Source organism: Strigops habroptila, chromosome Z (genome assembly GCF_004027225.2).
Source record: "Strigops habroptila isolate Jane chromosome Z, bStrHab1.2.pri, whole genome shotgun sequence".
In the NCBI taxonomy this organism is placed as follows: Eukaryota; Metazoa; Chordata; class Aves; order Psittaciformes; family Psittacidae; genus Strigops; species Strigops habroptila.
Window position 1 is genome coordinate 48,352,201 of NC_044302.2, and position 144,179 is coordinate 48,496,379.

At 40.1% G+C, this 144,179-nt stretch overlaps 1 protein-coding gene and 1 long non-coding RNA gene across 2 annotated transcripts; both read right to left on the reverse strand.

Moving 5' to 3' along the window:
* Nucleotides 1-1,774: 1,774 nt before the first annotated feature.
* On the reverse strand, nucleotides 1,775-76,448 carry GRIN3A (glutamate ionotropic receptor NMDA type subunit 3A). The gene is made up of 9 exons (XM_030470444.2): nucleotides 70,749-76,448; nucleotides 41,068-41,672; nucleotides 34,507-35,554; nucleotides 19,811-19,956; nucleotides 18,250-18,365; nucleotides 15,788-15,939; nucleotides 4,541-4,705; nucleotides 3,707-3,780; nucleotides 1,775-2,459 (listed from the first exon to the last, which is right to left on the reverse strand). The coding sequence occupies exons 1-9, from the start codon at nucleotides 71,376-71,378 to the stop codon at nucleotides 2,123-2,125; spliced, it is 3,273 nt and encodes a 1,090-aa protein (XP_030326304.1). The 5' UTR covers nucleotides 71,379-76,448; the 3' UTR covers nucleotides 1,775-2,122.
* Nucleotides 76,449-127,095: 50,647 nt separating this feature from the next.
* Nucleotides 127,096-133,523, reverse strand: LOC115600962. The gene is made up of 2 exons (XR_003989200.1): nucleotides 133,322-133,523; nucleotides 127,096-128,488 (listed from the first exon to the last, which is right to left on the reverse strand). It is a non-coding gene; the product is annotated as an uncharacterized LOC115600962 (long non-coding RNA).
* Nucleotides 133,524-144,179: the final 10,656 nt, after the last annotated feature.

The window sequence follows — 144,179 nt, forward strand, 5'->3', positions numbered from 1 at the left end:
ACATGTGTGTGATACTTCCCATCCCATAGAAAGCTACAGCAGTTTTTTTTCTGTCTCCTATGGTATTGGGCTGGAGCAATAGCTGAGTAAGAAAATAACATGCTGAAAATTGTCTCCTCCCAAAAGGCTTTGAATTGATGCTGCAGTAATTTGAAGCAGTCCCTATTCTGCATTTGACATAGGAGTAGCCTCTAAGGCACCCACCAGAAATACAGATTTTTTTGCTTTAATTAATAGGTGGTTGACATTTTTTTACTTAAATTTTTGTTTTTTTAAATGAAGATTGATCTGTTTCAAGATTGGGTGTTTGAAATTTTCTGGGTTCATGAATATAGAGATAAGGACATAAACTGTTAATAAACATACTGATTAAACTGGTCTGAAATACTTATTTCTTAGCATTTGTCTCATAATAATGAAAAGAGCTTGTCAGGAGCAAGGAAGGAAAGGACATGCTAGGTCTTCCAAACCTATCTAATATGTGGAGCTCTGGATCCCCCCCTTGCCTGTTTTATATCCTAATTACTCTCTCCTGTGCTACTGATTGTATTTGAAAGGAGCAGACACACTTGCCCAAAAGCAGAGGCCAAGAACTGCCTGGGGAATAGAATATGAACACCTCTTCATGAGGCTGATTAGTCCAGGAATCGCTGCTATCAGCTTTTAGAGGTTCATGCAGAGCTTTCCATTTGCAGGTGTTTTTCAGAGGTTCAAAAATGTAGAATGCCTTTTCCAAACCCCCAAATATAGTTTCAGATCAGCCTAAAGCCTTTAAACCATGCCTGGGCAGAACATCAATGCTGGCAACATTCACACAGGTGGCTAGAGAGAGAGGGAGGGTAAAAAATTACTTTGGTGACACACCTGAGAAACGTGAGTTAATTCTGACACTATTACAAATGTTCTTCTGTAATACTGGATGTGTTGGGAAGGGTTGTTTAAAAAAAATCAGAAACCCTGTTTAAATAACACAGTCAGTTGGGTTAATACAGTATTTATTCAGATGCTGAACAGCTTACCCTTCCTTCCCCTCTACTCATCATCCAGGTGGGAGGGAGCTCCACCCAGTACATTGCCTTTGAAACCACAACTCTTGTTCTCCTTCAAAGTGAGCCCTGGCCCACAGGGACATTTTGGTGTGACTTCCCTTGATTTTGGTGGGAGCTTGGTGTTAAATCGTGGACCAGAGCCCCTCTATGTCACTTTGGCTGTGAGAAAGAACCTTATTGTCAGCTGAAGACAGAGAAAATTCAAGGGAGGAGTTTCATATTTAACATTAAATACTTCATTTTGGGTGGTAAATACTGATCTACAGTACTGCTGCCCTCCCTTTCCATCATCTTTGCTCTGTGCCACTGAGAACCCATCCCCTCACATTGGCTGGTGCAGGTGTTTGCATGGCTTCTCTCTGGGTGGCGGTGGAAGCCGAACCTGGGCTCAGAAACAGGCAGAGGTGGTGGTTTGGTTTTTGTTGAGTTATTTTTAAGCTGGGTGAGTTCCTTTATCACAGTTACAGAGCAGCCACATCTGCATTTGTGCTGACAGAGCTGAGGGAATGGTGTGTACTGGGATTGCCACCAAGAATTTGTCTCATGAAACCACAGCCTGTGCCAGGAGGGAAGGGATTGCCAACACAGAACTAGCACCTGGTGTAATGAGGTAAACATAAGGAGCCTTAGCATGAACAGAGACTAGACCCATAGATACCACAACAAAAACATACCAACAAGGGACATGCTTCCAATGAGCAGTTTAAATTTCCTTCTCTCTTTTCTTTTTTTTTTTTTTTTTTTTTTAATTAATGCACAGAAAGGGCTAAAAAAGTGGAAACCTTGCTGTACTGTCAAGTGGAGGAACGAGGAACTCTCGCTGTTCGGATGCTCCTTGTTTCTCCACTTCCTCAGGAATGGCTGATATTTGCCAGGAGAATGATAAACTTGTTATGGAAGGAGGAGGACTCAGGAGGGTGGCAGTGGCTGTGAGCTGCTGCGATTCTGCTCTCATGAAGAGCATATTGCCTGCTTTATTGTTGCACCTCTTTCTGACATTATAAAAGTGTGTAACAAATTTTACAGAGGAAGGGGAGAAAGGAAGAAAGGGGAAAGGGCCCAGGTATGCTTGCCTAGGGCTCTGCAGTCCTGTTTGTCCTCTGATACTCTTCCAGCTCTGATTTCCTGTCCATGGCGAGTTGCAGCTCCTGCTTGATGATTTCGATCTGCTTCTCCAGCTCTGTAAGCTCTTCCATCACTGACATCCGAGCAATATTGAGGGACTCTGCTTTCCCGTTGGTTGTTAAGGAAGCTGGAGTCTCTCTCCTCACCTGTGGCAGGGGGATGTCTTGGTGCTGTCGGATCACCACCTCATTTTGCCCTTCGTCAGTGCAGATATATTTTCTCCGGTGGCTGTTGCCCAGATTGGCCATATTCCACACAGCATGCTGGCTGTTCCCTACATGGGACCTCAATAGAGATGTGAGAGTTAATATGAAATCAGAGCCTGCCCTGGTGTGTATGCAACCCTCCCCTGTGAACCATCCTATTGGAAAAATATGATGCTACTGTTATGAATTACACATAAATACTAATAATTCCTTTATCCTTGGGATTATTTTTCTTGAGAAACACAAATCATGGATGTAAATGGCCAAATTTTTGCGATTAAACCGTAGCAGAGACTAGAACAGAATCCTAGACTTCACCTTCCCTTCCCCAAAACTTTTTTGTTAGTTAAGAAATTATAATCTTCTCAACTCCAGCTCAGGAAAATGTGTGTTCTCCAAAGCCTTCTGAAAGCTTCTGTGGTTGCAATATCCAAAGTTTACTACAGTGTTAGTCCTTTGTGTGTTAATACTCTGTGCTAGCTTGGGCATTTGCTCCCATGGAGGACGAAAGAGGCTGCCTAGAGTTGGTGTAGTGAGATAAAGAGGAAAGTGTGCTATTTAGACTTGAAGTCTTCCTGAGTAGCTGCTTGCACTTTGCAGGGTGGACACAATGATGTGCTGTAACCAAACCTTGCAGGTACAGATGATTCCTGACAGAACAATACAGAACTTGGAGTTTCCATGTTGGGGGGAAATTCCCATTTGGGAACTTTTTCAAATGCTTCAGTGTTTTCTTGTGGAAAAGTCTTTCCAAAATATTTTGACTTAAAACAATCTTTTCCCTCTTTTTTGGGAACTTCACTCTGCAGCCTTCCCAAATCATGGCACCTCCCAGAATTTCTTCCTGACTAAAGAAGCACACTGTGGCCTCCCAGCTGGAACATAAGGAAGCATAGAGTTTGCTGTTGTGGGAGAGGAGGTCGGCTTTCCTACCTGCTTTACCTTTTGGACATACCTGTACACATTCATTTTATAAAGTGAGGTTGAGTCTCACAGGGCCCTAGTTATCTGCCTGTGCTTTACTATGGAAGTAATTAATTACCTAAAAACAAGGGCAGTGAACTTCAAAAACTATGTTTAGGATGGGGGTGCTTTTACTAGCTGTATGAAAAATAGTGGAAGAATAAAATTTCTAGATTTAATACTTTCTATTGGAAACAATTAATTTTAATTTCCACTTCCCTCCCTTGTCACTTCTATCTTGTTTCTTTTGATTCTGTTACTTTTGGGGTGTATTAGATCCGTAAGTAGATATTATCCAGACACAATATGTTTAATTTCAAAGTAAATTCTGTAGTTTGTTTTAAGGCACGCAAAACTTCCTACCTCTTTTCTACTCGTTTTGTCTTATGCTGGCGTTTGTCCTCAATAAATGAAGTGTTCAGGGCATGATGTAATCTCTAGAGGCAAAAGAAAAAATAAATTAGTAAAAGCAAGATAAGAATAGCTCCATAAATAGGTAAACAATTTGGGCTTTGTGTGATGGACTCGAGCGTAAGTTATTTTGCACACTCAAGGATACAAGCAATGTCTGTGCTTTGTCACTACAACAGATTTATTTCCCACAGTTTCCCAAGGAAGGGCAATCTGAAAGGTTGACGAACAGAGTGCGAACAATCTTTGGTGTTAAAATTCCTCAGAAGAAACTGGATATTGGCAAACCATTACTTTCTAAAGGATCTCTTTCACTGTGCTGCTTTAAAGCAATAGAAGGTCTTCCTTTTTGTGCTTTTTGCTTCAAAGTAACCTCTTCTTTTAAAGCAAACACTTAGAGCAACTTTCTTCCATTATTTTCCCTAGAACAATGAAGGAGGTTATCCAGCACTTCCTGCATCCATCAAAAGTTTGGGAAGCCATAACAGCGACATAAAATGTTCTGGTTAGCCAGTTCAGCACAACACCACTGTTGCTTCTGGTTAAAACTCCAACAGAGTTTTAAGGTTACAAGTGCAAATGGAAAGGCTTAGCAATTGTGAATATTTGAACCGTTTCCTCTGTGCTGCTCATTCTGCCATTAAGTAACTCTTTTCAAATCCCAGAAGCTGCTGTCACATTTGAAATGCCAATCATCAGTTCTCCTACAACCTTTTATGCCTTGTTCTTGCCCAAGCTTTTTAAATCAGCCACATGACTTTCATGGGGTTACTTTTGAATACATACCTGACTTGTATGGAGCCAGTATTTCATCTTGGATTTCTTCTTGATTCGTGGTAAGACCAGTCTGTACACGATGTGTTCCCCAATGGTAGTGAGAATGGACAAACCAAACCCAATGCACAGCATCACGAAGAGCCCAGAAAAATGTTTGATCCCCATTTGCAGTGTCTGTAAATAAAATCAAAAGTGGAAGTTATGAAAGTAGGCTGTGAAGTGTATTTTACCAACGTCTGTTTTCTCACTTGGAAGTGTGGTCACTGTGGACCACTGAATCATAGTGGTCAAATAATGCAGAATAATCTGGATACTGTTCACAGCAAAGCCCTTCAGTGCTGCAGAAAGCTCAGTGTTCAGTCAGAGCAAAGGACCTGTCATGGGAATGAGAATCAGCCAAAGACCATGGAAATCTTTTCCTTGTGCAGTTTCCCTAAGGAGAGTAAGTGTTGAACACATACGAGAATCCAGTATTTCTGGTGTCTTTGCATTCGTAAAAGCAAATACTCCTTGACTTGCTCTACAGTCAATGAACTTCAAGTCCTTCATCAGCAGTGAGCTAAGACCAACTGTTCATATTTTCTGGGAATTGATTATTAACTTCCTCTTTTTGTGCTTTACCCTTGATGGAATGTCATGGAGAAAATGTTTTGAAGTAGTAGCACAAATACAGCACCTCTCCACTCCCTACGTCAACAGCACTGAAACTGTGTTTGTTAGGAGCCCCAGCTGCAATTATGAAAAACAGGAACACTCCCACATTGTCCTGCTGAGCCACCCTTTTCATGTAGAGTAGGAAGCCTTTAATTAAATTGAGTCTTTTTTTGGCATTAACCATGTTTTAAGACCAAGAAACCACGCACAGCAGCAATCTCTACCACAAACACTCCGATGTGTGGGTCAGGTTTGCATGTTACGTATAATCATAGTAACTTTATCCTCATGCCTCTATAACTCAGTTATGACTGTAACAGTAGCTAAAATCTCTTGCTAATAATTACTGCCCACAGGCTGCTTCGGAAATATTTCCAAGAATATGAATTCTACTTGTGCCTTTCTACTAAAGAATGCTATTCCCCTAGTCAGAAAAAAAAAAGGCAGAAAATTGCTTTGGTAGATTTTATGTCAGGAGATGATATCTGGGATGCTATCATCCTGGTTAATTGACCTCTGTGTTCCTTCAATTTGTTGTTAGTTTGGTGGGTAGGTGGTGGCGGGGATTGTGCTTTCTCATGACTTTAACTATAGTTGATTACTGGTGAGCCCGTTGAAGTTGAAGGCTTGGAAATCCCTTTTTGTTTGCTTGTCTGGTTTTCATATTTTATTTCTGTTATTTAAAACACGATGACAGGAGATAGCATATCACAGATGTTTAACAAGAACAAAGCAGCAATTTAGCAGAGTGAGAACTTTTGTATGTGGCACTGGCAATAAACTCTTATTTTAGGGGTTCTCTGCTAAAATCAACCTGGTTGCCCTGCAGCACATTGAGCAGAATTTTTGGGAAGAGAATTTTTGTACCAGTGAATAAACACTTCAAGGGTGTTGAAGGATATAAGGGGGATATAAAAGCAATTTCTAAAGAAACTTACTGCAGCTTGGAAAGGAAGGTGAGAAAATGCACTAGAGTGATTCTGGGGTAGAAGGGAGTCAGAGTCTTGGCACAAGGGTCTTCTGATTCTAAGAGTCCATCATTCCAACTTAAAAGCAAAACTTTCCTCTCAGCATTGGAATTTCTTACTGGTGAGAACCTGTTGTCCCATACTTTGTCCTTCCAGTTAGGGGAACAGGAGGGCAACATAAAAATCACGCGTGATAAAGCTTCAAACCACTCAAAAGTGTTTGACTGGAGGTCTGTGTGACCTGGCCTCTTTCTTTCAATTAGCAACAGAAGCCCAAATTTTAGTCCAGGTAGCATAAAAGCAGAATGAGGCCCCACATGTGACCTTTTTCCAAAGGTCTTTAGAGCCAAGACCTCAGTATGGCCCATCTCTGAATTCAGCACATATGAACATCTGCAAGAAGCAAAAAAACTGCTACCCGTACAGCTGAACATGCCGGTTAAATGTGCTTTTGCTAATTCTCCAAGAAGCACTAATGCAAATCACTTGCCTTCCAAAAAAGAATATTCAAAGCCAAGTACGAAACAACTTCCTTAAAGACGCAGAACTAACAGTAAATAAAAAAATAAACTGAATGAGACATGGAATAATAATAATTAAAAAGGAATAAATTTGCTTTGTTTATATGATCCCAGGCTACTGCTGTTTGGTGTCCTAACAGTCTAAGGGTGGACACTGTCGTTAACTCCGCCAGTGGCAGAAACCTTGGAATAAGCTGGTGAAGGTCCTTTTGCTTAGCTTCTTGAGAAGTAATGCAGAAGTCCCCAGAGGCATGGGAGATCAGTAAGGAGGCCCGATCTGCTAGTGTTAGGTATGGAAGGGAGTATTTATATTGCTCTGAAAATAGGAAATAGGTTTAATGGACTATGATAAACTGCTAGCCATTCAAAATGATAATAAAAAAAAAGACACACAGTGGCAATTACAGTGCGGATTCCTGCAAATGTGAGATGTCTCCTCCAGCCGGAAGTCAGTGTTTGATGCCACTCCAGTACTGTTGCAGGGAGAACATTTGGCCAGCATCTTACATGAAATATAATTCCCTTGTCTTAAGTAAAGCTGCTCTGATTTATGCCGACGAGGGTCTGGCTCGTTGTCCTGTCAGCTCTGCAGAATAATTTTCTACCTTCCCTAGAAACAGGTGAAAGAAATTCCAGCACTGGCATCTCAGATGTGTTTTTCACTTGTAATGGATAGCTTCTGAAATTGTCCCAAACAAGACATCTTTTGCTAGGAAAGGAAAAGCCAAAACAAAGCATCAATAATGTATCATCTGGCAGTAAAGAAGAATGCACTGGAAGAGCTGGTGATAAAGGCTGCACAGTAGAGGGGCATTTTTGAGACTAAATTCAGTTGGCAAATGAGGTAGGGAAGAAACAATTAGCACAGTGTGTTTTACAGTGTATGGCGTGATTATTTGTAGCAATATCAACACATTTGCATGTCATTGTAGAAAACCAATTTATCAGCTGTTCATAATTCCTGGAGACACACACATGTTAAATATTAAAGGAAACCATCTAATAGAGGCATCTCTCATTTTCACAGCTTCATGCTGATCAATATCAGAGCAGCAAGCTCTACAACTTATTTTGTAGTCTGTGTATGTGTCTGTACCTGCGTATATAGAATAAATTTGGAAAGAGCAGCAATAACCTGGATTCTCCGTGTCACTGCTTTTCTCTCTACTGAAGTGGTAGGGGTCAGAGGTGTGTGTATTAGGTCTTTGCTGGCAACAGAAAACCAACTGATGACTATTTTTTTTTAAGAAATAAGAGCCCATCCTGTGGTGTATTCTCCATTAACCTAGGATAAAAACATGGTCTTTGTTCCAACTTTGTAATCGTAAATTCAGGAGATAGCTCCTTGCATTTTAGGAGAAGAATCTCAATTATGCCCATGTGAAGCAATAAGCAACCGTAGTCAATCCTGTGATGATTACAGCTAATTGGTGCTAAGCACTACACTGGCAACAGCCTCTAAGTTATTTGCCACTTGCAAATTGGGAAATTGGCAGTTTCTGAAACAAACAAATACAAGAACAGAAGTGCAGGTATCTGCTTCTTTATATATCCTTGGAGACACTTTCCCAGTTTATCAGCCCATATCTGCAACTGCTACCTAAACATTTCCTGCTGCCTCCTCTGTAGTGATATGCTTTTTCTTTGGGCCCTCAGTAGAAGGAAGGGAGTGTGATGTTTGTGTTCTCTTTGAAGGGGGGAGCAGAGACAAAAAAAGAGCACTCAGTGATTTCATTACTGGATTTAATGGAAAAAAACTCCTGCTTTATTCTCTACTACAAGACTGTAAATGGTTTACTCTCCCTGGTTGTACTGAGAGGGTGAATAAGCTACTGAGAAGGTGAAGTGAATAAGACATCAAATATGCCTGTGGCCCAGCTTTGACTAATTAGAAGCCTCTAAAGATTTTTGTGGATATTTTGCAGGTTGTAAGCACAGTACTGGCATTGAGGTACACATTCCTGAACCCAAACACTAAATAGAGATATCATGTGTGTATTAGCTATAGTAATAAACTATGCTTTCTTGTAGCATTTTCCCCACAAGGATTTCAGAAAGCTTTGCTGAGATAAGGAAGTTAAATTTTGCAGAACCTTTGTGAAGAAGGAATTATTCTCAGCCTTACTAAGGATAAATGGATATGAAGGGCAGATATCCAAACTCATTTGGGCATTTCAGTAAGTTTGCAAAATCCTACTGATGTTGATGCTTGTATTTAGGTAACTAAGCAGTTACCCCTCTCCGGATCATGGCATTTCTTGTAGCTGGAGAGATACTGTTATTTATCATCGGTTCCTATGGATGTCTGTGCTTTCAAGAAGCAGCAGCATTGAAGTAGTATGTATTTAATCTCTTTAGTGAGATTATCCTTAGTGAAGACCAGTGACCGTGGCTTCAGGGTTTCAAGTGCCAAATTTTGAAATATTGTAAATCATTGTCTCGCATCAGCCATAATTAGCAAGAATTAGTACAAGGCAGATTTATAAGAAATTTGTCAGAGTACCAGGGAAAAAAAAGAGTATTTCCAAGGCAGTACATTGTCAAGTGCCTCTGTGTGCAGACTCGTTTTCTAAATTAAAGTTTGAGAATACATCATGGGGTTTGGTGTGGTAAATTGTAAACTGGCTTTGGGGGTTGGACTAGATGGTCTCCAGAGGTTCCTTCCAACCCTAACAATTCTGTGATTCTGTGATTCTATCTAATTCTCAAATTTGCAAGACAAGTTCCTTTCCCCTCTTGTGAGGACTTTTGCACTGATCTGGAAAAATACTCCCTTTTGTAATAAATCTTTTTCTTTCAAGTCATCCATTTTCCGAGCCCTGTTAATAGCTGGAAGAAAAACAATACGCATACAATCTGAATTAGATACTGAGAAGCTGTTTCCGTCTGTGACACCACAGGCTGGTGAATTGGGAAAAACAGCTCTGTATCGCCAGGTAGTGCACTTTGTTAGGGGTTTCTTTTTCAGTTTCCACAGGTGAATCTAAATCTGCTGCTCATTTCCAGGAGACTGAAAACATGCTTCCTCTGACTCTGTTGTCAGACTCAATACTCATGTACTCCTTTCTTCAGGACCACTGTGGAAAGTATTTTTTACCCAAGGGCAAGTCCAGATGCCACTGCCTCTTCACACAACGTCTGTCATTTTGTAATACCCTTCTTCATAATGTTCTCAGTCCTGGCAGTGAGCAAGGGCCAGCTTTCCTCCCCAGACAGCATATGTGCAGACTGAGCAAATTGTCTTGGCAGCAGAATCTTTTATCCTGTTCTTCATGTTTGTTTTTCACACACTCGTAACAAGGTACCATGAAAGGTGACTGACAGGCAGGTTTTATTTATGAACACAGGGCAGTTTGTTCCCTTTGTGGAGGGGTCTGCATGTCTTCCCTTGACACCCACAGCACATCAGAGACAAATGTATACACCAGAGTTTCAAGGTAATGGCTAGAAAACTGATTGTTGGGTTGTCAGGTGATGGGTATAACAAAAAAGGAAACTAACTCTTGACCTTTAAAGAGAGTAGGCAAAACTCGGAGCAGAAAAGCACAGTTTTCCGGATAACAACTAATAAAATCATGGCAAGATGAACGAGGCACTGTCTAGTTGTGCATCCCAGGTGATGCTAAGGCCACACATCACCTATTCAGTCACAAGGTCAATTTTAAACAAGTTCCGTCAAAGACTCCAGAGCAGAGACATCAGTGGATCACACCACTGATGAGAGAAGAAGAGAGGATGAAAGGACTTTGTCTTTGCTGTGTGCCTGCTCTGGATCAGACGGAAGCCCATGGTCAGTGACTGATCCCCAACCTTAGCAGTATGGACCCCTCCCTCAGGCACCATCTTGAGGTACATGGCACTGTGCCTTCCCCGGTGTCACCACCCATGGGAAATAGTGGGTCTGCAGTAACAGGGTCAGTTGAGGCTGTCACTGTGTGTGTATTTACATATGTTGTTATTGTAAATGTCAGGTTAGATACTGTTTGTGTGAAGTATCAGTAAGTTATTGATGTTAATAGCTGGGATATTGTTAGGTAGCAATATATTTTTTATTCCATGTATTGGTTGTTATCTGACTGAACTGCCAGTCTGTGCAAATCAGTCTCTAAGTTCTAGACCTTCAGTTGTCCTGTGACACTTGCAAATGGAGAATACATAAGCCTTTCAAGTGAAACAGAAGATACAGTTTACACAGTAACATTTAAAAAAATGTAGCTTAAACGTTAGGAAACAGTCTGTACACAGACTTTCGCAAAGCCTGACTACTCCCTGGCCCAGAAGGGGCTCTTCTCTTTCACTCTGTCTTGAAAAACCATAGTGTGCCAGCTCAACTCCTAAACACCTTGCCCTGCTTATTACTGCCTGGTCTGAATAGTCAAAACCTCTGCTAATTGACAGGCAATTTGCCTGTTCAGGCCATCCACCCTGCCTGCTGTCATAGTGGCTTTGTGCCATAGCTGTTCCACTACCATGAGCAGAAAGTTGCAAAGCTGCCAATTAATTGTATTTTGGTTCCCAAAAACGCCACGGAAAGAAAGAATTAGACATCTCTCCTGAGCTAGGGGGGAGCTAATGTGCTGGAGAGGAAAGTCCTAGGAGCCTGGCCCGTGCTGAAGTGGCATTAATGAGAACAACAGTAGGGTAGAGGAAGGGCTAAATTTATTGTATGCAAGTTGAAAATGAATGACACTGATTATGTCCAGATGTAATACCTGCAAATCTAACTCTGCCAGCTCCACTATCCTCCTGCACCATGCTCTGGCCTAAGTAGGGACTTAGCAAATTTACAGCAAAGAAATTCCTTATAGACTAGAATATAACAATTTTAAATCAAGAGTACTCAAGTGATATTGCTAGGGACAAGCAATCAGCGTGAAGATGCACTGCGACCAACAATTACTTCTGGTGGAGAGGGTAAGATGCAATTCACTGAAACAATTAATTCCAAGTTTGAGTTAGCTGCATCATCCATGAATGGGTGCTGGCCAGAGTAAGATGCCTTGGGCAAATGCTTTTGCTGAAGAGGTTCATATAGACAGTGGAGTTAAGCCCTTCTGACCTCTGCATTTTCAAACTCATCTTTATTTGGTTTACCAGCTTGAGGAGTCACTGCAAATTTTCCAGCCCCAGTATGAATCATGCCCTTCTAAGTCAACTTTGTTTTCAAAGGCAATTTAGAATGAGCAGATAGAGAGAGATGGAAAGAGCTAGCAGTGAGTTCTGCCACAGGCAATATAACTTTCTAGTGTAAGATTAGAAAAAAGTGATGAGTAGGAAGATGAATCTCAAAACAAATCCAAAGAAAAATTAACCTTGGTGGGCAGGTGGATAAGAATCAGGTACAGCCTAAGAAGTAATGACAAAAAAGGAAGATGGATATTTCACCCATTTAAAGGCTATAATGATCTTTATTTCACCTAAGTATATTCCCATTTTGGGGTCACTACTTTTGGTCAACAGGTGCAGCGTGGCACAGACCAGATTTATTGAGAAGACACAGAAAAATACAAAGGCTTAGCCTAGCTATCAAAAGGCTATCTCTGGGTCTTAGTTCGGTGTATAATATATCTGAATGAGTACCAACTTAGAAGCCCAGGCTTTTTTGAAAATGAATTACCTGCTTCTGTGTTGAAGCTCATCCACACTTCAGTGAATCTGCTGAATGTTACTGTGACTGACTGCAGGCAGTTAAGTAACACAGATTTTTGGTTGTACAGGAGTAAAGGATACAAACTGACATAAAGATAACACCACAAATAACTCCCATGCTTCTTGATGCAATGATGGGGAAGCTATGCTTTAGAAAGTGCCTGCTGCTTGGCCCTGTTTAGTGTAGTAGATTTGTCCCACCTATCAAATCACAGGTTCTAAAATGTGCAAGTTCTTGGCCAAGGGGAGTGGATGAAAAGAAGGGGACGCTCATGGGAGAAATGGTAGAAGAATTCAGGAAAACGAGGGTCTGGACTTAGCGGAGCTTACCCCACAATGGCACAGACTTACAAGTGGTCTTTTGTTTCTCCTCATTCTTATTCCATAAGGCCTTTGAGTATATGAGGATTTGTTTAAAGACAAAGTATTTGAGTGACTTTTTAGAATCAGGTTAGTCACCTGAACCAGCTTGTTGGACCTTGGCCTCTGAAAAGAAACTCAGTTATGCATGTTGGGTTAGCGCAATGGAAAATCAAATGAGGACTACAGTCAGATAACCAGCCCCAGAGCAGCTAGACCTGCCTTACTTTCTGACCATCATATGGAAGTTACACTCAAAAGACTGAATTACTTTGAAGCACAGCATGTTAAAACCTCCCTTAAAACCCCATGCTTAAAACCTATTCAACACTCAGAAAAATGGAATTGCATGGGACTATTCATGTGACAAAATCAGTGCTTTCTTCTAGGACTGCAGCAGCTTTTTTCCCCATCTTCTCTCCCTTTGTTGGCAAGCCTTCAGGAACGTTTAAGTATGTAAACCATGTCATTTTTTTTTTAATGCCATGAGCACAGGGAAGTTTAAGGCTTACCTGGAAACTAGTGGCTCTCAGTATTGCTTCCCTGAACATAAAGGAATTAATGAAAATCACAGAATTATAGAATGGTTTGAGCTGGAAGGGACCTTAAAGATCATCCAGTTCCAACCCCCCTGCCACGGGCAGGGACACCTTCCACTAGACCAGGTTGCTCAAAGCTCCATCCAACCTGGCCTTGAACACTGCCAGGGATGGTACAGCCACAGCTTCTCTGGGCAACCTGTGCCAGTGTCTCACCACCCGCACAGTGATGAGTTTCTTCCTAATATCTAATCTAAATCTACCCTCTGCCAGCTTAAAGCCATTCCCTTTTGTCCTGTACTACCTGCCCTTGTAAAAAGTCCCTCTCCAGATTTCTTGTAGGCCCCTTAAGTTATTGGAAGGCTGCTATGAAAATGCAGGAAAATTGTATAGTCTTCCCTCATGTTTTTAAATTGAAAAGGGCTTTCAGAAAAATAACTGTAAAACTGACATGCTGCCTATGAGATTTTTTTTCTCTACAGTGTGAATGCAGCATTTGTTCTATCTTTGTTCATTTTGCTTTTCTTCAAAGACAAATCCAGCTGGTTTTATAATATGCCTTCCGCAGTTTGGCTAGCCAGGTCTTATTTCCTCTACTACTGTATTTGTTGTGGCAGAAAAAAGCTCCTGTTGCTAGAGAGAGTCTTGAGATCCTAAGGCTTAGTACAGTGGTTGTCAAACTTTCTTTGCTAATACACCTCTATTAGTAATTTTTTGAGCATGCACCCCCTATATATGTATATTTATTCATAATTTTTATATATATGTATTACTGAATTTCTCATATTTTCTTCCTGCAATGCAGTGCATCATCTCATGGGCTTAAAGAAGCAAGTACGTATTCTGGGGGAAAACCAGTACTAAATAAAACTATTTTTTTACTGGAAAATGTTTAGAATTGATTCTGTGTCTTAGCTATTTCTCTAGGAATACAGAGAATACAGCCCTGGATACAGCTACTGGAGTAAGATGCTCAGGATCAGGGGAAGCGCCTTCCTCTGTTAGTGGGGAATTATCAAGGAGATAAATTTGTCTCTGGTATAAAAGTTTCACATCTTAAGACAATTGTGGTAATTAATACCACAATTCTACAGAGGTTTAATTCAAAAGGTTGTATTAAAATGTTGAGTAACAAGAGGTCATTGAATTAAGTGCTTGTCAGGAACACGTGTGTCAGCTACATTAAAACGAAAATTCCCCAGATACATGTCTTGTTAGATGATAATATAATCTTCAGATGAGATAATCAGAAACAGCAGTGAATACATGCTTTTATTTAAATGTGCTTTCTTGTGTTGAATTAATCACAAAATACTAAAAATTGAGTACGTTGAAAAATAAATTGAATTTTCTTCTATGAATGTCTAATGTTAAAATACGTCTAATATTAACACAATCTTAATGAAAATGTAAAAAATGTAGTGAGAAATATCCCAACAATATATGTATTAAAAAAGTCAAATGCAGATTTTGTCTTATGTCTTAAATATGCTAGTTTTCTAGTGTTTTAGTCCACAGTCAGAAGTTTGCAGTCAAGATGCTCAGGTGACCATTGAAAAGTGGCAGTCAAAGCCTTAGCAAATGGGCTTCTCTTTAGGGGAGCATGGCCATGCTACTACTTCCTCAGGGAACAGGCAGGACTGGTTTGGTATTTGGCTGAATGCTCTGAGGAGATACCATATTTCTAGCTACGTGTTTTGTACCAGTAAGAATACGTAACTTCTGTCTTTTGGAAGACCTTGAGGTAAAAGTGTATGCTCTAAGCTTCATGCATTGCTGTATCTTTTAATTCCTCAGTACTTTATTTCCTTGACAATCTAGAGGACTTCACAAAAAAACTGCTATTCTGGTAAGAGGAGTCTTTTTCTCATAAATAATGGCCTACATCTTCAGCTGCCATCAGCTCGCGTAACTCCTCTGATTTGATACCAGGATGTAAATCCATGGAGATTTACTTCCATTGCTAGCAGATCTACTTAGATGTGAGACCTGCTTCTCTTCTATTCTTGGCATGATATCTTAGTGGACTGTTTCTAGGTTGGTCCTATCTTTGGTATACGTAGATGCCACCCATGTTAGGAAGTGATCAGGGTTATATTAGAAATTTGTGATGTACTAAATTCCACTCTCTCTGCTTCTTTTGCTCTTGCTTTAGGTCTCTGTCTTAGTGATTTTAGCTATTGCTCCTGTGTGAGATGGTACAGAATCACTGACAGATCCAGTGGATGGTGACAGACATAACTGAGTGGAATGAGATGTATCTGTTAAGCAGTGTGCCAGATCAGTTCTGTTAATACTATTTTACATGCCCCATTTGTCTCCAGAAGGGCTGTCTCATGCATGTGCTGTGTGCCTAACTTAGCAGCACAGTCTTGCTGATATTTTTCTTGTGCTCTGATCTGAATGCTGCTGGGCATAGCATCTATTGCTTTTGAGGTCTAATGCTTTACTTCAGCTGCATCCCACCTCTGTTCTGTGTGTATGTCTACTGCACATTGTGAATGAGGGGAAATAAACAGCAATTTGAGAAAATCCTTATTTATGTGACCCAAGTTCATCACTTACCTCTGTGACAGCAAAGCTTCTTTTCCCACATGGAACAACCTTGTACCATTTGTCATGCAGAACATCCATGAAGCCATGGGACTTGTACTGACTTATCAGGTCAGAGATGTTTGAGGTGAGCGGAGAATTGGGGGGAAGACCAATACCATATCCTAAAAGGAAAACCAGTACAATCATATCTCTTTTACTTGCCTGCTTTTTGCTAACGTATGTTCATTTCAGCTATTGACTACCAGCGTGGCAGATTAAGTTCGCATTCTGTTTCAGCAAGCCAGTTGAAACCTGCATGCTGATTACCGTGGACTGAGAATGATGACATGAGACTTTTTGATGTGCAAAATAAACTAACCTAATACAAACAAGATATACAAATTCAAAACTATTAAGGCCAAAGAAGTAATATGTAAAATTGGAGGCTCAAAAACTTAAGATGGACTTACAGATAGATGAATAAATCTGTGTTATCTCTAGAAACACAGCCTTTTGCATGCCCTTGCCATGGGTTCTTCTTTTTTATCTTGATTAAGCAATGTAAAAGGGTCTTAATGCCAAGCAAAACCACTCTGTGATCCCTTTACATTGTTAGAGCAGTGGATGTGACTTGGTGTCAGCTGTAACATTTTCTTTTCTTCCTATGTATTTTTTGATGACAAGCTTTGTGCATGTAAATGTATATGGGAGCAGTCTGTATTGCTGTTACACAGTAATTTGAAGCCCAGGGGATATCCTTTCCATTTGTGCAGTTCTGCTCAAGCAGTGCCATGGACCTTCAGATAGTAATAAATATAGTTTTTAGCCACTGTGTTGTCTTTTACCACATTAAAGTGCTGGTAAAGGACTTAGTGTAAATGAAAATGCATTCAGTAACTCTATGGTCTTGAAATTTGCAGAATCTGGGTTTTGACTTTAGAAAAACAAACACAATTCATGCCTACAAGACATGCAGTTGCATGCAGAGATGTCCTGCCAACTGCCTGTAAAGAGTACTTTCTAGTCCACTGTAGATTTTTTTCAATCCAGAATTCAGAATTTCAGACTCTCCTTTAAAAAAAAACCCAAACAAACAAACAAACAAATAAACCACCTACAAAACAAAAAGCAAAACAGCACAGGAAGAAAATGAACACCCCCCCTCAAATGTACATGAATGGTAAACTTGCCATCACAGTGGTTTGCTTTTCAATTTTGCAAAATGATGTGGTGATATGTGTACCTGCAACACAAGTCTCCCTTGCTGCTTACTTTTGTGCATTGTGCCTGTATTTCTGCCTGAATATATTTGCTGACATTGAAGGAATGGCTTCAGAGAACACATAGCTAGGGTTCATGAATACCATATTTGCAGCATATTTGTTTTGTAATTGTGTGATATGCAGTCTAGTTATGTAAAAACACATAGTTCAGGGCTTATTTGGTTTATTCTGTATTGAAATCTGCTTGACTTGATTCAAAGTTGTGGAAGCTGATAGCTTACTTCAGTAGAGTTGACCTTTCTGAAGTGGATGATTTACCAGGTTTCACACACATAGTGAAACATGCAGCTGAGCACACACAAATCCTGCTACAGCCCGAACAGCTCTTTGAGCATCTATCTTCCTGAATAACAAAAGGAAGAGAAGCAAATGGATTGCTTTCAGGTCTCTGGTGTGAATTCAAATGGGAGACACTCATGAGGTACAGCAAAAAGAAGCGTTCGACAAAATGCCTACTGCCGGTGACTTGTAGCTGAAATGATTAAAATGCTCTGCTTCCTTTGGCCTTCATTTAGCATATTGCCTTCCTCAATCAGGTTTGAGTATTTCTGAAGGAGGTTGTTTTAATGTGCAATGGGAGCGGCCAGAATGATTGTCCTTGGAGAGGAGGAAAGACGGCACTTCAATCATTTCCATTAGCCATCTATCACAAAAGTGATGCCTAAAGTCTCATAGCTGCTAATGTGCTCACCTGTACTGGAAGCACCTTCAGACAAGCCTCCAGGCTGCCTTCCGACCTGTCTTTTGTTAATACACCAGGGCTGCAGGAGGCTACGTAGCAGGGTAGGCTCCCTTCTTTAGCTTCAATTAGGTACACATTCAGCAGGAATTTTAAGCTGACCTTTAAAATGGGAACAGTATTTTTCTGCTTCAAATGAGAACGAAGCTTTAGAACAGCATTTTGAACATATTTCATTGAGTTTGGAACACGTGTATTTGAAATGAGCCTACTTATTTAGAGATGGACTGTCTAAGCACTTTAAATAATTGCTATATAGAGCACAGCAACAGATGGTAGAAATGATCGGAAAGCTCAAAAACCTCAAGAAAAGGGTGAAAACTTCGTTCTGCTTAATCCCTGAAAATTCTACCATAATCTTCAAGGGGTCCACAGTTTTACCTGCATAGTTTCATTGAGAATACCAAATCACAATAAAGCAAATGCAACACATGAGAAACAGAGCAGTACATTATAAAACTCATTATTACCTTCAATGGCAAAGGGTTTTCCCACAGTTAGAAGCTTGCAGTCAGCATCTATTGACACTTCATAATCTAGGAGTGCTTTATCCATGATGAAGGCATCGAGTTTCTCTGGATCATGCCTGTATTCAACATCAAAGTCAGAAACAGAATCACTTCACAGTCTGAGACTCAGTGATGGTCGCTGAACATTTCTCTATGTAGTTGTCTGGAAGATTACTGAACGAAAACAGAGACAAGGGACTGCTATTTTCACTCCTGCATTTAAAATGCAGAACTGATTTGTATTTTGATGAAGGAAACTGAGCATGAAATACAAACTTTGTGCATCTAAAGCAGGAGAGCAAGGCATGGGACTTATTTTGCTCCCATGAAATACTATTGATCTGAAAGGCAGCAAATACTACATTGTTAGACTTTTGACTCAATTGAAAGGTAGCATAAAATTTTATTGGAAAAGATAAAAAAATTGTTAAAATACTAGCACTGCCTTGGTTTCTTTGTGATGTTAAAGTTATAATCATTAGAGCAAAAATGCAGGAGAATAACTCATTCAAAGGTGTTTCTCCTCCTTTCTCCTTGAATATGAGGTAGATTAATTCCCTTCACCTAGATCAGCTTTTCTCTATGTTCAGTCTTCATGAACACAGAGGACTGAATTTTAATAACATAATCATTTATGAATAGCATGCTTGCATAAAATGGTGATATGAAAGAACAGTTGCAGTGACTATTCTCATCTGATCCAGGGACTGCACCCTCCACTCTTTTCACCTTACAGGTCCAGGTGTTCTCCTGGTGTGAAGTTACATTACTTCATTGATTTAGATGGATTGATTCCAGTTTAACTCAGAGAAACTGCCATGTATCTTAATTATCATGAAGATGGGTCTGGGAAAAATACGTAAACAGGAAACAACTTCTGGTGGAAAATTCTCAAGCCATCTGTTATGCAACTTCTATGTGTAAAATGAATGAATGATTTCAGGCTTATTATCACCCCTCCTGTTTCCTGGCAGAGTAAATCAGTTGTGTGACCCCACATTGTTAGGCACCAGCTCTGAAACACAGTGCTATCATTAGTCCCCAAAGCAAGACAACTTTGTGTTTATTACTTTTTAACCAGTCTAATGTTTCTTTTATTCATTTTAATGATAAATGCTTTAAGGTTTCTCTCCAAGGACCATCTCTCCTCCCAGCATGCTGAAGATGCTGGGGAACCTCATTTGCAGCTTTTGCTTGGACTGTGAGTTTTTTTCCTGAATGTTTCTCGCTGCCTGATGAAGGGCTCCCAAGCACAGAAACATGCCAGGGTTAATACGTTGCCCATGCTAGCAGTTAGTGTGAAGCACTGCTCCCCTGGGAACACTCCAGCTGGTGCTACGCTAGCTTGCTTTCCAAGTATCACTCCCTCCAGGTGATTACATGCTTTCCTCTTCATCTGCCACACTCCCTTCAATGACTGTTTTGTGGGGTAAATGATCCTGAAAGTGGAAAACCCATCACCATCTCACTGCCATGCATTCTGGTCAAGGGACCAGATCTGCTGTTGCATGCGGAGGCTCACTTTAGATATGCCACTCCATCTGGGGTTGCAGGGACATTGTACCGTCTCATGTACTCATGCATCTCTGGGAAGCTTTGCCTCACATAGTCTTCTGCACTGCTTTCTCGCACGGTTCCAAACCGAAACCCTTGGGATGGGTGGTGGAGCTGAGGAGATGAAATTACAGATTAGCAGAGTCATTTGCCTCCTTCACATCTGGTATTTTGGTCTGCTGTGTGAACAGCTTGTCAGAAATTCTCAGCCTTCACAGACCTGCCTCTGATGTTTTCCTGCAATCAGTTTTCCTGATTACAGAGAAAGTTTGAAAATACTTACCAGGTGGCTGATTAACCTGTTTGTGTACTATAAAGATTTTCTTTAAATGTGGAAAACGTTTCCCTTGAGACGCTCTGAAACCCCAAATCTAGGTTTTTAGTTGGCTTGTGTTTAACCAGTCAGTGTTTGGGGAAGTGCCATGAGAAGCCTCTAGGCTTGCTAGTATCCACTTTCTGGTGCTCAGGGTAACCAGTGAGCGACCCACAGTCGGGATTTGCTTTGGCAGGATGTCTTTTATTCTCCTTAAGAATGAGATTTAATCTTCCGCAGAAGGGTAGCACAGCTATTTCCTTTCTAGAAGCCTAGACATCCTACCACAGACTGCTGCTGTCTTTGCTGCCATTCTTCACAGAGAATCTCAGGACTGAAGTGTTGTGGACACCAAAATGCCTCCACAGGCAGCAAGAAGTTCCTCCTCAATACCCCTCAGCATAGCCAAAGCTGTAAGCTTGATTACCAGGCTGTACACATACAAGCAAGTTTTGCACTTCTGTGTCCTTTCCTTTTCACAACTGGCTCCACCTGCTGTATTAAACCCTCGAGTAGTTTGGATGTTCACAAAAGATTCAAAAGTTTCTGTTTCTAAAGTACCCTGTTTATCTTTGGAGTGTTTAGTGACTCATGGGGAAATTCTCACATTGCAATGGAGGTGTCAGGCAGTGTCCTCTACTATGCCAAGCACTTGGTTGAGATGGCTGAGTGTTGCCAAGATCATACTAATTGGAAAGCCTTCAGCAATGTACCAGCCTCTAAAACGTGGAACTTTCAGAGCACAGGAAGCCAAATAAAACTAAGGCTGAAGTAGTCATGCACTATTTGCTTCCCAGGAATCTCATGGTCTTCACAGCAGTTTGCAAAGATGATCTCACCATGGCCATGCTCTGCTTTGCAAAGACCAAGCAAAGAGGTGTTCTGCTGATCCATCTGGCTCTCTGCATTATCGTCTATAGAAAACAGTGTAGGGCAACACAAAGCTGCACATGAGACCTTTCCCACTGTTCTCTTCAATGACCCCATGGATAAAAAAGTATATTTAAGAATAACAAAGGTCAGATGTAAATGCAGAGTCATCTGGTTCAGTCTGAAAAAGAACAGAAAAAGGTCTTTTGGATGGTATTTTGATGTCTCGGAAGGTATGAATATACTGTCTTTCTGGCAATTTTTATCTGTAAAGTGGGCAGGTGCTTTCCACATCGTGCTCTGCTGATCGGGTCCCAGTGTTGCAACCCAGGAACAAGACTGTTGGCATGGAAGGAGTCTTGCTATGTTTTTAGAAGTGTTCTGGACTTGATGACCACAGAACAAGCAATGCACAGTGTGCCTCCATCTGGAGCTGGCCATAGTGCATGCTGTGCCAGAAGGACTGTGGGCGCAGAGGGAAATGTTCCTGCCTGGAAGTGTGGCTGCAACATTCAGGTGCCAGTAGACATTAATAACAGAGAGTTGTGCTGTGACAATATATCATGGAGACTTCCAGCACAATGCTGTCAACCCAAATTTAGGTCTAGTTTCGAGACATTGAAGATGACCTGCTTAAAGAATAAGTTTAGAGGGGGTTCCATGCACTCAATGCCCCAAGAAGCTTGTCACCATAGTCAGCACTATTTTTTAGGTTTTATTTCTTGACAGTTTCAGTGAAGAAACTGAAAACCCCACTGAATCTCAGGACTGAACCATACTGCCAGCTTCCAAGCCAACTTAGGTGTTGGTTGTGATATTTGTGGCCCACAATGTCAATTGCAGTTGGTGATTCCTGACTTCACTGGAAAGCATCCCTCACTCAGAATGTCACCAGTGTCTACATCTAGCTAACTATTTAAGCCTCTGTGGGAAAGGCTAGAAGAAAAGAGAGAGTGCACTCTTCACTGAATGAAGTGTGCAGGTGCAGAAAACTACACCTTCATGCAATTTTTTGTCCCAAATGCTTTAACTGAGGACTGTCCATGCTTTGCTTTGTGTTGGGCACTTCATCAAATTTCACCTCAAATGATGACAATATTGGAATATGTATTAGATTAAAATTCCATCTGGCTTAATATCCTGTCTCTAGCAACACCATATGTCTGGTGGGAAGTCTTGGAAAGTCTATGTAAGGAAGTTATGTAGTGATCCCTTGCATCTTATGCTCTACTTGCTTCTGGTAATCTATGCTTTCTTCAGCATAATTATGTGTCTGCAACTCTGTATTTGATGACCTTTCACTCCTTTTATGAAGGATAAATCTTAATAGTATTTTAATCCTCTATGTCTTTTAGGACTTCTAGGTTTTTGTCACTGCTGCCTATCCACATGAGGAAAAGATTTTCTTGCAGTTATATGAATAGTGGATTAACAACGCAAAATGATGCCAAAAGTAGATAATGGACTACCTCCACTGTCTTCGCTGCTCATCTACTAAGACTGCTAAGCATCACAGAAGATAAAAACCTCATGACGGAAACAAGGCTCATCAGTTGTCACTGCTCCTCTTACTTGTTGTAGTCCTCTCCCGGGAAGATTCTATGAACAGATGGAATCCAAAAATATCTCTGTCCCGACAGGATAGGTAAATGTCATAGTCTTCCTGTGAGTCTTGCCTTATTAGTTATCTCTTTTTTTAATCTTTTCTGTTTCTCATTGTCTGTTTCTTTTGTGTTTCTTGTATTTTAAGTGTCCTATATTGAAAGAGTCTTTCTGTTCTCTTTAAACTAGTAACAAAATCCTAATACTTAGGGCTCTGAGAAATCCTGAACTATGAAAAACTAGCTTTTGAAGAGTCACAATTTTAAGAATCAAGATTTTTTTTTAACTGGCGATTTGGGGAAGACAGTTACTTTCATATCAGTAACAGCAAATATGAAAGCTATCTTACTGAGAAGTAATAGTTCTCCAAATTTATTAGTATGTGGATACAAACAGTTCAGTGTATACTCTCCTGTGTTTTCTCATCCAAAGCTCAGTCAGTGTCAAGGTGAATAACCATCAGAAAGCTGGTGATGGGCAGTAGGAAGTGTTGGCACTTTTTGCATCCACAGAGAAGCTGGAGATTTGCTAGTGATTCTAGTATGATTAAAAACAAATGAATGCAATAGCTGCAGATCCATCTCCGGACATAAGTCTTCTTGGCACTCAGCTTAGATAACCTTACAAGGTCTCTCCAAAATCAGACGTCTATGGCTGTAACAAATTGAAACATTTGTTTTGACCTAGAGAGGCTTTCAGGGAAAAGTCAAGTCTTGGCTTGACAATTCCTTGAACCAGATGTAAAGAAAGTTATGGGTACAGATGATACATCCCTCTTTATACATCTCTTTAACTGCCAGACCTCCCTTTTGAAGACCTGGGAGCAAAGGAAATCACTTGTTTTTAAAAGGGTCACTGCTGTTGAAGGTAACTGCTCCTCAGCCAGCAGTACAGGCTAACTCTGTACTTCCAAGCAGCCTCTCCAGGCAGTGCATGGGAGCTAAGCATTGCTGCCACGCGTGGGACTTGTGTTTCGTGAGTAACCAGCCCTTTGAATGCTAGCTAGCAAGGCCACCATAGTGAACTGCAGACTGTGTTGGCTGAGCTGCTGAGTGGGAGAAATAGGGGAATGCCAATGGCATGGGCAATGTAACTGTGTATATGAACATACAAATGGGGTAGCAAAAAACCAATGTTTTTCAGGGATTAAAAAGCTATTTAGTGTTGCTGGTTAGTGGCTTTCCCAAAAAAGTTGAAGGCTCTGGCAGTTAACAATATAATTTCTGCAGCTCTAATACTGGGTGTCAGGGATTTAGTATTAGTAAACTCAGTTTTATACCTGAAGCACCGCTGTACACCATGAATGCCCAAGCTACTCAGGTGCATCCCAAATTTTTAGAACTATCTCCCCAGTCTACTGCAAGAAAGCTATTGCCCATGAAGTTGTGAGACACATGGTGACCTCCCATTTAAATCTGGGTTAGTATGTGGGGCAAACTCAAGAGATGGTCATGACAGACCTCACAGCAAAGGGATGTAGTACCAGAATTCACAGATTCAGTGCTGTGGAATGCCAAGACCAGAGGATCTTGCTGCATAGGTCAGATAGTCAGACAGAAGATGACCCATTTTCTGTGAAGAAAGAACTCTTGTGAGGGAGGACTAGGAAGTGCTGCTGGGAAGTTCAGGATGAAGGTGCAGGGGTAAGGCTGAAAACCTTTGGAAGCGAATATGCTTTCGGGAATTGGCGTACCAGTGCTGTCCCTGTGGCCTTTAAGGACAATATCTACTGTGGGATATATGTGCTGTGCTGGTATTTCCAGGAACAATCCTCACTGTTGAAGAAAACATACTGTGGGTAAGAAAACAAACAAGGGGTAATGTTTTCTTACACTGTGTAAGAAAACAAGGGGGAATGTGAATGCCTTGAACTGCTGAGGAGGTGAAGTGGTTGTTGGGTCACCTGAGCACTAAGACAGTGAGGTCAAGTAGCGTTTATGAAACTCAAGAGCTTCACAGAACATCTAGCTCACAGTGCCAAGAAAAGCTTGGGAAGTTCTGAAGAGTCTTCTGTACCTTGTATAGCATTGTGCTACTAGACAAATGATGTTTGTGCTGCTTACTGCCAACAGCAAATACTGCAGCTACCAGTTTTCTTGGCTTGGCATTTTACTTCTAGATCTTCTTGGTTTCTGTCTTCTGTTGTTAAAACATCTGCTGAGTAGGAAGTGGAAAACTTGTTTTATTTGGGAAGATGTTGAGAAGAATTGGGTATCTGCATACATCTATGGCTCAGGGTGCCAATTATGCATGAAAATACCAATGTGATAAAACCACAGGAGCAGGAACGGGAAAATACAATCCTGAATGTCAAGATTTTGCATTACTTGGCACATTCCAGTTTATGTAATACAGTGCCACTGCATTCAGTGCCATCAGCTAGGCTGAGAATACCTAGACTCAGACTTCAAAAGACTCAGGCATAGAAATCTCCTATGCAAGTTGGGATTTAAAACTGAAAATTCATGAGATGCTTCCAGCAGTTAACATTGACATACTCCAAAGTTGGGCGGTTGGGTTTTGACGTCTTCCTAGCAGGTTCTGGCTTCTGTATGACCTTTCAGTGCTGTAAAGCTGTAAGATTTGGCCCAAAGGCTCCCTCCTTGGTGCCCTGGTTGTCATGTCTGCTATCATTTTGAGGTCTGTATCACTCTTGGTTGTCATGTATTTTTGCAGTGTGTGAGAACCCTAGGTGTTCAGAATAAAGCTTCAGTGAAAAGATGGTCTCAGCTCCAAAATAGCAATACAATATTGCCTCCTGATTCTGAGGAGTTTGAGCTTGCTGGGAGCTGTGAAGAGACAATGAAGGTCTAAACAAAAAATCTGTTGGGAAGTGAAGTTATGGCTATTTTCTACAGCAATGAAGTGACTGAAATCTAGGAAATGCTTTCCTAGTATTTGATCAATGGGGTGCACTAACTGTCTCACTGAATCTGATTCAGAACTATTCTGTGCATCTTGATAGCTGGCTGGAGGAAAAACTTCAGGAACTTGATTTCTAGTTGGCAACTCAACTCATTAAAATGATTTCATCATTCATTCAGTCAGCCTCTCCTTTACCGAATTCAACTCCATGAATTATTCTTTGAGGGAAATGAGAAAAGGGGAACCCAGTATAGAGTGGAATGCAGTGCCAGTGACTGCACCCTGCAGTGACAGATACAGAATTAACATGGATTTAGCTTTTACCACCACCTACAATACTGCTTTTTAATAGTGTATAGAAAGGTGGAGTATGGATGAAAACACCTTCCTAACTGTTACAACAACTTCTGAGGAAAAATTACATGAACAGCTTTCAGTAGCTTTGTCCCATAATAGCGCTAGTTACGTGGTGTTACACCAATCGTGGTGTTTAACGGACATGTCGTGTATGAGCAGAATTGTTGTTAGTGACAATACGATCTCTGCCAGGGAACTGCTGCAGAATCTTGAAAAACTGTTCAGTTTCAGCTGCTAATTGCAGGAGAGGGGTAGCATTAAGTGGTCTGCTCTGCTGTGAAGAACTGACATGCTTTTACAGATCTGCTATTTTGCAATGAGTCTTCTGTCTTCGGCATATGAAGTAATAGCATTTTATCTTGCCTTACGTAACCAATGCATTTAACTGCTTATCTAGCTGCTAGTAGATTTCTCATGACCCACTGATAAAAGAAATGCAATTGGTAGTGCTAAGCAAACTTTCACGGGAAAAAGAACAAAGCAAACAAAATTTAAAAAAACCCAAACAATGTAGAACTCTCGCCGTGGGCTTTTCCCTACTTATCTGCAAGAGTTTTTGAAAACTAACTAGTGAATACTTATGGGGTGCAGAGGGAGATGAAAGAAAAGAAAATTATTCACAGCGAAGCACATGAATTTCAGATTTTTACAGCTGAAAACTCACAGCTGAACTTCTGGAAGTGGAGGCTTTGTTCAGAAACTGTCCCATGTGCTCAGGCTTGAGAAGTGGAGACATTCCTGCAGACTCCAGGAGATGGTGTGTGCAGAATACATTTGAAAGCTCGCTTTCCCTTTTCTGCTGCAAAAAGTGTCAGTGGAGCTGACTCTTGGCGTGCCAGGATAATGTCAGATTTTGTTAAAATCCTGTCTCTTTTAATCCAACTCAGCTAGGTCATTAGTTGGCATAAATCTTTACAGCTTCATTGAAGTCAATAAGCAGTTTCAATTCAGGAACAAATGCACAGTCCAGAACTGACAGTTTATTCTCCCGCATTGCAACAAGAGCATACATGAAAAGAAACTGACATATGTATCTGCCTAAAAATACAAAGCCTCTCTATTGATGGTCCCTGTGTGAGTACTAATAATTAACTAGAAGATCTGCTTTACTTCTCTGTGTGCTGCAGAAGCTGTATAGCTAAGAGATGAGACTGGGGACTCCAGTCTGTGGTAGATAGGTTAATCTCTGAAGATTGCACTCTTGGGCAGTACAAAAAGCTCCATAAGAACAGAATTATGGTGAATATAAACTTAAAGGTGTGTTTATCCCTGTTTCTTAATAGCATTTAAAGAGTTCTCTGAACAGAGGGAACAGTTCTCTGTTCCAGGAGATCTGAAAGCTATAAGATAGTAAGTGTAAATTGTTGTAGGAAAAATGGATAGACTCAGGGGGGAAAAAAAAAAAAAAAAAAAAGCGGCTGTAATTCCCAACAGGCAATAGATCAGTTTTCAGTACACTTCAGTTTGAAATACACTTCAGCAGCACAAAGCAGCCATAAAAATGCTCCAGACTGAATCACTTCATTGACCATGTTCTTCTGCTTCCTTTCTGCAAAATAGGGCTAATGTAGCTGAAGGCAGGTGAAGTCCTTTTCAAATTAGAAGCAAAGGAGAGAGACCTGTTTGGCTGAATATACACTCAAACTATCACAGAAACATGGGAGATTTCTGGTAAAATAATCCCTCTTGTCCTTCCATCCCAAGTCTCAGGTCTGCAGACAAAAAGCAATCACAGTTCTCTACAAGCAATTGAGGGCTGAAACCTAATGTGACAGTAGCCTGAAATGTAGGTAGATTTCTTGCCTTTAAAACAACAATCTTCAAATCCTTTTCCTTACAAACTTCTCCTGCTGTAGCAGTTGCTGGTCGATTATGCCCACACTGTCAATCCTCCTGTCCCCTGGTCATATGGCAACTGACCCCAGGTACCAGTGCTGAATACCATCCTCTGTGGTGACACGGTCTAAACTTGTAAGGCAAGGCTAGTGCTCAGTGGTTTCCAGGAAAGGAACAAAGGTTTCATGCTGCAAAATGGGCCACCAGTTACCGGGACAAAGATTCCAACTGCAGATTGTGGAACTGTCTACCAGCACAGCCCTAATTTCTTAAATATGTTATTTGTACTGGCTTTTGGTTCAAAAGTATCAAATGAAGGTAAATCAGAGGAGTACTTTGTTACTGACAGATCCAACACGGGGACTAAATGTTATTTTTTTCCTTCTTGGAATCAGTTTGGAAGTGATTAGGAGGCATGTGTTAAGCATGAAGTGTGAAAGAAAAATGATGGACTCATTTGGATGCCTGGGCCTCCTGCATAGTGAAATACGGCCAACAGTATTTGACTTTACCTGGTGTTCAGTCAAATCCTATTGTATTGAATGAAAACGACTTTTTTTTTTTTCTGGAGGACTTGACTCCTTGACATCCCTGAAATCCAGGGGATAGGTGTAGGAGCTGACTGAGGACTTTTATCACTAGAAAGGTGAGCCAGGCTACTATCCAGGTCTCTGTTTATAGATCACAATGGCTGTGACTTTTGTGAACAATAATAAATATCCTCAACGCTGCTAAGTCAACCATGTGATGCTGTACCTTCCATCTACCAGGCCATAAGATCAACCTCATGCATCTTCACTGTTCTCTGCTCCTCTTTGCCAGTTACTTCATTAACATCTTCTCCCCATAGTTCTCTGTTTGCACTATTTCTTGCCAGGGTCTGAGCTCCACCTATGATGGAGTTGCTATTTCTAGTAGTGAGCTCACTTTCCGTCTTTTTAAAATGACATGACATATAGGTATACCTAAGCTTGAGAGTAAGAAACTGATGTGGGTACACCTGGGAAAATGCTAAAACACATTAATTCCTTCTGGTGCTGAACGAATAACCTTCACGACGTGCACCACATGGAATGAAGACAGCAGGACTTCCTCCCTTCCACCAGCACCCTTACATTCTTTGGATCAAACAATTAGCATGGCGAGCTAAAGAGTGGCCAAGACAGTACAAGGCATTCTGAGCTGAAGACCTGGAGCAGTAAGGGCTAATATACAAAGATACAACAAAGATAACTGTTGGCAAGAAGGCATAAAAAAGCAGGTCTTGATGGGAAAGGAAACTTCATTTGGAGAACACTTGAGTGCATTGACTGATAAACTGGATATGAGACTAATAAAAATCCCAACTAGAGAGATTTTGAGTCCCCAAAGATGTAGCTTTACAAGAAAGCTCTACTGAGGTGATGGGGAAGCTAAGCGAGCCAAGTGTTCACCACCATAAATTGCACAGGGAAGCTAAAGAAGCCAAGATACCTCCTCCACTACGTGCAGGTGTCTGTCATTCCTATATGTGATTGCTCTGCAATGCTTGTTCTATATTCTGACTAGAATTTGGTATTTAATTTATGCATTGACTATTTTTCACTTTGGTCTCTGTGATGCTTAAAGTCCTCTTGAGTTCAAATCCTCCACCAACTCACTAATACTCAGAAAAGCACCATCTATTAATTAGCAGGCTCTAATGCTGTGAGTCATGACCTTCCCATGTCTAATGACTTCCTGCACAGAAATACATGCTCTATAGATTTTGCAGCCAATTCTTTTAACTGTAAAAAGAAAAGAATCCTGCAGCCCTGTACAGATACTAAACCACGTGGGAGCAACAACATTTCTGTTAACTCTATTGAGTTTGTCACTTTTTTTTTGCTATACAATTTAATGCCTTTAATGCATACTTAAATGCATGATATTTCATTATATATTTAATACACAGAAGTGCAAGTGGCACTTCTTACATTTCTGCAGTGAAAGACCACAGCAGTCTTTAAGAGCCTTTTCTTATATTTCTTATATTTCTGCAGTGAAAGACCACAGCAGTCTTTAAGAGCCTTTTCTTCAGTGTACTTCTTACAAGACTTCCCTTTTTCAAGAAGAAAATTTATCAATAAACACACAACAGTTATGGCCTCACTTTAAAGTTTGCCGAACTTGATGGAAAATATCATTAAATGCAGGGGTATTTGAATCATGTGTCTAGTAATGAAAAAGGCCTATAATGTGGCTGGACTCTTCCTTTTCTAGGGTTTGGTATTGCTAAAGCTCATATGCAGCTACTTGCCGTTGATATTTCTGGACTGTTTTAATACAGTCTTTAACGGATACTATAACGGCCATAAGGCCTCTAAATTAACAGAGATTTTAATATATCAGAAATCAGAGCTTGCACCCTCACATTTTATATTTTAAATGTAGAAACAAAAATCAGGTGGATTGTACATACTGAATTCCTCAGTAACAAAATCTCAGAAATATCTTGTCTGGATTACTCAAAGTGCTTACTTCTGTAATAAAAACATGGACAGCTTTTAAGAGCAACTTAAGAGCAACATTGTTCAGACAATGGATTAGAAGAGAAGCAGAGATTTCTAAGGACTAATCCTGAAGCACACCAAGGCTGTTGAAATGCGCAACAAGGCTGTTGTGGGATGGTGCTTGCCAGAATAATTGCAGATGTCTGCAGTGTATTCCTTGGAGCATTTACAGTATTTGTCAGACATCAGCGCTGGCCATGCTACTACACTACCATGCATTACGGACAGAAGTAGGCACTTTCAGTGGGTGGTTTAGGTGATCTTGTCCTGAAGTTAAGTGTCTTCAACAGCAGCCCAATGTACTTACCTCTCCCAAACAACTATAAAAGCATATTAGACTGAGTAAATCATACATAATGTCTCCACTGCAGACATGTAAAATTAGGTGAGACAACACAGTGAAATTGCTGATGGTGGGATTCACGGGTGTAGCCCTTTTTGTTAAATGAATCTCAATGAGTTAGGTATTTTTTGCCAAAATACAGTGTGGAAAGAAGCTTTGCCATTATCAAAAGATGTTTTGAAGGTAAAGTGATCCAGAGAAGTAAAAAAATAACCACAGTAAATTAATAGACACAGCTACTCAAGTGTATCCTAAACAAGGCAAAGAAAAGCTGACAGCTCTCAAAAAAGTGACAATGGTGGGACAGCATCTGAAAAGCTCATTATATTGTTGAAAGAATGACACTTTTAGAAAGAAAGACCAGGCACTGGCCACCTTACAGAAAATCTGTCCAGCCCCTCAGCTTCTGCTGTTGTATGCTTTCTTGTCGGCATGTTTGAAATGTTTCTTCTCTCGTCTGGGCTTCCACAGTTATTTTGCCCCAGATAATCTGAACTACTCAACATACTCTTGACTTTATGGTGCATCTCCAACATGTGCTCTTGCATTAGAAGCCTGAAAGCACAGTCCCTGCTTCAAGTCCCCTTGCTACTAAAAAAACCCTCTCCCTGGGGAGATCTTGTCATACAAGACCCTACTATTTGATTTGATCATGAAATGTTTTACTGGATCTGGATCTTAGTTGCAGGCTTACTGAGCAAAGGAAGGCACTGACATACCCGTTTACTTACAGATAATTTCTGCTTTTCCCTATCTGTGCCACTGAGATCTAGGGTACTCACATGCATATACTACCACTTTATGGAAACTATATTGGAAAATGAAACGTAAAGTATCTGGATTTCTGGATTTGTCAAAAGACTGGCAAAAAGAAAAACAGCCAGTCTTCTAAAGCAGAATGGTAACATTGTCTTTTTTTTTGCACCAGAGTCCTTTGCTTATCAATGTGCCCCTTTTCTGCTCGGGCCATCCCTGTGAAGCTGCACACTCCGCTTGCTGCTGTAGATCTGTAAGGCCATCACCTCCTGTGAGTCAGGAAAAATATGACAGTGGCCAGCTGTCTAGACTTGCCCCATTTGTGTCCCTATGTGCTCCTCTAACACCAGCTCTGTTTTAAGGAGATACCTACAGCAACCTAATCTTGCCACTGTGGAAATGTGCATTGGCCCCAGTGAAGGATAAAAACTGGGTCATGGCTTTTTCAACTATAGCTGAGTATAATGTCATCACCAAGGAGCTGAGGAGCTATACAATAAGCAGGGTGATAAACAGGTTTAGGAGATGTCAGGAACAAAGCCAGCTGTCTCCAGGCTACTACAGGTGGCTAGGACAAACAGTCAGACCACCCCAAAGGCAGCCTGTTCGTTTGCACTATTTTTCTGATGAAAATGTTGTACTTTGAGACTTCAGCAACACGGGAGGATCATGCTCCCTTTGCTGAGCTGCAATGAGTAACAGCTAAAACACTGTACTGCTTGATCAATTAAACATCACTGTTGTAATATGAATTTTTGTAGAAAGTCAGATGCTATTTATTCAGAGAGTATCTAACCCTGGCTTTTTTTAACCAGAAGAGAGAACATAGATATTCCTGGCAATACTGACTTTAGATACCAGGTTTCTAATCTTGAAAAAAACCTTTTAATTTTTCTCAACTTGCCTACCTTCCTGACTGTTTGCAATCTCAGATGGGATTTGCTGTCTGTGGCTGACAGCCTGAAGAAATTATATGTCTTACATTGCCCTGGAAGATTGCTCCTCTATTTTGGTCGTTGTTTTTTAAATATATTTCAAAAGCATATTACAAAGGCATATGTATCCTGAGAGCAGCAGGAGAATGTTTAAAAGTATATTAACATTAAAGGGATTATTTCTGCATCCTGCTGCCTTCTTTTTGAAATGAGTCTCCACCAGTGAAAAGAAAAGAGGTAAGCAGATCTGGGGGAAAAAAACCCAAATCTTTAAATCACACTAAAAAATGGTTTAAGGAACTAACTAAAAAGTGGTGCACATACCTTTGCAACTGTTGTGCCACAAACATTTCCTAAACTGATTTAAAGGGATCACTGAGGTTATTAACTGTGCACCATCAGTGCTTTTGTTCATGACTAAGACCTGTGTTTGCAGCACCCCATATGCTTCAATACTCTCTGCTCAATTTTTGTAACTCAACAGCCAAGCTTTACAGTACAGCTTTAGAATAGCTTGATTTTCTTGGAATTGCAGAAATTTTCCAATATCTGTCTTAGGAACTCCATGTATGTTCACAATAATGATGCAGAAAAATAGGATGTAATCTGATGCAATGTGATTTGACGAATTAGGTGATGCAAAGAGTAGAGGACTAACCTAATTTTCAAGCCAGTGTAATGTCTCACTTAACAAAGACTATAACAGATATGCCTGGAGCTGTGGAAATTCAGATGAAAGATCTCATGTGCTTATTCAGAATGCTCTGAATAAAAGAAATACATGATTTTTGGACTTAAATTGCACCTTAAATTGGTGAAATTATTGATGTAGCATTTATGCTACTTTTTTCTGGGAGGAGAAGGGCAGATTATTAGTATCAATTTCCTTTAAGCCATAAATCAATTTTAGATTGCCTCAAGCCAACCACAAAGAGTATTGTTCTTTGTTTAAAATATTTTCGTTAGCAACAATCTAGATAAAGTTGGAGGAAATAAGCCAGAAGTTGTACTAACAAAGTCAAAACTGTATGGTCATTAGTCTGAATGCAAGGTTTTACTACCGTAACAGAGCTTGGCCTTTCCTGTCTGGAAGGACATATGTAACCTTCAAGTACACAATTTATGAAAGCAAAGTAAATGTTCAGTTCTTAAGTTCTTCAAATTACTTTTTCCAGTGGCACAATGTTGTATCAATTCAGTTCACCTGTGACAAATTGATGATGAATGGTTTCAAAGCTTTGTACCAAGGTCATAAATATAAAACTGTGGACAATACAACCACACCTTCACTGGAGAAAGTGCTAAACAAAGGAAATTTGCTGTTGCCACCCTGTCCCCTACAGTGACTTTCAGGTAAAGATGATGCCTTCTTGTGTCCCCTGCCTTCTCTCTACAAACCCTTCTGCACACATGTTTTCATGATCATTACTTAGTAGCAAATAAAATCAGAAAAGTCTTACAAATGACCAGACTTGAATTGCAACTGAAGATCCCTTCATTCCCTCTTGGGAGTTCGGGGGAGAGTGGGTAGAGGCAGTCCTGCTTCTACATTTTTTCTTGACTTACCAAAAAGTACTAGGAAGTCTGAGCCATTTGCAGATGGGTTATATACAAAATAATTCATTTCCTTCCATGACAGTTCCTCAGCAGAAACAACACTGCAAATCAAATGTCTGACTACTTGTAAAATGAATTCTACCGTTTTGATGCAGAAGGTAGGATTTTTCAAAAGATTTCAGTTCTGCTCCATTTGATTTAGCATTCATGGGTAATTTTGCCAGTAAAGCCTTTGTAAGCACCATTATGGCCTGGGAAATTATTGCAAAATCCCACCTAGAACATCAATGGTTTTCTCTTCATCCAGTGTGCTTATTTTGTTTGAGTAGATCTCAGGATGACCCAAATCATCCAACTGATGGAAACAACAACAGCCAAAGGGACTCGGAACTGAAATCAAACTCTTAATCTGCATGTAGAAGCCACTTCTCTTTTCTGCATTGGGCAACACCAAAATCTTTCAACTTCCCCTTCACCCTTAATCTTTGATACCCACCCCCTACACTTCTATGGATGTTTAAAGATCCTCTCTCACTGAATTTGCCTACTGTAATGCTATCAGGTAGTAACTAATTGTAGTCCCACTGCTGTTTTACACACAGATTGCTTTCTGATTTTATTAGAAATGTAAATTATGCAGCAGTGAATTCTGACAGGGAAAAAGAAAAGTCTGAGTTAATAACAACAGACATGCTTTACCTTTGGGTCATGTATTCCAGACAGCTCTTCATAGATCTTCTCTCCTACCATGACAGCAGCCAGGTTGGCTGTGTATGTGGACAAACAAAACAGACAGAAAATAGCCCAGAGATTCATTAAAAACCTTCCAGTCCAGCACGTGGGGGGTTTGATGGCAGCTGTTCTCCCAAACAGGATTGCATAGCATACATTCAGGGCAGAGGAGAAGGAGAAGACTTTGTTCCTATTCCTTCCCCTGGGGGTCATCCCAAAAGGACTTTTCCACTCATATAAGGTGAGGAATATAGCTGTGATGTGCAGAGCAGCAAATATCCCCAGCCACATAGTCCAGTGAAGTGGCCACATAAATGCTCCAATAGGAGCTGCTGTGTCTTTGGTCCTCACCAAAATGCCCAAGCTGGTAGAAAAGAAAGGGCTGGTGAAATCAATGACTTGGCTGCGGGCAGTGTTAATGCTAAATGATGTCACTGCCATGTGAGCTGTGCCAGCAAGAAGGTCTCCCACCAGCCCTGTCCAGTGGCCATTCTTCCAGGCTCCATATTTTCCATCACCAACAATGTACAAGTCAAAATCAAAATTCATATCCTCAGCTAGCTTCTCCAGCAGGTCAATGCAGTAGCCATAGCAGCACTTCTTCACCTCAATAGGAACAGTGTCATTCCCTCCTTGAAGGGTTTCAAACAGGTTATCTAGCACAGCTGAATCATTGGTCAAAGGATCCAGGCACAGCTGCCCCGCTGGGCAAAGACCTTCATCATCTACATCTCTTGTAAAGACAAATGGATGCTCAATGAGAGTTACCACTCTGAGGTGCAGCCGGGTGGGGTGTTGCATGTGATTTTTATGTCTCTGGGCCTGTTCTGGCCATATCCCATAGTCCATTATTATCTTTCCTTCTTGCCAGCTTCCCAGACGAGTCCACATTGGGTTCCCAAGAGGGTCATGCTGCAGATTCCAGATGAAGAAGTTGTTTTCAGAGCTGACAACGGAGGAGCCTTTCACCTTAATGTGGCCACTGAGACCGTCAAAAGTTGTGTTGGCTAAAAACCTGTTGGAGGGAGAAAGCAGAGTAATAAGAAGCAGACAACTGAAGCCATCATGCTAACTTAAGCCACCATAAGTTTATGTTTAAGAGAATAGATAGGGCATGTTGAACACCTGGATCATTAATAGCTTTCTTATGGCATGAACGAACCACTTACTTTCTGACTGAAGTACTTGGATATACTCTCCTACATTATCTAATGCAAATGAAAACTCTTCAGGAAAGATGTTCTTTTTACTTGCAAGGAAAAATCAGTGAGAGAACACCAATTTTTTCACTTACCTTTGCTTCACAAATGAATGAAACATAGGTTAGTTCTAAGCAGCTGAACTCACCAGATCTGTAGTCAGTTTCCTAGATAAAAATACGTATGAAAATGGAAGAGTGGAAATTATCTACAAAATGTCCTTCCAAGAAAAATCCTGTAATTTCAGTAAGATACAGCTTACATAAGAGAGGATACTGAAGTGCTGTCAACAGCTTTCAAGCACTCTGAAGTGAACCAATCTGGATTTGAAAAAGCAAATTTGGCATTGGTAAATCACTGTTAGCCACTTCAGAATGAAGAAAGGGACTCAGTGAAAGATGGCTGCCCTAGGACAGTCAGGATTAATTCTTACAAAAAAAACAAAAACAAACAAATAAACAAACAAACAACAACAACAAAAAAAACCCAAAAAACCAAAAAAACTTTTTTAAAGCATGTGCAAAAGTAGTGTTCTTAAAAGTGTAGCTCTCATGAAGCGTCCCTGTTTTGCACTGCACATTTTGCACTGAGATTTTTGGGCTTTTACTTTTCCAGATATTCACAATAAAGTTATGTATTTCCTACTGGATGGCAGTGTTAGCTAGTAGCTGTCTTCTTCTTACGTGGAATTCAGCTTCTGGTCAAGTCATTACCAAAGAGGCTAAAATGACATGGATAAAGGAGCAGGGAGCTGAGCTGGAAGGAGAAAATCCATTTTAGCGTAAACACCATGACCATCTGAACTGTATTCTGTTAATAAGAAAGCTGCTATGCATTTTGCAGGGACCGTTTAAGTCTTAGTATGGTGATGCAATAAAAAACAACTTAGTTGAATTGCCGCTAACGTGGTGTAAAGTAAGTCAGGCACACATCTTTCAGCAAGAGGCATTCAGAAGACAAACTATTTAGCTGTCACAGTAGAATGTAACACCTCACATTAGTTCTGGGAATTGGATGAAAGCAAGTATTGAAAGAAGTATAAAGACTATAGCTGTCATTCCAGCTTCAATAAGCAAGACATAAACATTAAGTAGTGTTGTTTACTAATAGTTAAAGCAGATAAAAAATAACCTTAAATTGATTTGAAAAGGATAAATCTGCAGCAAGTGTGTGTGCATGCATACTTCTGCGTAGTCTCTACTCTTTTGTTTTGATGACTTTTGATGGAGTTCCAGTGGTTAAAACTCTGGACTGTGTATGTTTCAAGATCCTATCAGTTTCTGTCTCAGCAAAGGGTAAATTTACAAAACTAAATAAGGTAGTTTTGAGTGTGATTGTGTGTGTGACAGCCTTCTCTGACATGGCTTCAAATTTTTTCCTAGGCAGTCTGTTTTGAGTAGGCTGAGTTCGGGACAGACACATACATATGGTTTAAAATCCTTTACCATTTAGTCTAGTGTTAGCTAAATGATACCATAACTTGATTAATCAGTGGTGTCTGCCACTGTTTGACTAATCCTTTCCTCCTACCCTGTGTTTCATATTTGATGGTCTACTTGCATGTTTGCGTCTGTAAACACTATCAAGACAAAGTTTATAGGAGAAGGCAATCTTAAGCACTAAAGAAAGGTTTTTGTGCTCATAAACTTACCTGGTTTTTATATCTCCTCCTCAATCTTTGTAAAAAATTCTGCAACTTCTTCCTTAGAAGCCTTGCTAGGCTTACATGCTGAAGCCATCACTATGACAGTAACAGTAAAACCACTGTAGATGGGTCTGAACGTAAAATTTTGAAGGAAATGTGTGGAAAAAAACAAAGTGTGGAAAATAGCATTAACAATTCACAAAATGCCCAAATTGAGGGAGACAAGTCCTCAGATAGAATAAGCTAGGAATGTTCTGACGAATTTGTCCCCATGTTGCTCCCACAGCACAGCTTGGATATCAGCATACTGCAGACCAGGTGCTTTGGAAGTAGATGAAGCTATGGAATAATATATTAGATTTATTTTCCGCAGGTAGAATGAGAACAGTGGAATTTATGCACTGTGTTCTCTGACTTTCACTGTAGCAATAAGCGTGCCCATGAGAACGAAGCCCTCTGTACCTGTCCTATGGTTGAATTGTGTTAGAAGTGTTAACGGTACTACAAAGAGACCGCTGCTGGAATATGGTAGTACTGCTAAAGCTGTAATAAGCAGTTCTTATAACAAAGCAGATGAATATCAAAAAAATATTTATTTGCGATTTATTTATTTGATATATTTATCAGAGATTTAGTAGCATTTAAATGTATGACTTGGCTACCTTACAGAGTTAGTGGCTTACTTTTGCAGCTGATTTGCATGTTCTATAGTTTTGGTAGTTTCAGGACATGAATAAAAATAAATGAGGGGAATCATGTGGGAGATACATTTTAACAACACTTTATTTCATACACGATTGACGATGGCTGTAATCATTTGCATATGCTGTATGCAGTGCTAGTGAAACTCGTGCCAGGGACTTCACGTAAAAACTCTCTTACTCAGTAATTTTAGGAAACAGGTATGAGTATCTGACTACATTATTTAAGCCAGCAATCTCCAGTGTAAATCTTTGGGAATTGCAAGTGCTGAGTACTGCATAGACACTTTGCCAATATCTGACCAGTATCTGTTCTGTAGGGCTACTGACAGATTTGTATGGAAATATGATGTGTACAAATTTCAGAACACGAAGGGCTAGACCCTCAAGTCTGGCAGCCGAAAGAATTTCCTTGATGTGATGTCAATATGTGTGAGCTGATGATCACACCAATAGGCTCTGATAACTGTATCAAAGCTTTACCAGCATCACTTTAGTCTGACCAATGAGTCCAAAGTCTGCCATTTGCTCATTTCAGCTTTATTTGATTTTTATGTGCTGTGTTATAAGAACTGCTTATTACAGCTTTAGCAGTACTACCATACTCAAGCAGCGATCTCTTTGTAGTACCTTTAAGAATGATTTAAGGAAATTATTTCCTTTTCCTTCAAGCTTGATGGCTTGGCCATTCCACATTTTTCTTGGAAACTTTACTGGAGGCAAGAACTAGAATGGGCAAACAAATAGCAAGCTGCTGAAATTACTCAAGAAGCTGTAAAATTAGCTAAAGCTGTAAGACTAATTAAAGCTATAACACAAGATGAGGCTCTGAAATTTTAATGCCTTGTTCCATCAACAAGGATGTTCCTCCCATGAGCAGGCAGGAACAGACCAGGGAATAGATCTCATTGTAAGAGGAATGACAGATGGAGACTTACAACAGCATAACCTTCAGGGGTTTGCACACCTATATCCATATCCATATAGATAAAAGCATGCTTTGCCATGGAGCAGATCTTGGTCTTGTTCACAATCATTATTCTGCTCCTGGGTGGCATTTAAATGTCTGCACAGCCAATGTATGAGTGCAGTGTTAGCAATGAAAGCTCAGGTGTCAGCTGTGCCAGCTTAACTACACCCTGCAGTAAGTGAAGGTCTGTGCCACTGTGTTTTCACCATCCCTGCACACTGCATCTCCAAGGCTACGTATCAAGACAGATGGGTTCACTCAGGCAGAAAAATGCCCACATTAGTAAACATTCAGTTAAGCACCAGATAAAAGTTTCATCTTTGGAGGCACACCACTTGCCTTAAAGCACTTGTGCAATGGACAAGGTTGGTCACAGTTAAGTCACTCATTGGTGCATCACACCTGAGAAATTACTGGTACCACTCACAGTGAATAGTTACGCTGCTAAGATCAGTACAGGCCACCAGGTATCTGTCTCACTCATGCACTATAAAAACAGCTGCAGTGATTTAGGACAGAGGTTTATTTAACTTGTTATTTTGTCTTTAATAGGGTCCACAAGCAGGTGCCTAGGGAAAGAAAGGCTAGGCGTATGATCCTTTTTTCTTTTCCACAATACCTTTACTGAGATGATGGGACAAGAAATTTCATAGATGTGAAACTGTATATTGTCTCCCAAAATACAACTAAAGTTACAGCAGTCACTTTTCATGAGAGAGCTTATAGTTTTCTGTAGAACACAATGATGAAATATTTTGCAGGAATACCTTCAAGAGCTTTAATTTTGCTTTCCTTTTAACTTATCCTTTCCTTAATCCTCAAAATTTCTGTTCATAAAACTACTGCCCTCAGAATTTGTTACAATAAGAAGCCTCTTGCTGAGTTTGACTTTTCAGGAACTTAGGTATGATCTAGTTAAAATACCCTGAATAATGCGACAAAATTAATATCACAAGTCAGTGATATTGCAAGCCAGTGCAGTATTTATTGCCAAGTCTTGTTTCACTCTTTGGAAACTCTTTGAGAGTTTTTGACCCCTAAATTATGGATGAATGCTGACTAAGGAACTGTTAGGGCCTCAAAAGGTTGTGTTTTGAGCAGTGCTGTTACCACATTATTGTGAAGACACATCCCAGATATAATTTTAAAAAATGTTGCAGACACAGAAAGATCTTCAAGAACTTTTATCCGAACTCCATCCAGCAAAACCTGTAGGCTGAAAGTCAGGTGTAAAGGAAGGAAAACATGCAACAGTCACTGGATGTAAACTAGATGATGAATTTGCACACCTGGCAAAGACCTTTTTGTTTGTTTTAAAAAGAACCATGCAATTTTCCCTCTCATGTTAAACCGCAGAATATTTCTAGATGTGAATCCCCAAGCAATTTTGGGACTAACTTCAGTGTAGTGACATGCAGTGGTCTACGAGAATAGTTGTAGCAGAAGCTGAAAGAGGAGCCTCCCATACCAAGCAGCAGAGAGAGCCCTTTGCAGCTCTGAGTGCTCTCACCAGAACAGTGGACCCTGAGGTGGTCAGGGTGCATCTTTTTTGTTTCTTTTCCATGGCAGGATACTAGCATGGGCTACACATCTGCATTCATATTCTCTGCTTGCTTTGGTAGCACAAATATTCTTACTGTGTTTTTTATTCTCTCAGGTATCTCGAAACCTCAGAGAATTGACACCAGCCCTGACTTTTTCCTCTTATATGTATAAACATAAATACAAGATACTTCCAGGTTCTGTAATCCAGCCTATGTTTACAATGTGATCTCTACTTCGTAGAATAGTGTCGTCTTCTACAACTGGCTTAATTTCCTTCTGTAGTCAAGTTTGTTTCATTATTTGCCCAGAAGTCATGAAGCAGGAGTAAATATTGAAATAAATGTGTGTGAGGGAGGGCTAACAGTGTAATAGCTAAGCCACTGAAAATGCTGGGGAGGAGCAGAAAAATTGTTTTTCTTTTATACCATAAGTATTAGCTACAAGAAAAGAAAAAAAGGAAAAACTTACTTTGACAAATACTGTCCTGAAGTGATATTCCTTTCATCTGTGTCCATGCAATTCATTGTACTTGGAATAAGAGCCAGTTCAGGCTGAATCATGGTAGCTGCCGCTACAGCTCTTGCTACCAGCTCCATTGCATCCTGTACGTAATGCTCAAACACTGACTGTGTTGTCTTGCCGTGAGCGATGAGACCAAGCGGCAAACCTTCTGTCCTGAGTTCTTCCACGTTCTGTGAATCCCCAATAATCCAGTGAAGTTCTGGAGGCATCACACCAAACTGGGTAGTTATTTCAAAAATCCTCCGTGTTTTTTCCATGTCACATCCAAACATCACCATGGTAGACGTTGTGTCTTTGACGCTCTCCAGGTAAAACTGTAAGTAGTTCAGAAGGTCGCTGGTTGAAGTGAGGTTTGCTGTGATGTTTATAATGGATCCCAGGTGGAACCTGGAGCTCTGTTGCGTGAGGAAGAGAAAATCTGTGATGTTCCACTCTTCCTGGCATAGCATCAAGCTGAAATTATACCAGTTGTTCATTGCAAGGATTGAGAAAGTGACATCAGCATCAGAACTTGGTGAGTTTTCTAAACTCATTTGCAGGTGAAGGGGATTCTGTAATTTAAAAATATGAAAGACAACTGATCAGAAATATGCTGGACCCAAAGTCACTGAATTTGCTTAATTTTTATTCACTCACTTAGCTCGAAGCAATTAACTGTCAACCAAGACACCTGTGTGAGAGACAGGGAAACTTATACCCACCCGGCTTAAATAGACTGTGATTCATGGGCTTCCTTGTCTACAGTCTGAGTCAACTGCAGTAGTCACTAAAGAGTCTGTTTCCAAGAATCTGCATTTCTTTCAAATCATCAGTATCTTTGAATTTCTTGGCATTCTCAAGCAAAGATTTTCCTGCTCTCCTAACCCGGATATGAAAAGGTACGCCCTTACGGTTCCTTATGGTGTTAATGTTCAAATTTAATAGATGCTGACAAGTTCTTTGTTAAACAATGAGAAAAATAAAAAAGAGCCCTCACCTGTTGTGGTGTTGATTTTTTTTTGTTTGTTTGTTTTGTTTGGGGGTTTTTTTTGTTTGTTTTGTTTTAGGTTTTTTGGATTTGTTTGCTCTTTTTGTTGATTGGGGGCTTTTTTTCCACAGACACAATTAGGTTTAACACATGAGTAACCCAATTAAACAGATGACAGTCTACAATCAATGCACACCATGTACTGCCAATAAAACACAATGAGATTGATTCTTTGGTAAAGAACAAGTTACTAAATGCACAAGAGGCTAAGATACGCAGACTGTGATTTCTGAGTTGGCAAATATCAATAAATAAACATTCCATAGCGTTTCCATGTCATCAATGATATAACAGAACTTAACCCATTACTTTTCCCAGCACCACTGTCCTTGGCTTTTTCTTTTCTAGAAAAGGAGGAAGGATGCGAGTATAATTTAGCTGTTCTCCTAAGGTAAATATTTCTTCCTTTCTTCTTATTATTTATTATTTTCCCTTACTCTTATTCCTCCCTCTTCTGTGGTCCCAAAAATAAAGTTAAATTTAAAGTCTACAGATTTACCAAGGAAGAAAAAAATAAAAGAATCTAAGCAATTTCTGGCATTTTGCTATAAATAATTCTCTGTTCTACCAAAACGTTTCTAACAGGCTTTCAACTAGCACCTTATATACTGTTACAGCTCTTGGTTTCAGCTGAGAACTTGAGTCTTTGGTGCAGCTTTGCTAAAAGAATTATTTTACTTTATACTGGCATTTGATTCCAACCATGAGACTATTCAAAAATTGTGACTTACGATTCCTGTTTCAGCATATCATTTGGTTTCTGAGATCTTCGTTGTGACTTTATGTCAACTTTTGTCTGTATTCATGCCACCTCAAATTTTATCTTATCCTACACAGGTATCTGGTTTTTAACTATCAACTAAGTTACTAAACAATTAAGGTTCTTCATTTTTTTACATTTTCAGTAGTTAACTTGTATTATATATGAGGGATCAAACCTTTACTGTGATTAAAGTTGGTATAAAATAATATCGTTTTGATTTTAATGGTATTTTACCGTTCATTATAGGCTCCACTTTGTATGAATCTTAGAAATGTCATTCTGAATTTGGAATAATATGATAATTGATCTATTTATACCAGTTTTACTAAAATAAAACCCTCCAATATACATGGGGTCTCCAATATATATGGATGGGTTGAAAGAGAAAAAAAACCCTGAAGAGCTAAACACCATTTGCAAGCAGCAAGCTTTCATTGTGTTAATTTGTACTTACATGAACTCATCATCTGTTTTCCAGAGCAGATTATTTAAATTTGGAGTCTGATAAAGATAGTACTGTAACTGAAGATGCTCTCAGCTCTATTTATTATTTTGGGTGTGGTACTTGTGGCCTTTTTTTACACAGATACATGAATAAACTAAATAGATCTGTCTATTTAGATCAATGCACGTCATGTACTGCCAATAAGACACAAAAGGATTGACTCTTTGGTAAAGGAGAAGTTACTGAACACACAAGAAGCTACCCTGTGCAGGATCTGTGAGTTCTATGCTGGAAAACATTGCCTGCTAATTAAAATGTATTATTAGTTCAGAAAAAAATAAAGCAATGTGCGTAGTATCTTGGTTTGGGAAGCTGATTTGAATAAATTACCCTGCAAACTGAATCACAAGAGGTTTTTTCTGAGGTTATGCGATGATCAGGTAAATTAACACTAGTTTGTCTCACTGTAAATAAATGGGAGCAGAAAGGATCTTCTTAGTGTCCTCTCTGTCCAAGATCAAGTAAAAGTACGAACACTTCAAACGATGGTCTGCCTCCAATCAGCAAATCTTTGCATGCATACTGGCTTAGTTAATTTGAAAGTTAGAGACGAAATTAGTTATTTACTATGCATAGAATATTTTGCATATATAAATGATAGCATGCAACCTGACCATATCTGTATGAGGAAGAGCAATTGTCTTCATTATATGCCGAGGCAAAACATCCCGAGCATAGTTCTATAGCTATTACGGTATACGCGCAGGTATAAAAAAAATCTATGGGACGCAGAAAAACCACCATGTACTGATGAGTGACAGAAGTTAGCAGTAACAGCTGTACTGTTGAATAAAACAGCCCCTGGAAACAAACTTAAGCACCTGTACTGCTTAGTTTGTCTCTGGTTTGGTTTTGGCACATGCCAATCAGCTTGCGCATACTGTGCGCTAGCAGTTTGGGTCTCAGCACATTTAAGGGCTCACTCTCAGTAGGCAGTATGAATAAGACTGCATGAGAACTGGCTCTCTATTTTACCTCCCAGGTTTAGATCTTTGAAAACCTGTATGTCCTGATGCTAAACCCAGTGCATATGCACAGTTTACACATGCAAGACTGCTTGTCTACTGCACAGTTCTCCCTGTATTAAAACACTCTGAACTGATAAAGATACACAAAAGGTAAATATTATGCTTTAGGGTCCCTGGGCATTATACTGGCCCCAGAGCAAACACAGCACCAAGAACACATATTCCAGAGAAAGTGAAACTCAGCCTCAGGGCCAGAAAACTGGACATAACTTTACTCATCAGTACAAGTGAAAGCAGTTTCCATCTGACTTGTTATTCTCAGGTGCAGGGCTGGACTCTCCTAGAGCACTGCAGCTACAGGCTAGTCCCCAGGAGCTCTAGCTCCTGTCTTATGCGCAACACACCTGGAAGTGTCAATGTGGCCCAATAGACTTTTCTTGCGTTGAGATACTGCTCCTCACTGAATAGAAATGGATTTGGGATAACCTGGCTTAGACTGAGCCTGCCTTAAAAGTGGTTCTTGGTGTGAAATCATCTATGCTTCAGCTGTCACTTTCAAAAGCCCACAGGAGCATCTACGAGAGCACTTACCACCACTGTGACTTATTAGCTGCTAAATTGCCTGTTAATGTGTTTGAAAGATAAACATTCAGCCCTGAAAAACTAGCAAACAGTCTCTCTTCTTTATTAAGTGTATTTAGACTCCAAACCTGCCTCCAGAATTTTTCTGATACAATAATATACATAAAATTCAGCCACTAGGTATTTGTCTTCTGCTTAACTTTCAGCTCATTCTCAGCCCACCATGCAAACACCCCCTGTAGACGCTGGGGAGGAACAGCAATTAACGTTTGTTTTGTACTGGAACTCAGGGAAGGGGATGATTGATGGGCCAGGTTACATCTCTACTGAGAAGAAGTCTCTCTGGTCTCATCTTGAGAGTGGCTGTTTGACTACACTGCTTTTATATGCAAAAAAGATCCTTTGAGGAAAGGATGTGTAGATGTTTGGAGACATCTGGATTCAATACCTTTTTAATTTTATTTTGAGAAGTGTATTTGTCATTTGTAGGATGCAGTTGAACATATAGGCTCTGAAAAAAATTACACAGAATCACATGTCAGTATACAGCTTTTGATACTACAATGTTCTTAATGCTTTTACATACTTTTATTGATTTCTCTTTCTTTAAAATAAACAATTGCTGCTTTTTAATGGGGAACTTCTGAAAATTGTTTGTTTTGCCATTCCGTAGTAATCACTGAGACAATGTAATTTCATAGCAATGGCTTTTGACAACAAATGGTAGCTTAGATGAGTATAACTTTGTACTTCTCATGAAACAGAAGATTTATGAGATACTATCAGTGTATTGAACTGTGCCCATCCATCCTTATTGAAGTTTTTAGGCGAACTCCTTTGGAAATTAGTAAAGTTTGAGTATTTCAGTGAAAGTGTCAATTTATATGGAAAGTCAATTGCTTTGTTTAAATTTGACTTTAAGCTGTTATTAAAGATGGTATGACTTGCATAATTCAAATTCAAACTACACAAACAATTAAATGCAATCTGAATGTTAACTGTGATCTATTTTTCATAATGTGTTTGCATTTACATAGTGTTACTAGCAAGAACATTTTGTGTGTCTATGAGAGTTTAATTTTTTGTTGCACGTCATTATCTCCTGTTTTATAAACCAGCCATGATCAACTGACTTCAGTGTTTACTGGGTGAAGAACAGCCCTAGAATCCATAATTTCTGACTAACCGCCTTCGGATCAGATATCAACAGTCTTTCCACTGACTTTCAGTGGGCCTTGGACCAAGCCATTCATGGAATATTAAGGTTTATATGGTCTGATGTGTTTCACTCCTGTACATCAGCAGAGACTGAAATGACTTACTTGCTTTTTGTATCCCATCCAGAGCAGCTTTACAGTTTCATTGCCTGAGACACCTGAAATAGTAGGCTAATTTAACAACTGGAACATGATTTGCATTTCATTAATGCAATATTTTTCAAGCCTCCATTTCAGCAGTCTGTAGTCCCATCCTTAGCCCTTGTAAATCTTGTGAGCATGAATGCCTGGGGCTGGACTGACCTACACCCTGAAGGATCTGGCCATTTATCTCCTCAACCAAATTTGTAATGCTAATTAGATGTTGTCATTGTGACATTTTATTTGACATTATGATAGCTTCATTAGCAGAATTAAAAGCATGTATGTGAATATTCTTTTGCTAACTGTGTAAAAGTAAATAATACCCAGAAAATATTATTCCTTTCTGAGTTTCAGAGGCAAAGGCAGTGCTTAAATATATATTTATGATAAGAAACACAAAAGAGAAAACAGGCCATATAATTTCATCAGACGAAGCTCCACTGAAGGAAAAAAAAAAAAAAAAAAAAGCCTTCTGGCTTACAGTGCAACTGTGGGCACTCACAGCTTTACAATCAGAGCTAAATGGCAGCTGTGAGCAAGCTAATGCTGCATCTTCAAAAACTAGGAAGATCTTTCTTCCAAGGTTGAAATTACAAAATTTAGGCCTAAACCTCAGTTCTCTAAAGGCTACAGGCACACCTATTGCTTTTTTCTTGCCATGAAAAAAGATGCTATGAAATATTTTTGGTTTTGGGTTTTTTAATTTCTGCCTTACTGCTGAAACTGCAATGTTACAAGCAGGATTTTGTGTTGGCAGCTGACAGCCTGTGGGAAGGACTTTGGATGGAGAGGTCCTGCCACCCTTGCTGATCAGCTGCAGAGGTGCCCATCGTACCATACCATATCCCAGTTGCTGTACTGTTCACCTGCCAACAAGAGAAGGAAGCTGTGTGTGCTCTAGCACGTCCACCTCCAGGCTGCAGTGAGAAACCTGCTCTGCTCACGGTGGAGAATGTGGCCAAGAGGCCACGTACCCACAGGTTCCCACATCAGAGGGTGAAGCATCCAGATCTTCTTCTCAAAATCCATTCTGCAGCTTTTAATACTCTGGGGAAGAAAATCCCCCACCTGCTTTGGCCCAAAAAGAGGAGGATGACTTCTTGAATTTCTCTTTTTCCTGTCTTGCACATCTGTCTCCACGTATACATCTGTTTGACCAAGACTGTAATCTGAAACAGGGTAAGTCCCCACACTAAAGGCTATTTTTTGGAGGTGGTTAAAAAGCTTCTGAAAGACAAAAGCCAGATTAGACCAGCCAGAGCTATTCTGATTCCTGCAGCAAAAGAAGCCTGGCATCCATCCAGGCAACGCTCCTAAGCAGATCCTAAAAAGGCAGTGACTGCTGATTTTAAAAACAACAAAACCACAAGAGTTAGATTAATCTAACTTAGTTTGTCCTGAAAATGGTTTCACTTGTTAGACCAGACAGTCACAACTTTAGGTTGCTTAGCATCTGTAATGCCTACATCCAAGTACACCAAACTAATCTGAATATGTATAGCTCTCTACAAGGTCAACGATGCAATACAAAATATCAACTTTCAGCTGTTCTTGGAAAGTAGACCCATCATTTATTTTCACAGCCACTTACAAATTACCATAAGTAATACTTCTTCAAAAACGTCAAGGTGTTCTTTGCTCAAGGAGGGAAAAAAAACCAAACACAACAACATTTAAAGTTTGACTAAAAATATTTCATAGAGATGCCAAGAGCCAAAATAGTTCTTCCTTCTTTCCATAAACTTTGCCATTACAGTCAAAAAAAGGGAGATGTCTACCAATACAAACAGATCAGGGAGAGCTGCATTAATTCTCCGTGATAGGCTTTCCTCCATCATTAAAATGGCAATGCAAAACTCCTGAGAACCACCTCTGGTCTGTGTAACAGTTTAAATGGGAGAAAGAGGTGGTTGGGTCCATGTCTGTGGCTCTGGCTTCCAAGTGCTACAGTATTGTAATCAATCGAGCCCTTGCAAAGGCAAGTGCAAAGCCCCTGCAAATGTTTGGGTAAAAGATGCCAGGAGATACCGAGTGTAAATATTAGCCACAGTGGACAGTTTGTTACTGCATGGTATTATTTTGTAGAAGATCAACACTGTTACGGAATCTGGTTGTCACAAGTAAGTGAGCACTTGCCAGCAAGAGCAAGGGAATCTTGGAGAGCTCTACCCCAGGCTTTCTCTCTAATGTTATTTTGCAGTAACATTTCCTCATGCCTGGCCCCGTCTAGGCTGTCATGTGAGCAGAATTTCTCATTTGGTGTTCGTGCTGCAGCTATCGCGTTACAAGTCTTCCCACACTTGTAAGGGATGCAAATACAGTGGCTGTTCCATAGAAGTATATCTTTTTGGGGTGCTTCTGAATGCCACCATAAGCCTGAATAATTGGAAAATAGCATTTAGAAGAATTTAATTATTCCCTTATGGAGCGATGGCATTCAACTACCTCAAAGCTCTTCAGCATAATGTCTTGGGGCATTTGTGTGCTTTTCTGTTGAGAAAAGCACCTCACAAAACATTTGCACCTCACTAACATTGGTGCTTCTCACATCCTGGCAATCAGTCAGAAGGGCTCTGTCTTAAAGGGACCCCAAAGCAGGAACTCCTGAGTTTTCCCACGTGTATTATTCAGGCAATACAAGGCAAATAAGCTTTCTTCTCCCAGTTTTTGGTTCATGAGGGCAGGTAGTAATTCAACTTTTGACAGCAGCAGAGCCAAAACTGTGGCAGCACCTGGGAGGAGACATTTGGGCTTGCTGAGATCTCCCTCCTTGGTCCTGGCCCTCCTAACGAGTGAGGCTGATTCAGGAAGACCCTGTTGTAAAAAAAAAAACTGGTAACACCCCAGTGTTTTAACTTGAAGAAAATGATATAAGTAGTTACCAGAGCACTCTGTGTGTGTCTGCAAATGGAAGAACTCTCACTAGTCTTTTAGAGTGATTACTAACGATGCTAGATCAAGGATATAGGTGTGATCAGGCTGCAGTAATAAAATGTTACTTGGATTACCAAATTCAAAGGCTGCTGAAAAAAACAAATGAGGTTGTATCAAGGATCCCTGGCAGTGCTATCACAAGATGACAGCATAAGCCTTAACACTGCAAGCTCAGCATGGCACCAGAGGTGCTAGGACTAAAAACACAACTTCATCGGTCACTAGGAAATTGCAACCTTGGGAGCTGAGTAAAACTGGGTTTAGGGAGAGCAAAGAACAAGTATGCAAAACATAATATGTGCCAGGTACCGCCAAGCTGGATATAAGTTGCAACTGCAAAATAATGAGGAATAGGCAAATAAATACAGCAGACATGCAGACTGCATTAACAAACATACAGAAGGTACCAAAAGCAAATGCAGAAAAGAAACTCCTGCCATCAACACGAAACTTCTCCTTTTAGAGATCTTGGGACACAGATGACTTGCCACCAACAACCCTCAACCCCTGAAAACACACACACATGTGCTCTGTCTCCCTAGAGATTTGTGATGACAAGCTCGGGACACAGAGGTGCATGGAAGGGTGAGACCAACATCTGAGAAAAGAGATATGGGAACCGTGTATATGGCAATTTGAACCATACCATTACTGAGAATGAGCTGTAGTACTTGGATAATTCGCCTGTAAGTGTTAACATCATTGGGACCAATAACACTCCTTTGATAAAACTGCTAGGACTTTAATTAGACTAACAATAAATTCTTGGCTTCCCATACAGAAAGGGTTTCTAAAGTTCACTCTAATTGCTTGTGGTGTTTGCTCTGATGCCTTCCTCTTGAGGACTACCCTTAACACAGCAAAAGAGCTGACAGGGAATTTGTCAATCAAGGCTGTAATTACAATGCACATTGCCAAGCACTGCTCTACACCGGGCTCCCTGGCATGTCACTCCTGCCAGGCTCCTCAGCGTAAAAGGCTCTTGCAATGACATTCCCATCCTTGCCCTGTTACAGCAGCTTCTACCCCCCCATCAGCAAGATGGACATGTTGCAGTGTATCACTAGAAAATGCTACTTTTTCACAAGCACAACATGCTATAAGTACACTTTTTGTATCACCTAGCTTTTTAGTCATAAGCCAAATTCTGGCAGAACAAGAACAAATTAATTCTGGAAGACAATGTAGAATATAAGGAGAAGGGGTACGGAGAAGACTTATTCATGTTATGTAGGTAAAAGAAGTTCTACAAAAGCATCTATTGCCCATTCTGTTATAGCACCCACACAGCATTTAATCCAAGTAGATTTTATGAATCATTAACATCTGTAGCAAGGAATAAAATCTGGACCACCATTTTCACTCACCAATTCCAGCACGGCTTGAAAGTGTCTTCACCTCTTCCCGAGCAGTTTCATTGCCCATACCCTCAGTAGCAGTGCCCCTGTGTCTCATTATTTTTACAAATGACTGTGCGCCTACAAACAAGCTGTGCAACGCTATCTGGTGTTCGCAGCTCAGCAGAGTGAAACTAGGTCATTTGATCTTGTAGACAAATGGGGAAGAAAGTGGCAATTCAACGGAGAAACCTTCCCTGTTCATCCTGAGCCAATGCCGTAGAACAGGCTGAGAATGTGGTGTGCAGGGCTGTACTGCTGCAGGCAGCACCTCCAGGGACAGGACAGCCCTTGCCTACTGCAAAGCACTTGGTGCTGCACGTCGAGGACAATGACCAGTGACCAAGTTAGCTTCCATATGGGTCCCTATCTGTTGAAGAAATACCTGCAGGTTGTGCTGCATGAAGTTATGCATGGAGCAGTCACTGAAATGATAGCTGCATACAGCAATATACAGTGGGAGAAATTAATGCTGATCCATGTCCTGCTCCTCAGAAAGCCAGCATGAGCTCATCATCACATCCTCTTCTGCTGCACCTTGCTCCAGGCATGTGTCACAGGATTAATTTTACCTACAGGTGCATTTTGTGCTATATTGATTTCTCTTATAAAAAAAAGCTGAGAATTAAACTTGCAAAGACTGATCTCTTAACTCTATTAAACGAGGCTAGGGTTGATTAAGTTAGTAGTTCATCTTTCTGAGGCTAGACATTTAAATCATGGCTTTAAGGTGACTTCTTGGTGTACTTGCTTGGCTTAAAGTCAGGAACAGAATTTAAACATCTCCACTTGAGATTTCTTATTTAGTACACCAACGATTTAATTAGAAAGATGGAAAATTAGAAAGAAGAGTTACAGTTGCCTCTCAGGGCGGAAGGTGAGTAGGGGTTAAAAAATGGGAAAAACAAAGAAAGAAACAAACAAACATCTCTTTTAAAAACAAACACAGTCGGCATGCGGTGGGGCAGGGAGCTGACAGAGAGGACCAGACACTGGGACATGCCATCCTGAGTGGCTGTGAAATGCCACTGCTGCCTACCCAAAGTCCATGATGCTGCCCCACCGGCTGGGGTAGGAGGGTCTCACCCTGCACAGGCATCCTCACCTCACTTGGCACCTTTCCCTAATTGCCCCAGCTACCATCTTGGGGAAATTACTTTCCTCAGCAGGATGCAGCTTGTTTGCATAAGAAACAGTTCAAGGGCAAGTGCCGTTCAATATCCGCAGTTGCTGGAGGAGTTAAAAATAAACAAACTTGGGGGTGTGATGTTCGTTAGCTCCTCGGCTGCAGATTTACTATCTTTCAACAGAGGAAAAGAATCTGGCTTTTGAAAATGCAGCAAAGCCTAACGGCTTATATTCACTATAGTTTTTTCACCACTGCTCCCCACTTTTCTTTCCCAATCCTAATACCTCGTCAATAAAAAACAAACCAACCAACCAACCCACCCACCCAAAAAAACAACTGTACAATTTAGAAGTTTGCAGCAGAGTTTGCAAATTGCGTTTCTGGGCATGCAAAACACAGAATAAGGCATGATCCTGTAATCAGGAGGCGCCTACCTCCTGCCCCCAAAAGCAGAAGCATTTGAGTTTCCAACAAAGCACGTAGCATCTACCCACAAAGTGTGTGACTGTGCAGAGCCCGTTACCAAGGCACACACGGAAAAGAGGAGGAGGAGGAGGAGGAGGAGAAGGAAGGGGCTCTGGCTGGCTGTCAAATATAAAACCCGAGCTATCTGGTTTAAAATCCCTGCCTCCTCTTGTCTCTTGTTTTCGAGCAAATCCCTTTCTGTAAAATGAGGATAACCCCCTCCGCAGTGCCCCTGGAGGCACAGATCACCACCACAGCAGGGCCAGGCTTCTTACTCCTTCGTAAAATTGCTCTCAGCTCATCTTTCCGCCCATCTTAAGGCTTACCGCAAGATAAATATTTCACACCCTTTTACACAGGGAAGGGTCACAGTGGAAAAAGGAAAACAAACAAAAAAAGAGATAAAGTCACACATCTTGGAGAATATACCAAGATTTTGCCAGAAGCAGAATCTAGGGCTCAAATCTCCCGTTCCTTCCAGTGCTAGACACAGCTGCCTCAATAGATAAAGAATGTGGAAAGTAATAAACAGCGATTTATTTTATGGGTTACTGTTAAATAATCTGGATATTTATTCCATTGCACGACTTACAGTGCACTGGTCTGTCTGTCCAGACTAGCATTACCAATCCCAGTGATGTTTGTCTCATCAGGACCCCAGGTCTGCAAGCATTTGGACACTATGATTTCCTCATTATTTTTAAGTGGATAAGCAACTTACTAATTACTCATTGTATTCCAGAAAAGCCCTGGCTACAGAGTCATGAAGTGAGACCTTACTGTAGTAGGTACTTCAGAGAGCAGAAAGTGGTCCACAGCAAGTACTGTGAAGAGGGCTGGGAGAACCTGTAAAAAATCACCACCTGTGCCTGTTTCATTCTTTGATTTATAATGTGAAAGATCGTTTGCTGAACATTTACAGCTCCTGGTTGTGACTCAATCTTCTGCTCTCCTCTAAATGCTTGATAGAAAATACACATTACCATCACCTCTGTATTATGCAAAAATACTTGCATAGATTACTGCTACTACGTTTTCTTTTCCTCTGCATCTAGCTTGGACATTTAGAACAACAATGAAGTGACTGCACAGAGCTTGAAATCACTATAAAATACGAATTATACTTATTAACATTCCTTTGTACTGAGTTTGGATTCAGTGGAGATAACTGATAGTTCATAGGTTTTAAGCAATGTGTCCAACCATATGTATGTGAGAGAGGGCACAGAACAGAGATAAATATGTGACGATACAAACTAGAAAAAACAGCATGCCATGCTTGATGAGACCATCTGGCTGTACTGAAGATTCATACTGATGTCTGACACCATCCCTTGCCAGAAGCTAGCACTAATCACAGGACACTGGCACTGGACAAATAAATGTAATTCTCTTTTCCTTTGGCTCTGCTTGTGGCAAGTGCGGTTGGTCCCAGGATCACACTGTCAGGAGCAGCTCATCAGCTTTCCCTTTCCTGCTGCAGCTGCATACAAGCACTGTATAGATAAACGACTACTGGTGGCAGTGGACCCCAACAACTGCCCGAGGCACAGCAACTCTACCATGAAGAGAGAGCTTTTTGCCTTGCAGCCTTCCCTTCCTTTTTGTTATGCCGCTAGTGCTCAGTGCGCAGCCTGGAGGCAAGCTCTGCAACAAAGGCCAGCACCACACTGCTAGTGGGGCTGGAGAGCTGCATAAACTGCATAGAGTTAAAAAAAATGTTGGAAATCCATACCACATCAAAGAAATACAGGATCTTCCCTTGTTATTGAGAAACTGGATAGCAGATGGACAAAAATAACTCAGTGCACTGCTCTTACTAGCAAAACATTTGGTTGCAGGGAAGTTTAATACACTTTTCACCCTTACAGAAAAAACTAAAAGCTGGACGAACTGTTGTGATGGAATTAAATACCAAATGTACTTCATTGTAAATAAAGTATTTAATCCTACCTATTTATGCAAAATCTTATTTGTACTGCTATGTTACTTTTCTGGAAGGGGAAAGGGAAAAAACTGTTGTTGGGGTTTTTCATGAGAAAATAACAAAAGCGGTAGCAAGAACTTAACAGGCTGGATGTTACTCATGAGAAAAATGCTTTGAAGCATGGAAATGAGGGGAAAGGCCTTTACAAATCTAGTTTTCTTTTTGATACTGGCTCTACCTTTTCTACTGCAATTCCTTCTGATTTCCACTTTATCTGTATCTCCTCTTACAAAATTTTATCTCCTCCTTAAAGTTATTTAGGGTTTGTGCAACTCTGTGACAGCTGAAAACCATTACACTCATTGCAAAGCACCAATTACCCAAGTACATTGGGTATTCAATTCATTTTTTAAGAGCTTTGTGCTTTAGGATCTGCTAGGGATGCACAAAAGGCTCTCAAATACTCCGAACCAAATGAATCAATAAACTCTTGTCTGAGCTTCGGCTTCCTACAGACACAGGAGGCATTTTCTTCCTCACAGCTCAGCTTTTCCTGCCCTGGCCCACATGATGATGCATATGGATGCTATGCTCTCTCTAGGCCAGCTCTTTAACCCTGATATCAGCAGGTAGCTGATGAGCGACTGCATCATCATCTGACGAAAATGCCCTCAGCTCCTGATAACAAACTCCATGAGTGTTTTGACGCAGTTGGGCAGCCAGACCAAGCTCTCTGTAGGTAGGCTGGGTGCAGCTGAGGCAAATAACATCTTTATTTGCATAGCTGCAAATCTGAAAGTATCAGATGTATTAATGGATCTGCCTGAATACGACTGCCCTCTTGTGCACTGTGTGGCCTGTAAACTCTTAAAACACAGTAGCTGTGACTTGCTTTAAATGGCACCTCATTCACCATCCCTCCTACAGCCTTTGCCAGTCCAGCGTTACAGACTAACATCACAGCCAAGTCTAGCACTACCAGTTCTATGGACTAGAAGAAATAATGCCATTTATGAATTTAACAAGCAAGGCAGAAGTTATAAGTTTAATGATTTGGGAGCCAGCCTTGAGTTATGCAAAATACATTGAGTTAGGTATTCACAAAATTGCTTCAGCATAATTGTTGGCACGTGGATTGTTTGCAAACAGCTTAGCACAAACTACTTAGCGTTAATCATTTGTTCCGTGACATAGTTAGTCATGTACTATTTCTGCTTCTTGAGTGGGTGATTGTATCCTCTTAAAGGAGAGGGTAAGAACCAGCAAAAATGAAACGCGTCCTGGGAGTTCAACATGGATATGCGCTTATGAAAGCGTCATGTCTCAGTAATCTCAGCAAGCTGTTTGCGTCTATCTATTTCCATGCAAACAATCCGCAATGACTCTGCAGAGTCTGCTGAACCAAGCCTGGGGACGAGGAATCCACATCTACTATTTTTGGTGCTGCTGATTCTTTTTAACTTTCTGAACAAGGGGAAGTGTTGCAGAGGAGTATTTAATTCCCCCAGACAACCTGGAAGGAAGTGATGACAGACCATCGCTCCTATGAGTCTGGCAAGAACATACGATCAAAGCTGCTATCTCTCTCTGCAGGAAACAGTACTGCTTCAGGGAGAGAGAACCTACAACAACAAAAAAAAAAAATCACAAAAAATGCATACTCCCTGAAGAAATAGGAATGTATTTTTTCTTCTTTCCCATTTCAGTTTGCTCTGTTTATGTGGTTTTAGCACTTGATTGCAAGTCTTCATCAGTTTTCCAGAAGATAAATTACACTTCTACACATTTCAGTGAACTGGATGGAAGTAAGGAAGGTGAAAAACTGTAAGGTCTGAATTTTGCTCTAATATTGCTTTCATATTTTGCATCAACACAGAGGCTCCACTGCCCCATCTGAGCAAGGGAACTGAAATATTCTGTAAAATTCCTTGCTTAAAAACCTTTATCGGGTACCACACAGAACACCAGGATATATTATTAATAAACTGGAGTGAAACAGCCAGCCAACTGTGACAATAAAGGGGAGAGTCACTCACAGAAAGCAGGACCTTTTGTTGAAATGTTTGCTTTTCTTTTCTGAAAGATAAGCAACATTTGGAGGCCACTCTTAAAGTGACTGAAGATTTTATGCAGGCTTGAACATACTAATTGACACACATGCGGACTGTTAAACCATGTGTAGGGGACACCAGGCAAAGAGGTGTGAAGGCTGCTGGAACACCACTGTCTAAGATCACGGTGAAGGCAAGGGAAAAAAACCCACCAGGAGGGCAGTGTTGGTCTGGCCCATGCTGTGCAACTGGAAGCACTGCTCAGATCGAGTGAATTCCTCTGCAAAGAACACATTTTGTGCACAGCAGGCAACTTGCTCTCTGGGTTGGCTGCTTCTTCCTCTCACCACTAAAACTCTTACAAAGGATGAATGCTGCAGCACCACACAACAGCTCCAGTGGCCACCACATCGTTGTTACACTGGGTAGTGGTCAAACGTGCATGTAGAATCTGACCATTGTTTACAGACAGGCAACGCGTTGCTGCTGATTGTGACAGCCTTGGACAACATTTAACCTTCCAGAGGAAACTTCTGACAAAGCAAGAAAATTCAGCTGGACTTCTCTATGCCTGCACTAGTGGACCAGTAACTATTCTGGTACTCAGTCCTGTGTATTTTCCTATACATTTTTAACTGTGTTGGAGAAGACTGAATTTCCCATTTGAGTCCCCTGTTCAGTGGTCAGACTGCAAACTCATTTCCCGCCCTCTTACTGACAATAATAAGCAATTTTGCTTCTTTGCTCTAATAAGATTGTATTAATTTTGTATGTCTCTCAGAAAACACAGAACCATAGAATCAACGAGGTTGGGAAAGACCTTTAAGATCATCAAGACCAACTGTTACCCCAGGACTCCCAAGTCCACCACTAAACCATGTCACTAAAGGCCTCTTCTACATGATTTCTGAAGACTTCCAGGGACAGTGATTCCACCACTTCCCCAGGTAGCCTGTTCCAATACCTGATCACCTTTTTGGTGAAGAAATTGTTCCTAATATCCTATCTAAACCTCCCCTGGTGCAGCTTGAGGCTGTTTCCTCTTGTCCTATTACTTGGGAGAAGAGCTCAGCCACCTTCTTACCCCATCCTCATTTCACGTAGTTGCTCTCACAGTGCTGGCATAATATGGATCCACAAAAAGATGAATTCAGTTATTCTCGATCTTAGTCAGTGAATGGCTTTCTATACATTTTTAAGTGAAGGGAACTCTCAGGTGACAATAAGGCAAAGTCAGGTAAAATTTAAGGTTAAAGCTGATGATAGAAGCGTTAAGTTTGCTTGTGAATATAGTTTTAAATTGCAAGCCACAGATCTTGTTGGACTAGTTCCTCATCCTAAGCAAAGCCATACCACACTTACATGGACAGGAATTATGAATACATTGCTTTGTTTTTTATAATGGTGGCAACTGCACCAGAAACAAGATAGATACTCACATGAATGAAATGATTCACTTCAGCTGTTCTTGTTCTCAACATTTGCTTTTCATGAACATTTCAGTAGTCAAATTACAGTAGGACAAATGCTCATAGAAAATGAATAGCAAAACCAAACACTTGCAGTATTCGCAAGTTCCAGCTTCCACATGTATCACCAATTCCTGCGTTTATCAGATTGGAAGAGAAAAAAAATTAATCATGCAGCTTAGCCAAACAACCAAACCTGTATGTCAAACTGGTCCCTATTCAAAGCCGGTGCAGTAAAAGGAAGCACTTTCGTGCATGTTTTGGAAGGCTTTGGGGTGCAGTTATTCCTAATGCTTATATTGTTCGTGCTTGTTCCAGAAATTTCAGGTGGTTTTCAGGCAGAAAAAAAATTCTGTCGTTATAAGATGTATTATTCACTGTGAATTCTCACTTCATTTTCCTCTTAACATACACTTCTGGGGAGGAATACAAGAGCTGTATGACATGGGCAACAAGCTCCCATTCTGTGTCAAGCAAAGTATCTTTCTTATGCTAAACATGCGGTATACTGCATCCCACCACAGGTCTCAATTTGCAACTTATTCTTTGCTGTAAACCTGTAAGGGTTGTGAATGCCCAAGGAGGACATTGCAGCACAGCTAACTTTCACACAACTACATGTTACATATTTATATGCACTGTCAAAATGGTGGGAAGATATGAATTTGAGTTTCACTGGAATCTAGCAGGCTGAGCTATTTATAAATAAGTGTCTTATTTTTGGTGCTCTTCAGAGAATGTGATGAACAGTGAGTGATGAGCAATTTATGTTGCTGATCATTTGTATCACAATAGAGCCTTGCAGTCTTTTTCTGGAGTCAAGATTCCAGGATCTGCAGTATCCTACAGTGGAAGACAGGGCACCAGAACAAAGACCAATGGGCAAGATTAAGTAAAGGTGAAGTGAGCATGCCACATGAAAATGGAAGAGAGGTAGAAAATGGTGTAGCTGAAAAAAAATTTGAGGGTTCTTGGGGATTCTGGGCATCAATATTCTAAATAGATGATATCTAAAATATATCTAAATCAGATATCTAAATAGACCCATCTCTCTCTCAAAAGAAACTCTCAGTGTGAGGAATCCTTTCCCACAAGTATTCTGCACTGAAGGATTTTCTGTTTATACAATGAAAGATAACATTAAGCAAAACATGGCATAATGAATGTGAAATAAATACCATTAGAAGGTGTAAAGAGATGTTAGGGGTATAACGGAATGAAAAAAGCAAGTTTTAATTAACAACTGTGTAAGTACCCTGTACTATGTAAACAATTCATGTATAAAAGATGATCGTAAGGGTGACTGAATAATCATAATTTTGGCTTCCCTGTTTTGACTGCTGATGCAAGATTCCTAATCAGAGGCCACAAGAGTATTGTTACCTGTACCAGTCTATCCAGCCTATTTCTATACTGATACATGGTGATATGAACTTTTAAAGAGGTGATTAATATGTGGGGGTTTTTTTCTCCCCCAAATCTCTGAGGAACAAATGCTGATGCCAGACTTTATCATTTCACCCCTCATTAGCTCTGTAGTAGACATTATTACAGATGCCAGTGGAAGTTTGGCATGAGCTGCCCCTCTGTGTTGTCGGAAGGTAGCTGCCAACAGCAGCAGATCATCTGCCTGCCATACCAGGCAGTGCATTTGGTTTTGTGGAACTGGCAACAAAGAGGGGATATCGGGATCATACTGCACAACTCCGCCTCCTTTTGTGATCCTGGAGCAATGGAGTATCACTAAATGTTCCTGGTGCAGGTTGTGTGCTTGCTGGATAGCTGGGGAAAGAGAGACGGCAGAAAAGCAGAGCCTTCCTTCAAAGTTTTACTTGGTTTTGTACTCTGTAAATAAGAATAAGCTCCTGGAAACTCCTTTTTGGTAAGTGCAACATGGTGCAATGATGTCTGAAGTTTTCAAGTCTCAAAGCTTAAACTAAAAATAGTTAACACTTTGTGCTTCAACTATTCACCCTCGTTTGCCTCAAGGCAATTTAAACAGAGGAAACCCAGCCACATAACTCTTTCACCTTTTTGCCCTTCCAATGTAGAAGTAAAAACTCCATGGCATTAGTGTACTAAGAAAATGTAAATCACAGTACCAGTACACTCTTGAAAGATGGCAGCTATCAGCTCCGGGTAAAGGTTAGATCTATTTTTCCCACATTCTAATGCTTACATTGAATACAGTAAATTCTTAAAAACTGTGCTCCTACAAGGAGCTGTTATATATGAGTAAGCCTTATACACTGAGAAAGTGATAAATAATTACCCTTTCATCTAAAATAGCACCAGAAATTTATCAAACTGTGAACTCATAATACTGACTTTTCATCTGATTTGCAAAAAAAAAAACAAAAACAAAAGTTCTTTTTAAGCTGGTTTGACTGAGTATGCTATTAAGATGAGTGTAATGTAACTGCTTTATCAGTAGCACCACTGAGAGAGCCTGGTGCATAATACAGCTGCTCTTTCTGGCTATTAATTGCTATGTCTAATAGTTCTTTCTTTGCAACAAATGCAAAACTTCATTTTTAAAATCTCAGTTTATGCTTGAAGATCTATCTCATCTTTTAACTCTGTCTTAAGTTAGAAAGCCTTGTAAAATGTCTTATGAGCAGCTAGGGCAATTTTCTTCACAGTGTTAAAAAAGCTGGAAGTGGAATAGCATCCCTTTAGGGAAATACTAAAAGTTTAAAATATGCCTGTGCAGCATATTCATTGATTTTTATAATGCATTTCAAATACTTTCCACATTGTAAAACAGGCCTTGGAAACTATCATCACAGATGAAAGCTGGTGAAGACAAAGTAATAAAAATACTGTAGCAAGAAAAGGAAAAAATGGTGCATGCTTCTGAATTCCTTAACATTTGATTTCTTCTGTATAATAATAACAATCAAATGATCACAGTAATTTCCTTGGTTACTGTGCTTTAGTGGCAGCTGTGTTCACCTTCACTCTTCTCTTCTCCCTATCCTTCTCCACCTCCCCATCTGCTGCCTGCAGCCATGCCAATTCAGGTGACTGCAACATTTCAGATAAAAGTTAATTAGCCAGCACAGTGCACACCAGGTCTTTTCAAAATGGTGTGAAGTGGAAACCTTCACATCAGCTCCTGACTGCTCGCTCAGCTCACCACTCCTGCAAGGGAGACTCTCTGCAGCAGGGCGCATCCAAGAGGTCCAGCATCATTTCTCAACTTGCTGGTAACACACTCAATACCTTGCAGAGATAGAGATGGCTGCTAGCACAGCACTGGTATGTATACACTCTCTGCTTACACCAACAAGGCATATATATGCTACAGGGATGCAAGATGCTTGTGAATGGCTGTACTGTATTATGCTGTTACGAAATGATACAGTAAGCTCAGGACTGAGTAGTGAACATCAAGCCTGAGTAGTTACGTTTTGAAATCCTGTTGACAGTCAAAACCAAGTCCCAAGGCTACCTGCACATAAACATTTGGTTGCAATGCTCTGCAAAGGTAGCATGTAACAATTACCATGGTTTACTGCAGTTGTGGTATGCCACGCTATCAAGTCCCTACTGAGTTCTTCATGTAGTTGTCCATAATTACGAAGAGTAATGTTAGTAGTTTGATGTGACAGCTGTGAAGCACTTGGGGCCAGATTGTGAACTTCTTAGTCACACTGACAAGGAGACCCTTGCACAAATGGCTTTGCTCAACTGTGACGCCCTTAATAAACGAATCATCTATCATTGCTGCCTACTCAAGCTTAGATCTTTCTCCCAGTTCTTCTGTTACTTCCACCATCTGCACATCCTCTCCCCATGGTGGTAAGAACAAACTTGGCTGATTGACAGGGCATTTGGGAAAATGTAGAGACCTTCAGGGCCAGACCACAAGTAAAGAACAGTCACTGATGTCCAAAGCTGCAATCCTAAAGCCACTGTACCTGAACTTGCTCCTATTTATTAGGAAATCCCTTTTGAGTACCTACTGGTATCATGCTGCATTGAAGTGACCTTGGTCTGTCTCCTGACACTCTGAAATGCTGACCAGAAGACGTCTGACCCAGGTGCCGGCACACCAGGTGGGACTGAGTCCTGAGATGCCCAGGTGTGTCCCTCTTCCTATAATTCTCAGCACCAAGGAGGAAAAAAGGCTTCCACTAATTACACACACCTATACCAAGGCCTCACACCCTTTGCAAGCCCTGCTCACAGTAGCAATAAACCACTATCTACCTTTGATCTAATCTCTGTTCCTCTCCTATATGTTGGCTTAGCAGTTTCCTGGGAGGTCTGCACTATTTTTTGGGGAAGCATTACTCACTGGAAGTAACTGTCCTTAGCCAGGGATCAAGACAGTTCTGTTAATTCAACCCTGACTTTGGCAAGCTGTTTCACTCTGTGCTTGGTGATCCCAGCTCTTTGTACAGTGCTTTCATGTAAAATTCAGTTCCCTTGTTTTTATGCTTCTGAAATCACCAAAAGTAGAGACAGAGAAGGGCACCTTTTCCTTTTCTTCTCAATTCAGTTTATTTTCTCCTCTTTCCCTGTGTCACTGACATTTATGTTTCTAGTTTTCTTGCTTCCTTTTTTTGTTTTCTTCCCTCTCTTTTCTATTGCTCCTTTCAGCTATTCAAAATAAACTCTGCAATTATTCAGAATAAACTCTGCTACTGCAGTAAGATTTGGTGTACTCTCTCACTCAATTAGACTGAAAAGATGATCCTTCCCCTGTTTAAAAGCCCTTCAGTAATATCTGCAGGACCATGAATTTATAGCCTGATTCTTCTTTGAAAGACAAACCTAGATTTTTAAAAGAAACTGTGTTTTATTTTCCAATTTTCTGCTAATTACAATAAATACATAAATTCTAGCCATGCTATGACTGGATTTCTTTAACATTAAAGAAATCCACAGAGGAAAAGGACAGAACACATGAGATAAATGTGTTACTTGATGGCTTAAAACTGTAACTAAATTCAACATAGCCTAAAGTCCTGTGAGTTTTCAGTATTTCATGAGCTTATAGTAAATACATCATTAAATACACCCCAGATGAGAACATGTCTAAGTAGTCTTTGAATTTAATTGCAAGCATTGAACTGAATAGCATATAGCATGACAAGATCCTTGGCTGTTTTCTAATTTCTATAACTCTGCTTCCATTTTAGTGGAAAGAAGGGGTGCTTTCTCTGACTTTTGTGGAAAAATTCTTGGGGGAAGTTATACTGAACACCCCACTTTACATTTCTAGAGTGTTTTCTTTGTTAATAATCTGCTTGGTACCATAACTTTTGTATTCATATTCTGCTAGCAAATTGTCTTTGAATGTGTCTTTCTTTTGGCCAAATTTTAATTTTTACTTAGTGAATAAAGCTAAATATTCTTTGGTGTTTCTTCTGATAATGCGTGTCATTCAGTAAAAACCAATGATTCAACCTTGTCATAGTTTAATCACTGATTATCAACACGAATTTGTGCAGTTTATTACAATAGACCTCTTCTAGGCTACGCAGTCAGGAAGACATTGTTTTGTAAACACCCAGAATAGCAAAAAATACAAAAGAAAACATCATGTATGGTATTAAATTCTGTGTTAACTCAGCTTTTCCTGTATCAGAGAAGCACATGATAAGGAATGAGAAAATCTTGTTACTAGCCAGCTCAGATATTTTCTCCAGGATCTAGTATGATGAATACAGCAAGAAGGAGACTAATACACAAATGGTCATCAAACTACAAAGCAGGTATCTTTGTTTTTGAGTTTTGGTGTCAATTCAATATAGATATTTGTTTTCCATTTACATAGGAAATGTCTACTGGTAGAGTATTTAACTATAAGAATCAACTTCTTTCTACTCCTTTCCTAAATCTTAACTCTTCACCACCTTTTTCAAAGGGAATTGATGTACTTGAAAATACAACAACTTACAAAGTTGACTAAGTGATTTGATAAAACTTGACAGAACTGGATGTACTTCAAGACATACTTCAGATGTACTGGATGTACATTGGCATAATTTTATCTAAGGATTCCCAGAGTCACGTACCTTAAATAATTACAGACTCAGTGCACACTCAAAAACTGGGTAATAACCCCTTGTTGATTTTGAGATAGTTTGTTTTGCTCACTGTTGACTTGAAGTCACTCAAATGAAGAATGTATTTCAAATAATGCTGCACTATCCAGTTTCAAAGACTGCAGTACTTATATCCCCCTACCTATGAAATAAGCAGACATTCAAACTATGTCCATGTCCAACATTTCCTTAAATAATAATTGCCAGGAAAGAAAAATGTACAGAAAATTACGGGTGGTGAATAATGCTGTGAATGGTAGCTGTGCAAACCAAGCCTTACAACTTACATTACAAATTACAAATACTGTAAAATAAGAACACCTTTATGATCTCTAAGCTAAGTGCTGAAGAAACTTAAAGGAGATGAAGGAGGAACCCTGCTGTAAAATTTCACTGAGACCTGGGTGACAAGGAATACTAAGCAACTTTTTAGTAATTCATTCAACTTCAAAGTCTTGAACTAATATGCCTAAAAACACTTTTTCACCTCCAAAATTTGCTCCTCTATAAGCAACAAAACAGCCAGGAAAAGAATATAGTCTCATACCTCAAAATGCTGTATACATTCACCATATAGCATGCTAAAACATTCTAAGCTGCAAGTTCCCTTAATTTCAAAAGCCCAGTGGTAGGATAGTGAATTCAATGGGTTTCTGAGGGGCTTTCTTCCAAAGGAGAGGGGTTGGACAGAGCACTGAAAGGTGATCCTTGGAAAATTTCACCCCATCAGATTTCTGGTTCTTTCTGTCTCAATGAGATGTTAAAATTAAGGATCCAGAGGACAGAACTGAAAGTAAAAATACCATCACCAGTTTCCTGCATTCTGAAAAAGGATCTTTTGAAGTCATCACGAACTGAATCCTCCTTAAAACTGTAAATGGGATAAAGAAACATTCATTTTTTTTTTCCTTTTCCATTGTCCCATGCTTCTGAGTATGCAAAGCTTACTGATAGGGGAACTACCCTTTAAAAAATTAGGGGACAAGGATGATTTCTTGTATTATCAAGCATGCAGTACAAAAAGAAAACAGACCCTGAGCATTAAACAAGGAGAAAAAACCCCGCAAAACATAGAAGGTGTCAATGCAACTCCCAAACGTTATGCCAACATCACTTTCACAAAACTTGAGAGCTTTCTGACCACAGACAAGAATATAAACAAGGACTCCTTTCCCTTCAACACATAAAATTTATCAACTTAAAGGTAACAGATTGGCTTCAGCTGACAAAACAAGTTAACTATGAAAACTGGTACTCTCACAGCTAACAATGTTCAGTACAGCACAGGAGCACAAGTAAAACCATTCTCAAAGTAACAACCAAAGTATAATACTGGGAAAAGCATGTGAGAGGCAGGAAATTGGATCAGTTAGTAACTACTACCTAGTTGCTTTTTAAGAGAGGACACCTTTCACATGATGCTAGGACCACAATGCTGCCAAGAAAATGTAGTTATGCCTCTGAAATCTGTGTTTAAAAGAATTAATGACTCTATAGGACACCTGGCTACAGAGCAAAACTGTTACACAAAGCTTTTTTACATAAGCCAGCAATGTAAAAGGATTCTCACTTCATATAAGATCAGCGGCCTAAATTGTCCAAATTTCAAAAGCTCACTATGAGCAAAACGGAACAGAGACCTTTAGCTGAAAGAGAAGCAACTGAACATCTGTTTGTATGTCCTTTCAATTTCCATCCTTTTTTCCCTCAAGGCACCTTCCATAAACCCTCCTGAAGTGCACAAAGAAAAGGTATGTGCCATACATACCATTTATGCAGTGTGAGGTGAGAAAGGTTGGTGATCACAGGGAAAGACTGAATACATATTCCTCATCCACACAGTAACTAGTACAAACTTCAACATTTGGACAATGTCAGGCTAGCAATGATGGCTTGAATTACCAGAGCCTGCAGCTAAGGATGTGTTTCGCAGTCTCTTCTAGAAAATGCGATTCTTAAAACCCTTTTTTTTTCCTTGGATGATCAAAACCATTTTTCTGCAAAAATGCAACTCTGGCTTGAAGAAGGAAAAAAAGCATCTTTGGGCATTTAGTTGGACAGAAGCTTTTCCACATCTCCATTCCCTTGCTGTAATTTCTGCCTGCCCTCATTGGTGCTCTGCATAGCCGGTGTCTTGCAGGTCAGTATGTCTTCTGGGGATAGCATACACACAGTGGTATTCCTGGCTATTTTCTGAAGGGAAAGATGTATAATTTCCCACCCAGCGTGGTTTGAGATATATATCTCTCTCTATATATATACACACACTATAAAGCTGCTTTCAAGAGAAAGCATAATCCCTTTAAAAGCAAACCAAAAATTAAACGTTAATCATCAGTTTCTTTTTACAGCATCTCTTCTGAGGCTGAGCTTGCTACTTCACCCGGGAATTCACTGTTTAACCTAAAACTCTGACTTGATTTATTTATTCTTTTGACCCTCTCTTAAGTCTTAGCAGTAATCAGCGGTGCTGCAATTCCAGCTCCTCAGGAAACCAGATAAAGCACAGACTAGCTATGCAGGCACTGATGATTCAGATTTACTTTATTGTTTCATTGCTTTGAAAATATTCCTTTTCATGTCAAAAGACATCAAAAGTACTGATTTATCTGAAACCCACTGAAAATACTCCCTAAGTTCTGAAGTTCAGAGAATGCTCCTGCAAACTCCCCTGTGTTTCTGATAGTATCGTATATAAAATGGATATTATGGGCTATTCTTCCCAGACTCTCAGCTCTGAATTGTAGTACTAGAAGTGATATCACTGTATTTATGGCTCACGTTCCCTGCATCTTTTCCCTGTACAATCCCTGGGAAAATTATTAATGATGTCGGCAGTTCTGGAATGAAAGAACAAACCTATGTAATGTGACAAGCCTTGCCTCAATGGCATCAGTGCTCTTGAGTTGCTGTCTCCAAAATAATGAGCTGTCAAAGCTTCAGTGCAATTTGCATTTGTGTTAGTAGTGAAGAAATCCAGCTGTTTTTTGCTTGCTGAATGTTAGTGTTTAATTGTTACTTTTGTTTATCAAGAGCATGAAGATTTACAAGGGTGACAGTAAACTCGAGAAAAGTAAACAGCTTTTTTCAGGTCATAACTGCATCTGGATTTACTATCAGTATATGTTAGTAATTAAATCACATATACATATGAAAATGAAAGAAGTATGTCGCATTTTACCCTGTGTAGCATTCAAGCCACATGTGCATTTTGCACTCACAATAATAAGCCTCCCTCAAAAGCTGTTGCTCGTAAGAGAACAAATGCAGTACCACACTTCATGGTGGCTGTTGTCTTGTGATTGTTAATTGTCATGGAGGAAGACTATGGTCCCTTTTTTTTTTTTTACTTCAGGAGAATAGAATTTAATAAGAAACAGACTTTTAAAGACGCTCAAATACTCTAGGTATCTATCTGACTGTCGTTGCCCAGCTGTGACAATGTGGATTTCCTCTCAATCTTACATATTTGAAGTATATCATCAAATGTCACAGAGGCAACAGCCAGCATTATTGAAACATATTTCAATTCTGGTTCCTTATCTTTTCATTTTAAGTATCACTTTTTGCCATATTAGGGAAGATTTGCTCAAAGATCAACATGCTTATGACAAAGTTCTGCATGAAGTAATGATGGAAACATTCAGCAGTAGTACAAACTGTATGTGTATGTTTCTGTCCTGGCATAACGTGGAAAATGAGAACTTGTTAGACATTACTACATTAAAAACCATCCTAACAAAAATTCTGAATGCTGAGGAAAAGCAGCTCCAGGCAGCATCTAGCGATTGTCGAGTTTGTAGTATGTCTGCCATGCTGCTCATATGGCAGACAGTGGGAAATGCTCTTCCAGGGCAAAAAAGTTTTGGGTCTACTTCTGTTCCTGCCTGGAAGAAAGCTAACTGTTGGCAGCCCCGCAAGGCATGCACCAGTAGCATTTTGGGGCGAGGGAGAATTGCTCTGGCAAAGTATCAGTGGGAAAGGTGTCCCCAGGGAGGCTGTTGCTTCACATTTCAGATGCAGGGTTAGATCTCAGGAAGTTCTTCTTGACTGACTTTTCTTCTGACTCTTCTTCTCTGAAAAACTTCATGCTGGGCCTATCAGCAAAATCTGCCTCACCTATAAGAATGTCATTTACACTTGCTTCCTCTAAAACTGCCAGTCTGTAGCTCCAAGGCCATTAAACCAGGAAGGTAGGAAGTCCATGGCATGTTCATTTCATGCTGGTGCTTGCACGGGACTGTAGGTGACACAAAATCCCTGCCTGCAGCAAGCAGTAAGACACCAGCGGCTGCTGAGGTCAGTACGTCTGGGATTCCCCACATCCAAGATGCTGTTGAAAATCCTGTAACTCTGGAAAGCATGTGAGGTAAGACTGCTGGAGTCAGAGTGCTGCCTCCAGAGTTAGCCTTAAAATGGTATTTATTGCACAAAGGTATGAAACAGAGTGTTCAGAAAGATGTCAGGCCTTTCCAAGCCAATCTTGAGAGACTAATACACTTGTATTACTTGCTGGCCTTTAGGTAAGACTGAGATTTTTTTTAAATCCATAGAGCCTTGAAGAGTGATTTATTTTTTAGCTCAGCTGAAAAAAAAAAATGGACTTTATTCAGCACAGGTTCAATGTCAGCATCGGTTTCACTGTCACTGAAGACAATAACAATTAAATGCCTGCTTAAAAAACAAAGTCCTGATTTGGATAGGTTGATCCAGTTGGCTTCCCACTGATAGCAATCTGAAAGTTAGGCAGAAGCTTTGAAGTTTGTGGAAAGGAGCAATGACTCTAACCCTGTGCTATATGCGTTTAACACATCTTGTGTCATCAGGCAACTTTGGATGAACATAGACCCATCCCTAAGAGGGAAGAGAAAATAATTCTGATTTTAACAGGCATAGCAATAAAATGCTGGATTTAGGATCAGGTCTCCAGGGAGCTTTGCCTACTGCATCGCAACTCCAAGTGTAGCTGCAAAGCTGGTACATGTAACTGACCAAACCTGGGTGCTACTGGCACCAAATGCGCATCAAGTGGCATTCGATGGCACTGATTAGCCTTGAGTTTCTGTACAAATCTAGAGAAACCTGAGTTACATGAGTTTTGTTGAGGTAGAGAAAACCATCAGAGTTCAGACCAGCATATAGCAGTCATACACCTTCAGTTACAGACTAAGAGCTGCCTAGCACAGACTTTCTTTTCCTTTTCTATCACATTCTAACACAAAAATACAGAAGTCCAATGGTGATCCAGGCAGGATTTTACATTTGCTTTTGCAAAGCAAAATCATTGGCAATCTTTATTTTCTGACTACATTTTGAGAGCAAAGTTGAGCTATCTCTTTTTATACAAAATAACTATTTAAATGGCAGGTTCTGCCATTTTATTCATGATTTCCCTTGCATGGGTCACACAGACTAAAGCATTTTCTTCCAGTTCTTTTGCCTGAAGATGATTACTGGCATCAAATAGGCATTTGCAAAATATTGAACCATTTTGCAGAGTGTGTAACACTAAGTTGCTGTCCTGGTTTCAGCTGTAACAGTTATTTTTCTCTCCCTTAGAAGCTGGTGTAGTGCTGTGCTTTGGCTTTAGTCTCAGAACAGTGCTGATAACACACGAACATTTTAGCTGTTGCTAAGTAGTCCTTACCCTGATCAAGGACTTTTCAGCCTCATGCTCTTCCAGTGAGGAGGGGCATGGGAAGCCGGGAGGAAGCAGAGACAGGACACGGGACCCAAACTAGCCGAAGGGGTATTCCACACCACAGCACGTCATGCCCAGTATATAAACTGGGGGGAGTTACCCAGAAGGGCAAATCGCTGCTTGGGTCAGGTTGGGTGTCAGTCGGCAGCTGGTGAGCAATTGTATCATGCATCACTTGGGTTTATTGTTGTTTTTTTCTTTTCCCTTTTACTTTCACGTTCTCTCCCCCTGTTATTTCCCTTATCATTATTATCATTATTAGTAGTAGTTTTATCTTATACTTTAGTTATTGGACTGCTCTCATCTCAACCCATAGGATTTACATTCTTCTGATTCTCCTCCCCATCCTGCCTGGAGGAGGATGAGCGAATGACTGCGTGGTGCTGAGTTACTGGCTGGGTCTACACCACGACAATTGCCATCTCTGTATAACAGAAAGTTTAGCTCCCATTGGATACAACTATTTGTGCCTAAGACAGTAATTAGTTTCTACTATTTTAGCTACACTAACAAACACAAACACTGTCAGACTTTAGTTGCTACTATTTTAGTTAGGCAATTAGATTTAGGAAAAATCTGATCTAGCAACAACGCGTGAACTACAAGTAAAGAAAATCCTAATGCTTTAGTGAGCTCAATACAGTCAAGTTACAGTGAACAACTTCCCCAAGAAGTGTCATCTGGTGAACAACCTACAGTGCCCACACACAATTAGAGCGCAGCATTTAGACCAGTAATAAACAAACACCCTGACTGCCGGGTTTAGCCTTTCCGGCCCCCCCGCCCCCAATTTTTTGCTAACGCTTAATTTTTGTCTGCAAAGCGTGTCCTTCTCCAAAAGCTAAGGACCATGGGAAGAGCAGCTTCTCACCAGTGCATATTCTGGACGCCGCTTCCCCTCTCAAGTCTACAACTTAACGCGACGTATGACTTCAGGCTCACAACTTAGCTTTTGCGACCGAGCTCTTCCTTTCCACAGAGGGGATGCTTTTCCCCTCCACCGCAGGGCTGAGAGCAAGGGCCAACACAAGAGAGGACGCAAGAGGAGGGAAAGACGAGAAAAGCGACGCCGACGGCCCCAGGGTCAAGAGGGCTTCTTCCCGGGCAGGGTCCCTCCGCATTCCGGTCGCTACCCAGCTCCCACGTACTCCACGTCCCGCCCAGCTACTGGCCGCACCCCGACCCTTTCCCCGCAGGGTGCGGGTGCCGCCTGGGAGAGGGACACCGCGCTGCCTGCCCCTGTGCGGGGGGAGCCCTGCCCACCGCCCGCGTACTCCCCGGCGCCTTACCGGACTCCGCCGGGGGAACTCGCCTAGCACGATGCTGACCACGGGGATGCGCAGCGCCGCCGAGATGAAGTCCAGCTCCAGCATCTCCCCGCGGCTCTGCGGGAAGGCGAGAATGGCGGAGACCCCTTGCACCACCACTGTGTGGCAGAGGCTCTGCAGGAAGGAGTGGGGGTCGTTGCTCCAGGAGGCACTGGAGGAAGAGAAGGGGAAGAGGGGCAGGTCGCCTAGCCCCGCCTCGATCGCCATCACCACCTCCAGGGACAGGTTGTAGGGCAGCAGCCCGGCCACTCCGTTGAGGTTCGCCACGGCGAGCAGCAGCGCGTCCCGCGGCGAGGGGTGTAGCCGCCGCTCCCCGCCGCCCCTCAGCCGCCGGCCCCGGGGCCCCGCGGCGATCACCTCTTCGGGGCTGCCGCCCGCCCGCCGCCCGCCCGCCGCCTCCCCGGGCCAAGCGGCTGTGCTGGGCTGCAGGTGGGTGGCCCCCACCCTTACGGTGTGCCCGATGCGCCGCAGGATCTGGCAGGGCTGCGGATGGGACGTGGATCCGGGCACCGCCGCCAGCACCAGGGCGCAGGGCGGCAGCAGCAGCAGGCACGCACGGCCCAGGAGCCCCCGCACCCCTGGCCGCCACATGGCCGCGAGCCGCCCGCCGCCTCCCCCGGCCCCAACCCCTCCACCCGCCTCAGCCGACCCGCGGCCGGGCGGCAGCGGCACCAGCCGCGGCGGGCGGCCCCCGCGCAGAGCCAGCCCCGCCGCCGCCCATGGGGCCGCCGCCGCTCCCCCGCCCCGGGGCTGCAGGGAGGGGTCGGCCCCCGGCCCGCCCACCACGGACCCGCGAGCCTGGAGCGGCCCGGCCCCGGGGCGGCAAGCCGCAGCCGCAGGCACGGCGTCCCTTCCGCGCTCCTACGGTCCAGCGGCCGGTCTGCCCGGCTGCCCTGCGAGGGGCGAGACTCTCCCGTGCGAGGCGGCACTGCCCGGCTCCCCGTCGCAGCCCGGGTTCCTTGCAAGGCTGCCCGGTCCGGCTCCCCTTTCCGAGCCCACCGTGCGCTCCCCTCCGCAGCCGCCGCTGCCCCGCTCTCCGGTTCCCGGCTCCCTCTCAAGGCTCTCGTCCACAGCCCCTTGCCTAGCTCCCCTGCAAGGCTCTCTTTTCCTGTCCCACTTCCCCCTCCGGCTGGCTCCCCTCCGCAGCCCTCGGTGCACTCCCCTGCCCGGCTCTGGAGGCGAGAAAACTTGCGGGCGCTGGGCTGCGCTGCGCTCCCGCCGCGAGGGATGGCGAGCGGCAACCCCGCGCCGGCTCCTCCCCGGGCAGCCGCGAGGAAGTCGCCGCCGCACACTCCCCCTCCGCCCCACGGGCAGCCCGCGGAAAGGAAGTTTTCTGGGGATAGCCGGCTCTCTCCGCTCCGCCTGATTGCTGCCGGGGGAAGTGTCCCGGGACAACCCCGACGGAAACCTCTGCCGGGGCGCTGCCGCGAGGCTCTACCCTACCTCGCGGCGCCGGAGAAAGGAAGCGGGTTTTCGGCGCTGAGAAGAGACCTTGGGCTGCTCCGACCCCGGAGGGGCTGCGGGTCGGGGCTGGGGGGCTTCTGTCGGCTAGGGGCAACCGGGAACCAGTCCATCGCCGGCACTGCGAGCTCGTTCGGAAAGCCAGCGCTGGCTGCACTCTTTGTCTCTCTCCTGCGCTTCTGCTTCAAAACGAATCATTTTTAGACAAGTGGGACCTGAGTCGGTCCGACTCAGCAAGACACGGACACTTTTATGTCGTTTTTATGATAAAACACCTTTAGCTGTAGAGAAAATAGCACAAAGCAGAGATGGGCTATTGCGTGCGTTTCTGCAAGGGGCTGGGGAAAGTCCCGTCCTTTTCTTGGGTTTAACACTGGGCAGTCGGCAGCCGCGCTAACACTGGCTCTGAGGCTTTAACACTCCAGTCAGGGCACTGACATCCTCGGCGTTACGTCTCTGCTCCGTGATCTATTTCCAGGATCTTAGGGGAAGGCCTCTCCCACCGCCATGCTGCCCATCAGAGGGGAAATAATCTTCTGGTTCCCCCGGCAGGCTGCCTACCGGCACGGGGGCTTGAATATATTTTCTGCCCGGGGGAGTCCCGTTATCTTGCCCTGACCGATTCAAACCTGTTGGAGGGCAGCGCTGTTTCATGCTGTTTGCTGTCCCGCGTGGAAGAACAGTCTGAGTCCTTCACTCCTGGAGTGGTTAGAAATCTTTTGGTACCTTCTTCAAGAACAGTTTACCCTGACCTAGTGCTAGCCTTATTCTTCAACTTAAAGAGCTCTTCTGCTTTGAATGTTAACCTTTCTCCTTTGTGTGAGATTTATCTTCAGAAGAATCTATTCATGAAGAAAGATCTTATGCTCCTTTTCTTTTTTTTCATTTGGTATGCACATGATCTGTGTGGAAGGGAACACTTTTCATCGTGCTGTATAAAAGAGGTGGTCACTGCCCTCCAACAGGTCTTAACTTCATGTTTCCAGATTTAAATTCATCTTTGTGGAGGGGAAGATCACCAGAGGTGTACACAGTCTTCAGAGAGGTCTTACCAAGGTCTTGTGCGCTATGCTGATATTTCTCTGTCTCTTACATCCTTACGGCCATCATTTTAGTACCTTGTCATACCTTCTGCTGTTACCACCTTCCAAATGACCTGCAAAGCTAGTGTTTCCCTCATACTGCTCTCTCTAAATTGATATGTGTTTGCAAAATTGGTTCCTAGGTGGAAAACTACAAATGGCAGAGTAGTGGTCTGTAGGCCAAGACTGACTATGCCAGCTGCTACATGTAAAGGCAAGCTACTACTACATGTAACAGTTAATAACAATTTCCTGTTTTCCCCTTTTACTCTTCCTTCTCCTTCTGGTCTTACAATTACATTTTCATTTTTTGGTATCTTCTTCTCTGATCAACCCAGGTTCCTCCTGTCCAAAGTCTCTGCTAGCAGTGAGGAATTATTGGCTGGGAGAACTGTCCTTGAATATGGTGAATTTCACACAGGGCAGAGAAAAAGTTGTGGTTTGGGGGTTTGTTTGTTTGTTTGTTTTTTCTTCCCAGAGCCACAGGAATCAGCTTTTAGATTGTGAGAACAAGCTCACTTGAGATCTGTACAGCTCCAGAAGCATTGTGTGTGTTTGCATCCCTTTTGTGAGGTTTGGAAAAACCTGGTAAGCATGTAACTTTTCTGCTGTGTAGCTAGGTAATTGCTTGTTTTCAGGTGGGAGTTAGTTTTATAAGAAAACTATGCTCTTCTGTGTCTTAACAGCCCAAAATTGTCATGAATTTGAAGCTTCATTATAGGAGTGGATCTTCTTCTGGCTTTAGGGCACAGGCAACACTAGATTGAAAAAGCAAATGTTTCAGAAAATGTAATCAAACTTATTATTGAAACAGCTTTGAAAATTACACACAAAATCAATTAATAAAGGGAGAAATCAGTAAAAGGAAATAATTCAGTATCTCTGTTCTTTCATTTGTGGATAATCTGTGACCAGATTCCAGTCTGCTCTGTTCATAATCATGCAGTGCCGCTCTTGGGATTACTGCTATAATTAATTCCTGGTCTGGAGCTCATTTTTGGGCAAGTCATAGCAAGTGGTCACAATTAGACACCTGAACTGTACAGAATGGGCAAACTCCCCAGGCGATGTAATAATTTTGACTGGGATGGCTCCAGCTCTTGAAGCTATGGGTTCAGCGTGATTATTTTTAACAACAAATTATTAATTTGTCTTCTTTGCAATTTGTGTTTATTTTTACTCTTTGCTCAAATATTCCTGTTAATAAAGTTCTCTACAATATCCCTGATACACCAAAGTGCTTAAACACAGCCGTTTTTTAAGAAGACATTTAAATCCTTAAGTGCTGCTCTGTAAGAGGCTGGAATATTTTCGGAAAGTGATCTGAAAAAGGATATAAACCCCACCAAAGTGTATACATGTGACATTTGGAAAGCTGTGTCATTAATTTTTCCACTTTATTTGCATAAATATGCATGTGGAAAAGAGCAAAGTTGTTTTAGTTTAATACAGGAATTGGAGACTGCTGTGCATAAGTTGCACCCTGCTTTTTAGAAACACTGCAGATCCTCTTCCAAGGCTGCCATCAGAATAAACTTTCTAACAGATTCTTCACTTTTTTATTTTGAAGTAAAGGACTGGTTGCCTTCTATTTTCTTCACCCCTTTTCCGTTTCTCATGGTGATTGCTGCAGTAGGAATGTCTATTCTGCTCTTCTCCTGTGTTAAATATTCAACTGAAATAAGACCAGGCAGATCCAGGCAAGTGGATGGACCTGCTCTGAATTGGTTGTCACCTTGGGTAATCATGAATACAGCAGTACTGGTGGCATTGATTGTTGGGGAATGGTGATCACAGAAACCATTCATCCTTGATCGGTGGCTGAGTGTCACAGTTAAAGCCAGTGAAAACCCTTCAGCAATGAAAAATGCAGTAGGAAAATGTGATTAAAATCACTGCTTGTACTGCTGTTGCTGCTCTTTCTGCCTGCTTGGCTCATTGTTATTTCTTTGAAGTCAGGTTGGTTTGTTTGCTTTCTGGGCTGCAGAAAAATTGTCCTGTGTGTATCTCAGTGACCGTCTGCAAGGCTTGATCCTTCTGAGCAACTTGACTTATTTGGAAGTAGGTTATTGCTGTAACCCTCTTCATCTCTGTGTAACTCTGCTCCCTTTGCTCTGAGGGAAATGCTCCCTGAGCTTGCCAGAGCATGATAGCCAGATTGCTTAAACTCATGTTTGTCTGTCTGCCCCTTTTTTAACTGCTTACATTTTTCAAAATGCCTGAGCCACTAGATGAGGTGCAGGGTACAACATGACCTCTTTAGCCTTGGAGAGCCTGAGTGACTTATTTTGGGTCAGCCTGGAATTAATTATTTTTTTCCCCTTTCATAACCATAACTGGAAAATGAGAATTAGGGAAAAATAAACCATTCAGGTAAAATTAATTATTTCATTCACTAGGAATAAACTATTTTGTTTCTGTTTAAATGCCCCAATTTATGTAAATGTAGTTTCAAACATATCAAAATGCTGTTTTTCATTTGAATTGCCATTTTAAGGTAAAAAAAAAAAAGTAATCTGGATGTTCCTTACTTTCTGTCTTGCACACTCATTTTCCAGCCAAAAGAAATTTGCAAATACTTTCAGATATCTAAAACAGCATTAAGAAGTTTAAGTAGGGGTTTATGTGCGAAATATTTTATGTCACTGTAGTGCTTGTTTGGTACGAACTGATGATGCACCAGCTGCTCCAGTTAGGCCTGCAAGTATCCTCCTGTGGCCAGGCCTGGTGTCGAATCCAAGCAACCGCTTTGAAGTCAAATTGATTTTCACCAGTGAGGGCTACGTGCTACTTCACTACCTCAGAAAAGAGGCCGAGACAGATTTTGCTCCCTAAACAAAACTGCCATTTTGTTTATTCCAGCAATATAAATCCAGACAAACTCTGGCACTGCCAAAGGATGCTCAAAGAGTCAGCGAGGAAAGCATGCAGCAAACCACTTTATATCTTTGGTCCCTTTTGGATAGAAGAGCTGGCAGAAGATCTTGTAACATTGCCAGGTAGTGGCACACAGCCCACAAACCCCTCTGATTTTGGTAGTTTCCTCTCTGAAACTGATGCTACCACGGGAAGATCTCAAGACGTTCCAGGTACCTATAAATGAAATAAAAAAAAACCCAACAAACCTACTAGTCAGTCAGAGCTTCTTTCCACCACTGGAACTGTATAAAGGTGCCTAAAGGGGGCATGAATATACACTCACTCTGAGACCTGTTTCCACTGCCAGAATGAGAAGGGAAGAGTCTAGTTGCAGGTGAAAGCACTGTTCTCTCAATGTGAATGGTCCAATTGATTATTGTTACTGCTCCTTCTCTGAGGTGGTAGTGTATATCTTCCCAAACAAGTAGCTATAAAACCTTTATGAGATCCCCACTTGCCACATATTTTGTTCATGCTGTGTATTTTGATTTTGACACTTAGTCATGTTTTTTCTTATCGCTGGTGCTTTTATAGTGCTCCCCATTGTTCTCATCTTGGAGATTCATTAATCCTGGGCAGAGCTACAACTAGTAGAGAAGTACTATAATGACTCAGTTGAGTACTTACCCTCTGGCTGTAACTACCTTTAGTTTCTGCCACTGCCTGTACTTTTTGTTTTTAAGCCTTTTTTGTTCTGTTGTCACATCTCCTGTGTTATTCCTTCAGAGTTAATATGACAGTGATGAAAACAACTCCAGTAGATAGGAATGGTCCCAGCACTGCTTACAGCATCATGATGGGTGGCACAGAGAGCCTTTAGAAGACCGTTGGTTTAAGCGGATGATTGTCTGGGGATTCAGGGGCTGGTTGAATGTGAAGGGTTCCTCTTGAGTCTTGGAGGTGAACTCTGGTGGAGCCAACTGCACAGGAAGGAGCTGTCTGGCTCCAAACATGAAGATACTCCAAACAGAGATTTAGCATGGGGCCTTTCATCTCCACCAAGAAAGCCCAGCTCTATGTCAGAAATGTGTTATCCTGGTATCCACAGGGAGTTGTTGAGGAATAAAAGTCATCCTCACTGCAGGCCAGCTTCCTGGAGCTGGCAAGCCCTGAGCAGAGAGTGTGGAGCTGGCTCCTGGGGTGCTGTGTGCATGTGTTTTATGTCATCACTGTGAGTACATCCATTTTTTCCCTGACTTTTTTTTAGCATATAGGCAGGTACTCCCTTCCCCAATTTTTCTTATGGGTAGCAGGAGACCCTTTATCATGGCCATGCTTGGGACATCTCCCATGAAAACAGGATGCCATTTCATGGACTTTCATAGGACCAGGCTGGATTTAATGCAGCTTTTCCTGTACATATTTGCTTCTTTATTTGAGGAATGACAGCTGAGCACTTGTGAAAATTTTGGGAGGTGGGAGGAGATAAAAGGAGAAAAAACTGTTTGAAGTCAGTGTCAAAATTGTTACTGCCATCAATGTCATTTGAGCAGTGAGGTCAGACAAACACCTTCTCACAGAGCAAACCCGTAGTTTTGAAAAAAATCACATCAATGCTGCATTGCCCCGTGCATTGTATCATTCTCCCTACAATGCTGTTGCAAATATAAAATCATTATAGGCTGTGTCCAGCCTGTTTTGGTTGGCTTCAAAAGGCCACTTGGTGTAAACGCTCAACAAAGATGGATAAAGACTGTTTAACTTTCAGGCAAAGTCTTCAATTTCCACAAGGTCAGGAGGGCACCCCCACACCGCACCATCCTGGCAAGATCGTATGCTTTTTACTGTTCATTCCCTCCTGCTCCGTTTAACTTAGAGGTGGGAGTAAAAGGGAAGGGGGAAGAGTGCCAAATCTTGGATGCTTATTAAAGTTAAATTACAAGGTTGGTTTAAAAAAAAAACAGGAAAAAACTGAATAAGCAAATTAAGGAAAGGCCACAATAGCATCTGTGTAAGAGATAATTCGCCCAATTTGTCCAGCTAAACAATTCTGTCAAGTTTACTGAAGGCTGCAAAATTGGCAAACTGCCTCATCTCCACAGAGAAGAGCAGAGGCAGCGTGGGCTTAACCCTTCTGTTTGCAGTTTAAAGAACCAATTTTGCAAACCTTTACTCAAAGCAGCTGGGATGACCTTACTCAAATTATTGACTTTAATAAGGACTTCTGGTACAAGCAAAATTGATCTGGGCAGGAGTCAGCTTGCCATCCACAGTTATGACAACTGCATTCCTGAAGGTTTATGGGCTTGCTTGTGCACTTGGGCACAGCCTGAAGTGGCACAGCACAGGATGCACCTTGTAAGGGATGCATCTGAAGGATACCACCCTGAAAGACGTGTGGGTCCCTCGGAGGATCCAGATCTTGTGCAGGGCTCCTGCCCTAGCTTTCATCAGAAGGAAAAACCTCCTTCGGGTCTATGTTTGCACAGCATGCTTTCTAGCCCTCAGGCAGGTATGGTACCTGTTGATTGAGCCCTCCATGGTTGTAATACTCAGCAGCAGAATGCAGATCTTCCTAATAACTTGCTTTTTCTGTACAGTGTTAGCTTACTGGCATGCATGTATGTGCGTGTGTGGTGTGCACATGTAACAAATAATGGATTCCTTCCAAGATGCTTCTTGTTGAAATGTCCCTCAAGACATGCCATAGTGACATAAAAACCCAAGCTAAAACCCACTGTGTTGTGCCTAGGCATACTGCAGAGCTAATTGACTCAGGAAAGCCCTTGGAGACATCACATACCTCACTCAGTCATTGCTTCAGTAAGAGTTGTCCTAGGTGTCAGCTGTGCTATCCAATCTATCTTTCTGAATCAAATACTGTCATAGGGGAAGGGGAAAAAATGGATATAATGCTTATCTGTATCAAGGAGGTATTCAGAGGTCTGTTGCTATGCATCTGAGCTCAAGAATAGGCTACCCAGCAGGGAGGTAAGTTGCAACATAGTCTAAATTATAACTAATCCCCTTTCAAATTTATGTCAGAAAAAGGTAATGTCTTTGAAGGCTAAATAATGCTGAAATTGGCAGGATTAGGCTCACATGGGAGATTATGTTGGCAGGAGGGAAATGTCTATAAAATGCTGACACGTGAGATAATGTACAAGTGAGAATGGCATTCACCCAATGTCATGGTTTTAGAAGGAAATAGATGAACTGGGTGGTTGTTATTTGTTCCAGGGAGCCTTTAAATAATGTAATGCTGGATGCTCTCCTAGTAAAGTAGTACTGAAGAAGCAATAGTTAAATCAGACATGTACATATGACGAATGGTTTTTGTCATGCTCCAGAAGCAACCTAACAACTGAGGAGTTTATACATCTGCTCAATAAAACGAAGTCTGATATTTATAAAGGCTATTTTTAAAAACACAAATTCTCTTTAACAACACACTCGTGAAATTCCCAAGCACTAATGCCAGTGTCAAATTATTCCCATTGTACAAATAGGCTGTCTTGGAGCAAGCTCAATATTTTTAACATGGTGCTGGATATCAGTGTACATCCTATGAAAAGAAAGATGAAAGATAGCTCAGATTGGAATGTAATAATGGGCTTTGAAATAGGGATGGGCTTTCGAGCTCTTTCATACGCTCCATGAGTCCTTTCTAAGTTTCAATCTCTTGCTATCAAATACAAACTCCAGCACTTCTCTAGCCCATCACAGGGAGACAGAAGGCTGTTATTGGAAAGGAAACATCTCTGAGAAAACAGAGCATCACTTTTGCACCACCAGAGATTCTTGAAGCATCATTTTGACAAGCTGCTTTAAACACCTAAGAGCTGTGTGATGAGGAGGAAGAAAGTCAAAGTTTTTCTCTCTTGTTTGCAAGCCTGGAGAATAAGCAAATGTCAGCTGTAACTCTTACAGATGGTGTGGATAACCACAGTTGTGTAAATCTCAAGGAAAGACCCTAAAGCACCAAAAATAGAGGTATAATAATAATATGTTGAACATTACTTAGATTTTTTTCTTTTTTTGTGTGTGTGGGGGAAGGTGGAAGGTAGGGACTGAACCTTTGTGCATTCCTATCCCTTAACAAAGAGCTATGGAAAAAATCTATTTTTGCTTTTTATTAGAAGAAAGGCAAAGCAGCCTGATGTATTTGAAAGGTAAATTATTAAATAAGGCTCTTCAGATATCTTGCCTTTTTGCCATCTGTATTTTGAAAGGATTTTTATGTAAGAAAGTGATTGAGTTGGTAGTAACCATAGACAGTTTAGATGAGAGGCCTCCAGAAGAAAGCAGTTGTCTAGTTGTCTTGTCCTGGTTATTTCCACAGCAGCGCAGCTTCTGTAAGTGAGCTGGTGGAGAGAAAAAAGGAAACTGCTATAGGCAACACATGCCTCTAGCAATAAAGAAAAAATTACAGAGTGTACTGGCACCTTCATCTTAGGTGCTTCTCTGACTTGCTTCTAGAGAAGCAAAATTAATTCTATCCTTTACTTAGTTTTCATAGTAAGACTCAGACCTACCACTGAAAGCCAAATGCTGCCACTGCTGAATTTGTGCACTGCTTGCACCTGGCAAGTTGACCCCAGTGGGAGTGCTAGCGGAGTTAGGCGCTGTGCAATGGGAGCAAGCAGGGCATTTCTGGTAGTATCTCAGTGATATTAACAGCTGGCAACTTGAGCATTGGCTGCGCCTAACTTTAATAGCAGAAGTATTTTTATGGCTGACAAAGGCTGATGAGAAATGAAAATTCTGAGGCTATTTGGAATGCAGATCAGATTTAAAGTGCTGTGTCTCCTACCTTAGACTTTTTCTGCAGAAAACAGGAAACTCCTTGGGAACATCACTTGGAAAGATATTTCAGCTGATGAATTTCAATATAAATGGGAATGGTGTTCCAGAGTCACAGAGTCATTTTTGCTATGAAGGGGTTGTCTTCAATAGCAAACTAAATTGTTTGCCACGTGCACACAAAATGTTTACCAACTAAACCTGAATAAATGTGCAGGGAGGAAAGCAGAATGGTAGCTTAGTCCTATGTGTTACTTAAATGTCCCAAAGCATTATCCAGCCATGCAGATATCTCGTGGAATTGAAAGTTGGGATTACGTAGCTACTTGGTTTGGCTAGGAGTGGAACAAAAGGAGAAGACAAAACCAGAAATGCACCCACTGAACAACAAAAACAAAAAAGTATCTTATATTTCTGAGAGAAAATTTCTCTTTACTAAGGGATTATAAGTATTTTGGAGTGGAGAAAAGTGAGCGAAGCAAATCCAGTATTGAACAGCTTCATGACAAACTGATATCTGAGTCTACCAAAAATAGTAGGTGTTTTCAGCAGATAGTATTTTGAGGAAAGCTTTCTGGTTTGAATTAAGCCATTGGTTTGTTTACGGGAGTGGATTTGGTTATGTATAACAGAACTCAGCAACTCCAGCTGAATGAATTCTGTGTCTTTTGTCCCTAAAACTATTTACACACATAAATTTAATATTTTTATTGTGGGTTTGCTTTGTTTCTTCAGATATCCTAACAAATTAGAAAAGGAAATTCTATAAGGATGATGGACTTCTTTGATTATATTTGTAAAAAAATAAATACTTTATCAGTTCAGGGCTGATAAGAGTCCTAAACTATATTGATTTGTTGGAAACTGCGGATTGAATCACATGTTATTAAAGTGGGAAGAAGAAAGAAGCTAATTCACTTAGTCCCCCAAGTAAATCCCCATGTGATTAATTAAATGAGTGAGTTCTAACTGAAATCTGTGTTTTACAGCTATAGTTTCACAATTAATAGAATAAGAAAGTTGTCCTGAGCCCTGTGTGCCTGATGAAACGTATCATGCATTTGAATTCTGTCTATCAACTGCCTGCAAGAAGCTGCTTTTGATAAATCTATAAGCTGAGACTGCATTTGACAAATAATTTGGGGAACAACAAATATTCCAGAAAGAAGCATAGGCTGATTGCAGAACAGAAAAAGAAACAAGATTCACTGAGACTGCTATGAATTATTCACTGATGACTAATAACAATAATAATAAAAAAACTCTTCAAAATGATTGGGCAAGATGTGCTGTCTCTGCCTTGTTTACAACCCACGACTGATATGAAGCTCTGAAAGTTTGTCAAGGGGCTAAACCTGTCAATGGGAAGAAGTTGAATTTCTCTAGCCTAATACAGCAGCTGCTTTAGTTACAGTGGTGCCAAACACTCAGGGAAACACTCTTAATCTAAAATAAACACTATTCAGAATAAAATATGTGTGTTTTTATGCAGTTCTCCAGACTGGTTTAAATAAGTAATTTTAAAAACCACGTTTTTATTTAAAACAGTGCTATTTGTTCCTTGCTCAATCCTTGTATTTTTTTTCTGTGAAGCTTGTAGCAAATTTTGAATAGCAGCTAATCTATGTAACTCGAAATTGAGATGTCTGTGTTACTACTCTTGCATTAAACAGTAGAAACATAATAATCATCTGTGAATAGATAAAACTGTGCACATGTTGACAGCATTTTAAGCAAAGGAAGAGCTACATTTGTAGAACAAGTTGGGTGTTGCATTTTCTGTGTTGAGAAAGGTCAAATTCTGGATTGGTCACAAACCAGAGATTGTGGTTAATGGCATTACTTGAAGGAAACCAAGAAGGGAGTCTGATCACATGCCTTTGTCACCAGCAAATTGAAGGCACTGAAGAGTCAAGGAAAGCAAAGAGTGTAATTGACCTGCTCAACTGGCAAAACTTATTAAGGACATAGTGATTTAGGAAGCTTTCTGACAGAATATTCTGGAAGCCTTTCAGGCCAGGTGCTTTCGTTAAGTTCATTAACTTGTTCTTGAAGTTAGCCTGGATACACATGAATCATGTGTTGATGTCTTACACCTGAATGACGTTATGAGTCTAAAGCCAATAGCATGTAGTAGAAATTAAGCCCTGTTTAAATGTTCCAGCAAGAAGTCATCAGTTGTGGGAGGAATAAATGTATGAATGTAGTAATGGTTTAATCACACTGAGCACATCATATTATCTCAGCAGAAGGAAGGCCTTGTGATCAAACCGACTAAATAATGTAACAGTGAGGTCCTGGTAGAATGATAAGAAGTGGGGCAAGACCATAATGGTTTATTTGGTTTTGCTCCATTGAGGTCAACGTAGTTGTACAAATTAACAACACCTGCTGAGGACTGGGTAATTTTAAATTATTAGAGCCCTCTCACCCCCAAAGATATTCATACACTGAGTTAAACTGCTGGAAGAACAAACATTGAGTTCTGCTGGTACCATGCCAGGGAAGCATATCCTGCTAAAAATTCCACAGAGGACTGCCAGAAAATCAATGAGCATTTGCAGTTAAAAAGTTGTCAAAATACTCTTGTAAAAATAGACTTACTGCAAATAATGAAAAATACAGGTGAAAAATTTGCACAGCTAATGAGTGTATAGAAAGACAAATGAGTTAGAAATGCTTTAAATGCCAGTTTTCTTTGTGTTAGATGAAGGGCAGCTTTCTAATGAAGTCAACACCTATACATAAAGAGGTGATATATTTTATGTCCATGTGAAATTCGGAAGTTTAGAATTATGTTAGGGTTACAGAAGGCTCTTAAAAACTTCAGAAGCAAACTGTATTCCTACTGCAGGTTTTCATAGAGCAGATAGTACCATCATGGATAATAGATGGTATTTAGAGGGAAGGCAGGGCTCTTGCAGCTAAGGATGAGCTGGGTGATCACTGTGCCTCACACTGTGTGTTCTCCACCGGAAGAAACCCTGGCATGATGGGAGAAGAGTATCCAATGCGTGCGTAGGGAGGATGCCTGTGTGATAAAGGGAAGCAGGGCTACAAAGAGCTGCCATGCCTTTTTCTTGGCGTGCAGGGATAAATGGTCATTGATTCTGCTGAAAAGTGCTATCTCATTTGAAGATTCAGGCTGATGTGGATAAAGATTTTAGAAGGCAAGAGTTTGGGAATAGTGTAAATTGTGACAACCTTGAACCAAATGTATTATGGCAGTTAAAGGAAAAGTTGCTTTTAGACTAGTAGTTTTCTAATTGGAATGGCATCATTAAGGGAGTGCCATAGAGTAGCTGGTGTTGACTGCCTGATGAACACACAGTTGTCTGATTGAATCAGCCTTGTGTCTTGATACGTGCTCATGTGGCCCACAGAAAGGTTGAGTTTATTAAATTCCACGAATATGTCTAAAGCCATTTTTATGTAAGTTATTTTATTTCTATAGAATCTTTTTTGGGTTCACCCTTATTAACTTCCACACGACAATTCCTCAGAGGAAGGCAAGACAAAAACCTAAAAGAATAAAAATCTTACTCATCCCCGGTTGATACGTTTTTGTACACTTCATATGGAAATACAATAGATTGGTTTTGCTCTCTGCTGGTGGTTATGCTATGGTGGTGGCTAGACTGAAGTCTCGGTTCACTCAGGTGCTTATCTATGTGTGTAACTGGGAAAACAAATAGTCCTGCTGACTTCAATCCAACCATCCTTTTATCCCACCCAATGGGAGAGGATGTTCAGAGGAAGGGTTTTCAAAGGCCTTGAGTCATGGCCTGTTTCTGCTCCTCCTTACAGGGCATAGGGTTTTGGCATCTTTGAAAATTATTTTAGTTACTTTAACCAACATGGTAATGAGTTATAAAGTGAAATTTCTTTTCCATTCTGAAGTGAACTTTTGAAAAGCCACTCGTGTTTGTTTGTTTGTATTTATTCTTATTGCGTTTCTGAATTTGTGGAAGGATTCCTCAATTTTTCTATTCTAAACAATGAAACAAGGGTGTTTGTTTGTTTGGAAATTCTTTATGTTAGAATTTTCATAGAGCCTTGACTAATTACTTGGCCTTTATTTTGTTACCTGAGCTCAGCCCTTTTGGGAACATGAATGAGCATAATATGGATTTCCTATTTTCTCTCATTTACAGGGGAACTTTCTGAATAAGAGAAAATCGTTTATGCTTCTGTGCATAAAGTCTTTTTGATCTGTTGAGTCTGACATTTTTGTGGTAAGAACTGAACTTGTTTTAAAGGTGGAGTTTTCTGCTTAGGATGTTCATAGTAAAAAAATTTTCTTGGCATGGTCTGTGGTAATTACCACGTGCCATGAAGATGTGATTTTTCCAAGGTCTTCTGATACTAAGATGCAAATAAAATGTTGTAGAGGTTCTTTAATTACACTTATCTGGGTCGCATAAACCTGAAGCTTCTTTAGAGCATGTATCATTGGCATTAACTTTTTGAAGAACTATGTTAATGAAGGTAGCTGAGAGGCACTATGTCCTTCAAAAAGAATCATAAAGTGTTTAAGAGTATATTATTCGTGAGTTTTGGTCCATAAGCGTTATAGTGCCTTCAGAGGTAATCGCTATCATCTTCCTTCTTGAAAATTTTGAAAAATGTTCATTCCTTCATTATTCTTGCAACAACAACTCCAGTGTGCAGGACAAAACCCAAATCTCTTCCACTTCTCCCTATTTTCTATTTCATTCATAGGCCAGTTTCTCTCCATACCCTGCCCTGTTCTGAAGGGTCTCATCTGAGTTTTTTCTGGGCACCCTTGATTCCTCTACATTGAGTCCTGATTTGACAGCTGCGAGTAGGAGTCTGCCTATTAATATTCACAGTGTCTTCTTCAAACACACTATCTGCTTCCTAATAATTCTTCTGGAGATGATCTGCCAGTTGGTGATTTCCCACTTCTGTTTATTGGGGATGAAACCCTACTGGCTATTGCACAGAATTTTTCTAGTGTCCATACCTCTCATCACATCCATTTTCTGCTCTGGTATTTTGCTTTGTAAAACATTTGCAAGTGGAGGGAAAGGATGGTAATCTCTGACCATCAACTCTTCCTTGAAGGTCAGACTCAGGCAAACACTCTTGCTTTTCCTGATGGTTGGTACTTTAGGCTTTCCAGTATACAGACCCAGACATAAAAAGGGCTCTGCAGGTTATTTTTGAAAAGGAACAGTCTATGTTCATTTAATTTGTCTAAATAATGCAAAATAGATATTTTTTTAAATATCTGAGGTGACAGATCTTAGACCCTAATTTGCTGTTATCAAGGACAGCTCAGTTCCTTGCATTAATTCAAAGCAAGAGAAAGTAAGATCATCTTGCAAATACACAGCCAAAGTTGATTTATTAAAATCTTATGACTGCCCAACTTCCTCCTACTTCTCAAACCCAAATTTTGGATTGAAATCCTTTTAGAAAAATTCCTGTAGGCAATAACAACAGTGTTCTTCATCAATCTGTGATGGATTAGATTTAGTAAAGCCACAATCCAGACAGTCACTCCTTGCAGGCTCAGTATAAGTCTGACTCATGGTTCATTGCTGCCTCTTGTTTTTTATCCTGTGTCTTGATTCACCTCTTTTTTTCTTTGATGAGTAAATGAATATGTCATTAAAGAAACAAATACCCTCTTTCTCTCCCTCCCTCCTGCTCTCTCTTTCTGAATAAGAGGTTCATGGCTGAGGAACTAGGGAGTAAAAAAGAACTGAGGATTAGGACCTGTAGGTCCAGTTTTCCAAGAATGAATACTGAGCTCTTTCAGAAAACGAGATTGTATTGTTGTACCTGATGTGGGAAGCACTAAAACTAATTGATTTGGAAGAATTGGACATTTCCTGAAAAGGCCAATGTCTTTGGAACAAGGATGAAAAAAAAAGGCCAACAAACCAAAGCAATTAAATGATTATCATTTTCAAGGTATAAAGCACACTGTCAAATCTAGATTTTTGCCACCAGACAAGCAGCAAAATGGCTGCAGTTGAAAATTCAGAATAAGCATACTGACATTTTGTAGACAGAGACAGGGTAGACAGGGTTTGTGAACACCCTGTGGTAGCAGTACAAAAGAGGGAAAAGTGATGGATACCAGAGGAATGGCATGCTTTGCAGTTAGGGAAGAAGAACACTTGTGCATTTTGTCTACAAGCCTGTACACTAAGAATCGTGTTGCCTGCTGTAATTAACTGAGTGAAGTGAGTCTGTAGTGAAGAGGAAACCCTCTGCTCAGTGCTGTTATTTCGCCTGTGCTATAGCTGATCTCGAATGCGAGACAGTAGGTGAAAAAAGTCTCTCGGATAAATCAGGTGATAATGTGTTCTATTCACCATGCTAAAAGCTGCATGTGAATTAAATTCCACCTACTGGGGATTTAATTGCTGCCATGTGCTGATGAAATGGAATAAGCAGTGGCGCTGGAGCAGCAGAGCTGATCCTGGGTCTCTGCTGCTGACATGCTGTGTCTCTTCACACTTAGCAAGGGCCTCATGAACTCTGCCAGGGCTTTGTTATTTCAACTTCCATCAAGTCTGCTAGATGTCTGGGTAGAGGAGGGGGTCATGCATACCTGCCTGCACTACTGCTACAGCTGAAGGCTCTGCAGGTACTTTGCTGAATATCTCTGCATACAAAAGGTTTTTTGAAAGTCAGCTGGGTCTGGCACCCTCTTCTTCATTCTCAGTCTTTTGTTCTTTACTGTGTTGCCAAAATTCAAGCAAATATGAGTATGTTTGTGAGAAAGGCATTGCAGGCGTCAGGTGTTAACCAAACAATTATTTCTTACGTGATGTGTGTGTTGCTTTGCCTGACTTAAGTCTCTAGAAATGATACTATCTGAGTGGGCTAAGTGCAAGTCTTATGGTAAAATGATGGAAAAACACTGTAAATATGTAATTTTTCCATCATGAATTATTCATAGCTGTTATTCAAGTCACACACAGGAAACTTGTACTTATAAAGTTAGCTAAACACAATCGTTCATTTATGAAGAGAACTCAGTGATGTGAAGGTTTACCATATGGCCTGCACTAGCAGAAGCAGAGATCCAGAGCCATATTTTCTGTTGGTGTACACAGGCATAGGTCCACCAGCTTTAATGAAGCTATAGTTTACATGAGCTGAAGATTTGGCCCCTTTCCTTTGTGAGGTTTTGTCGTTGTTTCTCTGCTGACCCATTTATTTTGCATTATGTTGGTTAGAATGTGGTTATAAATACAATTTTATAATCTGTCCTCTACAGTTGTTTAGGTTTTTGTCTCTTCTAACCCATAACATGAATATTTAATGGGGAAAGCTGGATATTTTGTGCTTCAGTTGAGATTCAAGACAATTCAAATATTTAGAAAAGGTGAGAAAAGGGGCTTGAAAACAATACTAATTCAATGGTAATAATGGATACCATAAATTAGGAGGAACTCAAAGCACCTTGTTTCAGAGGACTAAACATCTTTTAAGATTAGCATCTCCTGCATTAAAAATGAACAGCAAATTCTTACAGTAGGTTTTGTTTGTCTCCCTCCTAATTTTCCAGCACTGCCTGGTTCCATATAACTGGTTTTGGGAGCATGGGCCACCTCTGTAATTTCTCCATTACACTCATGTTTCTTGCCCCGTATTACTTGAGAGCACTGTGAAAACTGGATATGGCTTTATGGGCTAGCTGGAGGCTTCCTATATTGATCTCGGAAAGGTGATAAATGGGCAGTGGTCTGCATGTTGGTAGCTCTAGCTACAGCAGCCCTCATGTTCAGTGGTACCTGGACCTAAGTGATGCATCTAAAAGCTAAGGTATTCAAAAAGATGCAAAGATTAGTGAATTGTAGTATTTCATGAAAGGTCTCATAGTAGACCGGGGGAAGAGATGCAATTAATAATAATTAAAACTCTCTTGGAATGCAGTGGGACAATTCCTCATATTTTTATGGCAGAAGTCTAAAATTCATTAGATTGTGCTTGGTAAACATGCAAAGACATTACAGAATAAGATAACATCTGAATCCATTAACTTAGGTGATGATTCGGGACGTTTTTTCCTGAGCTGCTTGTTGGTCAAGGCAGCCAATAGCCAGACGAATTCATTTTAAGCCAGCTCAGATGCTTCAGGTTTGGTAAATTTGCTACTAGATATCGCTCCAATAGCCAGCCAAATGTATTCCAAACCACCCCAAATACTCCAGGCTTAGTAACATTGCTATGAAATATTCCTGTCCAAGAAAAGTGTATGTTTGGACCCACAATAATTCAATATTGTTTGCATCTTGAACAGTTCCAGGGACAAACGAGCTTTATTATTAAAATAAAACAATCTTTCCTCTTGTCTGAATTATAATCCTTGCTTGAATAGTATACCATTATGCTGATTAGATTTTGTAAAATCTAGACAAGTGGGGCCTGAAATAACCTGCTACATATTTGTTTCTGATGTCTCTAGTAGATGAGAACTTTCTGCTTAGTAAATGAGTGAATTCCTCACAGTTATGCAGTGTATCTACATGACAGCCAAGCACTCAATGTGAAATCCAGTTGGTTGACAAAAGATGGCCACAGTTTGATTTCAGAAAAGTGTGGCTTTGCAAATTATCATTGATCACAGATACGCTTTATTGTTGAGAAGGGGAAAGAGTACTAGAATAAGGAGGCAGTAACTCATGGTTGCTTGCCACAGTGCTGAGATCTCATGCCTTCCCTCAAACTCTTGACCCTCATATGGGAAGGATGTGGGGACAAGATGTATGTATTTCTGTGATGTGCTGGGGAACCTCAAATGTGCCCACATCTGAAGTCTCCTGAGATGATCCTGCTCCATCTTCTGAGCCAGGGCTGGTAGGAAAGGGCTAGTAGAAAAGCCACTCCGCTTACCTTGGGATTGTGCCACTGCTAATCAAACATCTCCCTTTGTGGAGGCAGGTGAATACAGGATTTACATGGAAAATATGTTCAAACTTAAATGAGATTTATTCGGAGTTCCACAGCAGCCTCTAAACTGGAGGATTTGCTGTGCATTGTGTATTTGTGTGCAATTCCAAGTCTAGCTTGTGATGAATGATCGGAAGCATATGGTGACAGCACGTGTGACAGAGTTTTACTTAGAAGTCAGAAATCAAAACAAAAGTTGACTAGGAACTAACCTCAATTCGCGTCCAGATTGGTCTTAAATTTTGTGTATAGCTTTTTTTACCCTTTGCTTATGGTGGGCCCAGTAAACCAAAACAAAATTCTGCTTCTTTTAGACATCTGTTCTTAGAATCAAGTACTTTTCTTATACTTCACTGTATTTTCCTACACCCAGTCTGTCCATGTGGGTTTGGGACTGAGGAAGACTTTTCTGTGTTCATTACAAATCTAATGGAAAAACAGCAACTCAGTATACTCAGTCATGATCAGGTGAAATGAAGTGTGACAGCAATACATGAAAGAGTACAACAGAAAATATGAAATTCTGCCATTCAAAGGGAAAAGAGCAAAAGCTGTGTGTTACATTTTCCGTGTTGTGAAAGATCAAATTCTGGTCTGGCATGAGCCATATGTTGCAGTCAAAGGTACCACTTGAAGAAAACCAAGAAGAGAATGTGAGCAGTAAATTGAAGACACTGAAGAGTCAAGAAAAGCAAAGAGTGTTCTTCCTTTTCCTCCTGCTCTTCACAGGTCACCTGGCAAATCTTATTAAGGCCATGGTGACTTATGAAGCTTTCTGACAGCACCTGCTGAAAGCTTTTCAAGGCAGATGTTTTGATTAAGTTTGCTAACTTCTGACCATTGATGTGCCACTTCATTCAGATTTTGTGCTGAGGCAAAGAGAGAATAGAAGAATCTGGGTTTTGGAGTCTACTTTAAATAAATGCCCCACGCCCGATACATGCCTGGCTCAAGTGGAAAAGCTGGTCTGTGATTTTACAACACAGCTTTTCATGCACGTTAGAATTTCATGCATTCTTTCAACCTCATTCTTAAACAAGGAGCTTCAGACAAAAAAAAGAATTAAAAAATATAGTACAACTTGTTTCCCTTGTTTTGTGGCCTCTTGAATCTTGAATGAAATTATAAATTAATACATTGGGTTATCCCATCTGTTTTATTATTCTTCTGGCTATAGACACAAAAAAGTCAGAATGTTAATTTCAGGTGTGTTTTTGTAAATCTTGGCTAGTTTTGACTTGCTTTGGGCTTGTTCTGGGTTATTGTAGGAGGGTTTAAACATACCCTCTATGGGAAGGTATGTTCCGTAATTCTCATTATTTTCATGAAGCTACCAAATGAGGTGTGAAATGGGTAACCAGAAGAGCTGGACAGAGATGTGTTTCTAGAAATGCACAAGGAATGGGTGCATATATTTTCATGTGGCTAATATGTCAAGAGCTGAGATAGCCAGAGGCCACTAGCCTGAGCAAATGAGCAGTGACTCATGGATGTTCACTGACATTTGTTATAATGTGAACAGGCTTCTTAGGAATCCTTATGGTAAAAATCATCCAATTTAAAGAAAATGAAGATGAAACTAACACCTGATATAATCCGTGCCACTGGCTAAAACCAGTCCTATAAAGACATGCTGCAGCGCTATGACAGCAATTGAAAAAAATGTACTTATAAGAAAGATAAAGTATGTCTCTCTGTCTTACTGCTCATGTCAACCCCGGAAACCCAAGATAACTTCTGAAATCATAGCAGAAAAGGAATTTCTCATTACTTCAACTTCACTTATAATTTTTCAGAGTCTCATAAATACTTGCCTGTCATTGCATTAAGATGTTGTAATGATTGATCAGTCAAGGTTAATACATCCTCAGATCTCAGGACGGAAAGCACCCTTACAGAATAATAATCACGAAACCCAGCAAACTCACAGCCAGAACTGGGGTCCAGTTCTGGTTTTCTGTCCTTCTGATCCCTAGCAGGTATTTGTCTCGTAAACATCATTTGGATAACACAAGTTGGCTCCTGCTTTTGTTGCAGGTGCCAGTTGTGAAAGCCACATATCTTAGCTACGCAGTCACAGCTCTGCTAGAAAGCCTTTCTGAGGAGCTCTGCTCCTGATTTAGATAAAGTGACTACTCTTTTAAGTGCTCTGAAGAAAAGCTGCAAGAGTTATCTATTCCCTGAGAATTTTTTAATATCTGGACTTCTTCCTTCAGGGGAAGAAAAGGAAAGCTCTGAAAATCAAGACTTTTTTGAAGCTTATCTATGTTTTTTCATTGAGCTGAAAAGGATATGAAAATGGCCTATCTTGTGAGCTTTCCAGACTCTTTTTGCTTATTGAGAAAAACTTCTAGTTGTGGATTTTGAGAGCTTTTTGGTTTTCCTTTTTTGGAGAGGGCTCTCTTCATTCTGGTTCCTGAATCCTGAAAATTCAGACCATGAGAAAGATTCTCTTTTTTGACTCTTACACGTCACCAAACCTAAAATTACTTTCCATTTGGTTTGAATTTCACGTATGGCTAGTGTGAGAAGTGTTCTTCTAGATTTGATTTTCAGAAATCCAATTTTCAGAAATAATTTCATCTTGAACTGGCAGGCCTAGAAACCCCCAGATAACTTTAAGCTGGACAGCCAAAACTGAAGCCAACATGAAGTCATGAACCTTTCTTGTTTCATTTACATCCCTTCATTGTGCATCCAAGCATGTCACCTCTATCTTTTCCACACAGCAATGAATTGATTAAAACAGAGATAAAGCTTTGCTCTTCCTAAAGATAAAATCTTACATGACCAACGATGACTGGCAGGAGACATGGCATTTTTCTACTCACCTTATACTCTTCTCTCTTTTCTTGTGGTTTTTATGAGTGCTCTATTAAAGAATTTATTAGTTTTCAGAGTGGCAGGCAGCAGAGAGGCTGAGAAGCTGTGATGAGCAATTGGTGTATGCCTCCTCCTGTCCTCCTGCAGCTCCCCTTCTATTGTTTTCCTTGTATTTAGACTGTGTGAGCTCTTTCAAAGGTCCTGTTTCTCCTGTGTGGTGCCCAGAAATAGTGAATTGCCGGCCCATAGGTCTATAGGAAGGAAGTGCTGATACTACATACTATCACACTAATGATCTGAATAGGCAGGTAACAGAAACAAGAACTGCAAGAGGGGACGATTGCCACATTCACTTCAGGCAGATTTTATTCTGAATGTCAGCAGCTAAAGAGTGGCATATTCAGTGCCTGTTTCTGCTGTAATATAGTTGCTCTAATCCCCTTTGCCATCATTTGTAGATGTCTGGAGTTTGAAAACATCCCATTGTGTATAGCTTTTCCCACTGCTTTAGGATATGACCTTTTGGTGGTGTGGTCCCTGATAATAAAATGCCATCAAATCCTGCCATCTTCGAAACAGCTGTTTTGATGAACATAAATAAAATCTTATCTCTTAGAATTCTTGATTTTGTCTATGTGCATGTTTTGTTAAGAGGAGAAAAAGTAAAAAAAAAAAATAAATCTGAGCATACAGTATCTGAATGTCTTGTACAGTGATTATATGATTAAAATTCTCTCAGAATATCTGTCTGCGTTTTTGACTTGCACAATGCAACCTTAATGGCTGGTAAGTGCTGAGTTTTGTCACAGATGAAAAGAACACAAAAAGTGCAATGCTTGTTAACATGAGCCAAGCCTGCCATTTATCTGATATTTTGAGCACACTGAATGTATTTAAGCAGTTTTGCTGCCATTATGGAACTTATTTTAGACATATCAAGTGCCAATTTTCTTTTAGATCATAAAGAAAGATGAGAGAACAGGAATTTAGATATTTTGTTGATAAAGCTTGTCCTAGATCATCATAAAAAAGAACTGCAGTAAAGCAAGGCTGGTTGATGCACACAATGCAGCAAATAGCAGTTTTGTCATAAGTGACAGAATTAGAAGCCAAGTTCTGCTGATACTTCTTATCTATGCACCGAAATGTAATTGAATCAAAATGATGGGAGCCACAGAGAAGTATCGAAACGTATTTCTGTGACAACTGCATTTCTGTGCTCTGAGACTGCTGAGGCTGGCGGCTGTGCTAAAATGACTGAAATCAAGAGGACTGGGAGGAGACAGGGATGAACAGAAAACTTCCTGTCAGGTAGATGTGGGATAGAGACCAAGAATCTTTATGTTCCTGTAAATTCAGGAGAACTAACTCTGTAAAAGACCAGTGATTCATACTGGTCACTAGACTGGACATCTATTTACCTTTCTGTCCTGCACTTTGAGCAACATTTGGAGGCTGCAGGGTGAGTGTTTGGCTACCTGTCTCTGAAAGTGACAATATCAACCCTTCCAATATACACCAGACACTTCTCTTCTTTGCTGACCTTGGTGGTAGAAGATCAGGATGTTATTAGACAGATCCTGTCGATTTTAAATTCTGGTCCTAGGAGAATTGGTAGGAGAATTCACAAGCCAGAGGGTTTTTCAGACGCAATGGCTGTACACTTGCAAGGTAGTTTTTACTCTCAGTGGTATAGTTCAAGATACTGTACTAGTTAACAATATCTTTGGTCATTTTCTCCCTGTCTTTTCTCTATCTTCTCTTTTGGATTTTACATGCATAGCTGTATGTACATGCACATGGTAATATAGGTTTACATTACTGAGAGGGAAGGACACATGACCGAAAGGTGGAAAGGTAGTAGTTGAACTTACTTGATGTACTAGTAGCCACATGAACTACAGGTTGCTACTCTCAATGGCAGTAAGAGTTTGCAGAGGTAGGAGGAAGAGAGATATCCCATAAGGACTGAAATTCCTGTTCCTGGGGACCTATCTGCAGTTTTGTCTTGAGCTTTCCTTTTGAGACCTTGAGCTTTCCATAGGAGTTGATCATACATGAGTCATAAACAAACACAAATAAACAAATCAAAACCACTCCAGCACACAAACCAGTAACAGAAGTACCTGGCAATATGCTCACTTCAAAACTCTCAATGGACTATGGCTGAAGCCCTCAAATTTTCCTATTAATTACGATATCAGGTCTAATCTAGTGCTATTTTCTGACAGGCTACCTGGCTTTGCTGGGCGTGAGAGAAACAGAAGATGTGGTGTATTGATTCCTGACACGGTGCTATAAGACATTCGCACAAACTGCATAGTAGGATATGATACAGATTTAGGGCCTGTGGACCTGCTACCTTATATTGGGAAAAATGTTACAAGTGTTGTCCTGAGGGTTAATTGTAGCAGAGATTAATGTCTTGTTTAGTGCTTGAGAAGGTAAAATGGAAATGTTGTGCTAACCCAGACTGTGTGGGGCTGGGAAGGGGTGACGGCACAATGGGTAATGGGTGTAAAATTAAATATGATTTTGATAAATTGGAGAAAGTGCACAGTATCAGCAAGATGAAATCCAACAAGCGCAAATGCAATGTACTATATTTAAAGCAAAAATAAAAATAAAATCAGGTTAACAAAGAAAAGGCAGGTAACAGATACAGTAGATCACAGACTGAGGCTGCGTCATCTGTGCTGTTGGAGAGGAGGGAAGAAGGGAAGGCACATATAGTAATAACATCTCTTAAAAGGAACATCAAATGTCAGATGTGGGAGGAAATGATGCCCCATTCCTGGGCACTGGTGAGGCTTGGGCTGGGCACTTTGTCCCAGTGTAAGCAGAAGGCTGGAGGAATGTTGATTGCAAACTGGGCAGAGTACAGGTTGGAACAGAAGAGATTACAGCAGATTTATGAAACAGGGCCTATGAGGAAAGGTTGAACGAATTAGCTGTATTCATCTTAGAAATATAAGGCTGAAGGGAGATTAACAGTAGCTGTTTTCCAGAACTAAAATACTTGCATAAGGGACACCAGTAAACCATTCTGCATGACCTCTACATTGGGAAAGTTAAAAGTAACTTCCAGCTAAAGAGAAGAAAAAACAACTGGTGAAACATTGGGTAAAACTTTTTACACTAAGGATAGATGATCAATAAAAGAAGCTACCTAGGGAAGTTAAGGAATATCTTTTTCTGAATGCTTTAAGAAGAAAGAAGAGCAACATCTTTGAGATATTTATATAGAGGTGATTTAGGCTGCACCAAATTATTCCTCAGGGGACAGAGAGGAGGACTACCTTGATATAATAATTGTCTCCTGCAAGCTGCTAGGGATCAGCTAAGTGGCAGCTCAGTGTACAGATCCACACCCTCTGTCATTTTAAAAGTCATTGATTTGAAGAGATCATCTAGTTTTTCTGGAGACAGAGTGTATCAGTTGTGTGTTTAGGAGTATTTTCCTGTATCTACTGGGTATATAGGGAGCTAGAAACAGATAGAAGGGGTGTGCAAAAGAAGTAATAATGTAACGAAAATGTAGACAGAGAAAATTATAGATATAGCCTTAAAAATATATTGGCGTTTTTTTTCATTACTAAATTGCTCATGTCTACAATTGGGGCAGTAAATAAGAGAACCTGTAAACAGGCTTTAGTATACATCCAATTTTTTGTATTCTTGCTTTTCTTCACCAATGGTCTGTCAAGATAATGTTTTTGGCATTGTTTGGCAGTTTTGCTGTTCATGAACTCTACTCTGCAGTATCTGCAGTGCTTTGACACAGAAGAAGCTTCACTTATTCTTTATGGTAGTTTACAAGCAGTTTACAAGTCCAGTTTAATAGATCATGATTAATACATGGATTTAAAACACTGAAAGATGTTCTTGGCTTGGAGCAAAGGGATGTAGTTGTGTGACTTCTCTGAAATCCTTTTCAGCTCTACTTTTTCATTGATTCTATATTTATCTTTTCATGACTCAAACATCAGAAATTCAGAGAATATTCCTAAGCATGGATCTTACAGTAGAGATGTTCTGTTATTTTCATGTACAGTGTGGTAGGATTTTAGGCCTAAATAGAGAAAAACACATGGAAAATGATGCTTTCGTCTGTTTGTAACTCCTTCATGAAAAAATGAGGATGGAAGGTTTTCCCACAGGAGAGAATAGAAGGAACTCTACCAAGGTTCACCCTGCTCCTCTATAGAGGGACAGGGGAATAGCCTTCCCTAAAATACTTCAGGACACATATGGGACTGGGGAGGCTCCTTCTGTTTTCATGGATTCTTTAAGTAGTTTTAAATTATTTTTTTATTGCCTGTTGATCAGAAGGGGTAAATGAATGAACTGCAGGGCTCCGCTTTTAATAGAAGAGTGTATTTGGTTCAACTGGTTGAAAAATTTTCAGACCTTTCATGTCTTTAAATGTGAGATTGTTCCATCCCCTTAATTTACTTGGTGATGACAGTGAAGAGGTGGTTTGAGAGATGGTTTCTGTTGTACATTTTAATAAGCTGACTTTCCTGTTGGAAATTTCCAGGCTACAGCTCTGATTTCATGAGAACTCAAGATTTATATCACATTGACAGAGGAAGCGTTTGACCTTCTGTTAGTTAAATCAGACCTTTGCTACTTCCATCTTCTTCTAAAAGCAGATTTAAAAGATCTTTCTTCTGGTTCATTAAATACGAATAGTGTGTGAAAAAGAGGAATTCTGTCTCTTGGCAACCTCCTTAAAAACCTAATCTTTTGTGTCAGTGTTCTGTTTGAGGAGTTAAGCAACCTTTGCTACACTTCCATGCGGAGAGGAGCTCATGTATCTCTACACTTTCCTGTATGTCAACAAATAAACGTTGTGATGACAGAAGTACAAGATTTTGCTAACCCATCTTGGGGAGTACCCAGAATCAAACTGGGAAAGTGGTAACATCTAGAGGTAATGAAATGATCTTACCAACCTCTGCAGCTTTTCCCTACCCAGCGGTTTTCTCTGGCCTCAGAGAAGAATGTAAATCGTCATGGAGGTTTTTATGTGGATGGTCCCCTTAGCACAGCAATCTACATGGAAAGATGAGAATTCAATTTAGCTACTGCTAATAATTATAATATTTTACCTTTATTTTACAGAAAAGTGTTTGGATCTTCTAAAATCCTAGGACCATCACATTTTTATTTAAATATGAAAGGAACCATTGGTGTGGTGCTGCCATCATGACTCTCATTTCCAACTAAGGAAAAATGGTGCTAAATTTTCACAAATTATTTTCCCATCAATTTGACAGCTTGCATATGATTGCCGGAGTGTATGTATTTGTTATTTTGTGGTCATTTTATGGATCATTGATGTTTTACTCCCTACTGTGGGTCTTAAAGGTTTTCATGAGTTGAGAAACTCTGCCTGTGGTTACAGCCTAAGTGTAGAAAGCATATACCTGCTATGAAGACCGGTGCACAACTGTATAGATGAATTGAAATAGATTTTTACTTTTGTCTAAAGACATATGTACCTAGTAGTCACTCCTACAGTTCATAATCCTGAGCTGACATTGATCTAGACTACCTTCTAGCTACTGCTGTCATAGTTTGCACTTGTTTTTTGGCTACACTATGTGTCCAGAGTATTTCCTTATCTTCCTGAGTTACTCTCCTCAATTCCAATAAGGGTAAAGCAAATGTAATTACATGATTAAAAATAAACCCTTCTGTTTACAACAAATTCAGACATAGCAGTGTCTGCAAGATAGGCTGCTAGAAGGTAAAATAGAATTAAGGATCAGGATTTATTAATTCTAGTCTTTGCTGTTATGACTCGGACTGAGGAAGTAGGTTACAGAGTAGCTGAGCAGCAGAGAAACACATTTTCATAAATTATGCCATTTCCAAGGTCATTCAGAGTCATTTGTTACTACATAAAGATTGTGCAGTAGGGTTCAGGGGTTTTGAAAGTTGTATTTGAGGGGGGAAGGAGAGACAAAAATGAAATGCTAATAAAATCCTTATTCTTTCTGTAACTCATCTACAGATGTTCTATAATATCATGTTTTGGTGGTGGTGTTTGTGTTTGGGTTTTTTTTTTCCCCCCAATAGCTTTTCATGAGTTGTTCTCTGCATTTTCTTCCCAGATTATGCTTTTCCATACTTGAAAGCTGTGAAGCTTTAGCCAAACTTCTGATTTTCCTAGTTCTTTGTCAAAACAAACAAACAATCAAACAAGGTTTTGACATATTCCATCAATCTCTTCATTTTTTTGAAGAAAAGTAAGCACTTCTCTTGACAGTTTTAATTAAGGTAAATGTATCTTCACTAATTTAAATAGTAGGTATGTAGAAGTGGGTTAAGTAACTTAAGATGGGTGTGGCAGAGAGAAGAAACATTACCCAAAAATGCAGGAGTTACTCCTTCTTCTAACCCAAATGTACTTTTAATAAAGAGAACGCTACTTAATTGATGCGGTTTACCTATACTGAAAACCTAAAATTTGAAGACATCACTGTGAGAAAATTAGGTAAAAATAGATAAAATTGTGGCAGGGAAGAAGTATAATCGAAAATTCAATTCAAAGTGGTCTTTCTATAAAGTGGACTGTTTTGCTTCTTTTGATCTGATTGTCTGTTTTCCTCCCAGCTGAATTTGACTACAGCAAGTACTGGATGTGCATTAGCAAAATTTACTGATGGTAAAGCAGTGATCACATACTGACTGCTGCAGGTAACATTAGATGAGAGGGTTCAATGAGCACAATTGGGAAAGTGCAATTGAAAATTAAAATTCCTTTTGGCGTCGTTGTTATGAAGGCGTTATATGAGCTCCCAGTTCTCAGTGCATGTGCTCCTTCCTCTGCTCAGCTCTACTAACTGTGGAGTGGAGCCTGAAATCATTTGGGGAACAGATTGTTCTGACATGGTTTGTACTGAAGTAGGTACATAATGCAGATGGTTTTGTAAGTGTTTACCTTATGCACCACCCATGTATGTGAATATTTCTGTATGTGTATATTTGTAACTTAAATGAAGGGCTTGTGTAATTGTAATGAGGACAAAAGGGTCTAAAGTCAATACCGTATGTAAGGTAGCTAATGTGCCTGTTGGGGAAGCCAGAGGCAGTTCAGATAAAAACTGCTTCACACACGAAACCTGGCTACCACGATGGCACCTGAAAGGGCCACACAGGGTCAGCTGAGGGCTGTGCCTGCACTTAGGAACACAGGCCTGGAAGAGGCCTCTCCTGCTTGTTTTCTGTATACTGGAATTGATGTGGTGGGATCCCTGCACCCAATTAGAAAAGACTCTTCATGTGGCCTCTAGCCTTGTGCAGCCATGTAGCAAGAGCAGCACTCAACATGCTCTCTAGCGTAACAGGGCAAGGAAGGGCCTTGCAGCTCTGTCACTGTAACACAGACTAAGGTGCTGTGAGGACTTTCATTGGCCCTATGCAGCATAGGTGGGATGTCGTAGAATCATAGAATGGTTTGGGTTGGAAAGGACCTTAAGATCATCTAGTTCCAACCCCCCTGCCACGGGCAGAGATGCCTTATCCTCGACCATGTCTCCCAAGGCCCTGTCCAGCCTGGCCTGGAACACTGCCAGGGATGGAGCATTTACCACTTCTTTTATTTATTCATTTACTGTTCCAGTGCCTCACCACCCTCACAGTAAAGAACTTCTTCCTTTTGTCTAACCTGAACTTCCCCTGTGTAAGTTTGAAGCCATTACCCCCTGTCCTACCACTACAGTCCCGAATGAAGAGTCTCTCCCCAGCATCTTGTAGCCCCCTTCAGGTACTGGAAGGCTGCTATGAGGTCTCCACGCAGCCTTCTCTTCTCCAGCCTGGACAGCCCCAACTTTCTCAACCTGTCTTCATACAGGAGGTGATCCAACCCCTCTACTTTGCTCTTGTGACACCCGACTTGGAGTGCTGTGTACAGTTCTGGTGTCCTCAGCATAAGAAGGACATGGAGCTGTTCAAGCAAGTCCAGAGAAGGGACTTGCTCCAGCAGAGGATACAATTGGCTTCCTGGGCTGCGAGCACACACTGAAGCCAGCTTATGTTCAGTTTCTCATCAACCAACACTCCCAAGTCCTCTGCAGGGCTGCCTGAATCACTTCACCGCCCAACCTGTAGCTGTGCCTGGGATTGCCCCAACCCAGGTGTAGGACCTTGCACTTCACACTGTTGAGCTTCATGAGGTTGGCGTGGTCCCACCTCTCAAGTGTGTCAAAGTCCCTTTAGATCCCATCCCTTCCCTCCAGCACATTGTCTGCACCACACAGCTTGGTGTCGTTGGCAAACTTGCTGGGGGCGCACTCAATCCCACTGTCCAAGGCACCAACAAAGATGTCGAACATGTGGCAACTCTACTTGAATGATAAACTCAATACATACTTGGAAAAAAGGGATATAGCACCAGAGAATCATAAGGAAAAGTGAAGGGCTGGGCATGAATCTATGCTTCAGAGGGCAGAAGTATAGTACTGTGCTCCATTTGATATATACAGAAAAATGCCTGGATATTTTGTTATTCTCCTAAATCAGTAACTCAATTTCAGATCCCTATTTTTATCCTAGATATCTTTTTTGAAGAATTGAGTGCCATAAATCTGTACTATAATAATGAAAGGAATCTGTCACTTTCTTATCTTGTGAAGGACTTAAAAGATATCCATGATCTATCTGAGTTTAGGAGATTATGAATTATTTTGGCTGAAGCAGGGACTACTGGACAAACAAGCCATTTATCTGTAGTACAAAAAAACTGCTTGGACTTTCCCAAGACGTATCTTGGATGGAGCTATAACGTTCTGTTGAAAATATAAGAAAGATGCTAAATAATTCCTACAAATAATAGTGTTTCTTCCGCTCTTGGAGTACAAATGTACAGCTGTGGCTTTGCTTAAAGTAATCCTGAGTGCTGGTAAGCAGTGAATACTGGGTACTACAAAAAGTCTAGCTTAATACAGTGTCTAGCTGTAGCCCTAAAGGTGGTTCAAATACAAACCGAGGTTTCCAAACATAAACTTGTGCTGCCATATCTGGTAGGTTCCAGCTCACTAAGCATCTGTCTCAAAGACACCAGCAGGTACGACTGGAAGAATTGCAGCCCCGGCAGTGACCTTCAGAAGGTAAAGCCTTCTCAGAAGCCAGGAGTGTTTCTGCCTCTGCATCCAAAAGCTCTGACCTTCTGTGAGTGTGAAATCTGGAACAATGTACTCTGTGCCAGAGTCCGACGCGAATCTTTTACAGATGGTTAAGCATGCAGTAGCTGACCTAATAACCACGTTAAGATCTTGTCCTTTAAGATGCCATATGCAGTAATGGCTTATGGTTTCATTCCGATTTAATTTCTTTTGGAGAGGGAACCACCCATGTGGAAGCAAGAAGATAATAGACATGCCTGAAAAATGTAGTAACTGATGCTTCCCAGATGTAGAACTGAAATTGTACTCTTGCTCTGAAATCAATAGGCTGTTGAATGCTGCATTTGATTGAAAGCAAATAGGGAAACCTGCCTGTGGCTTTATTTTTTAACCATAGCTACTGGTCTGTGGTAGGGGTTAATCACGCTGTTTCTGTGATATCTTTGATATACATATGAAAACACATTTAAATCAATGGGTATTAAGATTTATGAGGGACAAGGTCGTTCCTTCCTTTTCCTTCATTCCTGTTCTTTCTTCACTTCCCAGCTGCTGTTTTTAGAAGCAACCTTTGTCTTTTGGTTATAAAAGATATAGCCTTATATTCCATAAGATTAATTCTATCAGTGTATATATATATATATAGGGGTTTCATCATACATGTAAACTAGCAGTCTCACCAGATTAGAAGGGCACAAATTTACATAATTTAATTTTATTTCCTTCCATGTGAGAAACTGAAAAAGCTTAAAAAATAATCCAAAGCCTAACCATAAATGATCCTTCCCCAGGATTATAATGAGTAGAAACTGATCTTTGTTTTATGCAGATGTCATAAGAGCTAAATTAGTAGATCATTAGAATAGGCATCTATAAGAAAATTTTCATAGTCTGCTTACCTGTCCAATTGAATAAATGGCCAAAACCAGCATGAATACTTCATAACCAGTTCTTGCCAGAACTGCTGCTGGGAATAATCATCCCTGCTCTATGTATGCTTTGTGGTTTAGCCTCTGAAAATAAGGTAAAAAGGTTGAGTTCAGGGTCTGAGGGTAAATGAGGTATGTTACGTTCACTTTCTGAAAAAGTTGAGAAAGCACAATATGGAAAAAGGGTAAATGTTAATAGGCTAGACGTATTGCTAGATAATGCTATTAATTCTGACATTGCAATTAGTGTGCTGTTTATAGAGATTTTTTGCATATATTCTGATAGAGTATATTTAGTAAGAGTCAGCAGGTAAAAATCTTCTCTGTTTGTCTTTTTTTGTTGTTTTGCTTTCAGAGGCAGTGTGCTCAGACAGTTGAGACTTTTTGTATTGAATTTGTGTAAGCTGCATACTATACTTAGAAGACATGGCAAAGTTATGTAATAATTCTTCATTCAACTGCTTCTACATCAACAGCTCCATTTTCTGACCACTTTCTATCTCAAATAGTATACCGTATTTAAACACAGAGAACAAAAATAAAGCATAATGTAAAAGGTAATTGGTGAAGACCATATACACTTCTTAAGATCTGCTCAGTGATTAAGATAACAATTATTTTTCTATTTAGGTCTCAAAAAATAATATAATCGAGGAAACCTCCATGTCCTGTTGAGTGCCACAGGTAAAGAGAAAGTGTTAGACCTACTGATCTGATCTTGGGCAGATCTTCTCAATAATTCCATAGTGCACTACTTTAAAACTGGATTAAAATACAACCTGATTGGGTACCAAACAGCTCTGGCTGGCTTGAATCTTCCTGACTTCTTTGTGCAGGGAAAAGACATGCAATTGGTTTGCATGCTCTGCCAAACCTGGGTCTCAGACTGGTGAGGTCCTACCTGTTCAGAGCTGAAAATGAAACCTTTCTTCAGTCCTCTTTTCTCCTTCCCTCTCCAAAGGGCATACAGCTGTTTACTCTGGCAATATGGGGAGGCACCTGCTCTTCACATACTGATCTCCAGCTGGGTCCCCCTATTCATGATCTTCTGTCCTTATACCCAACTGTTAAGTTGCTCTAGCTTTTGAAAATGTCACTTACCTACTAGCTCAAGGAGCTCACAGAAATGAGCTATTATGATAGGGCAACGATGTGGTGGAGCCCTTTCTTCTGTCCAAAGAATGACTAGAGAGATTTCGAATGCAACAAAACCTTTCTTTCCACATTTTGTGGAGTCTGGAGTCCCATCAGCACTTCTACAAAAGTCTTTCCAGCTGAAAGCTGAGGATGGATGGGTCTACAAGGACACCTAACTTCATCCTGGCTGTGTTCAACATTTGCATTCATTACATCAAAAAAACCCAGCTATATGTGGATTTATGAAAGACACTGAACTCTCCAAAATTTCTTGCCTTGGCTTGCACTGCAGGCTATTGTCAGAGCCATTAATCTTAAACCATCAAAATGGTGAGATAACAGATAAAATGGATTTTGTTTAATCTGCCTTCAAAATAATAAAGAATAACGACACTGACAAGGCAACTCTTCAGGGAATCTGCAGAGCAGCCTCAGCTTTAAACCACTTGAGAAACCAATACCACAAGCCTAACTGACAACAAGGATTTCTGTATGAAGCAGCCCCATTCTGCTCCAGGTGATATTTGTGTTGCTTTTTGTCCAGTGGTTAAAATGATATCAGTGACAATTTTCCTGGTGAAAACATGGCAAGACCAAAAAATGTTGACCTATCTTCCTGTTTTGTGTGGCAATAGGTTCGCTGAATGTGGGGTCAATACTATGTGACAATACCTCTTTAGGAGTCTACATGATATCCACTGTTACTTTGGCTGTCGGCTTCCTTTATCAGCAGGTTTCACAGCACTGAGGTCTGCCCCATGATTATAACCTCTGCTTTGCTAAATTCTAAAGCAGCATGACTGCGATTTAGGGTAAGAGAGGCTCCAATATGTCACTACTGCTGCAGTATTAAGGTGATGACAAGTTTATCATACAGAACCAATTTGGAAACTGAGGATCATTTGAGAAGTATAAACAAAAGAACACTAATTGATTAAATGATAAAATTGCTCACAAATTATATCAAATTGCAATCCTTTCAAGGTGTACAGAATGACTTTAAATTCATGTTTCTGGACTTATAATTTTCAGATGTTAAGAATGGGAATATAAACCACTTGTTATTTGCTCTTCACCTTTCAAAACTCTTAGTAGACATATGGTATACTCTGCCTATCATGTGTTGAAGAATGAAGTTGCCCAGCTAAGACAATTTCAAAATGCAATAGTTTTTGAAATATTCTCCTTTCTAAAAATTATTTTTTTTTAATTAAAGAAATTGCTGCACTGCCATTATCTTTAGTATGCTTTTGTTTCTTTGAAGCAGAAAGTTATCCAGCATGAGATTTGTCCATCCAACAAACGTCATAAGATGAAGACTCCTTCATGTTGCTTATTCTCACTTGCCATATCTGTTTTCACTTGCCATATCTTTAACTTGCAGAATTTGTTGTTCTATCTTTTTATTCTTCATTTCAAGGTCATTTTTTCTCTTTTACTAAGGTTTGATAATGTCAGCGTTCACTCTACAGACCAGAGATGAGCTGCCTCAGAGATCTGTCCTCTTTTCTTAGAAGGATAGGAACACAGGATTTGTCTGGAGAGAATAGATTCACCATATCATTCAGTATCCCATTTCTTACTGGATGAACACTTCTCAAAAGAAGATGTAAGAAAACACAAAATCTTTGTGCAAGGATGTAATTAAGTAAAAGTTTAAGCTATGGCTTTATCATGAGAATTTAACCTGCAGCATGTCAAAATTCATGATTACTACTAAGCTGCTTGTTTTTCCTATGAACCCAGTTTACCTTTGTCCTTGATGCAATCAAGATCTTTTTTATTCTCTTCTACTCCTCTCCCACCCTAACTGATCTATTTTGCTAATGTTGTTTTGCATCTTCAAAATGCTCCTTGCTCTGACAGGCTGAAACAATTACTGGCTGCTGCTGCTGCTGCAATTCACATTAAAGAGGATTTTGTGGTGATGTTGATGTTTTTGCATCACCAGCAGATGTAAAGGAAGCTGCATTCACAAAACACTTTAAGCTACATAATGGCTCTTGAAAGCTAAAGGACGGTGAGGAAGGGAGAGCATTCAGAGTGCTCTGCGAGGGTACATTATGTGTCTGCCAAATGTCATGCTGTAGAGAGGCCCCCGCTGAGCAGAGATCCAATGAGCGAATGACTGTAGGACACATGCTGCCGGTGTTTGTTGCTCTCCTCCACACACCACTGTGCTTCAGCTGTAGATGGACTGAGTCCACTGGACAGCTCACTGTGTCTGGCAGCCCAGCTAGTCCTTCTACTGGTGGTGCTGGTGGTGTAGAAAAGAGATCTATACCTCTTTTCCCTGGATTGGAGCAGAAATGAGTGGAAGAGAACAGGTTACTGCCGTTCCCCATATATGCAAACAGTGAAATTGCTGTCTTTCTCTATAAACTTAGTGGAAGAAAGCTATGACTCGCTTCAAATTGCAGTTCCTGAAATGGAAGAAATTATGTTTTTCCATGGTGGTTCCTGTGTCCTAACTTATTTTTTTTTTTATTTCAAGACTGGGCATTATGTGGACATCTACATTTTTTACCACGTAGGAAAAAAGAGAAGGGATGAAGAGAACAGGGCTCTTACTTAAGGATCTCTTTCTCTGATTTTGCTGGAGAAACAGAGATCTCTTTAAGATTCTGTGCTTGTACAAGGTTTCCTTTCCACTGAAGTACATGTTCTGCTGGTCCAAGTAATATACCTAATAAGTAAGATAGCTTTTCCCATACTTCGTATACATCTCCCTCTTCTATAGTTTTCCAGGTGTATTCTGAGATAACAGCCTTTCCTGCTTCCTGTGTGGTGATTGCTTAAGACCAACCAAACTTGCAGGTCAGGAAAGTAGTTGTAAAATCATGGGGCAATGTGTGATATTTTTGTACAGGGTTGGTTTTTCACTCTCTGCAAATACAAATGGCATTGTCTTTCCACACACTGAAGTCCAGCTTTCCTTGTGCAGATACTCTGGTCTGGTTTGAGGTTTTTATTCCTTCCTTTATTCCTCTTACATCCTTCTCCTCTTCCTCCCTTCTTCCTTGCCTCATTCGCCACTCCTTCCTTCCTCCCTCCCTGACTTTCTTTTTCATTACCAGATGTTTCTGTAATCAGTAGATTAAACCAAGGCTTTTCTGTAAACACTGTGTTATGTTTTCTGTCAGGAAAACTAGTGCCTGTTTCAGAAGCTGGAAATGGACCCTCTCCAGTTTGTGTGTGTTTGGGCGCAGTGGGGAACATTGCTGGTGTAACAGGTGCTTCCTTTTCACCCTTCTTTTCTGTTTCTTCCTTATAGGTTATTTCTCTGATTTGTTCCCAGGTGAATGTTGAATTTCCCTTCCTGAATGTTTTCTTGCATTTTTCCTTTGAACTCAATCCACCATCAGTGAATACCAGATTAATTATACTGAAGTCAACAGTGCCATGGAGATTTAGAATAGCTGGGGATTTAGGTTAATTTCTTCTGCGATTTTTGTGCATGGTAATGTATGTAGTGTGCTTCTGGGGAGTTCTTTCCACTTGCTACTCCTCACACTCCAACCTCACTCTGTTTCCATATATCTTTATCACCTCTGGGTCATGTGTACAACACATTCTTATAATGTGTGGTGCAGGTGCCATAATTTAGCACATTTGGCTTAGAGAAAGAGCACATATTTAATTACAACAGTTGTCTTTCCTTTATTCTTTAAGCTTAATCTCATTTAAGCTTTAAAAAGTAGAGATAGTGAGCTCTGCTTTGCTCCTGAGTACAGAAGTAGTTCTTTTATGTGCACTACTCCTTTCTTCAATGTTTCATGGGCTGGGTTGAGTGCCTCCATAATAGACTGTATCAAGAGTATAAGACAACTATAGTCCATCTATGCCTGAATATTTGAAGGAGAGAGGCCTCACTTGGTCAAATTAGTGTCCAGCCTGTTGGTATCTCTGTTAATATGTCAGTTTCTGCATGTCTTTATTAATGTATCCTGTATGTTTGTAACTCTTCCAGGGTAGTGATGATTTTCTCCTTGGCTCTCTCTATTCTCTGCCTTAGCCCAAGTACTGATTAATACTGATTTAACAGCAGGCCTTTCTCCTGTGACCTAGGAAGACAACAGTTGTGTTCACAGCATGGTGCCACTGATGCCAGCTGTATCACCTTCTGTCAAGCAAAGATTTGGAACAATGCCTAGTAATCTTAACTTTTAGTAAGATAAGTGGTGGCCTATGGGTTGAATACAGACCTCAGAGTTAGAGAGCTTTTCTGACCTAGGGGCTCTGTCCTACTTGCTCGAACACACATTTTGGTTCTTACTTTGGAAGTTGTATATATCTGGAAGGGTGTTAATAAGGGCCTTGTTGCAGACGACATCTTGAAATGGCTATTGAATTCCAGTAAATAATAGTAAATGGAGGTTATTGATTCAGAACAATCCATACATAGCCAAGAAGAGTTAGATGAATCTTCGCTGACAGAAATGAAAGCTCATGTTTATGAAAAGACAAGCAAAATCTCATTTTGCAGACTGAAATCTCATTTTGCAGTCTGTATTTGAGATATACACAGTATTATTGTCTTGTCTATCCCCATCTTGCTTTTTGCCTTAATATTTAGCCAGGGAAATCTGCTTATCCAGAGTATTATACTAGGAGTACGACTCTGGAAATCTGCTGTGCATCTTGGCTTTACAAATGCCACAGACCTCTAGCTGGGTAACTTGGGCTAGTCTTTCACTTCTTATTCAGTAATTTGCCATAACATTAGTATCAAGTAGCATTAGGGTCTTAATACTAAAAAATAAGCTTCCTAGTGAAGGTCTTGATTCTTTATTTTATTAAAACTAGAACATGGGAACTATTCTGGTGAATGGTTTATAAACAGTTTTGGACAAACAACCCTATGTATAATTTTGAGCAATAACTGAATCACTGGACTAAATGAATAATGAGGTTCTTAAATGACTTTCTTGAAGGCAGAGGCAGAAGTGTCACAGCATAACAGGAACACACTCTCTAGGGATGTGGTAGTCTTAGTTCAAATCCTCTTTTGCCTGATTCAGCAGGATTGGATCCAATGTGCCACACATCATTACTGACTGTCTTTAGTGGCATATGAAGAACTCTGGAACAAAACTTTTTGAATATCTTAGGGCAAGGTAGTTCCACAAGGTTAGGTCAAACAGATTTTAAGAGTATATTTGCAAGCTAGTTTTTCAGTCCTCATAAAAGTGTCCTACGATTTTTTTTAGTCTCGGTTCCAGTGAGTATATAACACACCAACAGGAAAAACCGAAATAAGCTAATTGCAGAATACTGTAAGTTGTATTTAGAGGTTTTCTTCTAGGAGGTAAGAAAACTATTCCAAGGAAACGTTTTTACTTTGATTTTTGTTTCTTTGCTTTCCATGTTAGTGCTTAACTTCAGTGTTGCAGGATTATTCCATCCTTCTCTGATTTTATAAATCTAGTTTTATTTGTATTAAGAATACTCCAAACTAAGTTTCTTTTTCACTCGAGTCTTCTTTTTTTTTTTAAAGAAAAAAAAAGTCAGTTTGGAATTCAAGCAAATCTTAATTAAAAAAATCTGGTTAAGTCACTTTCTTAAGAAAACAAATGTCTTCACATAGTTGAAGGCATGCACATTAGTGTGCATCGATGCATGCTTTTTATGATATTTCACTGGTAAAAGTGAAATAGATTTTCTGTGGCGTAACTCCAAAAACTTTGTTTGCATTTGCTCGGAATTTTGCCTATGAGTAACATATGTCTTGGTCCTAAATAGAACAAACATTGCAATCTGTTAATGAGTTAGAAATGTCACGGCTGCTGTACATCATGTGAAAGATGGGAGAATCTGACAAAGATAAAAATGTAATGTCTTGCCAACTTTTTGTATGCTTTTCAGTTCAAGAATTTTAAGACTTGTTGCTGTACACAGAAAAGAGAAGTATTGCCAGAGGTAGTAGCCTCTCCTGTATCTCTTTTTCTTCATGCAGAGACCCAGGTGACAAGAATCTTCTCTGTCCTAGCACCTTCTGGCAGTGCTAAATTCAGTAAGAATGCAAGGAGCACCTAGAATCTATAGTCTTTAATCCTATAAACTGTATTGCTATATATATATATATAAAAAACCAAGCAAGCATTAGTTAACCAGTGAATAATTGCAGATTTCCATGAAAAAAAGAAATTTTTGGCAAACAAACATTTTCTAGACTTCTATGAAAATTGTGTATTGTAGGAAATAACTTTAATGGGCTAGGAAATGGAGTGGGACATGATGGGAAAGTAATGACAAGAAATTCTAGTAGTCTTATTAGCTGCTATTTCATACAACTATTTTTTGTTTTCCCATTTTAAACTTGGTCGTTGGTTTCATAATTGCTTTTGAAAGCATTCTTCTATCTATGACCTATAAACTGTCATACACATATTGTCTAGATAGCGGAACTGCACTTCAAAATATTGGCATCTTTTTTTTGTTTGCCAGAGAAAATGTTCCTGTATAATGTACTGAATTATTCTAATGATTTCTGAACATCTCTTCCTTTTCCTTCTTTCTGCCCTTTTCTCTTCTTGGCCATGAGCCAAGCTCATCTCTGATGTCACACTGGTAAGTCAATAGAGTTATTTAGCATGGTGGGCCCAATTAGTCCCTGATATGCTTAGATCCAGCTGGTATGAAGCTTTTTATTGGTTTCCTGTGATGTGTTTGTTAAGCTAATTGCCCAGCTTGACCACCTGTAAAAAGGCTGAATCACACTCACATATATGGTAGAATGGCAGTGTAGTCATGATTGTGCTTGTTCATGGTCTGGTGGTTGATGTTCATGACTGCTCTCCTCAGAACTGAAGAGCACATATATTTCTTGAGAGTAAGAGCTAAACTTACAGGTAGGCTAGAGCTGCTTGCTGATGGGACACAAAAGCCAGGTTTGTACAGGTATATTTGTACAGGTATATTGTTGCTGGAGTTGATTTGAAATAAGACATTTCTGAATATTAGGAGGTAGGTAAACCTTCCAGGGGAGAAAAAGCAGTCCTTTCTTTCAGGTTATGTTGATTCACCAAGTCAGTTCTCACCACAATGTTGAAGCTTTAAGGACTGTAAGAGATGATTTCTGACAGATTTGCAGTAGCAATTTAGGTTTCTTCCTACAGCTATCTCCTCTGTTTTCTTCCTGAGATCACCACTTTTGCAGCAAAGTCAAGAATACTAGAACATCAGTAATTAAGGATGGCTTAGGAAAGGGAAAACTGTGGATGTTAACCCAGGAAGTTCATGGTGTAGAGAGGGTGTAATTGAAATTGTTTTCAGTATGGCCAAGTCTATTAGTGGAAATTTTCCATGAGCCACAGTTTCAATCAGCTAGAAAGAACAAAACAAATATTTAACTATTGCTTCTTTATAGTTATTTGGCATTTTTGGGAGTAGCTTCAGGAGAATGTCTTGAGGTTGTGTGGGGAGGGAGTTTCAGATGCAATGATTTAGGTGAACTGAAAGTGAATTTCCTCTCCTGTCACAGGAGAATGTTTAGGAGAATTTCTTTTTGTACAGTTTTACTCTACCAACTCTCTTGAAAACTGTGCTTGAAGACCTGACTTACTTTGTGCATAATTGGTGTTTGCAGATTTCTGTGTCTCCTGCCAGCTTTTAGAGTTGAGTGATCTAATACAACAGGATGAGCTGATGTGAGGGAGTGGGAAGGAGAGACTGCGTTACCTGGGGTAGGGATAATAACAAGAGGGGGATCCAAGACAATACCGGGACTGTATGAAATCACCACCTAGAGTCTTTCTGCACTCTAGCATCTGTTTTAGAGTACAGCACTTTGGCAAGCCTTGACATACTTTCCACAGTATACAGTTAATTTTAGGCTGAGGGGTGAGCATTTTTAACACTTTTAATGTTCATAAATTAACAGTCAATCACATAACAAAGTCATTCACTTAGGTTAAAATAAGACACTTCTAATCTAGTCAAAGTCCTAGTGATTTAGAGATTATTCCAAGGGCATTTAGTTTACCTAGATGGCCTCGTGAAAGTCGTTTGTGCTCTTTAGAGTGACAATGAATGGATAAAATCCTGCAACAGAAATCACTAGGAAGAACTCAAAAGTCCCTACACCATTTCCTGAATCATTTCTAGGTGCTGTTGTCCTAACCCAGCATCTTGAGAATGCTTTTATTAGTGACCTTGTGGGGTTTAAGCACCAAATGTACCTAATCCATAAGGGACCTACAGAGAGTATGAAGGGATCACATATGTGTGCCACATTCACTGCTAAAACATGGCCACTGAGGTCAGTGGAGATGATCAAAGCTACACTTGCTGAAAAATACACCTTCATTCTTCAGTGTATTTGTTGTAGTCCAGTGCTTGCTTACTTACAAGGAGCAAATTTAAAGTCTGGGTATAAGTAGTTACTTATGATATGGAAAAAATGGTTTTCTATGCTTCTAGGAAAAGCAACAAATGAAACTATAGTCTCCAAATCCCATAATAATGTCTAATCTTTCTGACTGATTCCTTAAAAATCCACCTAGGGCAGAGGATTGGAAGACTGAAGACTCTGGAAGCTTTAGCAGAGCTGTCAGAAATTCCCAGCATCCATTCAGTTTAACTGAGCCTCCCGCCTCACTGTTGCAAAGGCTCCACTACATAGTATGAGCTGTTGTTTCTTTCCAGAAATCTTCCTGTCCTGCTTCTCTCCAAGACATGATTACTAAATCCTTCTTCCCTTTAACCCTGTCATTGTCATCTGTATATATATTCCATAAACCTTAATTCATGTCAATTTCTTCCATTTCCTCCCAAGACCCCCAAAGGGATATCCCTATCCAGAACACTGACATGTTGGACTGAAGCCGTTAGCTCTTTGTGTTAAGGGTGATTTGTAGATTTGCAAGTAAATGCTTGCAAGTTGTGTGAAATGCAGGCATGAGTCACTTGAAACATGCCACTTGTAAGAAGGAATATGTGGAACAAAGTGCATGCCACATTTTATTAATGCTCCATCAAGAAACTTGTGGAAAGGAATGATTAACTCAAATGGGCCCTGAAGCATTCAGGGAGTGATTTTTTTTTTTTTTTATTTTAAGACTTCTATTTCACTTCAGATCTTGATTTCCCAGAATTATGTTTTGGTCCTTCATGAGCCAAGGTATTTTGCTGTATTTCAACTGCCTTCCAAAATCCAAAAACATTCTGAATTGTTTGAGCCAAACTTATGCAAACTGCAGCTATGTAAAAAATCAGTATTTTTAAAAAATCATTCTTTTATTGTTGGAGCTTATGTGCGTTTGAAGATCTGGCTGTTCATTTTTCCAGCCCATTGGAACAGTTTTGGAGCAGTTCTACTCTCTTCTTCCATTCATTATGATTTCTGGACTTTGACTGTCTTTGGGATGAAATTTTGACTTTACCGATATTATGTACATGATGTATACATACTATTGATATTTATCAACATTATGTACATGGCTTCCAGATGTTGCTATCACTGCCAAAATCCTACTGTCTTTGGCATTGTTTAAACACATGGAAGCAGCTGCAAAGAAAGAATGCACAAGGGGGGTTTGATGTTAGGTGGTAGAATTAACATATGTGTGCCTGACAATGTGAACTTTAAGCAGGTACTGTTGCCTTTAGTAAAGACTGAAAATTCTGTATGTTCCTAGGAGCAGCTAGTATCATGCTGAATGTAAGCAAGTATCTAGATTTCTCTGGTGTTGAACTTCTCCGGTGTTGAATTTCTCCTGAGTGTATGATGTTGCAACTAAAAATACTATAATCTGTAATTCTGCTAAGGTACTGTATATTTCAAGAAAGAGTACTCATGGATAGATGTCAGATATAAGGAAGAATGGAGATATTCACAAGTGGAATAAATCTTACTCATCCACATCAACAATTTGTTTCTCAATTGAAAAAAAATGCAGCTGTTTGTTTCTCTTTGAGTTTGTTTTATTTTGCCAGTTAAAGCCAGAAAAACGTGCAAGCCATGCTACTAATCCATGTGCAGAAATCAGGAACACAATTTTCACTTGGGAAGGTGTCCACAGGAAGATCACACTCCAAGTCTTCTATATTAATAGATATTGATAATTGGTTTTGAACATCTGGTATTTTTACAGAAGCACACTGCTGCTTTCCATAGTTTTATAGAATATAAACATGGCTATGCCTGCTTTTGAAGAGATTTCTAAGAAGGTGATAGGAGTGGACTCCTCCAGACTTTGCACCCTTGCATGAAGATGCTTTCAGCCATTTCACACACCCTGAATCCAAGCTGTTAGAGATGCTGGTTCTCTGTGCTGGTTTTGACTGGGATAGAGTTAGTTTTCTTCACTGTAGCAAGTATATTTGGATTTGTGCTGGAAACAGTGTTGATAATACAGGGATGTTTTATTTACTGCTGAGCAGTGCTTCCATAGAGTCAGGACCTTTTCTGCTTCTCACGCCACCCAACCAGTGAGCAGGCTCGGAGTGCACAAGAAGCTGGGAGGGAACAGAGCTGGGACAGCTGACCCCAACTGACCAAAGGGATATTCCAGACTGTATGACATTATGCTCAGCGCATAGAGCCGGGGGAAGAAGAAGGAAGCGGGAATGTTGTGGTATTTATCTTCCCAAGTAACTGTTACCTGGAGCTCTACTTTCCTGGAGATGGGTGAACACCTGCTTGCTGATGGGAACTAGTGAATGAATTCATTGTTTTGCTTTGTTTGTGCATGTGGCTTTTGCTGTACATATAAAACTGCCTTTATTTCAGCACATGAGGTTTTTCACTTTTACCCTTCTAATTCTCCCCTGCATCCCACTGTGGGGAGCAAGCAAGAGGCTGTGTGGTGCTTAGATACTGGCAGCAGTTAAACCATGGCAAACTCTGAACTTGCTTCTCAGGCTTAAAGAAGCTTAGTAAATATCTTCAAGGTCTCCTGCAGTACCTAGGCAGATGTTCTGAAAGGCTACATGTTACAGTGGAATAGATTTTCTTCAAGTGTCCAAAATAAAACGTAGAATTGCTTGAGGAAGTGGTGAGCACAAAGCTTCATGCAGAGCTCTCTTTTCAAATGAGACTGTTGTCTGGAATGAGGAACTCAAGGACTTGGGATCTGTGGAAAGCATTTTATTTTAGACCTTTTATAGCCTCTTTCTGAAAATAGAAATGATTCCCTTTATGATGCTTCGTCAGAGTAGTCTGATTATCATGAAATACTAAAGAGTTTAGCTTCCAGAACTTCCAATGCATTCAAATTTTATTATCTATTGTTTAGACGTGAGGTTTAACAGAATCAAAACTGGAGAGTATGAAAGATAGATTCTTGTTCAATCAAGTTTAGAAGCCAAAAAATGAGGTAACATCCATCAGTTCACCAAAAAAGCCCACCCCAGAACAAAACCTTGATAGAAATTTGGCAGTTGTTTTCTGTTAGATCCATTTGTCTTGCAGTTTTATGATAACCTGTAGTGCTGACCTCTGGACAAATTAAACCGATGGCTCTGCACCTAGCTTTGAGTAACTGTTGTTATTCCTAATTCTGGAAAGTCAGCTAGTGATTGCATGAAAGCTGACAGAGAAGAGTTTATAGGAACATGGTGATCTTCTGATTAAAAACAGAATAGCTTTCATATACGTAGAGGGAATAAATTAACATTCTGACTCTTTATAACCCATATCTGACAATGCAAGCTTCACTACTATTTAAAGAGCATCGTCTCCCCTCCGCTATCTCCCAGCTGTACTATGCAATGATTCAAATCTGGGTTAAAGGACAGACAGTAATATCAGAGCAAAGTTACATAAACCAACCAAATCTTATTCATCAAGAACAGTTCCTGTAATATGAATTTCTGGAATTCTTTATTGCAGGACTGGATACTCCCATGTAGTTATCGGTAGATTATAACGTTTTCATGGATACACTGCACTTAGAGGAATGGAGCAAGAATGAATGCCACCCATTTCCAAGACATCATTTCAGTAAAAAAAACCATTTTCTATGTAGTTTTCTCAACAGCAAAACCTTTGGTTTTTCAGTACTCTTGAGACATGCTCCAGCTATGAACATTGCCATAAAGACAGCGACTGCCAAAGAGAAACAGCCAAACTTGGGGAAGGGTTTTTGTGTTCAGTCATAGGATTCATCACAACACACACATGTTGGATATAGGCATACAGGAGGTTATTACTATTCGTAGGTCTCAGGATCAAAACCTGTTTTTACTTTAGTGCTGTATTTTACTCTCAGAGACATTATATGAATACGTGCACATAGGAAAAAAATAAAGCAGGGCAGGGAGCACAACTAACCCTTTTTGACACCTAGTGATTGCGCAGAAGCTGACTGAGAAGAGTTTCTGTTTAAGCAGTCAGCAGCCTCTTGAAACAGCAAAGTTGACATTCCTGTGCTCAGCTAGGATTGCCTCTCCTAGAAGCTGAAAGTGGAACATAACATAGTCCGTTGTGGATGGATGTTTGAGAAAAGAGTTGTTCTCAGTATAGATATACTTTGTACTAAGCAATCACATGAGGCTACTACATTAAGAAGTATGACTGACTTTGCAGAAGACAGGCATTGAATCTGTGGCACTGTAACACACATGTTAACTGGAATGCATCACATTAACCTTGTTGTTTCAAAGGGCACAAAAGATTAGGTAAACATCCCAAAATGACAAGTAGGAAAAAGTCAGAAATGGACCAAGGTTCAAACAATAGAATGAAAGACAACTTCAGTTTACAATGAAATGCTCTTTTTAAAAGAAAAATAAAAAGACACAATAGGCAGAACCACCAGTCTTTGACAGCCTTTGTTATTTGAAAGCCATACTCCTCCTTGCAGAGGACAGATGCAGACCTCTCCCACACACGCATAGGTGTGCACTATTCTTGCTGGAACAATACTTCAACAATCAGATGGTTATATTCCCCCTTATAGTGCAAGCATTAAATAAACTGTACCATACAAAGAGTTCTCTTTCTTAAGAAAGTTTACAGAAGGCTCTGAGGAAAATAAATGGGGATAAGAGAATTACATAAAAATCAAAGTTCATACACATATTTCTAACTCAGCTGCAATTGTAAGAAGGAAAGCAGTGGTAGAGATGCCATTCCCTTTTCTGCCACACGTTTTGCTTACTTTCACTTCAGTCCTGATCTTGGTGTTGGGGGTGGGGTGGGAGAGGGAGTTGCTGTTGCTAGTAGTGAGTTTGTAGTTAGTTGTTAGTAGTGAGTAGTTCGTAGTGTGTTTAATCTAAACCAAGGTAATGTAACAGGGAAAATAGCCTAGGGCTGTCAGTTTATTGAACAGAGAGACTGAGGACACATTATGGGTTGGCTAGAGATGGTCATCCTGCTAAGCCAGGAGCCAGCAGAAGCTTAGCTGCAATTTTTAAGATCTACAGACTTACTTCAAAATGAAATGGAGCTGCTGTTGCAGGCAGTCATTTGAGAATGCAATGGGTGTTTACTCTGAAGCAAGACTGTTGTCTAGAACATTTTAAAATTAGCATGTTTTAAGGTAAGTCAGGGGATCTGTTTCAAAAGATCAATAAGTCATTTAGGACAGAGTGGTGAGATTAAGTTCATTTTGGGTGCTTGGTGTGTTGACTGACAGCAGGTGTTTAGCCTGTTTAGCTAGGCAGGATATAAATAGGTGTTACATCGCTCATAAAAGCCTTTTATGCTGAAAAAGCTTTAGTACAGAAGAAAAAAATGTAAAAACTGCATATGTGATCTTCCTTGACCTACATGCTCTAGTGCCCTCCATGATGTACCACAGTAGTCAAACTCTTCCCTCCTACATTTTTATCTCTATAGAAATCTTGTTGTCATACAAGTACCCACAGCTTAATGAGTTACTACAAGGGGTACTGCTTGCAGAGCATAAAAGTTAACGCTGCAGGCATGAAAAGTAAGCCTTAGATAAAAATATTAATCTTCTAGATGAATTCTAAGTGTTCTGAATCAGTCATGAACCAGTCACTTTTACATAAGCTAGAAAGCAAGAATTTATATTTAGTTCATCTTATTATTCTCAATACCATACAGGGAAGGAGCAGGATTAATATTTTACATTAATCAAATCCAAAATGCTGTTAGTTGAAGTTTCCTAGCCGCCTTCTTCCTCTATCTCCAAAGATTTGTCAGATGGCATGAAGGATCCTAAACACTTTCTAAAGGAAATTTTATGCATTAGGTAGTCCAGATAAACCTATTTACCTCTGCTCTATCTGTTCTCTCTCTACTCTGGCAGAAATCATTGCTAGAAAGATTCTGGAAGGATGTGGCAGCAGAGAGGGAGGTATGGACATCTTCAGTGTGGTCTTTGATCTGATGAGCCTGTTCTTGGATGTCAACTAGGAAACTATGCATGCCAGACATAAGGCCAAAACAGACATCCTTCAAGAACTGGATAATACTACAAAGTAGCACAAGACTTTATGCTGTAAAGAGGGTTAGGAAACCAGAAAAACAGTACCTCATTTTCTGCACAGCAGAACATGGTATGAGTTCAATGATGCTTATCCATTAGGATAACATCAAGTTGTACAGCCAGCCTCTGGCTGGGCAGATGTCAGGTCTTTAGTTCTTTCAGGCTGCTCCCTACCCCATTCCAGCCACAGCTGCTTTAGTTTCTCCTTGCCATCTTGAAGTTTCTTGTCCACCTCCTTTGATCAGTCATGCTAGGAACTTGGAGGCAAAAGGAAGGTGTTGAGTCCATTCTCTGAGATCAGAAGGTACAGCAAATAACGTTCGTACTTGTAAGAAGAGAGTTAATACTATTAACATGTGACTTATGGTGGACAAATTCGTGAAAGCCACGTTTTTTCCTCTTTGACCAACACCTCCCAATACAAGAGCATTTAAGTGTCTTGTGTATAAACTGCAGATTTATGGCCTAATGTGGATGTGTTCAAGTTACAACTGAGCTAGTGTATGTATAGAAATGTCTATATGTGTACATTCTTGATTAGATTAGAAAAGCATTTATGTTGTGCACAATTGTTGGACCTTCCCGCTAAAGTTAGCAGGTTTCGCTTAAGAGTTTAGAGCACAACTCTGTCAGAGCAGTGGCTGTCAAATGCATTGTATTTGGCTTACTGCTGGGAAATTTATTTAATTTATCAAAATAGTGGGATTTTTTTTTTTTTTGCTGGTGGTTTTTTTTTTTTGTGTGTTTGTTTCCCCCACCCCCCCCCCCCCCCCCGGGTGGTGTGGTGGGGAAAACTATATCTTCTACCAAATTTGGAAAACCTTTCATTAGCAAGCAAAGAGTGAGGTGTCAGCTACTCCACTATCCAAATACAATGCACACGTGCTGAACTGGGAACTCCTGAAAGTACTACCTGTTCTAATTAGGCTTGAACTTTGAGAATATTTGGAAACCTTACACATTTTCTTGCCAGGAGAATTGCTTGCTGAAGCCAAGAGAAGATTTCCCTCATGCTTTGCCCAGCTTGTTTCATTTTCACCATGGAGCACTGGTGAGCTCCTTTGTGGAGTTTGGTTGAAATCGAAGTCCAGTCATATGTAGTAATTTTCTTGGGATTTTCCCCTGCTCGACGGAAGCAGGTGAAAAAGCTCCAGAGCTTTTGTAAACTCAGCTGAAAGTAATAACAAGGGTTATTCTTGCTAAGGGAATGGTACATGCAACTGCTAGTTGACTGCATGCCATACTGACAGAGATCAGTACCAAATAAATGCATGACAGCCTCTTCTGTGTAACTGATTTTAATCCATCCTCCTATAGATATTGTGCTATGAACATTCTTGCAGCTGTAACAGGTGCCATAACAAGCAATGTTGTGAATATCTCAAAACAGGAATTTGTGATTTAGATTTATACTCATTAGGTGGTGAACTCTGATATACAGCAAAAGGATGAAGTATAATCTTAAGTGAAAGCCTATCCTTTAATCCAGCAGTGAAGGACACTAGTTTATAAGCCAAATCCTCAAAGAATGTGTAGCATATGGTTTTATAGAAAGACAGGTATTGCAGAGGTAGGGATGCCACATAGCATCTCTGCTCTTCAAAGGGAATGTGATCTCGTTAGAAAAAGCAGTCATAAAGCACTACCCTGTATGTCTAAGGGAGCATAGTTCTGAAGAGTCCTGAACACAAATTCTGTCTGACTGTACCTGGCACCACTTATTGCAGTGGACTGGCTAGTCAAAGATAATTCCTTAACTCCTCCTGTGCAATTATGAACTCCTATAGTAAGGCAGAGGTGGTTTTGTCACCAGTGTTACAAATTGCTTACATTTTGTTTGTACTGCCTAGGGCTGAAGCCTCTTTCTATCTTGAAGAGCTGAGGTGATATAAGTCCAAGTTTAAACCACTCAAGAAGAGATTCCACTTTATTTGATCAAATGGAAGCCATATTCTGACTCGAACATTTAGCATTCCATTTGTTGTCAAGAATACATGCTTCACTACATTCCTGAAACCCTGCATAAGTACAACAAGTTTCTAACTCTTCCCTGGCTATTCGCTTGTAAAGCCAACCACTTGACCAAGATGGAGAAGTGAAAGTTTAGTTCTGCTTTATTCCTTGCAAGCAGAGTGCAGATGTGCCCGTAAATGCACTCAGTATTCTCACAAGGTCCTTGATAAAGGAGCAGTATCTGCAATGCCTGTGACAGAATATTTGACATTGCATCTACAGTGTCCGGTTTCCAGAAGGAATTCATCACTTGCAGCTGGAAGGAATATGACACACAGCAACTGGCTCTACTACTTGTAGTTTAAGGCATGATGAGACTGAAGTGGCATATGTCCTTTGTGTGACCTGAATTGCTAGCTCTCAAAAACAGCTATCCTTAAGATAGAGGGTTTTGACAGACACAGTTATAAGCATCCTTCTGTCAAGTGAAGATCATAGCTTTTTTATTGCACGTGGAGCACAGTCACTTTGGTCAAATTAAGGTTTTTATTCTGATAAAAAAGGAAAAGCTGAAGAAGCAAGTGACAAAAACAATGGTCAGTTCTATCTGTCCCAGTTATGGTGAAATACTACACTTGTGGCTCTTACCAAGAATGTTTCTTGCTATCTTAATTTTTAATATTATTTACTGACTTCCTTGTTCTACTGTGTACACTCAGTAAGATATTCTCATCCTGATCCAAAAAGTTACAAGTTTAACTGAAGTATTCTATAGCTACTATCTCTTGCTTAGATTCCTCATTTTTTATTTTTCCAACCAAATCAGTTAAGAACTATGAAGTTCTAAACTCCTCAGTTTGCACATACAGAAGTCTTTATGGCTCAGATATTATAGGTAATGATGGGTCTTATATACCTTTACAGCATAGCAGTCATAAAACTAAAAGTTATCACAGTATTTGAGATGAGCTTTTAATTGTGCTCATAACTACCTGAAAATTCCTCACTGGCTAGCCAGCATGTTTCGCAGGTCAAACATAAAATTTGTTTTTGTTGGCTGAAAGAAAAAAGACAGTTTAGGCTAAAGTTTTTTATAACTAGATTTAAAAGAAAGGAGAGCTGAAAGGTTTTAATCACAGGTTTGTGAAGAGGCTTACTCATCTGTACATGTAACATCCCATTATACAGCACTGAAGTCCTACAGATCTCAGTAGCGTCTTTGCTTTTCTGTTACTGCTAAGCCCTTTCATATTACCCCTAGAGAACAAAGGGAGATCGCACCATACTGCTGGCAGGTAAAACAAACTTATATCATATACTTCAAGCTGAGAATACTGCTATTCAGAGGCCTTTTTGTCTTCTAGCAGTCACACCCCTCACTGTGTTGCCCATCCTGGTTTAAATAGTCTGCTTCCAAAATCCTTAATTTTGGGCAGACCTAAGCTCCTCCAACTCCCCAGAATACTTAGGTATTCATATGACTGTACACAAACCTAACCTAAACACAACCAGGAGAGTTTGTAATTAACTAAGCTCAAATTATCCCCCTTTTCTCTTAATGGCTTCTTAAAGAATGTTTTTTCTGATTAGTGAGAGAACTTAGTCTTTCTGAGAAGCCATTAAAAACAAACTTCAGGGAGCGACAGATGTTTGTAAAGCTTATATTTTCCTTCTGCTAGAGTATAGAGATCTTATATTGTTATGCCTTTTAAATTTACTAGCACTATGGTTTGCCTTTTACAGCTTCTCAGTTAGTGTGGAACTGAAAAACATTTCCAGGACAGCCAAATCTGATATTATGACCATCATTTTCCCAAAGACATTCATGTGGATGCCAGTAACATACGGTAATTTGAGATTGGAGTGCTTGGGTAACCGAGCTGACTCAGAAAAAGAAAGGGAGGTAGGAGGATGGAATGATTTCTGGTCATCTCCATCCCAGGTCTCATCCTGTCAACTGCATCGGCTTTACATGTGGCATTTTCTAACAGAAGTTACCTTGTGTTTATTCCATAAATCACATACTTGATTTTAGGAACACACACATGGCACCTGTTTTTACCACTTAGAAAACACCAGCTAAGGTTATTTATACCTTTGTGTCCTCCTAAAGAAGACAGATTTCCTGAGGTTTCATTATTTGTGGTTGCTACTAAGGACTACTTAGATTTATCAAAGTAAGAGCCAGTTGCCTCTCAGACCACTTACCTAGAATGTTTTGAAGTTACGTTTAAACACTAATCCATTAAAAAAGAGAAATTAGTTTGGCTAATTTGAGATCAACCCTAATTTCTGTGTCAACCTTTAACATGAGACAGTGTATCTGTTAGAAAGGTGGCTATTAGATGTAGTCCTTATGCAGTGAGAAATTAGTGTAGAAGCTGCCACTTCATCAAAAGCACACAGAAACCACCGGGAACACTCAGCAAGCATGAAATCAAGTGCTTTAGGTTCAGAAAGTTGTTGTGTTAAAATTGTCACCAACTCAGCTTGAATTTTTTTCATCAAAGATTTTTTTCCTGTGGCGAGTACTTAAATTCTCGTACTATACAAGCCTAACTGAAAACAAACAAAAAAATGTTGCAATATGTTAGAGTGTAGAAACATATGTGAAATAGGACAGTGGGAAAAAACATCAACGATCTCATTAACCACAACTACCTTTACCACTAGGAAGAATTAGTATTTTTACAAACACTTTTATTTGCTTCATCCAGCCCTTTTCTTCTTTCCCATACTCTTCTTTGATTTTCCTTCACATAGGAAGGAAAGTAGGTCTGCTCGTCTTATATATCACACTGATGACCTCCTCACAGGAAACAGCAACCAAGACAAGCAGCACACAAAAAAACAGAAAGCACCAGATGGTTGTAAAATACATTGTATTTTACACTGTCCTTTCTACTTTCTGAAACAGTGGATTTTATTTGTGTGCAGCTGCATCTATTTCAGTATCTCGTTTCCTTTCTGATATGCTCTTTCCTTTTTCAGTATCACAGGGTAATTGAGGTTGGAAAGCACTTCTGCAGATCACCTAGACAGCCCCCTGACTCAAAGCAGAAGCTGATTGCTCAGGGGCGTGTCAGTTTTGGTTTTGAATATCTCCAAGGATGGAGACCCTACAAACTTTCTGGACAACCTGTTCCGGAGTTTGACCTCTCTTCCTGTAAAAAATGGTGTGGATTTTTTAATATTTAAAAAATCAATTTGCTGTATTTCAGTTTTTGCCTATATTAGAAAAACATTGGTCAATGCAAAAATGATATATTCTAAACGCAAAATTAGAATCCTTTTTGTTAAATTAAGGAAAAAAAAATCCATTAAACTTCTTCACAGAACTTTGATTGGTTTGCAGTTACTTAGGCACAAGAAATAAAAAGAGACATTTACATAAATAAATGAAGACATTCCACCTTTAGCAGATAGAAGCAGCTGGCTGAAAAAGCAAATGTTCTGGTGGACTCTTAGAAATTTGAATTGTGCATGGAGGAAGAATGAGCTTTGAGATGGGAAAAGATGTACCTCTATCAGTTTGCCTTGCTTTTGAGGGGATGGTTTTATTTTTATTTTCTTTGTTGCTTCAATTGAAGAACAAACCACACTTTAGTTCATGTTTTCTCTTGTCAGTTCCTAGCTTTTTATATAGAGTTTGTGTGATTACTATATTTTTTGTTGTTCCCTTTTTCTCCAGCATAGGGAGTCGTTTTTTATTTAATTTTTTTGTTTGGATTTTTTGTTTGATTTCTTCTTTTCTGTCTCCAACCCCTCCACCTCTCCTTGTCTCTGAAGAAGTTTTAATTATGTATATTCGAAAGGTAGCTTTCATCAGGTAACAAAGCTCAAGAATTTGAGCTCTTTGTAGGAACAAAAGGTTTTGTTTTGTTTTTCTCAGTACACAAGAGTAGGAATGAACTACCATACTACCCACTTTTGTCTAGAAAATGACAGTTGCATAGACTAGTGTCCTGCTGTGGGGATTTGAGACCAGCTAGATACCAGGTTTCATAGAAGACTCTTTTCTGCAGCTGGTGTGCCTGCAGATAAGCATTGCTGAACTTCTTTAGTTCTCACAGTATGCAGGGTAAAAAGAGAGTATTAACAGCTTTAAGTGCAAACAGTGATATTAAGGAAAGCTGGCTTCCCAAAGATCACATGTGCTCGTTGTCCATTGTAGAAAACTGGTAGAAATGCAGTATCTTTGAGACCTCTTGTCTTTTTGCTGGGTAAGTTACAAGGGAGGTTGGAGAAAGTCGGCTGATTTGAATCTGCGTAGTTGTATGCATGTAGTTTCTCAGCCTAGTGCATTTCCACACTAGAATTTTTCCCAGGACAAAGAAATACATTTGCATGCAGTCTGTCTTCTTGAAAAGGAGATAAGACTTTGTTGTCATAACTATCTCCTCACAGAGGTCTGCAGAATGGTGAGAGGAACAGGCTTTTCTGACACCGCTTTGTTAACAAACAGTTTTAGCTCCTAAAATCTCCTTTATGTGCCCTTTTCATTTGAAACCACTATATTTTCTTCTAATAGAGTATTTCTTGTCTCATAGGAATGTAGTGTCAACGCTGGTGTAAAATAAGAGGTATTTTCTTTCTAAAATCCCCGGGGGTGTTACATTCTGCCTCCTTTACTCCAGGTTCTCTCTATTTCTAATGAAAGTCACATGCCTGAAAACCTTTTTAAAAAGAAAACTGGAAATATAGTTGTATTTCCAGTTTCAGTATTTGGATATCTTGTGTTTTGGCAATATACTAATACACCATATTTCCATAGCTAATGCCATGATAATCCTATTTTTTTTGAATCCTAGAAAACAGTGATTGCTACCTACCAACGCATTATCTCATATTTATCTTAGCTGTCTGCTTTCTCTATGACAGGATGAAACACGTATGTTGTTCTTTAAAAACTGTTACTTTAACCTGATCTTATGTGATTTTAGCAATCCAGGTTCAGTAATTTTCCTGTAGCATTGTTAACAATTATTGCATTTTCAAGTGAATGTTTTTTTGTTTTTCTTAATGCCTTAAGCCTTTTCTGATTGCCTTTAGCTTCAAAACTGAAAAACCACTCTTTTTCACTGTATAAATTGTCTTTCCTTAGGTGTCCTGGGTTCAGCTGTAAACACTGTATAAGTCCATTTTTTTTTCTTTTTTTTTAGAAATACTAATTTAAGGGTAAAAAGAGACTACAAGTAATTTTGAATGTCTGTGGTAAATAATGTCTGACATTTTTTAGGTTTCCAAAAGCAAACGAAGGAAGCATATCTTTTAGTGAGGTAGGGAATAGAAGAAACCTGTTGTCCTTATACTCCCTTATCTTTAACAATAGCTTTAGTCAGCCTCCTGACTGGAGTATTTTAATCTTTTACGTTTTAACACATTAATACATTTTACATTAGTCCTTTACATCTTTTACATTTTGGAGAGATTTTGCCTAATATACGCAAATCTCAATCCTTAAAATTACAGTTCTATTGTGAAAACTTTCAGCAAGCTGTTTTTAGGCTCTACCTAAATTTACTTTGAAACTGACTTTTACTGGTGTAGTGAGTGGGAAACGTGTCTGTGTACAGTCATGAATTCTGTCTCATGAAGGCAACTCTGTGTATGTGTGTCAGAATACAACATCCATTTTGAATGTGAAGTTGTAATTTTCTTTAACTTGCATATAGGACTGAATTTTAAAAGCGATTCACGACAAAATTTGATGCCCCTCTGGTCACAGGGAAAATCACTTGGGTAAATGCTTGTAAATGGATAAATACTTGGATAAATGCTATGTAGCATTTATGTCTGGTTACAAGTGGCAGTTTCCTTAAAGAAACTGATCAAGGTCATACCAAAACATCAGGAAGTTACTGAAAAGATCTTTGCCCAGAGATTTTCAGGACAGAGAAAACAAGAATAGGAGAAAGAAACCAAACACCTTCTTTCAAGGAAGAGGGGAGATGTAATACTTTGATTCCTTGTTTGGGAGCAGAAGCCAAGGACACGTTGGCAGGAGTTGTTGAAGTGTTATTTGTCAACTAGGAGGGCTCTTGGCAAAAGATGACTGCTCAGAATTTATGTGGAAGATTGGTAGAGGTATGTGTGAAATTCTCCTCTGCCTCCTAAATATGTGCTGTCTGAAGCGAATAGCTATTATTTGTTGGTACACTTGAAAAGTAAGCTAAAATAACAATTCAAGAGATTTTTGTAGTAGTGTGGAGATGGTTACAAGTTTGAGATTTGTAACTACATTTTGCCTAAACAGATACAATTTTGTGATATCATATAAGTTTCAAATGAGAGAATACCTGCAATATCCAAAGATTGCCAGTACCTACACACTTATTTACATAAACAGCACTTTTACAATCCTAGTACTCTTACCTGTTAAAAATAGGATACAATTTTGCTGAATGAAAGAATCTAATTTCTATTACAGTTATTTGCCAATATATTTGGGAGTTGGCACCATGACACAGAGAGAAAATACTAGCTTTTACTGGAATGCTGTTTACAGTTTAAATGCATTCTAATAAACAGTGTAAGTAACAGTCACTCTCAGAAGGTCATTTTATCCATGATAGAGCTGATTCTTCTTGAATAAAACAATAATTTTAATTGACATTTTGTTCAGCCAGGGTTGTGGACTCTATATGGTATAGCATGATAAAAACCAGGGCTGATTTTACTTACTGAAGAGGGGAAAAAAATAAGGAGCTCAAAACACAGTAAATCATACTGCACTACAAAACTGTCAAAGTATTATGTACTGTTTCATTTAGATGAGAACATCAGTTTCCTGTCACTGACACAACTGGTGTCCAAGTAGGAAAGGGTTCTTTCTGGAGCCTTCAAGTTAAGTGATAAAAGCATAGCAGTTCCCTTGCTTGTTCTCCTGCAAGCCACAGGGGTTTTTTTAAGATTTCATCTGTGCAAGTATGTATGTGAAAGGATTTCTTCCTAGACATTAGCGCAGATAGATACCCTTAGATGTTACCGTAGCTGGGCAAGTGCTGGAAGAACACGAAGTAATACCTAATGCAGGTATTAACTGAGCACTTGGTTGGTCACACAGGAAAAAGTTTTTTGGTTCTCCAACTGATAAGCCTTTCTTTCTGAATTACTTCAGGGGTCGGGTCCTTGGGCTTAATTCTTAGGTTTTGCATGATGCGATAGACATGAACTGATTTTGCCTCGCACCTTCTTTTTATTGCAAACAGATGCTGTCTCTGAGCTCAAGGCATTCAGCTTCTTAAAATTTTGATATGCCAGTTCAAGCAAGCACTCTTGTTCCTATAGATTTGTAAATTATTTGCCAAGAAAACAACAGTGACCAAAATTTTTTTAAGTGTCATCAGCTTCCGTAAACTGGCTGAATGAATATTTAAGAATGTGTGTGGAGATGGTAACACTCAACTGAATGGCTGCACAAAACCTGGGTTGTTTCAGCTTTGTGGATGTGCCTGCAACAGACCTGTTGTCTAACAAAAAAGGTGGAAGATGGGGTAAGGAGAGTCCATGTTGGTGAATCCTCTTCTTCTCTCTGTAACATTTAACTCAAAGAGTAGTGTACATGGCTAAACCACAAATGATACAGAACTAAAAGATAAGTAAATTTTACCCTGTTATTTGTCCATAGACATGCTAGAGTGCTCTGTGCTGGTATTTTCATTTGAAATGAGCTGTGGAATTTTCAGGTCATTGGAATTGAAAAAAATGTTTTCTTTTCAAATAGGAACAAAATCTTATCAAGAAATAAGAAAGTTCCTGTAAGAAGGGTATTTCTGGGATGAAGAGGAATACTGTCTTACAGAATTAAAGTAAGGCAAAAGCTAAAATGCAAAAATATTCAATGAACATAATTTAAATCATATATTGCTTTTTTAAAAATACTTATTGGATGAGTGGGAAGAATATGTTCACCCACATAGTAACATATTGGTGTATTCAGAAAACATGTACACTGCCATAAAATGCGTGGTGCAGATAAGAAGATAACATCACAATGATAATTTCAACAAGTGACATCAGAATTTGAATAATAATGAAAACTCTTTTGCATTTTCACTCTTGATATTTCTTCTTTCAGATTGGGCTGGGCTGCACCTTTAAGCTCTCCTGACGATCCCTTTACCTGCTCTGAATAATGTGGGAATGTTGGTGTTCTGAGCTGTCAAAACATTTCGAAAATACCTGGAAAAACAAAAAGAAGAAAATAGTGAATAAAGTCAGTGGCACTAAATAAATAGCATTCAGGTATTGCTTTCATGATTCTAAAGCTGTAAGATTATGGTGTCTTGAGTCACAAAAATACATTAATTTCAGCATTTTCTCCAGGATTGTAGTGGAGCTTTCTTCCAGTGAGACCAAAGTCATTTAAAACTGACATTTGCTTTCCCTTTTTCACCTCTATGGCAACCCATATACTAGAATGAGGTGAAGAAGAAGGATCACATTATGTGAAGTGCATGTAAATAATCTCCCTCACACATAAATGGTGGGGACAGTATGATGCTTTGTTGACAGGCTGCATTTTAAGCTTTCAGGGTTTTCCCAGACAAATACTGTGTTTGAATGGAACGTTATTTGAATATCTAGTTGTTTCTGTGATTCTATGGTTCTGTATTTTGGGTTGAGCTGTTGTGTTTTAACCCTCTTATCTTTACTTTTGCTGGGTACATCTTCTTACATATGACAACTTGAAAAGTATAGTTTAATTAATCATTTGTTGCTTGGATACTGTGAGTCTTCTTTGACCTAGCATTGCACTCCTAAATCAAGCTTACACAAGTTGGATGAAACTCTAAAATAACTTTAGAGTAAAAATAGCTGTAGCATTTCAAAGTCATATTTTTTTTTTCAAGATTGACATAAATTTGCAAACCTGATGGGATTTTTTTCTGCTTCTTTCATGTAGTAAGATTAACAGTTCTAATAGCTAGATTACAATACAGATTATTTTGTCTGAAATAATTTTGACTTTTCTTATAAAGAACTTGTGTAATTACTATTAAGTTTATTTTGTGCTCTTAGGGAACACTACAGAGGCACAGTCCTGTTGAAATACTTTATACAGTTTTTCCCAGATTAAAATTTGGATAGCAAAGAAAAACTGCTATTTCAAAAGCAGCTCGTAAACATTTGAGAAAGTAACTTTTTCTGCTAGAAATAGTATTCTACAACTGAGCAGTTAAATTTTAGTTTATTATATAAGAGATTGTAAGAGACTGATTTTTCTTTGAGAGAAAAATGCTAGACACTGGAAATGATTCCACACGTAACTTAATGTATGCTTGTTTATAACCTGCAGATAATTACAATAATGAGTACTAGATTTGCATAATGGCAGATTGAAGGTCAGTGGCACCAGTGCTTTACATGCAGCAGTAATTGTGTCTTCTTGTGCAGCTAGAAAGCAGAAAGAAAATGAGAAATCTAGAAATTAAAGAGCATGCACTGCTCATGCATCATCTATCTAAATAATCTCCTGATTTCCCTGGGTTACTTGTTCAGTTCTAGGTTAATATCTCAAACACTTCCCAGTTTGGTTGCTGATATATCAATAGAAATAAAAGTTACCCTCTCAGTGAAAGAAGAATTCCGAACAGAAGTTGCAGATTTTTTCATGTCTTTCTTCATTCAACAAGACTAGAAAAGTTCTGAAAAAGAACTGGCCAGGAAAAAGGGAATTTTCTGCCTGGAAAAGTGGTAGTTCGGCTAGCATACAAATGACCGAATGAATGTGATGATGTTACTTACAGCATCAACTATTGTTCTTAACAACATATATTTTTTTAAAAGTAATATCAGTTAAAAATCTCTGCCATATATAAAGGATAGGTTTTGCAGAAGACATTGCCTTCAGGTTTGAGAAAGTTTATGAAACAAACTAGACACTGGGATATGGGATACGGTTTTGATGAAAATTACCAGTGGACTTTCAGTGCAAACAAGTTGAATGAACTGGGGCTTTGCCCAGCTCCAGTGATTACTGTGTGGCCATTGCCACCATTTCTCAATATGTGTGGGATATCCCCCCTCCTGCTCTCCCGGGCTTGGCAAGGCCCGAATTCAGAGTGTTGGTTGAAGGGGACCTATGCCTGCCCACCGAGTATTTACTAAGTAAGTAAGTATGAAATTTGGTTTCCCTGAAACGTTAGGAAGAAACTAGATTCAGGATGCTCTATATAGCAGAAATTCCACCTAAGCAACTGTGAAACTTAACTGTGAAGCTGTTGCTTAAAGACTGAATTTAAGGCCTGGGTATTAACTTCTTTCTGTCAGGGCCTGTTGCTGGCCAGCATACAATCAATACATTACTGTGAGCAGATTAACACTGCTCAGATATCATTATAATATTAACTGCCTGTGTCTGCAATCTTTAACAGTATGAACCTGAAGAAAAACCTTTTCCTTTTACAGCTTCTTTCCTGGATTTTGTCTGTTAGCCATCTAGCTCTAGTAAAAACCTGATACTGGCTTTGATAAGCTTGATTCTAATCATCACTGTAAAACAACTGGTGAGTTTTGAATCAAGATGACAGGAGATCTGTGTAGAGGGAGATGAAGTAGATCACAGCAGTCAACTGCAGCAAAGTTTGGTTTTTTTTTTTGTAACTGTGTATCTTCTCCCTTGAGAATCCATAGCTGGCTGAAGAATCATAGAATCATAGAATCAGCTAGGTGGGAAAAGGCCCTTAAGATCATCAAGTCCAACCATTACCCCAGCACTGGCAAGGCCACCACTAAACCGTATCACTGAGGACCTCATCTACATGGTTTTTGAACGCTTCCAGAGACAGTGATCTGCCACTTCCCTGGGCAGCCTGTTCCAATATCTGATCACCCTCTCCACAAAGAAATGTTTCCTAATATCCAGTCTAAACCTCCCCTGGTGCAGCTTGAGCTTCAGTAATACTAACTATAGATTTTTTCCTCTCGTTCAGAATCTGTTATTTTTGTTCCGGAGAAGCCTTATGTTGTCTCATTGAAACTTTGCAGAAAAAGTGTTTTATCTTTGATAGACTATCATTCATGAGCTCATTATTATTCCAGGTTTAATAAAGCAATTAGAAGGTCAAAGAGCAGTGATAGTGTAGTTTCTATTAGCTTGAACTGAGCAGGATAGAAAAGCCATGAAAATGAAGAACATTTTATTTTTAAATTTAATAGAACCACATAGCTGAACATGTTCCTCCACTTGTATACTGTAAATGAGTTAAAGGAATGACATGATATTTGTCACCCTTGTATGGTGGAAGAGAAGAATACAGTTTCTCTTTTAGGCATTCTAAAGGGATATTTTAACTTTTTTGTCTGTAGTTCTTGCCTACTTAAACTTTTTTTGGAAAAAAAAAGGCAGCTTTCATCACATCGGAGATAACAGAGGCTGCTTGAAGGTGTAATTGCTCTTGCTTTTCCTCACCAGGAGCCTGTTTCACAGAGTAAAGAAGGTACTAGAAGTTTATGTGCTTCCTGTTGTGCAAGAATTGCTCTTATTAATAGCCTTAAGGCAGCTTTACTAAGAGATGCTGACATCTGGTATGCCTCTTGTTATCCAGCTTCCTCTGAGGAGCTGCACGAGCTTTTGCAGGGCAGGGTTTTTGCTGTGTTTCTGATTAATGATGATTTTAGAATAGGCTTGAGAAAAGAACCTTATAAGATGGCTAGATGGCCAGAAGCGAGGGCTCATGGCACCTAAGAGCTCTCCATGTTTTTTTTGCATGAGTCTTTTATGTGACAGAGCCTGTGGTAACTTCCTAGGACTATGATATGTTGCTGAAAGTTGGATAAATTTTACTTATGTGATTTGAAAGCTTTACTGGTTTCTGATGCATGTCTTTACAGTGCTTTAAATCAAAGTACTTTTAAATCGCTGTTGGGAAGATTCATTATTACTGTTTCAGATCCTACGAAGTAGGATGCGCTACCCAAACACGCAGCAGTTTTACTGAATAAGGTTGGCTGAGTCTGAGCATTATTAAGTCAGTGTTCTGGTCTTGTAAAAACAAATTAATTTCTATGTGGGCTTCCCTATTGTATAAAACAAAAAAAAGGGAAAAGGTTCTGTTTGCTTAGTAACAGCACTGTGTTAAGACTTAGCTGAAGTGTGATTCTCATTTTACAAGTTTTAGAAATTAATTTGGATTAAAAGGAATTGAAAAACTCTTACAACTGCATAAAGCATACATTTAATGCTGCAATTACTTAGCTAATTTTCATACGTCATGATATATGAGGCATGGCAACCTTTTACCCTGTTAATAATGACAAATTGTTCTGACAGGGCTGTGTGACAAACACACATATGGCTTAGGCAGAATACAGCCTGATAGGATTAAAACAAAAGTCCTGTGAATACTAGGCATGAGGTGATAAGAATTAGACTCTATTAATTACAACAAATTCTTTTTCCCCATCCCTAATTTTCCTTTATGAGTCTTTGAAGTTACAGATTCTGTATTTTTGCTGCTGAATACAAGCACAATATAAAGCTCAGGTTGTTCAAGCAGCTGGGAGTCCCACCAGAGAGACCATCTACACTTTGCATTTCCTAAATGGGGATGGACAGCAACTCGCTCACACCCTGCAAAAGAAAGAACTCAACAGAAGTACTGGTAAAGTAAACATTTTCCAGCTTAAGCAAGGGTACAAAATACTGGGGAATAATTGTGACTAGTAGTCTGACAGTAATTTCCACTTTTCTGCCTCTTTTGGTTACCTTGATGCTGCCTCAGGTGTAAAAGCAGCAAGACTGTAGGTCTCCAGGACTATAAGTTTCCTTTGATTAACAGGGAGGAACCCTGTTTTCCATCACTACATGAGTTAATGATTTAGCTACCCATTTATCTAGCTTCCAGATTTGGGTGCCCAAAGACAGATTGTGTGAAGCCACTTTTCGCTCCATTATTTTGCACTGTTCTGATAACTCTAATGATTAGAGTTTCACTGTATGTCATTAAATGAGCTGCGATATATGCAGCAGGAGGTGTTGACTTTTAGGTATAATATTATAACTGCACTTACAGAAACAGCATTTGTGGAAATCGGCTTTATAGAGAATATAATCCAGGAGGATCTTTATTGTTATCATTTGCTATAAAAGATCTTCTTATTTTGCTTTCTTAGTAAATTAGTTGGCTGAGTACTTCTTTCGCCATTCAGTTTTCCTCATAACCTTTATCTTGATCTGGAAATACAGTATCATAATTAGAATTCCTTCGTTACTGTTAGGTTATTCGGTTTGTACTTTAAAATACAGGAAGACAAGGAAAATGTGGAAAGGTAAGTAAAAGAGGGAAAATAAACTAAAGAGATAAATGTACAGAACTATTTTTAATGGGAATATTCACCAAAGACTTGTCATGATACATTCTGGGCTGGAGGAAACAATATGTTAAATAGTTAAAAAAAAAATCTTTATGGCATTTCAGAGCATGCATCTAACCATCACAGTGCCAATAGGGACTGAGGGAGTGAGGGCCCAGTCTGCACTGAGATAAACTGACCTAGGAGTTGTAGTAACTGGGTCATAAAACAGACTCCTAGCTTCCTAGATTCCTAGAGAATTCCAAAGCTCCTAACTTTGCTATTCCTTCTTATACAGAAGGAATAGAAAAGTAGCTATTGATTCGGAACACTGTAGCAAGGGGCTGATTTACAGGCTACAACCAACCTGTGCTTATCTTCCCAGCCATATAGGGGACTTCTGTATCAACGGGTCTCAGAGTACATTGTCAGCTTCTCCTTTTTTAGCTAATGATTAGCTAAACATCATTAATAAGGAAGGCAAAGCCATGAGACAAGGTGCCTCTCATGTTCCAGAATATAAGCTAATTATCCAAGAAGTTAAAGAGAAAAAAAAGAAACGAAAACTAACCCCATAAAACAATCTACCTTTCTTTTTGCTACAAGCCAAACTATGAACAAAATGGAAAAGATAAAGCTAGGATCCTTAAAAAAATTTGTCAGTCTCATCTGTTGCCTCCAAGCAGGATCAACTATGCAGTGCAGTTATCACTTCTAGAAGATATTTTTGTTTCTTTCTCTTCTTTCTCAACTTCAAGGCATAGTTTCCTCTTCCTTGGGAATGACATTCTTGTTTGTGCCACCCACTATGTCACTTCCTTGTTTTGGAGCAGCAGGGCGTTGCTGATGCATTCTCCAACATTAAGTCTTTTGCTTGATCCCTTTTTATAGATCTATTAACAAGTCAATAATTCCCTGAATAAATGTATGCAGTTGATTATCTCTACCCACACAAAGAACTTTACTCTTGTTCTTATCAAACTGTTTCTTTTGTATTCAGTACTGTTTTGCCAAAAATAATCAGAAGCTTTTTGAATTTTTAATCATATTTTCCGATGTTACTGAGACTTTCTAGCTTAGTTCCTACTGTTAATTTAATACAAGTTCATAGTTTGAGTCACTAATGCAAATACTGAATGAGAAAGTTCTACAGAATTTCACTTGATAGATTGTTTCATTGCTATATAAAGTCTGAATGCATATTTTCTCCCAATTTTACATTCAGCTAATTCTGTTTTTTGTCCCCCAAGTTGCATACATTTCTGTTCTGTAGGATAAGATCTTTGCTCCATAAAAAAAAAAAAAAAATTGCAGCAATTGCTGCTTTCCTAACAAGAAATACATTACATTAATTACTGTTGTCATTAATAGAAGATAAAATTACATATGTCAAAAATTGATGCATCACAGGGCTATTCTTTACTGGTTCAATGCTATTTTTGATTACTTATGGGCAACTGGGTTAGGAAGTGACACTACAAAACAACATTTTGCTCATGACATTCTGACTTATGGAAATTCAGCCTCCTCTTGGAAAGAAGAGGGGTTCTTGGAAGATGGAATGCCTGTTGAGACATAGTAATTTACTGGTTTGCAGCTTGGACTTAATTTCAGAAAGTCATCACAAAGAACAGTGAAATAAAATCTTTTCTGCAGTTCATAAAAAAGTATTTCCTGCTAGGTGGCAAATTCCCCTGTTCATGGAATGCAAGGAAAGCATTGTTAAATTCTTGTGCTCTGTAAAAGGTTTCTGTAAAAAAAAAAAGTGAAAATAAAATTAAAAAATAATCACTTTTATGAAAGAAGCAGACAGGTACAGAAGTTTCATGCATCAGTTCATCAAGTTTTGCCAAGGTGAGATTTTGCTGAAGTGAGTAGCTCCAGAGAGGATGCCTTCAGCACCAGAGTGTGGGGAAATCACAGTGTCCAAGCCTTCGGCAGGCCTTGTCTAGGAGCCAGCAGCACTGCTGACACAGCAGCTGACTCTTAGCAACCGGCACCAGGAGGGACAGCACCACCCTGAGTGGATAAATCGTCTCCTGGGGAGCATGGTGGACAGGCCATGGAGCAGCAGTTTATGCAGGCTGGTGAGTGGGCAGGATCAACGGGAAGGGTCCAGTAGCCCAGCAGGCTGCAGAGGTGAGCTCAGCCAGCAGTCACTGAGGCAGTGCTCTAGAATGGCATCCTCTCAGCAGAAAGCAAAGAAAACTAAATCCTCTCTGCTGGCCAGAAAGGACATGGTGACCCAGACAGAAGTCTCTCATAAACACATAGCTGTTCAGCTGTCTGGCTGTAGTGAGTGCCACAGTCTGTCGGTGATGTTAGATGGTGGCTGTGTAAGATGTCAGCACGTTGATGATCTGCTTTGCATGGTGGCAGAGCTACAAGAGGTGGAAAGGCCAAGGAGTATAAGGACATCTGAGGAGGATTGCATGGGCAACAAACAGGAGGAGCTGGAACCATTGTGCAGCAGGGAAATTATGACACAATTGCCATCACAGAAGCATGGTGGAATGACTCCCGTGATTGCAGTGCTGCAATGGATGGCTACAGGCTCTTCAGAAGGGATAGGCAATGAAAAAGAGGTGGTGGGATTGCATTTGATGTCAGGGAGTGCATCTACTGCCTTGAACTCAATGTTGTGACTGAGAAGGCTGAATGTTTTTAGGTGATGATCAAGAGGAAGGCAGCCAAGGAGATACCCTGGTAGGAGTCTGTTATAAACCACCTAGCCAGGATGAAGCTATGGATGAAGTGTTCTTCAAACAACTGGGAGAAGTTTCACGCTTGCTCACCCTTGTTCTCATAGGGGACTTCAGCCTACCAAATGTCTGCTGGATGTACAACACAGCAGAGAAGAAACAATCCAGGAGGTTCTTGAAGGGTGTGGAAAATAACTTCCTAAACCAGCTGGTTAGTGAGCCAACAGGGGAGATGCGTGGCTAGATTTGCTGTTCGCAAACAGAGAATTCTGTCGGCTGGTATTTTTCATCACAACTGATAATTTGCAAATAAAAATCTTGATAAATTTTTGTGTGCATACCCTCTACCCCCATTGATATCATTACATTTAAAATTTTCCAGGCTTGAGATCACCACTGCTACACCAAAAGCAAATGATGAAGGAAAAAAGAGTTGATAAACATTCCATCTGAGAAACATTTTCCATATCCTTCAGATAACAAACACGTTTCATAGGGGATGAATGGGCAAGTTTGCAAACTATTCACTAAACCATACAGAGGTTAAATTCTTTATGAATAGCATTAATAATTGAATAGCCAGTCAGCTTTAGTTTTAATTTCCTATCTCCCTGATGCATCACTATGCTTACTAAATCATTTCTGAATACAGGTGCCCGGGTGATCAACTTCTTCCACCCTGACAAACCTCTAGAAATCAGAGGAGGGACAGGCACTTCTCTTTGCAGGCCAGGTTCATTACCTATGTTTTGAAAAGCAGCATTTCCTACTTTGCTGCTGTAGGAGATGGTGTTCCTCTAGGGAACAGCAACGAAGTGAAATAATTTTGACAACCCCAGAGGGAGTCAGATGGAGTGTAATGTAGTTGAGCATGGAGTGTGGTGTAGTTGAGCAAGGAAAGGGGGAAAACAGGTTAAGGGAAGATAAAAGTGAACTTGTATTTGCTAATAAAAACTTCCTCCAGTTTCAGAAATAATCCAAACAAACGAATGATCAAGGTTTCTTGATGGGGACAATAGGTTGGAAAGACAACACAAAAAAATGCAGTAAAGTTAAGAGCAAAGAGATGGTTGCTTTGTGTTTGGATATAAAAACAACTAACAAGCAAACAAAAAATTAACAAGATTTTGCACTTTTTTTTTTTTTTTTTTTTGGAATACCTCCCTATGTTTATCTGGACCCATGTCCTGGGTTCACCTATAGCAGTCATTTTTCTCCTTCTTAGTAGCTGGTGCAGTGCTGTGTTTTTTTAACTTTCAGCCTGAGAACAACACTGATAACACTGATGTTTTTAGTTGTTGCTAAGTAATGTTAATTCCAACCAAGGACTTTCTCAGTCTCATGCTTTGCCAGGGAGGAGGGGAAGCCGGGAGGAAGCAGAGACAGGACACCTGACCCAAACTAGCCAAAGGGGTATTCCATACCACAGCACGTCATGCCCAGTATATACACGGGGGGGAGTTACCCGGAAGGCCAGATCACTGCTCGGGTTGGGCTGGGTATCGGTCGGCGGGTGGTGAGCAATTGTATCCTCTCCCCTTGTTATTTCACTAATCATTATTCTCATTGGTGGTAGCAGTAGTGGTTTTGTATTATACCTTAGTTGCGGGACTGCTCTTATCTCAACCCGTGGGAGTTAAATTCTTCCGATTCTCCTCCCCATCCCTCCGGGAGCAGGGGGAGGAAGGTGGGGAGTGAGCGAGCGGCTGTGTAGTTCTGAGTTACCGGCTGGGCTCAAACCACGACAACCCACAAGCTTTCTCATCCTGTTTTCCCCCTGTTCTGCTGAGGAGTGACTGGCGGGGCTGGAGTTTGGCCTTTCATCACAGTGAACCCTCCACAGTCTTAAATTTGCAATCAGCCATTATCAATGGCTGGTTGTAGATGTGCTGTGAAACCTTCTGCACTTTTACCTGTGGTTTAACAAAACTGAAATTGGTGTCCCAAGTAAGTGCCTGTCTTCCCGGTGGTTTGGGATGTGACAATGTTTGAATATGTTGGATCAGGAGTTAGTCTCTTATTGGTACATTACCTGCATATTAGCTGTTTTCCTAGTTAACTTTGGCACCACTCAGACTCAAGAATGAGTGTATGAAGATAGGGTCAGAATTTGGCTCTGATTTTCCAGCAGGAGAAGAGAGTAAATAAGAGACTGCAAAACAGACAGCTGAACCTGCTGAGAAGGTCTGACTGAATAGCTGCTGTTATAACCTCATTAGGCAGCTAGATTTTATATCAGCCTATAAATTAAAACATTTCCAGTAAGTGATGCTAGATACTTCATAAATACTTTGTCAGTTAGAGGCACCTTTTGATGCTGGAAAGCCCCAATATTAGTGTCATTAAAATCCTCATTCATGACCTTTGCAAGCGATAAGACAAAATATCCTCATTCAACTGATGAATTCTATCATTATGTCATTATACGTGGAATTACTGTGGGAAGATATTTACTCTGAATCATTCAAAGATGTGCACAGTCACAAGACCAAGAGCTTCCAGCTGCTTGGACAAGAAGCAACTCTTGTATGTCCTTTATTTTTGGGAAGTGAGTGCAGTGTAAGCACAGGACAGAGTTTTATATGCAGAACTGAAAAAGAGGAGGAATGAAATCATGTTTAAATATTACATGTGTTTGTGTCAGAGTGCTTACAGAGGGGGTTGCTTAAGCTATCCTAAAGGCTACTCACCTCTTTTACTGGCATAATAAAGGCTCAGTGGCTATGAGAAAAAAAGATAATTATGTGGCTCGAGTCTAAACAAAGTGGTAGCAGAACAGTACTTCCAATGAAGTTATTAAGAATAAAAGGGTGAGATGGACATCTTTCTTGCTAGGAGCAAAGAAGGGCCAAGGTAGTTTTGAGAATGTAAGGTGCAGCAATGACTTTAAACAAAAAGAGGCTGCAGTATAATTGCTTTGCACTACATAGAGCCTTGTAGCTTTTATGTTACTTCCTAAAAGTACAAGTTATGAGAGTTATTTGCATTTAATGATGCTGCAATTTGTCATTCAAAGCTGATTGAAGTCAGGCTACCATGAATCTACTTTACAACAGGTTCCTGTTATGTACACTTCATGGACATAAGTAGTGTTAAAGGTACCATCAGGTGTCACAAAAATTAAGTACCTCCAACAGCAATGCATCTCTGAATGCTATTTTTGTTTGTAGTGTTTTCTATTCAGCAAATATAGGTTAAAAACTGTACTGCAGTTGCATGTTATTTTATTGCAGGAGCTCATGTATTTTTGCTGTACTGTCTTGCAGAATCTGGAGAAATTAAAGTTTATTCAAATATCACACTTCTGCACTCTGCTTTCTTTAAAATGCCAGCCTGGGATTTGGGCAGGTTCAGTGTCTTCTTTGCCATGCTAAACATTTTACCATGGATTGCTCACACGTCCTGAAATGGGGTTCCCAACCTCCTCTGCACTTTGTAGTGTGGTGCACTGGAGGATTTTTGCAGGGGCTTCCCCCATCTTTATCTAAGTGCTCTTCTGACACCTTGGACAACCATTTCAAGGGGAACAAGACAATACTGCTTTCTTTGCAACATGTCTTCTACTTAACAGTTCTTGCCCCTTCTGTCAGGTTCTATCCTCTTTTTAATGTTTCCACATCTGGTTTTAGAATAGCACATAATTTTTCTGATCCAGCTTTCTTAAAAAATGTTACTTGACTAAACTCCCTGTGCAATGACCTGAGCAGCTGAGTTTGTTATCTACTGAATGATAAACATACTGCAGAGATTGTTACAGCTAATGGGGAACAGCACCAGTATAGGACTGCCGCCTTCAAATTCGTGTTAGGAGCTTGATATGAACTGGCACTCGTAGGTTTTAGGGCCAGAAAAAGCCATTACCTTGATCAGCATGTCTGGCTTCCCATGTAAAATAAAACTCAAGATTTCACCAAGTGATTCCTATGTCAAGTCTAATGACACTTACCGGAACTAGAGCATATGTTACAGAAAAATACATGATCTTATTTTTTAAAAGGTCAGGCAATGGGATATACTCATTGTTCATTCCACATAGTTTTTTTCCACATACTTATTGTTCATTCCACAACGTTCCAACTAGTTGTCCTGGTGGTTAATACACTTTTCCATTAAAAGATGTATGTGATATGCAACTTTATTTTTCCTCACTTGAAGTGACTGTTTCCCATGTGCTTTTGTCAGCTAGATAAGTATCAGAAGTTTTCATATGCAGACAGCAGGGCCAGGGTCTAGTCACTTCTGGCCTAGTACACATTTCATACCAGCTGAAGAAGCTGACCTATTCTGTTGCATCTTAAGAGATGCTAAATTACATATACAGAAAGAAATAGAACGTAGACATGTTGAGAAGGCAAGCCCCAAAACTCACACAATTAACTTCGTAGGTGGAAATGAGACTGATGTGTGTTCCCCCTCTTCCATGAGAGTGAATTTATCTGAAAGCCTCATACCCTTTACACAGCTTTGTGCTGATCCATAGCAGAGATACATGTCAGTGAATTGACACAGCTTTGCACTAACTAGTTTGACAAGTCAAGCTCCAGTTAGTTTAATCTCAAACTGTCTACATTCTGACAGGGCAATATTACAAAAATGGCTGTCAAGTTACATAATGTCTATTTCTGTCTTGTAAATGTCTGCAAAGACCATTTTGAAGGACTTGGATTCAGGACTGGAGACTGGGCCATGCAGTTAAAAGACAGTCAGTGCTAAAGGGAACAACAAGGCTTGTGGGAGAGGAGAAAGTCCTGCTTTTGGGTTTTTGTTGGGTTTGTTTTGTTTTGTTTTGTTTTGTTTTTTTCTTTTGTGTGTTTGGGTTTCTTTTATTTCCCATTCAAAGCAAATGGGTGATACCAGTTCAACTGCAGTGTAAGGCAATTCCTTGAGTATATTGTTTATGTAAACTCTGGGATTTTGTTCATCCCCATTCCATTCATACAGAGCAATGGGGCTATGCCTCTCTGGTGCCGTGAAGGGGGACTTTGTACCACAAGTCATAACCATGGAAGCCTCCAACACCGAGTCTCTTCCCCTCCAGTTTAATGTGTTTACTACCTGATACTTCATACTTGTTTACTCCTAATGTGAAAGTTTTCTCTTAAAGCAGACTCAGGAAATACAATGTTAGTTATGGTTCTCCTTTAGATGAAAAATATGCAAAAACAGAGAAGGGGACTCAAGAGGGAAGGAGATGAAGTTTTATGCAGCACGTGTTAAATTCAAGCCTATAGTGAATAATACTGTGTAATTCTTAGCACACATTTAAATGAATCTGTGGTGGAAATATGAGCTTTATATGGCTGTTGAATCTATTGTAACTATATGGTATGTTAAATATAAACATAAAGAATAAACGTAAACTGACAAAAGAAACTCAGTTTCGATCAGCTTTGCTTTGGTTTAACAAAACACAGTGTATTTTCACCAATGGTATAATAGACTTCCCATTAAGTCAATTAGGGCTATTAAGACAGATGTCTCCTTGAGAAAAACATTCTTCAGGAACTGAAGAACTATTAGACTACTTTCTGAAAGTTCATGTCAGTAGAGGTTCCTTGTGTGACAAAAAGAGGAGTTCAAGCTAGCAATTGCCATGGTATTTCAGAGGTCAGAAGTAGTTTCCCAGGTTTTAATCCTGCACGCACCACCATTCCATTCATACAGCATGCTGCTCAACAATCGAAAAATACCTTTAAAAATTTCTAACAGCTGTTTCACAGCAGTGTGGCTGAAATTAGTTATGTGACAGGGGGACAAGGTGCTGAGAACAGGCAGGGCCTGCACTTTGTATGTACCAGCTGTACATACAAAGCCCAAAAGACTTTGATGTCAGTAAGTACTTCAAACTCATCTCCTCTCTCCAATTGCTTGAAAGAGCTGCAAGTCTTCAAATGCCTGAATTTTTTGTGGTAGTTTATACCAATTTTGACTGTGCATTTAGGCAGTTCTGATTATTTATGTTGTGAAGGTTTTCTGGTTCTGTACTTTTTAACCTCTGCAAGTCCTACTTTGAGTACCTCATTCTCCTCCCTCTAAGGCTAATTTCACCTTGGTCTCTTTCCCGTTCTTTTCAAAGTTGTTTTTTCATTTCTTGTGACTCTAGGGTTTGGTGGGTTTTGCCTTATGGCAGGGCAGGCCTAATATTCGATGCATTCCTGACTGTTCCTGTCCTTTTTATTTCACAGACATTGGACACCTATAGCTTCTCCAGAGCATTTATAGCAAAAAAGATTGTTTAAAACCAGTAATTTCATTAGCAAGTGGAACAAAATATTCAAAAGAATGGGATTTGAAACACAGCTGGCTTGAAAGTGGCGATTCTGTTTTCCTGAAAACTTTTTGAGGACATAAAATTTATTTAATGCTGGAACAAATCCTCAAACTTTTGAAGGTTGTAGTGTCTGTTTTTAGATTGAAAGGGTTGGGTTTACAAATGTGCTTATGATTCCTAGATACCCGATGCAGGTTTACTGGTTTTGGCTGGTATAAAGTCAAGTTCCATCATAGTAGCTCATATGGTGCTGGGTTTTGGATTTGTGACCAAAACAGTCTTGATAACACACTGATGTTTTAGCTTTTGCACAGTGTCAAGGACTTCCTTGTGTCTCACTGTCGTGGTTTGAGCCCAGCCGGTAACTCAGAACCACACAGCCGCTCGCTCACTCCCCACCTTCTTCCTCCCCCCGCTCCCGGAGGGATGGGGAGGAGAATCAGCAGAATGTAACTCCCACAGGTTGAGATAAGAGCAGTCCCGCAACTAAGGTATAATACAAAACCACTACTGCTACCACCAATGATAATAATGATTAGTGAAATAACAAGGGGAGAGGATACAATTGCTCACCACCCGCCGATCGATACCCAGCCTGACTCGAGCAGTGATCTGGCCTTCCGGGTAGCTCCCCCCGGTTTATATACTGGGCATGACGTGCTGTGGTATGGAATACCCCTTTGGCTAGTTTGGGTCAGGTGTCCTGTCTCTGCTTCCTCCTGGCTTCCCCTCCTCCTTGGCAAAGCATGAGACTGAGAAAGTCCTTGGTCAGAATAAACATTACTTAGCAACAACTAAAAACATCAGTGTTATCAGCGTTGTTCCCAGGCTGAAAGTTAAAAACCACAGCACCGCACCAGCTACTAAGAAGGAGAAAAATGACTGCTACAGCTGAACCCAGGACAGTATCCACCCCTTATTCCATACCATTCATGTCATGCTCAGATCCCACATCTCTCAACACACCATCGCCCCTGGCGCATATATACACATATATATACCCCCACACCCACACACAGAGAAAGATATCATTCCCTAGTCCATGGACCAATCCCTGTAAAATTGCTGAATTCATCCAGTCCATGATGTCAGGCTCCATCTCTTGTAATAGTCATTCAGGGCAGGAGGGACAGTGTGTACTGCTGCGTTGTTGCCTGCTGATGACATCGCCAAACTCGTCTGGTCACTGCTGAGCTCATCTGGTTTCCTCAAAATTCATTCTTTGTTGAGGTGATGGTCAGAGGGAAGTCAGGGTCAGTTGCTGGTGGCCTGAAGATATCTAGCTGGTGGGCTATCAAAGCGTTATAGAGCAGGCAACAGCGTACAATTGAGTTCATTGGCTGTTTTCCCCCAAAACCAAATCCCCTTGAGGTACACATCGAACTTCCCCATCTTCCCGCATTACCCACCACGTATATCCAGGTCCCTGAGCAAAAGCAACCCCACGAGTGGGTTTGCCTTTACCTGAAGCAGGAATAACCCAGACTGTCTTCCCCAACAAATTCTTTATGTGCACCACAGGAACTTTATCCCCCTCTATAGTACATAAAAGTTCTGATTGGGCTGGGCCAGCCCTGTTGGCAGATCCCCTACTGTTGACCAA

Excerpts from the sequence above, each read along its gene's own strand:
- GRIN3A (XM_030470444.2), bottom strand. The coding sequence starts at position 71,378 with ATGTGGCGGCCAGGGGTGCGGGGGCTCCTGGGCCGTGCGTGCCTGCTG. Across the intron at positions 41,673-70,748 it reads AGTTCCCCCGGCGGAGTCCG|AATCCCCTTCACCTGCAAAT; the intron begins GTAAGGCGCCGG and ends TTTAAATTACAG. Across the intron at positions 35,555-41,067 it reads TCAGGACAGTATTTGTCAAA|GTTTTTAGCCAACACAACTT; the intron begins GTAAGTTTTTCC and ends TCCCTCCAACAG.